General features: G+C 31.6%; 11 protein-coding genes and 1 pseudogene across 14 annotated transcripts in view; 8 read left to right on the top strand and 4 right to left on the bottom strand.

Annotated features, from left to right (window-relative positions):
• The window catches only part of LOC126669968 (uncharacterized), a 5,981-nt gene extending 1,162 nt beyond the window's left edge, over positions 1-4,819 (top strand). For 2 of the 4 annotated variants that reach the window (XM_050363618.2, XM_050363617.2), the window contains exons 3-11: positions 103-171; positions 421-553; positions 771-1,038; positions 1,514-1,618; positions 1,799-1,927; positions 2,574-2,623; positions 2,723-2,820; positions 2,993-3,277; positions 3,796-4,819. In XM_050363618.2, coding sequence (XP_050219575.1) covers positions 103-171; positions 421-553; positions 771-1,038; positions 1,514-1,618; positions 1,799-1,927; positions 2,574-2,623; positions 2,723-2,820; positions 2,993-3,277; positions 3,796-4,293 — 1,635 coding nt within the window. In that variant the 3' untranslated portion in view covers positions 4,294-4,819. The remainder of the gene's footprint in view (positions 1-102; positions 172-420; positions 554-770; positions 1,039-1,513; positions 1,619-1,798; positions 1,928-2,573; positions 2,624-2,722; positions 2,821-2,992; positions 3,278-3,795) is intronic. The other 2 variants (XM_056104502.1, XM_050363619.2) reach the window with 2 other exon arrangements.
• Positions 4,820-14,363: 9,544 nt separating this feature from the next.
• On the top strand, positions 14,364-15,438 carry LOC126666881 (ethylene-responsive transcription factor ERF043-like). The gene has a single exon (XM_050359770.2). It carries the CDS (start codon positions 14,495-14,497, stop codon positions 15,314-15,316), a length of 822 nt encoding a protein of 273 aa, XP_050215727.1. The 5' UTR covers positions 14,364-14,494; the 3' UTR covers positions 15,317-15,438.
• An 8,299-nt stretch (positions 15,439-23,737) lies between these two features.
• On the top strand, positions 23,738-26,290 carry LOC126668756 (uncharacterized). Its single transcript, XM_050361935.1, has 2 exons — positions 23,738-25,614; positions 25,681-26,290. The coding sequence occupies exons 1-2, from the start codon at positions 23,738-23,740 to the stop codon at positions 26,288-26,290; spliced, it is 2,487 nt and encodes an 828-aa protein (XP_050217892.1).
• A 30,751-nt stretch (positions 26,291-57,041) lies between these two features.
• On the bottom strand, positions 57,042-59,226 carry LOC126668755 (uncharacterized). The gene is made up of 4 exons (XM_050361934.2): positions 59,116-59,226; positions 58,245-58,646; positions 57,836-57,880; positions 57,042-57,203 (listed from the first exon to the last, which is right to left on the bottom strand). Exons 1-4 carry the CDS (start codon positions 59,224-59,226, stop codon positions 57,177-57,179), a joined length of 585 nt encoding a protein of 194 aa, XP_050217891.1. The 3' UTR covers positions 57,042-57,176.
• Positions 59,227-63,219: 3,993 nt separating this feature from the next.
• Positions 63,220-67,441, bottom strand: LOC126668753 (uncharacterized). The gene is made up of 3 exons (XM_056104722.1): positions 67,432-67,441; positions 64,395-67,235; positions 63,220-64,289 (listed from the first exon to the last, which is right to left on the bottom strand). Exons 1-3 carry the CDS (start codon positions 67,439-67,441, stop codon positions 63,445-63,447), a joined length of 3,696 nt encoding a protein of 1,231 aa, XP_055960697.1. The 3' UTR covers positions 63,220-63,444.
• Positions 67,442-77,615: 10,174 nt separating this feature from the next.
• Positions 77,616-82,419, top strand: LOC126668909 (protein unc-13 homolog). The gene is made up of 5 exons (XM_050362138.2): positions 77,616-78,498; positions 78,909-79,775; positions 80,035-80,487; positions 80,568-80,757; positions 81,065-82,419. The coding sequence occupies exons 1-5, from the start codon at positions 77,977-77,979 to the stop codon at positions 81,997-81,999; spliced, it is 2,967 nt and encodes a 988-aa protein (XP_050218095.1). The 5' UTR covers positions 77,616-77,976; the 3' UTR covers positions 82,000-82,419.
• Positions 82,420-84,116: 1,697 nt separating this feature from the next.
• On the bottom strand, positions 84,117-93,162 carry LOC126668839 (dolichyl-diphosphooligosaccharide--protein glycosyltransferase subunit STT3A). The gene is made up of 23 exons (XM_050362046.2): positions 92,956-93,162; positions 92,585-92,647; positions 92,442-92,497; positions 92,260-92,331; positions 92,047-92,152; positions 91,914-91,964; positions 90,972-91,067; positions 90,733-90,792; positions 90,542-90,655; positions 90,180-90,266; positions 89,518-89,621; positions 89,330-89,425; positions 89,022-89,142; positions 88,854-88,934; positions 88,624-88,755; positions 88,287-88,517; positions 87,451-87,597; positions 86,248-86,434; positions 86,036-86,133; positions 85,444-85,523; positions 85,260-85,347; positions 84,981-85,067; positions 84,117-84,414 (listed from the first exon to the last, which is right to left on the bottom strand). Exons 1-23 carry the CDS (start codon positions 93,073-93,075, stop codon positions 84,352-84,354), a joined length of 2,340 nt encoding a protein of 779 aa, XP_050218003.1. The 5' UTR covers positions 93,076-93,162; the 3' UTR covers positions 84,117-84,351.
• Positions 93,163-95,803: 2,641 nt separating this feature from the next.
• LOC126668752 (SNW/SKI-interacting protein A-like) lies at positions 95,804-97,224 on the top strand (annotated as a pseudogene).
• Positions 97,225-97,871: 647 nt separating this feature from the next.
• Positions 97,872-101,339, bottom strand: LOC126670582 (protein phosphatase 1 regulatory inhibitor subunit PPP1R7 homolog). The gene is made up of 6 exons (XM_050364347.2): positions 100,996-101,339; positions 100,289-100,519; positions 100,001-100,147; positions 99,757-99,899; positions 99,550-99,664; positions 97,872-98,451 (listed from the first exon to the last, which is right to left on the bottom strand). The coding sequence occupies exons 1-6, from the start codon at positions 101,296-101,298 to the stop codon at positions 98,371-98,373; spliced, it is 1,020 nt and encodes a 339-aa protein (XP_050220304.1). The 5' UTR covers positions 101,299-101,339; the 3' UTR covers positions 97,872-98,370.
• A 957-nt stretch (positions 101,340-102,296) lies between these two features.
• Positions 102,297-103,816, top strand: LOC126669296 (pentatricopeptide repeat-containing protein At1g77170, mitochondrial). Its single transcript, XM_050362737.2, has one exon. It carries the CDS (start codon positions 102,304-102,306, stop codon positions 103,720-103,722), a length of 1,419 nt encoding a protein of 472 aa, XP_050218694.1. The 5' UTR covers positions 102,297-102,303; the 3' UTR covers positions 103,723-103,816.
• Positions 103,817-104,813: 997 nt separating this feature from the next.
• LOC126669629 (cell division cycle protein 27 homolog B) lies at positions 104,814-113,179 on the top strand. Its single transcript, XM_050363143.2, has 16 exons — positions 104,814-105,009; positions 105,612-105,684; positions 105,846-105,955; positions 106,255-106,301; positions 106,692-106,789; positions 107,021-107,304; positions 108,214-108,366; positions 108,745-108,961; positions 109,434-109,660; positions 109,761-109,826; positions 110,251-110,370; positions 110,766-110,842; positions 111,426-111,545; positions 111,656-111,875; positions 111,965-112,246; positions 112,733-113,179. The coding sequence occupies exons 1-16, from the start codon at positions 104,905-104,907 to the stop codon at positions 112,781-112,783; spliced, it is 2,250 nt and encodes a 749-aa protein (XP_050219100.1). The 5' UTR covers positions 104,814-104,904; the 3' UTR covers positions 112,784-113,179.
• An 18,505-nt stretch (positions 113,180-131,684) lies between these two features.
• On the top strand, positions 131,685-133,122 carry LOC126670614 (uncharacterized). Its single transcript, XM_050364379.2, has one exon. The coding sequence runs from the start codon at positions 131,822-131,824 to the stop codon at positions 132,449-132,451; it is 630 nt and encodes a 209-aa protein (XP_050220336.1). The 5' UTR covers positions 131,685-131,821; the 3' UTR covers positions 132,452-133,122.
• Positions 133,123-144,179: the final 11,057 nt, after the last annotated feature.

Here is a 144,179-nt window from a genome sequence, read left to right as displayed (position 1 = left end):
TTCCAGATCGAACTTTACCTTTTTTTTCTTTGTTCTTTTTGCAATTGTGATGTTGAATCTATATCTGCTAACTACATGTGTTTATTTTATCAAATACTTAAGTCGCACCAGGTTGGGCATGCATCGAGTAATTGTTGTTATTTAGAAGGAGATGGTTGCCTAGGAAACCAGGTAGTGAGACTAAATTACTAATCACAAGGTCTTTTACTTAAAAATACAGTGTCTAGCGTCCTCAAGTTTGTGTTTGATAGGTGCTGAGCACTTGAAAATTTGGTTAATTTTCTTCATTATTCTTTCGTGCTATGAACTTGCAATCAAATTGAAAAAGGTTTTGTTGCATTATGAATTATGATGTCTTAAATTAAATTTTATATGAGAGGAGCTCAAGTTTCCAGGTTTAATTGTTAATTTTGTTTGCAGGCTCATTGTGATGTCGTGAGTAATGCAAATCTTCTTATTGATTCTTTTGAATTCTGCTCATCATTGGATGACGTTATTACCCATCTGGTGACGCTGGCTGGCTACTTATGTCAACGATTGATTGGTTTTGTTGGTAAGTTCTTAATTTTGACTGCATGATCCATATCTGCAAAACCCGTTCCTGATTCACTACACCTCCCTTTAACATGGTGAATTCAGTTCAACTTGATTGAAACTGTACCCTGCACTAGTTAGTTCAACTCTTCCATTTAGATTTATTATGGATTAACTCTCTTTCAGTTCATACTTTGAAATTATCATGGGTGTATTTGGCAAGTATTCTTTTGCAGAGAATCTTGTAGCTCAAGATATCTATGGATGCTCAGAAAATGCGTTTGCCCATTCCTTTGGATCATATTCAAGATCTTCTGGCCTCAACACTTGTGAATTTGATGAGGAAGTTTGCTCATCATCTCCTGAACATTATGTTGATGAATCAAGCCCCGAAGTCTATACAAGAAATATCTCAAGAGCCCAGAAAGAATTACTTGTAAATACAAGATATGGAATTGTACAAAACAGTTATTGTCATCTACGTATCCCCTTTATTATTCAAGGGTATTACTCCTTCTCATTGGATTTCTCCATGCTACTAATTGATAGGGATCTTATCGGTGCATTTATTCTACCATTTTCATTGAAATCCATGAGTTCTTTATAATGAAATTAAAGGTTATTTTTCCTACGGTTTTTACATCGCAGAGTGTTCTTGTTTTTGATGGCCCTACTTCTTATCCAAAATAGTGTATTGTAGGTCAGGTCCTTAGCAATTTGCTTCTGGAACTCCTTGATCTTTTTCTTTTAGTTATTTGAATTTACTTTGAATAGTTTAATTCAAGTCTTTTGTATCATGCGCATAAGCGGATTCCTGATGCATGAGTCAATTTAATGTAAAATGTCAAATTTGATAATATATTGTAAAAAGGGTGCTATTCTATTAAGACTCCCTTATTTATCTTCCACGTCATGCCTATGTATTACAACATCTTCATTTCTTTGAATTACATGACATAGTTACTTCAACTTCTTGTAGGTTGATGCTCCCATTGTTTGGTTTCCGACTTGCCTGGAGGTTGGCATTGGCTTCCTGGAGATGTTCATTCTACTATATCAGATGCCTTCAAGTTTATGTTCGTAGGTAAGCGAAGTCAATTAAGACTTGTTACATAGCCCGTTTTTTTTAAGAGCTAAACTTTCTCTTTTAGTTGTTTATTTCCAAATCCTTAGTTAAAGTTGATGACTCCAAATTTATAATTTTATGTTTATGGTTCTGCTTGATCTTGTGGAGCTAATAGACCCTTACTTAAATTTCTGACAGTATTAAATCTCGACTGCATAAAACGTTGCTTGGTTCATCTAATGATATTGGATGGCTTCAACGCACGCCAGGAATGGCTCCTGTTGAGGATGGCACAGCTAGATTTTTAGAACTGCTTGGAAAAATAAGGTGCTGATGGATATTATTTCTTTTCCAGTATGAATATTGAGAAAGCTTTTTATCATGCTGGATATGCCATTATTGTGGATTGTGTTGATTTCTTTTGTGGTATTTGGATATTGCGAGCACAATGTAGGAAGTTTTTTGTACCGAGTTGTATGGACTCCACTGTAATTTCAACAAGCTATTTCCCCCCTATGAAAAGAACTGAAATGATTTCTAATATCTGATTTGCGATGCATTATGAGGAGAATTGCAGCTGTTTTTTTATCTTAATATCATGTGGGAAGTCAACTTGAAGTTGAAACTGAGGTTTACCTGAATGTAGTTCGTGTTAGTGAAATTTATGTGCAGAAACCTACAAATATTGCACATTGTTTTATTCTGAAAGCCCGTATGAAAGTTTTTGGTACAGCGCGGTCAATTTGTTCTTAGAGTTTAGTTCCACTTGCAACTCAAGAGCTGCATGTAATATGCTCTTAGTAGCAAATGGTTCTGAGCTTGGGCATTGGAAGCACTGATTTGCACATCTATAGGCAGCACGAAGTTTGCATAGATGGGATTAATCAATTTATGGATCATATTCGGAATTTCGATGAATAGTGATTACTGGATAGTTCATAATATTATTGTAATGTTCCGTCTTATTCGTCAGGAATGGAGAGCACAAACTTCCCAACTCATTTGTTTATCTTTTAATTCCAGGTACAAAGCGGTCCATATTCTGATGTTGAATTATGGATTCTGCTTAATTCATACTCATTTGTGCAAAATTTTTTAATGTGAAATTTCTCACCTTGTCAGGCCTTTTTAGTAATCATGGTCCCTTATATTTTGTGGGAACTAAGAGATTCTTTTCTAAGATGGGTCTAGCTTGTCACATTGCAAAAATCCACAGTGAGGTAATTGATGCTTACTTGGTAGATGATATGTAGATTAAGATTGAGCAGGGACTTGCATAAACAAAATGTCGCTCATATTTGTATATGTATATTTAATCTATTTAATATCTTATTTCTATACATTCACAAGTCATGGTATTTGGTTCTGGCTGTTTATGTTTTCTATATTAAGGCATCAGTGGAGCACAATGCATGTGAGCTGAAACATTACATAGAAGAGCTTTATTGGGGTTCCGGAAAGCGGGTAATGCTTCTTGGGCACAGCAAGGGTGGGGTTGATGCTGCAGCTGCATTGTCATTGTATTGGTCCGACTTGAAATATAAAGTTGCTGGACTTGCCTTGCTGCAGAGCCCGTTTGGTGGATCCCCCATAGCTTCTGATATACTCCGTGAAGGCCAGATTGCCGACAAAGAGACCAGAAAAATTATGGAACTTATAATATGCAAGCTCATTAAGGTATTATTGTTTCTTTTTGTGACGCCTAGGCAGTCCATGAATATGCATGAGAGTTCTTATGTTTAAAGAGTTAAAATGGAATTATAGTGTTATACTTATATATGCTTTCTGCTATTTGCATTTAAAATGTCCCCGGTTCCGGTTAACCATGTTGTTTTTCTTAATTCCTCACATTCTGCAATTGTTTATTATTAGTCCTTTTTTCTGCAAAATATTTGTTTATCTTTGTAACAATTTTCTCTGATCTACAATAATGTTGGAATGGTTAACTATGTTGTACGGAAAGTTATCTAGCTCTATGTCTCGGCTTTTGCTTTTATTTGCAGAAATGCTTCTAAAAATTTTAAAATTTATATTTATACTAATTTTTATAAGAAATGTTATTTTACTGTTTTATTTTCCATTCTTTCCCGTTTCAGAATTTTTGTTTTCGTTACACATAAATAGCTGGGGCAGTTTCTCGAATTTGTAACAGATTTCGCTTTAGCTGATCATGAATATGCAACATATATTTCTAGGGTGACATTCGAGCATTGGAAGATCTGACATATGATAAACGAAGGGAGTTCATAATGAAGCACCAACTCCCAAAGCATATCCCTTTAATCTCGTTTCACACAGAGGCAAGCATCGGTCCAGGTGTCCTTGCTACAATGACGCAAATAGCTCATGCGGAACTTCCTTGGCTTCCCCTTCCGAATCTAGGGGCCGAGGAAGCTCAGGTTCAAACAGGATGCCAGGTGCCTGTAGTAATACCTCTATCTGCAGCTATGGCTGTGTCTGCGCTCCACTTGCAGCTTAGGTATGGAGAGGAGAGTGACGGGTTAGTTACACGCCGAGATGCTGAAGTCCCAGGCTCAGTTGTAGTCAGACCTGACAGGAAGCTTGACCATGCTTGGATGGTCTACTCTTCAGGTAGAAAGAATCCGAATGAGCCGGATTGCAATGAAATGTGTGAGGCTCTTTTAACTATGCTCGTCGATCTTGGCAAGATTAAGGAAGAAAGTGTGAAGTAATTAAATGTTATTGTGAGTGAGAATAAAAAAGTTTAATTACTATCACTCGAGGTTAGGTGGAAATTGCTGTTTTCTCTCTAAATTTTTAAAAATTACTTTCCCCTGATTTTTATGTATGGAATAGCGGAAACCCGTGGCATGGAGGTTTTAGTTAAAAAGAACTAAAATGTCTTAAGGGGAAAAGTAATCATTTAAAATTTAGAAGGAAAATAGTAATTTTGATCTGAACTCGGGGCGTTAGTAATTAACTTTAAAAAAAAAACACTTAAACAGAAGGCGGTATTTTTGGACTCGCTTTCTACAATTATTCCTTCAATTGGAGCAGTTCTGCTTAAATTTCATGAATGGGCACCTCTATTTTACCATTCATAAAGGGTTTGTTTTGATTCAATAGTAACTTGCATCTGAAGAAAACATCATAAACAGTTGGGTGGCAGAAATTATTATTATTATTATTTTAATTTAATGTTTTGATGCCACATGATATAGTTCTTCATTGTTTGAAATTTAATGGAGCATTTCCACAGATTATTTGCCTGCTTTTTTGTTGAATTCTTCTTGGTTTAGATTAATAGAATATTCTGTCAAGATGAGCTACTAGTATACTAAATATTTAGATTTTAAATTTTATGATGTAGCATATCATTTGTAAATTAGTACTGTGATGTGCATAAAATTTCTTTTCTTTAGTAAGAAGAATAATTAATTTCTCAATGAAAAAAATGATTAAAAATGCGATTTGAGATGTAGCGAAAGCTTCGATAAATTCTCAAATGAATATCACATGATAGATTTTAATAATTTATTAATTCAAAAAATACTAGAAAATTAGGCATTCATCAATTCATTAATTTTCAAAGAATTCAGAAACAAAATAGAGTTTTTTTTTTAAGAAATTTCAATTAAAATCAAAAGCTCCCTCCAAATATAATAACTAAATAATTACAACTGTAATTTCGTAAGTTCAAACGAGTGAATTTGATCAAAAGCAACGGACACCATGAGCGAAACGTCTACACGTTTATCCATTTTTCATCAAAATAAATCCTGAAAACCCACAGCTAGAAGTTGTTCAAAATTATAAAAACATGACTAAATTTTTAATCTTTATCATAAATGAATCTGCATTCTAAGTCTACATCATACAGTTTAGAAATGAAATAATTAAAACGTTTATCCATCAATTCCAATCACTTATTTCACTGTCCTTGAATTTCATAAATCATCAACTACAAACTGTTACTCAATGGTTACACACTGATGGTTGGTAATATATTTTTTTCACATTTAACAATTTCTCATAAATTATAGCAACAAATGTCTGCACTACCATCACTAACTAACCCTACCAGAAACTGAACCCATCATTTTAATTTATCTATTTATTTTTATAAAATTTAATTCCCGCATTATTATTTTGTACTCTGATTCAGATTGCCAGGCAATCAAAAGGACCTGTATGATCAAAATAAGTAAGCAAAGAATTTATGAAACCTGAAGGAACTTAAAAATAGTATAAAATTGCATGTTTATCTGCTAGTATTCTTTTGGGCCTAAAAATAGTTGACATCTAAGTAAAGAACTCTAAAAAGGAATTTATAATATATTTATTGAAGTACTTCTACTTTAAATCCATCATCCAATTGGCCCTTAATTCTGGGTATATTTATGGTCCCTGTAAGGCATTTGGGTACATAATTTGGCAAATTGGGCAAATTGGGTTCTTGAAAAAGAAACAAAAATCATGTGTTATAATTGTTAGTATTGAGAGCCCATCAAATGAAAATTGTAAAGTAACATTAAATTTGGGTAGGCCCAAATTGACCCCAGCCCATTAACAAGTGCCTTTAAATTCCTATATTGAAAATGACCAACTACCCTACACGTCAATTGTCAAGTCACAATCATATGTATAATCATGACCAACTTAATCAAAAGCTTTTTTTCTTTTTGTAATTACATTCAACTACTATGATGTTTCCTAATAATTCTAGCTTTTTTTTTCATTTAAAAGAATTAATTTAATCATTTTTTATAAAAAATAAATTGTATGTCGACATCAAAAATATATATAGTAATTTTACAAATTATTATTGTGTGGGGATAAAAAAATCATAGTTCAAACATGTCAAACCAAAAAATTATAGTTGAAATGTTTTTCTTCAACAAAAGTTTGTAGGAGAAGATAAATTTTACATAGACTTTGTTTCTTATTTTATATTAGATCTCGATAATATTTTTAAAAAATATATTTTAGTTTATTAAAAGTATTATATTTATCAATCAATGAGTTATAACTCAAATAGCATAACATTAAAAACTAATCTACTAATTTAAACCCGTTTGATCGTGCCAAACATCCGTTAGGCACTTTTCTCACTCTCTTAACCACAGTCGTAAAGGGATTCTGAATAAAAAATAGTATCGGCCGTAGTTTTTCTTTTTTTAAATCATGCGCCAAGCTCAATATTTCACTTGAACACGCTCACCCGTGTCTAACATCTTTTAGTTAATGATATGGCGAAATATTATAAATTATATCCATGGGTGATATAATGAAAATTCATATAAAATTTTATGATAAGAGATTGATCCAGAAAAGAAAATTGAAAATGATGGTAGCCTGTATATAAGTAGTGTAAATCAAGGATATGTTACATTTATAACTTACAGAAGTAGAAATTAGTGAAGTATATTTATTGAAATAACATGGTCCATGATACATGCCATGCCATATGGTAGCAAAAACCTAGGTAGAAAGGAAAAATTAAATACACTAAACATATCTACATTGAATAAGCAAAGATTTTAATTGAGAGGGGTTCATCATATTTGAGCATGGGTAGCACATGAAGTAGCATGTGCTTCAACCCAGAATATTTTAACTCATTTTTCTCTTCATTTTTTTGAAGAAAATTTTTATTAATTTTAATAGAAAATTAATGAAATATATGTATGATAAGGGTACATTAGGGTGTTTATGGATTTAAATTGAACAAAAATATTAAATTTTTCAAAAAACTCGAAACTACAACAATATAAATCTTTTCAAACCGAGCCAAATTAATCAGTTATGTTGTTTTTTATTAAAAAAAATTGGGTTAGATTTTTTTAATTCGGTTAAAATTTAATTGAAATTTTGCTATGTTCAAAATGAATTCAAATTTAATTTTTTTATAATTTAAAGCCAAACCCAGTTAAATTCGATTTTCTTACACCCCTAGGCTCCACCTCCTTTATTTGAGTAGAAGTTAGGTCTTTTTATAATCAACGTTACATATACTCTTAAGTGCCTTTCAATTTATGTTTGATAAAATATTGAATTGAAACAGATGAATTAAATCAAAATTTAACATATTATATAATTGGACTAATAATTGAGCATCACTGCATCATATTATATCGAAATTACCATTTATTTTAACGTAAATAAAATAAGAGCAAATTATTCTAAGGCCTCCCACGTTTGTCATAATTCACAGTTTGATATCTCTTGTTTCAAAATCAAACAATTTAGTACCTCGGTTTTGATTTTGTATACTATAAGAGCTTTCCATTAAATATAGGTACTAAATTGTTAATGGAATAAAATATGAGGTCCCAAATCGTTTGAAAATGAGACACCGAATCGTTTACACAATTGAAACTGAGGTACCAAATCGTTCATATAATTGAAACTGGAGTATCAAATCATTTGAAAGTAAATTTCAATTTATTAACAAAACTAATAGAAGGATCTTATAGTTTATAAAATTAAAACCGAGATACCAAATCGTTTGATTTTCAAATAATAAAGGATATTAAACTGTGAATTATGACAAACGTGAGGAGCCTTAGAGTAATTTGCTCATTAAATGAACCTAGTTAAACTCTCCAAGATCTAAATATAATTATTACATAATAAAAATGTTGGCTTGAAATGATATCCGGATGCTGTACAAATAGAAATAGTATTGGTTAGAATTTAATAGAGTGAATCAAGACATCAATTCTGCTATCTTTATCAACCGTACATAATTTGAATTGTTGCTATCGGGTATTATTACTGATAGATGCAGTTAATAAATTTCTCCGAGTAAATAAATGTTGTTGTTATTCAAGTGTTCACATAGGGTTTGCGATTTCCAAAAGCGATAAGCGGGTTTGCATTGAGTTTATACGGTTTCAGATTATTATAAACGGATCAATCTACTTTATTTAAAAAAATAGATTAATCAGGTTTAACCGCGCTAATACATAAACATATTTATTGCAACAAAAAAAATGCAATTTGGCTATTATTGTAAAAATTAAAAGATTTGGTTTAAATTGCAACAAGTCGTAAAAGTTTGAGTTTTTTTTGCCACTAAGCCTTCAATTAATTGTATTAATGAGTCCACTTGGTGGATATAACTCGAATATTATAAACATGTATATCAAATATTTTAAAATTTTAACTATCAAATTTAATTAATATCAGCATTTTGATAAAAATTATATTTACTTTATTATTTAATAGGTTTGATATGTCAATAAGACTTGTTTATTATTAAACAAATTAAATAATATGCATCCTATCAACCTATTTATTAGTAAATGAGTTAAGCATTATGTGTCGTATTATTCTGTTAAATAAACATGTCGTATTCATTTTTGAAATTTTAACGTAATTAATTTAACGGGTCATATTTAAATTTAATGTGCTATATTTTGCCAGCTTTATGTTCACATAACTTTAATAGGCACATTGTACATGTCTACAACTGCATTTGTCAAATATTGCCTATATTATATAATTATACATTCTTTGAATAATGTGAATGTGTATACAAGTTGTAGTTAGTACAATATGAAAATTCACATACGCTAACAATTTGCTACAAAAACACAGAACAAATAAACAAATTTTCACCTTTATATTTCATAAGATAAACGTTTATTTTATAAAATTTACAAAATTAATTGCTCACTTATATACCTCCAAGAAAAAAAGGAGAAGCAATTTTTAGGGACCCAATTGACCAATCAAACCAGTAATAATGCTGTTTTATTTACAGAAAATGATTTACTGATAAAAATGTAAAGCCAAAATGCAAGGGGCCCTTGATTCAGCATTGAAAAATTATCTTGTCTGTACTAAATTTTGATTCTAAAGTACTGCACACAGCAAAATTAAAAAGGACATAGAAAGTGATATACTTTGTTCAGAGGGTAAACAAGTAAGTTTTTGTATCTATAATTATTTTACGACTCCTAATTTTTTGCTAATGATAAAATTTTATGGGATTTTATAAATATTTTTCTTTCCCTGCAAAACAAGCCTCTCAAATTTTATGGGATTTTTTGTCGGCTTAAATGCACAAAAAATCACCAACTTTCGCGCGTTTTTGGTATTTGACACGAACTTTTAATTTTGTCATATAAATACACGAACTATCAATTTTTTGCATATATGACTAAGTTTCTGTTTTAGGTGAAAAACGGGGCCTTTTTGGGTATTAAGCGTTGCCGTTTTAGGTCAAAAACGGTGTCGTTTTATGTCAAAAATGGTGCCCGTGTCATATATGCAAAAAATTTATAGTTTGTGTATTTATATGTAAAATCAAAAGTTCGTGTCAAATACTAAAAACACGCGAAAGTTGGTGATTTTTGGAGTAATTAAGCCTTTTTTTTGGTAAGCCCATCCGGTTTCCAAGGCTTCGCCCTGACTAATCCAGATCCGACCCGCGTCGCGCACCTGGCATGGTGGGTGAGTCTACCAGTGAGAATTTTCTGCATTCACAAGGACTCGAACCCGAGAACTTACTTAAGCGATACCAACCTTTTTTGTTACATAGTTTGATGGGTTGATCATAGTGAAAAGAATCAAGACCATTTTAAAATTAAAAAAGTAAGTAGTAGGTTATACAATTGAAATGTTAAATAAATTATAATTAGCTTTTAAAATTTTATGTGACCGTTTTAAAATCTCTCAACATTAAGGAACTGTGGATAAGGGGTAAGCTAATATTCACTGAAATCCAGTTAACCAAATTTAGTGAATATATTTCGGTTAATTCGGCTAAAAGTTTTGGTTAATTTGGTATATGGATCGGTTCGGGTTATAAAATTCTACTTTGGTTATGGTTAAAAATTTGATTAACTGAAATAACTATTTAGTTTTTATTTAATTTATTTTTTTCTATGTTTTATATTTTTATCGATTTAACCGAATTGAATTGTTGTTTGTTTGGTTTTGAGATTTTAGTAATTTGGTTAATTTGGTCAGTTCAATTATAAAATTTAAAAAAATCTATTAGTTCGATTATAGATAATTCAACTCGGTTAAAAAGCTAAAAATTGATTTAGTTATTAATAATTCGGTTTGATTTTAGCAATATAGAACGAATGTTACCCTCTAAATATGGGGTTTTCCCTAGGCTAATCACCTCAAAAACTACCGACCTTTCATTTTTTTTTCAATAACACCCTGACCTTGCAATTTCGTCAATTGCACCCTATTTCGTATTTTTACATTTCAATAGCACCCTAAATTAAAAAAAATAGATGATTTCATGATTATAAGGATTAAATTTTATAAAATAACCAAATCTAAGGATCATTTTATACTATTTTCTACTTGGCTAAATTTTAACAAGTCCCTTAACTTAAAATATGTTCAAATAAACCATCTTCTCCATTAATTCAAAATTAAAAAAAAAATTATTTTCCCCGACATCTTTTCTGCTCGACCCGCTGCCGCTTCTGAATCCGCGACCACCCACCGCCGCTTCCGGGACCAGCAGCTGGCCTCCTTCCGGCCATGGAAGATCAGCTGGTCTTCCATGGCCGGAAGACCAAGACCAGCAGATCTGCTGGTCTTCTGGCCGTGGAAGACCAGCAGATCTGCTGGTCTTCTCGCCGTGGAAGACCAGCAGATCTGCTGGTCTTCTCGCCGTGGAAGACCAGCAGATCTGCTGGTCTTCTCGCCGTGGAAGACCAGCAGATCTGCTGGTCTTCTCGCCGTGGAAGACCAGCAGATCTGCTGGTCTTCCTGTTGAAGACCAGCTGCTGCTGGTCTTCCACGGCCGGGAAGACCAGCTGCTGGTTGCTGGTCTTCCATGGCCGGGAAGACCAGCTGCTGGTCTTCCTTTGGGGAAGACCAGCTCGTCTTCCCCAAAGGAAGGTCTTCCATGGAAGACGCGCAGCTCGTCTTCCATGGAAGACCGGTGACGGAGAGCGGCGTTTGAACGGAGGTGGTGACGGAGAGCGGCGGCGTTCGAACGGATTTATTTATTTTTTGTTATTAGTTTAATTATTTTTTATTATAGAGAAGAGGGTTTGTACATATAATGTTAAACATCATATGATATTTAGAGTTTTTAAAAAATATGAAGGATTCATTTTGAACTTTATCCAAATGAAAATAGTTCAATTTAATACTTTAGGGTGCTATTGAAATGTAAAAATACGAAATAGGGTGCAATTGACGAAATTGCAAGGTCAGGGTGTTATTGAAAAAAAAATGAAAGGTCGGTAGTTTTTGAGGTGATTAGCCTTTTCCCTATGATAGATACATTTTATTTGTTTATATTATTTAATTAATTTCCCCATAACCATTTTTTTAAAATTAAAAAATAAACTAAAAGATTTGTTTTCTCAATCCCTAGTAAAATTTAGGAAACTTGTTGGAATTCACCTTTTTCTTACATAAAATTAAATTATACTATATCATGTGACTGGACCATTAATGTAATTATCACTTTCACCCTCTAGAAATAGGCATAAAAACAAAAGATGAAAAATAAAAAAGGAAATAAGTTGTTTTATAGCATTTGTTTGCTGGCTCCAAATCTCAATAAATTAAGCCATTCTCATTATAGTAACTAATGTAAGAAGCATGGTAAACACAGATAATTACCAAACCCTAATTTCCAAATATACAGCCCAAGTCCATCCATGCAAATCAAACCAACAAAACAGTCTAAACTGGCATATTTTAGAGTAATTTTAATTGACAGTTCCTTAATTATTAGTAATTTTTTTGTTATACTCCTTAAACTTTAATTCATAATTATATTCTATATAAATTTTATTTTAAATCAGTATTTTCCATGACGTCGCTACAGTTCATTTTCGTAAAAATTTAGCAATGTGACAACCAACCGAAGTCATATTTAACTATCAATTGGCCATCGCAGACAATTTTATAACTTAATAAAAAAAAATAGGAATTTAATTGGTTGTAACATTAATTGTTTCCGATGAAATTAAAATTACAGTCATGTCATAGATAATAATATTATAAAATAAAACTTCATAAAAATAATAATTTAGATTAAACTTATGGATAATAATGAGAGAGGTAAAATTTGAGGGACTATCAATATGAATTATTCACATTTCAATAAAGATAAAACAATTTTATATATCAATTCATCAAGTTGGTGAATATATAATTTAAAAAAAAAAAAGTTTAGTCCGGTAAATTAGTGAGTTTAGATAATTATATCCAATCTTCAATTCAATTAAAATTATAAAAGTTTTCTTTTCAAACTGAACTAATTAAATAAGTTCATATAATCGCTTTACGTCTAATTAATTAGAATATGTAAAATTAACGGGCAAACTATTAATTTTTTATAAATATTCATTAAAATGATCAAAAGTTATGGATGTATACTATTAAGAGTGTTTATCCCACACAACGGATGTGCCACGTCATTTTTACAACAAGCCAATAATCATTTGCGATAGGGAATCTTTATTTATTACTTATTTTTTTATCATTAAACATTTGCACATGGCTAACGCCTTATTGGTTTGTTGCACGAATGACGTGGCGCAACCGTTGCGTTGTATAATTATTCTACTATTAATATACCTTTAATAAATATATATTTTTTATGAACAAAAGGTATAGTTTGATGTTATTAGTTCTGTAGTGGTGTGGTTTTTGTTTGGCATGGGAAAACTAGAGAAAATACTAATAATATTCCACCAATAGAAACAAAAAAAGAAGTATAAACTAATAGTGACCACATCTATTTGTACAAAAATACTTTACAAACTAATAATACAACCAAAAAAACAACAGATATAGACATTTAAATAGAAGTAAAGGCATAGCCCATTCTATTATTCTCTACTCATTCCAGGCGGCTGTGCCAGCTGTCCATACTATTAGTGACCACCCCCTCTTCCTAGGGCGACTCTTGTACCCTTGTAGCAAATGGGTCGGTTCGGTTTACAAACCGATCAATTTAACCAATACCGAATTAATTAAATTTGTTTAATCTTTTGACCAAGTCAATTGAAATATTAATTTTAACCGAAATCAAGTTAGTTGAGTCAATGAAAAATATAAAATATAAAACCAAACTAATTGAATTCGTCGTAAATTTAATTAAATTAGTAAAAAGTAAACTGTATATGTATTTGATTAATTTAGTTAGCTAAAATTAAAATTTGTAACAATCGAACTAGAATATTTTATTAATCGGAACAAAAGAAGCAAGTAAATAAAAAAAATCATTTTTTTAAAATATATCTGTTTAATTAATTAATTTGATTTAACCGACCCAACGATTGCTCCTATATATCTTTGTAATCTCTTGTGCTTCTTTATATTTTACTACTCCTTTTACTTTTCTATATGATTGAATGTAATTAAAAAAAGTCCATAATAATGATTATAGATGTAGATAGGTAGTTTAACTTATGCTAAAATTATTTTATATTGAAGCTGTAAAAAGCTAATCACATTCTGATTAAAGCTAATTAAAATACAATTTAGTGTTCTACATTAAATTTTGTTTAAAATTCTAAAAGTTATTTTAATACCTACATAATTATTCCAAAGTTTATTTTAAAAAATACAATGTATGAAGCCAAAAGGAAACATATAAATTCATTGAATTTTTTTAATAAATGAAATTAAATAAAAGTCCGTAACGTATAATATATAGTTATAAAGAGTCGTATTTTTGTAGGTCTAAAAAGAAAAAAAAAGGTGTATTCACTTATATGAAGCCCCACGTTTCCCTTGGACTGTCGTTTTGACCCATCATCACCATCATTTTTATATCTATATATAAGCTCACTTCTCTCTATATATATACACCTCAAACCTAGCATAACAACCATATTATTTTCTTGGTTTTTTTACTAGATTGCCAAACAGAACTTAAGAAAATCTCAAATCACACTAAATATTTCACATAGTTTCTGATCACTGATTATAATGGCGGACCCTTCACGAGTAAGCTCTAACTCAGAAACTGAGTCTAGTTTTAACTCGTCTTCATCTTCTTCTTATACTTCATCTGAGTTATTTAAAAGTCCGGTGGAGAAACCCGACCCGGATGATAATCCGAGAAAGCCCAAGAGAGCTAGAGACAGCAGCAACAAGCATCCGGTTTACAGAGGTGTGAGAATGCGGGCGTGGGGGAAATGGGTATCGGAGATCCGAGAGCCCAGAAAAAAGAGTCGGATCTGGTTAGGAACCTTCTCAACTCCAGAAATGGCAGCACGTGCCCATGACGTGGCAGCTTTAAGCATTAAAGGTAACTCGGCTATTCTTAACTTCCCTGAACTCGCTGACTCACTCCCTCGGCCCGTTTCTAACTCGCCTCGCGACGTGCAATCTGCCGCCACTAAAGCTGCTTCTATGGAGTTTAGTGCTATTAGCGACAGCAGTAATAGTAAAGATACAATTAGCGACAACAATAATGTTAGTAATAATGCGTCATCGTCGTCAACTGTGACGCAATCGTCGTCATCTTCAACGGCGGAGGTAACGTCAACGTCATCACTCTATGACGTGGCAACTCCTGAAGAGCTGAGTCAGATAGTAGAGTTGCCAAGTTTAGGGACGAGTTATGAGGAATCGCCTGAGTTGAGAGACGAGTTTGTTTTCGGCGACGACCCGTGGCTATATAATAATACAGCTTGGTACGAGGATTATTGCTATGGTGGGAGTGGCTATAGTTTTAGTGATCAATTATCATTAATGCCAGAAAATGTGATTAATAGTGGTTTTGAGGTTTTTTTGTGGGGTGATTAATTAGTGTTTTTAATTATATTATTTTGGTGTGATTTTTTTTTTATTTTGAGGTTTTGATAATTATATTATGAGCCTTTTCAATTATTTTTTCCTCTATTGAAGGGCTAGAAATACTTTTCTTACTTCTCAAGATCACAAGAATTGTTCTTTTTTGTATTTTATTTTTGTTCTTTTGCTTTCTTTTTCTACTTTAATTTCTTTTCAAAATAATAATAGTAATTATTATTATTTTCTCAAATTGAATGGTCAAAATACTACCCTTTAGAGGTTATAACATGTTTTGATTGTTTAGAATTAGTTACATTAATCTTAACATTTATTGGGGTTTAAAACCCTGAAATAAACTCTAAATTCCTTACCTTTTGTATGATTAAATTATGAATTTTTATTCAACTTTAATGATATAAAACATGAAAATTTGGCTATTGTCATGTGATTTAATTTTTGTCCTAAAGTAGAGATATATTTCTCCATCTACATTGATATGTAGTCTTGCCTCATTTGAGTAAGGTGGACTTTATTTCACTTCCAAACTTAGGGACTAATTTGTCCTTGTTAATTATAATTGTAGTTGGCCATCTATTTTTCTATTAATAGAGGAGGAAATTGTACATTGAGAATGAGAGGCTTGGAATGATCACACAAATTAAGCTTTAATTAGGCTAGTTTTCAATTAAATCAGACAATTAAGTCATAACATGTAGGTCTTAGAAGTTAGATTAAATAACTACAACTAACTAACTAATTATTGCCTTAATCAATAGTTTAATTAATTGATTCTTGATTTTGTATGCAATTAGCGTTGTATTATTTGTTAGATGAGGATTATTCCACTTGACAATTGCCTTTCAACTACCAAATTCCATGGGCTTAATACATAGTTTGACCCCTGAACTTGTACCCTTTTACCCATCTAACCTCTAAACTTAACGTCTCACCTATCGAACCTCTGAACTTGTTAAATAATCCGATTTGACCCCTGAACTTGATAAATTTGTAAATATTGAACCCTTCGTGTCCACCTGTCACTTGAAACATTCTAAAAGAAATTGTGTACGGAGGGGTTCAATGTTTACGTATTTATCAAGTTCGGGGGTCAAATCGGGTTATTTAACAAGTTCAGGGGTTCGATAGGTGAGACGTTAAGTTTAGGGGTTAAATGGGTAAAAGAGTACAAGTTCAGGGGTCAAATTATGTATTCAGCCAAATTCCATGCATGATGATTTCTTATTGTGTCCTTACATGTGTGTTTATGTATAGGAATTTTTTTAAGTTTGTTTTTCATAATTGCCATTTAAAATTAAGGGTTTTTAAGCATGAAAAAAATAATATATCATTCTTTGCAAACATAATTTAATGAGAAATTATGGTAATAAAATTAAATAATGACATGAGGTCCTATAATATTTAAGAAATTTTAATAATGGTTAAAATAATGACATGAGGTCCTATAATATTTAAGAAAATTAAATAATGGTTGGAGATCCTCTATCAAACAAAGGATTTTAGTAGGGTCTTTTAGATTTTCTTTTTTATTTCTTAAACAAATAATTGTGGAGTCAATTATGGTGGTTAGTATTTCATTAATCACTATTAATTTTGGACCTCCTTTATAATATTATTATAAATAAAATGTAAATATGTCCAAAGTGAATACAATCTAAATGTTTCTGGAAAGGAAGCTAATAATAGGAATTAACTTAGCAATTGAAAGAACTGCTTCCCAAATTTATCCTTATCATTTACTATATAGAGTGCAAGTGAAAGCAACTTAATTCTTATACAATTGGCAAATGATTTTATATATTCATGTTGTTCTAATAAATATATTCATATATCATGCCAAACTGAAATAAACGATCAATCGTGTAAAAAATAATCATTCAAAAAAATAAAAAATAAATCATCAATTATATAAAAAAAAAAGACTTGAAAACAAATATCATTTGGGGCTTAAATATAATTATCTCAATTCATACAATCGACAAATTAAAATATTTAAACTATTTAAAAATATTTTTGACAAAAGAGTTAAAGTTTTTTAAAAACTATTTTGTTTATGTTTTTCAATCTCATAGACTTTCAAGTTTTAAGACTTTTAGATATCGGCCTATAATGAAAGATTCAAAAGATATCGTAAGATCGGCAAAAGCATAAAATAATTTATTTATTTTATAATTTTATAAACATAAGTAAAATATTTTTAAAACGGAAAAATCATATAATTAAATTCTATAAAAAAATTAATCTTAAAAATTTAAATTTACATGGTGAATAATTGCTTATCATATTTTTTATGTAGATTCGTCTGTCCACCAAAATGTAACTTTAAACTCTGCACTAAAGTTTAAGATTGACAAATGACCATCAAAATGGTTGCATAGGTATACCAAAAATCTTTACAATTTATTATTTTGGTCCCAATAAAAACCCTACCAAGCTCTCCGTACTTATTCACATAATTAAGGCATCCCTACCTGCTCAAAATCTTCAACACACAAATTATAAAACTTTTGGATGGTTCTCATAATTTCTTCTAACACCTAATTTTCTTATTCTAATAAAAAGAAAATTGGACTTTTGGTAAGCTTAAATAAGAAAGAAACAAAATAAAAGTTAAACCCAATTAATTTTCTCAAATTATACATATATATATTTACATTTTGTATTTTTTAAGTTATAATATTTGTACTTTGTGTATGCATGGAAGTCAAAGTATTGTGACCCATTGCACAGCTGTAAGATATAATAAATTGAAAGACAAAGAAAATGAAAGACTCCATCCTAGTTCATTGTCTTTTTCTTATTGAAAATATTTTAATATTCAATTTCTTTTTATAGTAATATATTCATGTTTTAAATAATATTAGTAGTATATGTGATCGGAATTGGGAGACCTCCTCAAATTTAACAATCCTATGTAAAAGTGGTTTATTTTGTTATAGTATATAGTCATGAGCTTTTTTTTTTCATTTAATGATATGTAAAAGAAATTGTAATTTAATTCTGAAAATATAAGCGAGTTCGTTAGATGTTATTCTAATTTAAGGGAAGCCGCAGGTTCAAACCGTTCTTATAAATGCAGCCGTTTAAAATGTAAAATTAGGCCACTTGGTTGGAGGTAAGTTCACTAAGTAAGTCTCACTGTTCGGGAATTAGCATTTTTTTTCATTTGGTTTATTTTTGCCAATCTATTTTTCGGAAAGTTAAGGGGTTGACTTCCCTTTAACTAGGAAAATAACTTTCCTAACAAAACCTAGGTAAGTTCTACTTCTTTAGTTAAAATAATTAAAATACTATTATATCCTTACATTTAATTAGCCAACTTAATTATTGATGGTAATATTGATTTTAAATTTAAATTAATTGAAAATAAAATACAACTTCCCGGTAAGTTATTAAGTGAACCAAGTAATGAAAATTTTAATTTCCTCCATATTAACTTTTCAATAATTAACTTTTTGAAAATTGTATATATTTGAACTAAGTAAGACCTTAGAGTTTTGCTCTCGTACAAAACTTGTCCAACTTGAATGAAATTATTTTGAATGTGAAAAGTTTGTGTGCCGGTACCATATATCAAAAAGAAATTTCTAACTACGAAATAATTAATATTTATTCCGTCTATTTTAAAATACATCATCCTTTTCCTAAATACTCCATTTTAGATTATATCTCTATTTTTAATGAGAGATTCTCAGGTAGACTTATTTTATCACGTCATCCGTACACTAGCCTATCACATTATGATACGTCATTACAATAGTAGCACTATCGTAATTTTATTTATTATTTTTTAACACTTTCCAATAGTAATATTACGATAGTGCTATTATTTTAATGACGTGTCATAATGTGATAGGTTTAGTTTACGGATGACGTGATAAACTGAGTCTACCTAAAAATTCCTCATTTTTAATATATTTTCAATTATTTTTTGAATTAACTTAAACTGTAAGCTTAACCAATTAAATATATCTCACTTTTATTGATTTTCTTATTTATGGTCTAAACTTTATAAAAGAAAATATTTTAACGATCTTTTAATTTTCAGGTTTAATTTTAGTCATTTGTTCCAACCAGAGTGAAAAAAATATATTCAAATATATCATTCGTATTGATTTATATTAATTTAATTTGCATGTTATATCAAAAATTCCAAATATTAATATTTAAACCTTTTTTATTCTAATTTAAATAAATGGTTACTACATAAACTAAAAATTAAAAAAATTGCTAAAATAAATTTAAAAATTTAAATCATAAATGAAAAAAAAAAGATGGCGATAATTAACCTAAAATGTAATGTATATTTTCTAAATAGGAATTTATTTTGATGAATGTCTAAACAGAACATAATAGTTTTAGAATTAGGTAATTACGAATAACACGTGCATCTTTAATTATAGAGTTGACCCTTTGATTCCAAAATAGAATTTACTTGAAATATGCACCTTAATCCTTTGGGTTTGTGCGGATACATGTGTTTTTCCGAGCTCTCTAGCTTATTTTATGTTCTTATGCAAACATTTTAATCTTGACTTAAATTTTTTGAATTCATCTTACTACCATACAGTATATGACTTTATTATTTTTATGCCTTCTACTCATTACATATAACATAATAGTCAAATTATAAATATTCAGTCTCTTTCAGTGTTTTCCAATACTTTTTAGGATTTTCTCTAGAACCGGTCAGTGTTTTAGAAACAAAATCAGTGGCCGAACTGCGGTGAGGCCACCAATTATCGTTTCAACCGATTGAATAAACTATATTTAAAAAAATAAAATTTTAAATATGTATTAGGGTCTAACCAGTTTAACGCGCGATTGTAATGGTTCAACGGGATCCACTACTGGGTCAACATGTTCAAATACGCTCAATCAGATTTCAATATTTAGAATAAGTCGAATTAGACAGCGGGCCATCTATCGATTTATCGGTCAGTTTGATTCAATATTTTAATCACTGATATGAGTCTTCACATCCTTAGTAATAGTTCTAAAACATCTTTCAAAAAAATAATTCCTAAAATGATATTTTTTTTATAGATAAGTCTATTCTAACTCAAGTTTTTGAGATTGTCTAACCACTCGATCGCAAACTCGAATTTGGCATAGTTAAACTCCTATCTTAAAAGGCTTAATGCATCTTTAAATCTCTGTATTTTTCATTTTTTATTTACTTAGTCCCTGATTTAGTTTACTTCTTTGGTTAGTCTTTGTAATTTTATTTTTTATTTATTTGGTTTCTCTACAATCAAATTTTACAATAATTTAATATTTAAAAAGTATATTAGGAACGAAGTAAACATAAAATAAAACTTTAAAAAAGACCAAGTAAATAACGAATTTATATAAGATTTAGACAAAGCAGAAATATAGAGATTAAGTAAAAAGTGAAAAGTAGAGAGACTTAATGATAATGGCATTTTAAGAGAGATTTTTAGATAGATTCAGTTTGTCACGTTATTCGTGAACTAAACCTATCACATTATGACACGTTATTAAAATAATGACAATCTTGTAAATTTATTTGTTATTTATTTACATATTTAAATAGTAATACTACAAAATTATCATTATTTTAATATTAATATTATAATATGATGGGTTTAGTTTATAGATAACGTGATAAACTGAGTCTATCTAAGAATTTTTTTTCATATGTGAATGTGAGCTGTGTTATGTTAATTGTGAAGCCTGTGCAGCTAACTTTATGGCAAAAATCAAGTCAATTAGTTTTATCCGTACAAAATCTAGTGTATTATTACTAAATTCTATGTTGCACTGGGAGCTATATAACCTTGGAGTGCTATATAATCATACCATTAATTATTTAAATAATTGTCATTTAGGATCTACTTTAGAGTCGTAGGCCTATTTAATTAATAGTAAAACCTAGGGTTTGTTTCAGCACCAACAAACCTAATTAGTCTTTTAATTACTCGTCAAATCATTCGCTAATTATTTTTAATTACTGAACATTGATCTGATTAACACAGACACACTTTTTTTGCAAGGGAACTTTCTTTTTAACTTATTTTAAAGAGATTATTTATTAAATGGGATACCATGGCACGTGCTTCTCTAATCTTGGCACACTCTTTGAAGCCTGAATCTAAACTACATTGCTTTTAATTAATCAAGTCATGGCTAGGTTATTGATAGTATTTGTCAACACCAAAAATAGAGAAATTCTTAAGCCACCACATCATCCGTGCATTTAATTTATCACATTATAACACGTCATTATAATAATAAATTTATCGTAATATTATTTATTTAAAAATGTAAAAAACAATAAATAAAATTTCGATAGTATCACTATTTTTATGACGTGTCATAATTTGATAGGCTAGTTCACGAAGATTGATCACATTTGTTTGATCTAAAAATAGCAATATTGATGAATTTTTTATCAATTAAATAAATTGGGATTGACCCAAGTAAGTTGGAAGCCTTAATAGAGAGAATTTTTGCTCCTTTTTTGCAGGGGAAAATTGAGCATTGGTCGGTTTATGGTTAATTAGAAAGGACATTTTCCTGTAACTCAAATGAAATTCAATTATTAGTACTTTCTCCATTTTTTTTAATTGTCCATTTAGCTAAAATTATACATATTAAAAAAAATAAGATTTTTGTTTTAAATTATGGGAGTAAATACTCTTGTGAATTGAGTCATAAAGTCATTTATTAGGAGAGGGATAAATTTGTAAGATAATGATAGGAGTATTTCTACTCCTATTTTCTAGATACTTTCAGGTCTTTTTAATGCGTATTTAATGTCGAATTCATGTTATTTGTGGGTCTTATTGTTATGTCCAAGCTTTTCAGGTATATGCATGAAAACGGATGATTTCGGAGCTTATTAGAGTGATTTTGGACTTGCGGAGGACTCGGGAAGCATTTGAAGCAAAAATCAAAGGGTTGAAGCCGAAATCAGTGAGTGCACGTCGTGCACCTATAGGGCACGTTGAGAGCACGTCAGAAAAGGGAGTCCAGGCTTTTTGGCAAGCCATTGCACGGCATAGGGCACGACGTGCCTAGAAAAAAAATGGAACCGCACGACGTGCGGTCTTGCTGTGCACGTCGTGCGGTATGGAATGAAGAAGGGCACGACGCGCCCTTGGCTCCTGCACGTCGTGCCCAATTCGATAGCAGCGGGCGAAATTGACGTTTTAACCCATATTTGACTATTAAAGACCTGGGTATTTTGGGAATTTCACATAGCTCGAAGATTACAAGAAGACATAGTATAAATACTATTCTTAATGATTGTATTAGGGTTCGCGACTTTGTTTTTGAGATTATACCTTAGTTTATTACAATTTTAGTTTCGTTCTTCATTATTATCGCTGGATTTTCATTGTTCATTATTAGTTTACTTCAACCAAGGTACGATTGATATTAATTTCATAATTCAGTATTGATTTAATCGCAGAATGAATTCGTTAATTATTACTTTCAGTTATTTCATTGTTATGTCTGGCTAAACCCTTCGTTGGGGATTATTAATCGTAATTATGCTTGTCTAATTGAATTGAATTTATGGGTTTTTGTTCTTGATGGGTTTTAATTATTGTGCTTAACGCTTAGCCTAAACTGATCACTTAGTCTACGCCTTTTGTTTTAGTTTTAGCTCGAGAGAGTAAAATTGGAATAGAACAATATAATTAAGAACGCAGGAGTTAATTGTGCGAGAGTGAATTAACGAGTGCGGGTTCTTTGAATTTGCTTAACAACCATTAAATTGATTTATACATAGGTTAATCATTGCACGAGAGTGAATAATTAATCTAGTATTAGTGAGTTTAATGCTTTTGCCTGTAATTGCTCGAGAGAGAATTTTAGGTGCTTTAGATTAGTTCGAACCTCATCAGAACAATACAATCCATAACCCAAATCAAGTAAACAGCATAACGAAGATTAATAATCCCTGCCTTTCCCATTATTGTTAAAACACCGTTTGAATTACAGCTTTAGTTACTTTAAATTACAATTGCTAATTTATGTCATTTAATTACACAACAAACAAAACTATCTTTTCGGCTATTTGAATCAAGTTCCTTAACTGGTTGTCTTTAGAGCTTTCTCTGTGGGTACGATATCCGGACTTCATAGTCTGTATTACAAGTTGGCATACGTACGCTTGCGTATTTTCACCAACAAGTTTTTGGCGCCGTTGCCGGGGAATGTTTTCTTTAACAACTAAGTTGAGATTGTTTGGCTTGTTTTAGTCTTTAATTTTTTCTGTTTTACGCGTGTGGTTTGTTGATTGTGTTGTTTCAGGTTTTCTTCTTCTAGTGTATGCATAATACACGACGCAAAGGACTACCGCTAGAACCGTTTCAGCAAGACCTCACTACCTTTGAGCGCAGTGTCAGGAAATCAACACACTTGACTCAAAGGAATCTTAATATGGCTAACGATGATGATGTTCCTCCTGGATTCATCAATGCGGGTGATAACAGAGTGATCCCGCAGAATCAGAATGCACAAGGCCAGAATAACAATGGGCAGAGGGCGCCGACTTTGATGGAATTCTTTCAGCCAAATGTGGGCAACACGACTCATGGTTACTTTGCTCATCCGGTGCATACGCCGCACTATGAAATCAAGACGAGTTTCATCCAGCTCTTGGAAGCTCGTTGTCAGTTCTATGGTCTGCCGACTGAAGACCCGAATGCACATCTAGCAAATTTTCTTGAGGTGTGCAGTACTTTCAAGATCAGTAACATGACTGAGGATGAAGTATGGCTGCGCCTATTCCCATTTTCTCTGAGGGGTAAGGCGAAGCAATGGATTCATGCTTTACCTAGAGCAGGGGTGAACACTTGGGCAGACTTGGCCAAAGCTTTCATGCACAAATATTTCTCCATGGCAAAGACTGCGAAGTTGACTAGGGATATTATGCTCTATCAGCAACATGATGGAGAGTCAATACATGAAGCTTGGGAGCGTTATAAGGAGATGCAGAGGAAAGTTCCCCATCATCACATCACCAGGGAAAATCTGATCCAGAATTTTTATAATGGGTCCACTGAGTTGGGCAGAAGCGCGATAGATGTAGCTGCAGGCGGATCACTGATGAGGAAGACAACTGATGAAGCATTTGCGTTATTAGATGAGATGGCTATGAATGGGTGTACTTGGCCGAATGAAAGGGCAAGAGTACCGGCGCAGAAAGGAGTTATGGCAATCACAGCTGATCCGGCTGTAGAGAGTCTGAGAGCGAAGAATGCTGCTTTGCAGGCTCAGGTGGATATTCTTATGAGGCAGACTGCAGGAATGAATATGGGTAATGTGGCTGCTATTCAAAGTAGCTGTGAAGTGTGTGGAGATCCTACTCATGTGTCAAGTGAATGCTATGTGATGGGACAGGCTTTTAATGAGCAGGTCAATTTCGTGGGAGGACAGAGACAGGGTAATGATCCATACGCTGCTACTTATAACCCAGGCTGGAGAAATCACCCGAACTTTTCTTGGAAGGATAATGGGGGTAATGCCAACACTCAGGCTGGTCCAAGTTTTCAAGGAGGACAGAGACCACAACATAATCAGGGCAACTTCCAAAATCATGGGAACGTCCAGAACCAAGGGAATTTCCATCATCAGAATGCTAGGCCACAGCATCCACCTGGTTTTCAGCAGAGAGAGCAAGGTGAGTCTCTCCATAGCAAGTTTGACAAGATGATGGAGATGATGATGAAGAAGGATGCTGAGACGCAGCAGACATTTAAAAATCATGCTGCCACCATTCATAATCTTGAGGTGCAGAATCAGCAGATGGCTAAAGCACTGCAGAGCAGAAATCAAGGGGGTTTGCCATCCACTACTGAGGAAAACCCCAGAGAGCATCTCAAGGCTATTGAGTTAAGAAGTGGGAAAGCACTGGATGATCCATATGCAGGACGTGCTACAGTTGAGGCGGAAAAGGAACAGTGTGAGGGTGGCGAACCTGAAAAGGTAGTTGCTAAACCACCCCCACCACCTCCTTTTGTGCCAAAGGTGCCATTTCCACACAGAGTGAAGAAGCCGCAAGACACTTGGAAGTTTCACAAATTTCTTGAAACTTTCAAGAAGCTTCAGATTAACATCAGTCTGGCAGACGCATTGAGAGAGATGCCGCACTATGCAAAGTTTCTCAAGGAGATCATCACCAACAAGCGGAGTTGGGATGCAGAAGGACCAGTACCAATGACAGAAAACTGCAGCTCAATCATATTGAGCAGTCTACCGACCAAGCTTAAGGATCCAGGAAGTTTCACTATCCCTTGTACTATCGGTAACATGCAGTCTGTTAATTGCCTTTGCGATTTAGGTGCTAGTATTAATTTGATGCCCTTATCCCTTTTTCGTAGTATGTTTGGTGATCAACAGGTACAGGCTACGCCAATGATGTTACAGCTAGCAGATCACTCTCTGAAAAAGCCACATGGGATTGTGGAGGATGTCCTAGTGAAGGTCAACAAATTCATATTCCCTGTGGATTTTGTTGTCCTTGACTATGCAGCGGACAAGGAGTGCCCGATGATATTGGGGCGACCATTCATGAACACTGGCAGAGCTCTTATCGACGTTCATGATGGCAAGCTGACTCTGAGAATTGGGGATGAAAGCGTTGAGTTTGATATGAGGAAGATCACACGCCATCCAAATTCTGGAGGTGAATGTATGCGGGTAGACATGGTGGATGAGTTAGTAGAAGAACAACTAGCAGAAAACAAAGCCATCATACAGTCTATGCCGAATACAGAAGAAGAGGCTGAAAGGGAGGAGTACTTAGAGGAACCAGTCCTCGAACCTGTTGAAGAGCAAGCACATCACTCCTCCCTCTTCAGAAAAGCCACCAAAAGTAGAGCTCAAGACTTTGCCTGCACACTTAAGATATGCTTTCTTGGGAGCCGATGGCACTTTGCCGATCATCATCAGCAACAAGCTCACCAAGAAGCAAGAGCAGAGGGTTATTGACGTAGTCAAGGGACGTATCTTGGCTATTGGGTGGCAGATTTCAGACATCAGAGGGATCAGCCCTTCAGTAGTAATGCATCGGATTCATTTAGAGGATGAGTCTAAGGCATCTGCGCAGAGACAGAGACGGCTGAATCCCAACATGAAAGAGGTGGTTCACAAGGAGATTGTCAAATTACTTGATGCGGGCATCATCTATCCCATTTCAGATAGTTCATGGGTGAGCCCAATTCAGTGTGTGCCCAAGAAAGGCGGGATGACAGTGGTAGAGAATGATAAAGGGGAGCAGATTTCTACTCGCACGGTTACTGGGTGGCGAGTGTGCATTGACTACAGGAAGCTGAACACCGAGACTCGAAAGGACCACTTTCCACTTCCTTTCATTGACCAGATGCTAGAGCGGGTGGCAGGCCATGCTTTCTACTGTTTTCTGGATGGATACTCTGGGTACAATCAGATCATTATCTTCCCAGAGGACCAAGAGAAGACTACTTTTACATGTCCATACGGCACTTTCGCCTACCGCCGCATGCCGTTCGGTCTCTGCAATGCACCTGCTACGTTTCAGAGGTGCATGACTTCGATCTTCAATGACATGATCGAAGATATCATGGAGGTGTTCATGGACGACTTTTCAGTCTTTGGGGACTCCTTCGAGTGTTGTCTGCGAAATTTAGATCGAGTCCTGCAGAGATGCGAGGAGACAAATCTGGTGCTGAACTGGGAAAAATGCCACTTCATGGTTGAAGAGGGCATTGTTTTGGGGCACAAGATATCCAGAGAAGGTATCGAGGTGGACAGAGCAAAGACAGAGGTGATTGAGAAGCTTCCACCTCCAGTCACAGTAAAGGGAGTACGTGCCTTCCTCGGGCACGCAGGTTTTTATCGCAGGTTCATCAAGGATTTTTCTGCCATAGCGCGTCCTTTGACTACCTTACTTGTCAAGGACGCGCCCTTTGTGTTTACTGATGCCTGTTTAGCTTCTTTTCTCAGGTTAAAGGAAGCACTGGTCACTGCCCCAGTCATCTCTAGCCCGGATTGGGATCTGCCCTTTGAGATCATGTGCGATGCAAGCGATCAGGCGTTGGGAAGCATTCTGGGGCAGAGGAAGGACAAGAAGCTTCATGTCATCTATTATGCGAGTCGCACTTTAACAGGAGCTCAGCTGAACTACACTACCACGGAGAAGGAAATGCTAGCGGTAGTGTTTTCACTGGATAAATTTAGGCAGTATCTACTTGGCTCAAAGGTTATCATTTATACTGATCATGCTGCACTACGATACCTTTTTGCCAAGCAAGATGCAAAGCCTAGGTTGATTCGGTGGGTCTTGCTCCTGCAAGAGTTTGATTTGGAGATCAGAGACAAGAAGGGCACGGAGAATGTGGTAGCAGACCACTTGTCGCGGTTAGAGGTTCCCGAGCCAGTGATAGAAGGCGAAGTCATCAACGAAAGGTTTCCTGATGAGGCTCTCATGCTCATTAAGGAGACGATGAATCCATGGTATGCAGATTTCGCCAACTATCTATCAGCTGACATTATGCCTCCTGACATGAGCAGTCACCAGCGCAAAAAGTTCCTCTCTGATGTTAAGCGCTATCTGTGGGATGAGCCATACCTATTTCAAGTGTGTGCAGATGAGATGATCCGGAGATGTGTTGCAGAGGAAGAAATGTTGGCCATTATGTCTCAGTGCCATTCTTCAGATTATGGGGGTCACTATGCTTCGGGTAGGACAGCAGCACGAGTCCTAGAGAGTGGTTTCTACTGGCCTACACTGCACAGGGATGTGAGAGATTTTGTGCAGCACTGTGACAGATGCCAGCGCACTGGCAATATATCAAGGCGGGACGAGATGCCTCTTTCTTCTATTCAGGAGGTTGAGATTTTTGATGTCTGGGGTATAGACTTCATGGGACCATTCCCTGTGTCGTGTGGGAACTTATACATCTTGGTGTGCGTCGACTATGTGTCGAAATGGGTGGAAGCAGCTGCTTTGCCCACTAATGATGGAAAAGTGGTCCTGAAGTTCCTGAAGAAGTTGATCAATAGATTTGGTGTGCCACGGGCGATCATCAGTGATGGAGGGTCACACTTTTGTAATCAGCAATTTTCCGCCCTGATGAGGAAATACCATGTTTATCACAGAGTGGCGACTCCATACCACCCTCAGACTAGTGGACAGGTTGAAGTGTCCAATAGAGAGTTGAAGCGCATTCTTGAAAAGACAGTGAATAGCTCGCGCAAAGACTGGTCTCAGAAATTGGATGATGCGTTGTGGGCATATCGGACGGCATTCAAAACACCAACTGGTATGTCACCTTACAGACTGGTCTATGGGAAAGCTTGTCACTTACCCTTGGAGTTAGAGCATCGCGCATATTGGGCCATCAAAGAGTTAAATTTTGACCCTCGACTCTCGAAGCAGAAGCGCCTCCTGCAACTGAATGAACTTGATGAGTTTCGCTTGTCGGCATATGAGAATGCCAAGTTGTACAAGGAAAAGACCAAGAAATGGCACGATGCTCATATCGTGCCTAAGCAGTTTACAGAAGGCAGTCATGTGCTACTGTACAACTCTCGCTTGCGTCTATTCCCTGGCAAGCTTAAGTCGAGATGGAGCGGACCTTTCAAGGTGCGCCATGTAGCTGAGCATGGGGCAATTGAGCTCGAAAATGCAAGTGGAGAAACTTTCAAAGTAAATGGACAGCGGTGCAAGCCGTACTTAGGTCCGTTGACGGATGAAGGACGAGAGTGCTACACTCTCGACGCTCCAAAATGAGTCAGGTACTACACGGTCAACGCTAGCGACCTAAAACAAGCGTTATTTGGATAACAAGTCCGAATAATTTATGTTTTATTGCATTTGAGATTTATTTTGTGCATTAGTTAGATTTAATTTGTTTAATTTCAATTGTGTTTATTTTGAGTTGTCTATTTTATGTTTTCGTGTTTAATTTTTGTTAGTTCAGATTGATCCGGGTGTTTTTGTGTTGATTTGCAGGTCCATGAGCAAAAAGAAAATGTACGGGGGAATTTTTACGCCGCACGACGTGCGACATGACAGCGCACGACGTGCAGGAAGACAGTGCACGTCGTGCGCCGATCGGTGTGGCAGCCCTTTAAGTCACGTTTTTGCGCTATTTGTTACAAAATCTCAAAAATCAAAAACAAACCCTTTTCTCCCAACCCAATTCCGAAAATTTCCCACCATACACCCTACCCTAATTCCCTCTTTTCTACATCAAATTCATCCTAAATTCCACATTCCCTATACTTAAACCATCCCCAAAACAGAATTCTCCTCCAAATTTTTGAAGATTTCAGTCCCAATTTCACCAATCATGACATTTAGGTCGAAAAATCCTAATTTTGGGGAAGAAGACACTGATCCGGAGGATTCAAGCATAGTGAGGACTCATAGTTCTCCTGAACCACCAGTGGCACAACTTCGCAGGGGACGATCACGGACAGCAGCTGCGGAACGGATTCCTCCGCCAGTCACAGCACCGTCGAGCAGCAGACAGCGGCCAAGTATGGCTGCGAGGTATGATTGTCCATTTCCTATTTATTCTGTCGAGGAAGGTGAGCGATATGCTGTGATTAGTAAGAGGAGGATGATAGGTTGTAAGATTGTAGATGCAGAAACTCTTGCCAAACTGAATATGCATGAAGCTTTTGACAGTCACTTGAGGAGATGGGGTTTATTTGGGTTCAGCGAGGCATCCCACCACACTTACACAGAGCTGACTAGAGAGTTTTTCACCACGTTGAAGCGAAAGGGTGGGGTAGAATCCGAGTATAGTTTTCGTCTGCGAGGGGTACGGCACACTTTTGATATGAGGTGGTTGAGAACCACGTTTGGGATGCGTAGTGGCGGTATGCGTCTTACTCCTCCAGAGTATCAGAGAGATCAGATGTGGAGAGAATTGTCTGGCGAGCCTGCGTTTCAGAAGGATTCCAAGGCAAACTTGATCAAGGATGTATCTATACTGCTAGCATTCAAGTGGTACAAGTACAATATTTGTGGAATCGAGGAGGCCAACAAAATTGGCCATAATGATTTGATTGTGATCTATGCTCTGTTATATCCCGACGATGATACTTTACGGATCAACATGGCATATCGCATTTTGGAGATGCTCCTGAAGATGCAGCAGCAGAAAGCTGCGAGTCCACTGGGTATGGGGTTGCTTGTGAGCGTTATGGCTGAGTGTTTCCAGACTTATTCTACAGAGGAGGAATGGGAAGCACTACATCAGCCAAAGCTGAAACATATTGATATGGACTACCTGAAGAAGTGCAATGTGGTGGATAACAACAATGTGATTATCCCTTTTTATCAGAGGGCCGGATGGGTGAAGAAATATGGTGCAGTGCAGCAGCCAAAAGCTGCAGTTGATCAGGATGAGGATGCAGAGGGGCATCAGACAGAGCATGTTCAGGAGAGTGCACAGGGTACTGAGGCTACTGAGGGTCCTCCAGGTTTTGAGGAGCCGTTACAGCCATCTTCTGAGACTGCTTGGAGACAGCAGATGGAGACCAGGCAGAGGCGCATGGAGAACAGACAGAGGCGGATGCTTCGAGAGCAGCGGGACCATCATCGCATGCAGCGGGCCCACATGCGGGCCACTCACCCGAGTGGTGACTACCCTTCTCCTGTCTACTCACCATCACCAGAGCCGGAGGATTACTAGAGCGTTTTGTCTTCTTTTCCCTTTTATGTTATTTTTTTTATGTCTTGTTCTTTCTTATCGTACTTTTATGTTTATGTGTGTTTTGTTTAGTGTGATTGCATTGGGGACAATGCATCGGTTAGTGTGAGGGTAGGGAGAAAACTGTATTTTCTTTCTTACTTATGTTTTTATTTTTTATCCTTGTGTATTGTCTGTAGGATGTTTTAGGAGTCTGTTTGTTTACTTTTTGTGGTGAACCCGTGGGGTGTTTTATGCTAGGACATGTTGGATGCTTTACTACTTTTACTTACCGTTTTGTTGTGTCATTGTATCGCCTATGCCATGATTGATGCTATGTCAGAAATGCTAGAATTTTAGTGTTTTCGTTCCCCCTATTTAATGAGTTGGTTACTCTTTGCCTTTGCGTTAGAACATTGTCAGAATAACAGTTAAATAACATTTGCTTAGTTAGCCAGCATGAATTAATAGGACTGAGGTGAAAATTTGCACTCTGAAAAACATGTTCTTTCTTCTGAATATTGTGAATTCTGGCATGGAAATCTTGACAGGAACATTAATGTAAATTCTGAAATTTTGAGCAATTAAACATGTTTGTATGATAAATCACCTTGTGTTTACCCAACTTTGTGAGATTTTTGAGCCTTATCGAGCATACTTTTTATGTCTCATGTTATTGTGGTGTGAGTTGATACATGCTAATTTTCTAGAACTTGCCTGGCGTCCACAGTAAAATTGCATTGTAGGTTGAATAATTTGAAAGTGATAAATGGCAATTAGGATAACCCATTCTTTAGACCACTTTAAATAGCCTACCCATTCCCTTAGTTTAACCCATTTGAGCCTTAGCCGTATTTTTGTTATTTTACACACATGTTACACACTTTACCCTTTCTTATCTTCCTCTTTTCCACCTTAATTTGACTTAACAAATTGATGGATATACAGGAGACTAGTGTGAGGATGTATAACATCCTCAGCTCACGATATTGGATTGATTATCTCTTGTTTGTTATGATTAATGTTGCCTTTTGAAATTCAGGAAAAGAGAGAAAAATAAAAGAAAGCTTGAAAAGCAAAAGAAAAAGAAATAAAAATAGAAAAGCTGAGCGTAAAAAGAAGTAAATCTGAAAGCAAGAACTCAAGGCATGAAAAGTAAAGTAAAAGAGATTGAAATAGAGAAAGAGCTGAAAGTGTTTATTTGATTAGTTTCTAGTTCATGTTTGTTGGTTTGTCGAGTCAATTTTCACCATGTTATTTACCTTTTTCCACACCCTAACCTAGACCCTATTACAACCCGCAAAAGTCCATTTGGATTCAGATTGTTTGACTTAACTTAGTAGTGGAATTGTGGACTATAGGCAAGCTTATGGCAAGATTACATGTATTGATGTGAGAGCTTAATTGATATACCTTATACACTTGTGTGCGAGAGACGACTTTGTGAGGAGTTACTTGGTGATTTCATTATACAGACCTGTGATTTTGCTCATTTGCTCAAGTTTCGTTGTTGGTTTTGAATTGATTGAATTGCCTTTAGGATCAATGTGATTTTGAAATCATGTTTAATAAGTGTATCTGTGTAGTCTCGGTGTTATTGCTTCATGATTTGGCACTAGGATTTGTTATTTGATGTTATTCTCTCGGTTGTTGTTCAGTTCAAAGGTCCTTCTTGATTGATTCATTATTAAGGGGGTTGTGAAAGTGCTTTAATTTTGGGATTTGTGGCAAAGCTTGGTAATTGGTAATGTGGCGTTATTCTTTATTTGCTTGAGGACAAGCAAAAGGTAAGTGTGAGGATGTTTGATAGGAGTATTTCTACTCCTATTTTCTAGATACTTTCAGGTCTTTTTAATGCGTATTTAATGTCGAATTCATGTTATTTGTGGGTCTTATTGTTATGTCCAAGCTTTTCAGGTATATGCATGAAAACGGATGATTTCGGAGCTTATTAGAGTGATTTTGGACTTGCGGAGGACTCGGGAAGCATTTGAAGCAAAAATCAAAGGGTTGAAGCCGAAATCAGTGAGTGCACGTCGTGCACCTATAGGGCACGTTGAGAGCACGTCAGAAAAGGGAGTCCAGGCTTTTTGGCAAGCCATTGCACGGCATAGGGCACGACGTGCCTAGAAAAAAATGGAACCGCACGACGTGCGGTCTTGCTGTGCACGTCGTGCGGTATGGAATGAAGAAGGGCACGACGCGCCCTTGGCTCCTGCACGTCGTGCCCAATTCGATAGCAGCGGGCGAAATTGACGTTTTAACCCATATTTGACTATTAAGACCATCTCTAAGGGGAGTCATCAAAATGGGAATTGATGACTCCCCATCTCCAAGGGAGTCACCAAAATGCATTTTGGTGACTCCCTCACACTCTCTTTCATCAAAAATGGTGAAGGAATTTTTCCTTCACCATTTCACTTTTGAATATAATAATGTGGTTAATTTACATTTTGGTACGTATAATTTGTTTGTAGTTGTATTTAATTAATTACTTACTTTTTAAATAATTTAACGAGACAATAATATAAAAATATTACATGAATAATTTTATAAAACAATAACATAAAAATCTTACATGAATAATTTTACGAGACAATTAAGAAAATATTACATAATTAATTTTATGAGACAATAATATAAAAACATTACATAAATATTTTTACGAGACAATAATATAAAAACATTACATAGACAAAAATTGTACTTTTTTACATTGAATGGATTTACCTTGTCATTATGAGGATTGATTTATGTTTTCATTAATTTTAGTTTTTATGTTGTGTTAATTTAAATAAATTAATGTAATGTTTATTTTAGTCTTTTTATTATGTTAATTGAATAAATTAATGTAATGTTCATTTTAAATAATTTTAATATAAATTAAATTTTATAAGATATTAATAATTAAAAAAATTAATAGCAATTTATTTTTTTTAAATATAAATAATACTATAATTCGGATGAATATGAGCATAAATAAGTTTGCGGGTGTAATTGGTAAAAAGTGTATAAAATGTTAAGAATTAAAAATAATTATTTTATTAAAAAGTAAAAAAATATGTTTTTTGGTAAAGAATTTGGTGATGACCATTGGAGTAAATTTGGTGAAAATTCACCAAATTGAAAAATGGTGAGGGAAAAATGGTGACTCTCCTTGGAGATGCCCTAAAGACCTGGGTATTTTGGGAATTTCACATAGCTCGAAGATTACAAGAAGACATAGTATAAATACTATTCTTAATGATTGTATTAGGGTTCGCGACTTTGTTTTTGAGATTATACCTTAGTTTATTACAATTTTAGTTTCGTTCTTCATTATTATCGCTGGATTTTCATTGTTCATTATTAGTTTACTTCAACCAAGGTACGATTGATATTAATTTCATAATTCAGTATTGATTTAATCGCAGAATGAATTCGTTAATTATTGCTTTCAGTTATTTCATTGTTATGTCTGGCTAAACCCTTCGTTGGGGATTATTAATCGTAATTATGCTTGTCTAATTGAATTGAATTTATGGGTTTTTGTTCTTGATGGGTTTTAATTATTGTGCTTAACGCTTAGCCTAAACTGATCACTTAGTCTACGCCTTTTGTTTTAGTTTTAGCTCGAGAGAGTAAAATTGGAATAGAACAATATAATTAAGAACGCAGGAGTTAATTGTGCGAGAGTGAATTAACGAGTGCGGGTTCTTTGAATTTGCTTAACAACCATTAAATTGATTTATACATAGGTTAATCATTGCGCGAGAGTGAATAATTAATCTAGTATTAGTGAGTTTAATGCTTTTGCCTGTAATTGCTCGAGAGAGAATTTTAGGTGCTTTAGATTAGTTCGAACCTCATCAGAACAATACAATCCATAACCCAAATCAAGTAAACAGCATAACGAAGATTAATAATCCCTGCCTTTCCCATTATTGTTAAAACACCGTTTGAATTACAGCTTTAGTTACTTTAAATTACAATTGCTAATTTCTGTCATTTAATTACACAACAAACAAAACTATCTTTTCGGCTATTTAAATCAAGTTCCTTAACTGGTTGTCTTTAGAGCTTTCTCTGTGGGTACGATATCCGGACTTCATAGTCTGTATTACAAGTTGGCATACGTACGCTTGCGTATTTTCACCAACAGATAATAGCTAATGTTATCTTAAATTCCTAAAAAGACAACTATTGATGGAAAAATACATTTATCTAAAGTGACAATTAAAAAAAATGGAGGAAGTATTAATTAATTGTATAATATCAAATAATCAGTTCATTCCGAAGTTTAGAATAGTAGTATTATCTTACCATACTTATTCATTCTAATGCTTAATGAATTTGAAGCACGTCCAAAAAAATATACAGATTATCTTGAAATATATATTAATTAATTAAGGCTTAATGATGAAAAAAAATCAAAACCTTTATGACTTATTCATTTAAACCAAACTTTTTACTTTTTATAATAATAGCTAAGTTGTATTTTTTTTACTGTAGTAATAGCCAAACTTATATTTTTGTTCCAAGTTTGGTCACCAATTTGGTTATTATTTCAACACAAAAATACAATTTGGTTATTATTATAAAAATTAAATTTTTTGATTTAAATTGTGACAAATTATCAAAATTTGAATTTATTTTTACCATTAGATTAATCAAATGGAAATTATCGAATATCAAAATGTAGACTTTTTGATATATAACTTCTAATATCATATCAAACAACTAATTTATTCAAAAATTCAATTTTTTTTGACAAAGCTCTAACAATATTATATTCTTACTACTATAACTAAAATGTCGATGTAAAACAAGTCTGGTTTTGAACCTAGGACGCTAAAATATTTATAGTTCTAATTACGTATTTAGAATGAAAAGAGATAGGAAAAAATAGTCGATTATATAAAAATAAACAGTAGAAATAACTGAATATCTATTAAAACAATTTAGAGTGTTGTGATGTTAAATAAGTGGCAAGAGATACATGATCTACAGCACAATTTTACTTGATGAAATATGAATTAAGTTTAGTATAATTATGAATTACTAATCCCACAGTAAAAGCCATGGCCCTATAAAAAAGATTAGTTGTTGTTATATGCAGCTCTTCAGATATGAATTCGTTTGATTTACACCACAAACTCTTTAGGACATGTCCTATATATTTATGACCGTACCATTTTTTGGCCGGACCCTTTTTGTTTTCTTCCATGGCTACCAAAATACTCAGGCCAGTATGTTCCCCTTTAAATATAAACAAATAAATACATTTTCAATATTTTTTTTATTTTGATCATCCGCAAGAGAATTACATTTTAAAAAAATTGAATACACAATTTTAATATGATGTTGTAAAGATTGTGTGTTCAATCTTTTTCATTATTCATGAAAGTTTTTTTTTTCAAACTAGAAATTACATAAACATGCCACTAACAATTAGTAGTATTTACAATCTACAATTATCTTGTCGTTTGCATTTTGCATCGTTTAACCGCTCACATCATTTTGGTGAGACGATGCTGCCTCCGACGTTGTAGTCTTGCGTCTTGTTCCTGTAGTTTTTCATCCTCGGGCTTTAGATGTATATAGCCTCCATCTTTAATAATTCATAAATTTTCATTTTGTGTCCAAAATGGGACTCGAACCCAAAATTCCAGAGGTCTTAGACTTCATTTTTTACAACTTTATATCGGGAGATCATGGGTATTCATAAAAGTTAACTATTTTTCAAATTGAAATTTAATAAAAATATGATTTATGATGAAGCTTGTGTGTATATGTACACATTAATGAAAAAATTATTATTAGAATCTTTTAGGACTTCAATTTGACATATTCCCTTGTTTCCCTCCTACTGAGAAATGGGCAAACGGTCATTTAAATGAAATAATCAAATTAGTTTGATTATGTTTAGCTAATTTTTTTTGATTAATTTGCTTAGTTCACTAAATAATGTTTTATTAATAAAAAAACAGTTTCATTATAATTAATCAATAAAAATTTACTTAATGGAATATTTTATACATATTTTATTCTTTATTTGTTTTGTATTGGTTTAACCAATTATCTAGGTCGTTTCAATTTTACATTTATTATTTTTTTCAATGTATTTAAATTAGTTTCACTTTAGATTAGTTGTTCGGCCAATTTAATTAAAAAAATAAAATAATTTATAAATTGATTAAAATTAAAAAAAATAGTTGAACCGACTGTTTATTCCTTTTTTTTAATAATCTAAAATATTGAAGGAACTTTCCAAATTGATATTTTGAACTTTTGCAAACAAGAATTTAACTTGAGAATATATCTTTTCTGGGAGTACTTGAGAGTGCAGGTGTAAAGGATAATGACCCATCAAGAATGCAGTTATTTAATGCAATGAAAATAATTTATTGAAAAACAGTTCATAGGTCATTTATCAGCATTTACACAGTTAGATACCTATTGCTGATTGATATTTTTTATGTGGTCCAAAATTAAAAATACCATAATATAAACAGCTTAATATCCCTTTCATCTCAAAAATAATTCTCCATGCTACCATTTTATGCAGTTTTAAAATATATAATTAGTTTTTAAATTTTTTTTAAATTTATTTTTATTTTTTATATAAATTTATTAAATATTAAAACTAATTTACCTTTTGCAAAATAATGGCGAGAAATAATAATATGGAAATATAGATTTTAAATATATATTATGATTTACTAAAAATAAATAAGTATTTTAGAAAAACAAAAAATAGACAATTTTATTAGGTACAACATTATAATAAAATTAAATAATTTATTATACTATGAATAATTTAAAAAAATCAATTCAACAAATTTATATTTTAAACCGGTATAAATAAAAAAAGTTCAATTTTTAAAAACTAAGATCAAATTTAACCTCTTAAAACAAATTCATTATAAACTAATTTAAATATTTTTTAATAACAGCAATTTTTTGTAATAGCATTATATGATTTTTAATAAATAAATATAGTTAATTATTTTATCATTTTTTAAATTCTTCTCTAACAATGAATATATTAAAATACAAATAAATTAAACTATTAGATATTAAATATTTTTATTATTTAGATATATTTGATATAGATTATTAAGTTACTAAATCAAGCTATCATATTTTTTATATTCAAAGCATATTTGATAGATATTATTATAGGAGTTATTTCGCTACCAATTTTATCGTTGAAAGAATTTAAGTTTCTTGAAAAAGAAATTTAATTCATATTTTCTTTTGGCCTTATTACGTGTCTTTAGATTATTAATTCACTTGTTCCTTTCATTTTCTTTTTCTCTTTAATTTTGTCGCAAATGTGATTGTGAAATTATCTCCATGAGGACATTTTAGTGGTGTACATTATTTACTTATGAATTGTCATTAAAGAAAGTTTGACGCTATGTTATGATAAAAAAAAAAAACAAAGGATCACCTGACTCCTTCAACTTGACGTAAAATATCAAAAACATCTAAAATTTGAAAAGAGGATTAGAAATATCCTAAATTTGGCCAGACCGGTTTAAAAAAACCCTATATTAATATGTCACCTTAATTGAAGAGGAAAATTTTAAATTAACTCTAATTAACCTAATTTGATTAAATATTTATCTCTAATTAATTAACTTAATTAAACACTTAATCTAAAATTTAAAACCGATAAATTTCATCGATTTTTTCTTTTACACCATCGTTCCTCTTCCTCCACCTCCACCAACCACCACCAAAAATTCACCAACCACCACTCAAAATCCATCACCGTCCAAAATCACCAACCACCGACGAGTTTCCGTTGAAAAACAAACCCTAGGGTCGTCTCTCATCGAGACGACGAGATTCGTCTCTCACAAAGACGAGTTCGTCGTCCTGTAAGAGTATAGAGACGACGATGAGCGACTGCGAGATTCTTCACCATCAGTTGCTCATCAAGTAAACAAAATTAACTTTTTTATAAATAATATAAAAAGGTCATTTATATTTTTAGTTCATATAAATTTGATATGTAAAGTTATAAAATTAAAAAAGTTAAATTGTTTTTTAATTATTATGGATTAATTTAAAAAATTAAAAAAAATAGAACAATTTGAAAACTTTTTTCTATTAAAAACCAATTTGAGAGGGAAAAAAACCACTATTAAAATCGGGAATGTATCTCACTCTTTTAGGTGAGAATGCGGAGGGAGTTTTTGGCCCGATTTTACCAAATTCAAAGTAAAACTGATTCTTTTTCGAGTTTTGGATGTTTTTGATACTTTGTGCCAAGCTGAGGGGGTAAAATAATTTTTTGTTCGATACAAAAATGACTGAAATTGATATAAATTAAAAAAATTATTTTGTTGAAAGAAAATAAATTTATAGATGTCTTTTTATCCCAATAAATAATATCAATTTTTCAACATTCAAAATTATTCTTTAATCTTTAAATAAATATAATATTTTAAAGTTAATTAATCATTTTAAAGTATTTTTTTGAAAAATATTTATAATTCAAACTTTTAACATTATTAATGTTAACTCATTTTACTTTTTAGTTGTAATTTTTTGTTCAAATTTGATTGGATACAAATACAAATACATCATTTATATTATTTTAATTTGTCTTTTTACCATCAAGAACAAATGTAAAAAAATACGAACACATACTAATTTTTTAAAAATTGTAAAAATATTAAATGAACATTTTAAAATTTGAGATATAATTAAAATAGATTGAAAAAATAAAATATTTTTCAATGATTAATAATCCTTTAATTAATTTTCCATTTTTTCCCTCCTATTAGGGCTAATAGAAGGCTTTGATGCATGAAAAGCTAAACATTTATGAAAATTATTATTGGCTGCGAGGCTTAACTGATTAATAATAATTACGAAGGCACTAAACTTATTCAACGGATAATTTATATAGCTAATGGTGCCACAGACATAATGCAACTCATAATTAGTCTAAATTTGGATAGCAGCAAGATAGACTGTTGCCAGATTAATTGCTTATAATTATATTTATAAACCTATACAAATCAATTTAGCTGCATGCTAGATATGACTTCAATTCTCGCCTAAAGCCTAATCAATTTATCAATTCTTTTAGATTTTTTGGATGAATTGATAGAAAAGAGAGATAATTATCAGTAGATGTTATATGTAAAAATGCAAATATAAAATATAATTAAAAAAGTACATATACAGATTTCTTACTTCATCATTTAAAATATGACAAATGACAAAAAAATCAAGCTTTTCATGGAAATTTCACAAAATTCTAAACCTTTCAATTTTATCAAATTTGTCCTGAAACGCGGGATTTCGTTTCGATAATGTCCAACTATATAATTTTACTGATGTAGAGCCTACGCGGTGCTAATGTGGCAATGCCACACATTAACGCCACATAAGTAAAATCACCTAATTGGACATAATTAAAATAAAATCCCGTGTTTTAGGACAAATTGGATAAAATTGAAAGATTTAAATTTTTGTGAAACGTTCATGAAAGGGTTGACGCTTTATGATTATTTGGCCTTTAAAATACTAAAATATATATTAAATTGAACAATTATTAATATTGGCTATAATTATAGTTGATTTTTTTAATGCGGGCTCCTATTTATAAAATTAAAAGTTCTAATTAAATGTATTATTTGTATATAAATTCATGACGTTTGATGTTTGCAACGATTTAAGTACATTATTTAAAATGTGGCATCCAACATCTCATACCTTTAAAATTAATATTGTGTACTATATTGCCGTTTTCGGTTGTTCGAAGCCTATGTGGTACAACGGAGCAGAAACCGCATACTAACTCAGCAGCATCGTGTCAGCTCTATTAGAAGTTATTTACATATTAAATTCTGACATTTCGCGTTTATAAAAATTTAACCATATCGTTTAGAACCTTGCATCACCGGTCCTATTCTTTTTAAATTTGGCAAATCGTAACTCCGTTCTATTTTTCTTAAATTATTATGTTTTTCTTAATTTTAAATGTTGTACCACCCATTCTTTTTAAATTTGTCACTCTTACTAGACGACGTCAAACACCTATCAAATGAAAACGCCGACATTTCCTACCCGAGCATTTTTTTATAAATCAGACTAATGGTTCTGAAATTAAAAGTTTAAAAATTGGTTTGTTATGCAACATTTTGAACGATGTGTTTAAATCGATACAAACGTGAAATGTTACGATTTAATACGCAAATAACCTCCAATTGAGGTGACACTATATCACTGAATTGTCATGCGGCTTCTGCTCTGTTTTACCACATAGACTTTCTAAGAATCGGAAACTTACTCTGCCAAATTTTACAAGAAATTAATGTGGGATGTCACGTTTTAAATAACATGCTGAAGTCACTACAAATGTTAAAAGTTGTAATTTCATATACAAATATTCCTAAATAAATTTACAAATTAAAATTAAAGAAAATCAATTTTTTTGAATCACTATGATTTTATATTATAACGTTTTAATCCTTCAAACCTTTTGCAAGCCTTACATCCACAAGTTTTCTAAACTTTAACTTCTCACAATAATATCAAAAAAATGAAGACAGCAACACCCTAAACAGTGTAATACTGCAGGTTTAACCTCTAAAATCTAATCTTCAATTCAGAAAGAAACAATTTATATACTATATGGTCTTCAACAAGATGACAATAACAAATTATTCTTTTTCTTTTGTTTCCCAAAGTTGATGGAATCATTATTAACTTTTTAATAATTACATTTTGTTCTATAGTTTGCACTTGAAGCCAATTGAAATCCTCCATTCGTACCAATTATGCTCTCAACTAATCATAATTAATTAGTGCGAGGTTGATCATGTGCCTTCAAATTACTTTTAATTTATCAGTCTTGTCTATCCGATTAGTTTTAATCATTTTCAATTTTTCATGATTTAACTTTCATCTTAATATTAATTGGCAATTAATAAAGACAAAGACTGGTTAATTTTGATATTATATACATTTCATTTCAAAAGAAATGGACAATGACTCGGTGAGTCCAAAATCTAATGGAAGAACTAGCATTTATAAATTCTCAAGTACATACGGAATAATATACTACTTAACATTTATATTCTCAATGCTAATAGATATAAAAATTCAAATATACTCTCAAAAAAAAATCAAATATTTTTTAACCTTTTACACATCTAATAAAAAAAATAGTCTCAGTAATACTATTATCTAAGTTTAAAGGTTAACGTCAAAATTAATTCAATGACCAAAATTAATCAATTGACAATCGATATGTTGAATTAATAATTTAATTTCTAATATATATCAAATGGAATACTTAATAAAATTTAGTTAAAGTTAATATATAATCTTTTAAATTGGAATAAAAATACAAAAAGTATTTTTTTGTATGAATTTGTAAAATGGTCAAAATATTTGGATCCTTTAGACTATTGCCCACATCCTTGAAGCCAATTATACGATACATATAATAATCTCTCTTTTTAATGGATACGATACATAAATACTTAATTATTTTTTTGATAATTAAAGAAGGTGGAGCGCTTGTGGAAAAATTTGAACCCACGATCTTAATAATTTATTGTCCAGCATTTATACCGTTTGAGTTACAAGTTGTTGGTACATTAATACTTTTTTTTACGACCTAGCAATTTGCTGCCAGCGTTTATATCATTTGAGCTATAACTCATTGGCTACATTAATACTTAATTAAAAGGGCATGAGCTTAATAACTTTAGTAATGCGATCATTCTTTTAGGGCTTAATTACTTAAAAAACCCTCACCTTTAACTTTTTTTTCGTTTATACCCTGACCTAGGAAAATTGTCACATATACTCATGACCTTGTCTTTATGTTTCACCTCTACCCTCGAGGTATTAAATTTACCTCTTTTCATTTGAAAAAAAGTTTAAAATAGTCCTTCATTTTTAGTATATATTCTAATTACACGTCAATGTTATTAACTATACAAAAATTGAATTTTTTTTTGAAAATAATAATATTGGCGGTTTTTAATTTTAGGATTTATTTGAGCGTTTTTATAGATGAAGTATTTGTTTGCAATTTTTTTATTAGAAAAATGTATAAAATAACCCTTATATTTAGTTATTTTCAATAAATCATCTTTTTTTTTAAATTTGGGGTAGAGGTGAAAAATAAAGATAAGGTCATGAGTATTTGTGACAATTTTCCTAGGTCAGGGTATAAATGAAAACAAAATTAAAGGTGAAGGTTTTTTAAGTAATTAAGCCTTCTTTTAGTTGTTCAAGGCTCAGGAACCTATTTAGGCTATTTACGTTTAAACCTCTTTTTTATCTATCATTTTATAATGGCTTACTCATTGAGAAAAAAAAACTTCACTTGTTTTTACTTTGTTCGCTTATGGTCTAAACTTTCAAAATCGTCAATTTTAATCTATTTTTTAATTTTCAATTTCAATTATAGCTATTTGTTTAAATTAGAGTGTAAAAAATTCAAATATGTCCTTCATATTTAAAATTCTTGATGGTAAACAGGTAAATTGGTACAGTATGAATCAATAAAGAGTATATTCAGACTTTTTCTTCATAGTAATTTGAACAAATGACTACAATTGAAATTGAAAATTGAAAAATAAGCTAAAATTGACGATTTTAAAAGTTTGGGGCATAAATAAAAAAAATATGAAAAATGAGGTATTTTTAAATAATTAAGACGTTTTATAATAACAATCAAATTTCTTCGCCCGCATTCATTTTTCTAATACTTTATCTTGAATACGATAAATTTCTTCGTGTACAGTCATTACTCCATTTTGGTGATATTAGATGAATTTTCAAGTCAAATAATATATAAAAAGGCATACTCTTTAGTATAAATATGAGGGGCATATTTGCACTTCTTTTAAATTAATATATTGTTTAAGAGGTTAAATGAAAAAAAAAGTCTAGATGTTCAATCGAAAAATAATAATTAAGGAGTGTTATAGGTTAAAATTATATAGTTTAGGGGTCAAATTTCGACATGCATTTCCACGTCAACGCGTGTGTCTTTCACGCACTCATTGAGGGGTTAAATCGGCAAAACAAATGAAAGCTTAGATGGGCGATAGGAAAACAATATAGTTAAAGTTCGTTTAGAATAAAATGGTATAGTTTAATGCATAAATAATGCAATAAACATTAATAGTTTAGGGGTTATGTATATTTAATTTAAAGGAGTTTAGCTTAATAACTTCAACAATTTGATTATGTTTTTAGTTGTTCAAAAGTTAGGAGCCTCATTTGTCAATTCTATCGTATTTATATTCCGAACTTTGATAATTATACTGCAATCACAATCCTTCTTTTGTGTCTAGCTAGCACATCATGCATCAATCTTTTCAAATTTCAACATTTAGGTAATTTAAATGTAAAAGATGGCGAGAAGCTCAGGGAAAAAATCTGTTTTAAATAATGTAAGTTCAATAGTATATGTACATACCACCTGGGAGAAGATAGTTATCATAGCCAATTAGTAAGCCGATTCTCATATGCTTTAATGCAATTTGTTAGAGTAATTTTCAGAATTCGTATTGATTCAGAATGTTTAAATTTAAATATTTTATCATGTAAATCTTATTCAATTTGTCCATTTTATATGGGAAAAGAGTCATTTATGTCGTTAAGGTTTAACTTTAAAATCAAATAAGCCCTTAAAAGGTTCAAATATAATTATCAAAAAAAAAGGTTCTAATATGGCCCTAACGTCTTGAAAAATGAACAATCAAGCCCTCCAATTTCGACAATCAAACTCCTAACATCTCATATATAAGTCAAAATGAGGGTCTGGTTGTTCACTTTTTAAGATGTTAGGGTGATGTTTGAACCTTTCTGAACGTTGAGGATTTGTTTAATCTTGAAGGCAGATCTGAAGGGTATAAATGATCATTTTTTCATTTTATATAGACAAAATATAATAGTATATATTTTTAAAAGTTATATATTTGTTGATGTTATGAATTAAATTTATTATTATGCTTGTAGACATAGATAGAATTGTTTAACCAAGTAAATGTTCTTTCTTTTTCTCGCTATTTTTGTCTAATATATTATAATTTCATAATAACAATCAAATTTCTACTCCCGCATCCATTTTTCTAATATTTTCTCTAGCTATATATGAAAAAAGGAAAAGAAACTATTTAAAGAAAAAGGGATATTTACTGTTGGAACTTTGACAATGGATCAAATAATTGATGGGCTAAAATTGAAAGAGACATGGCTCATCTAACAGATTCTCAAGGAACATAATACACCGTCAAATAATTGATTCAATAATTGGAAAATTCAAACATAGTAATTAAATAGATTTCTCTAATTTCATGATGCACAAATCCAATTATGCATGGTGGATGTAAATATAATTTACATGCAAAAAAAAGTTAAATATTCAGAGTCACTACCTCAACCTTTTTTATTGAGATTTTTGATTAAGAAAAAATTTGTTTTAAATGATCAAATTAGTTAGTTTTATCATTTGTTCAAAACTAAATAATGAGATAATTAACTAAGTAACATCAAAGGGAGACAAATCTTATCGGATGTAATCGGATGATATGTTATGTCAATAAAAAGCATAGTTAAAAAGTTTATAGCTCTTTCGTAGATAGTCACGAATTTCAATTGAATATTGTTGGCTTCTTGCAATAGTCTGTAAACATTGCTTTTTTTTGCTATATAGCTAAAATAATTTTTCCTATAATATGATAGCGGTGTAATTGTATAACAGTAACTTATCCGGTATAATTGACGTGTCACATCAGTGAAATACCCGAATTATATAAAAATATAATTGTTTTCTTATGTATTTAACATACTAAAATATATAATATATTGCCCGCACGGATTTGATCTAATAGTCTAAATCTCAGCCATCTGGACGCAAAAGGTCGTGAATTCGAACGTCGGCTACGCCCTTTCTGAATATGAAATGACTGAAGTTGGGTTGCTGGCCATTATAATCCGGAATTACCAGATATGTGTGGGCTTGCGGGAGGGTCACATCTTGGGGTTTGACAATAATATTGAGTTTCACTCAGTAGAGTGAGTGTCCATCACTAAAAAAAATTATATAATACATTACGACTTAATTTAGATTTAATTTTAAATTTTTGATTTTTTTTGTATTTATTTTTATATTTAGGAAAACAAAATCATTTTGCTATTTCTGTAAAACAAACCAAACTAAACCGAAATGAATTCCAAAATTTGGTTCGGTTTTTAATTTATAAAATAATCGTTTGGTTTAGAAATTTTCACATTTCGACCGAACTAATTAAAAAATCGTTTGTAGACTCCTGTTTATCACATATAATTAATTTTTTCAATTTGCTCTTTCCATTTAAATCCTCAGCTAAAACATAAAAAATATGAGATAATAAATTATCTATTAAAAATAAGTAGTAGCATTCGAGAAAGCAAAAGGCAAAAATACAACCATCTTACGCTTTTTTTTTTTTTTAATTTTATTTACAAAAATATTATTACAAAAAAGCACTTGAAACACCATAAAAGCGCCGTCGGAGTTTAGCGTAATATTTTCGGTTGCCGAAATTTGCCCGGAAGATTTTGCGGTCGTTGGCTGTCAACAACACGTGTATGTGCAATGTTGACAGTGGATTGTTGATTTTTTTTATGTATGAACGTTTTTAAAGAGTAACTTAAGGCTTTTTTAATATATTCTGGATTCTTAATTGGTTGTTTTTGATGTTTTTTTGAATATGTTGCAGTGATTTTAAGTGTATGCTTTATCCGTATGTTTATATATTTTTGTTTTCAATATTTAGGAAAATTTTGGAAACTTGCCTGATATTTGTATAAGTAATTTATTTTCCAGCTAGTTTTAAACAAGTCCCTAATTATTATTATCCCCATTAATTTAGATTCGAAATCTTATTTTCTTTTTTTATTTAAAAATTATTATTATTGCCTGATTTTAACATTTTATGTAACTGAATTTTTTTTATAAAAACAAAGTTAAAAAAAATCTAATGTATGAGAGGAAAATTAATTATTTTTTAAAATTTATAAAGAAAACCGTAGTTCGGGATTATAGTAATTAACCCGTTACATAATTATTTAGTTTATACAAAAAAGAAAGTCATGAGAGAGGCACGTGAGCTACGGTAGTTATGCCGTAACGGCGGCATCGGAACCGGTTGATGGATGGAGGCAAGCTTTTGCTGTCGCTGTAATCTGAAAAGGCAAAGGTACAGAATTCTGCTTTACTGTAAGCCAGAAAGGTAGTGGAAAATACTGACCAATCAATAGCGACTGTCGGCATGCAGAAGTCACAGCCACGTGCACTCTGTGTCGAACCCGCGTCAACGCTTCTTCTCTGGCGTAAGAGCCAAAGGACCCCTATACCTTTCTGCTTTCTTTTTTGTTTCAAGATTTGCGGCTATTTGGTCTGGCTTTTAAGTCTTACTATGGGTTATAATTATGAAAAAGGAGTAAATTTGTAATTAATTGTGTTAACTATAAAATAATATTTTTCAAATTTTAGAAAAATATATTTAATTTTTATTACATACAAATGTTAATGCATTAATGTTATCTTCAAGTATAATAAAATTAACCGATCGATAAAAGTCGAATTAACCGATAAAATAAAATTGAAATTCTTCGTTTCCGGAGAAATATGTTGATTTTACATAAACAGCTTCGATCAATTAGCCAATATTTTGAAGATATGGAATTTAGTTAGACTTGTTAATTTAATTTGTTTTTTTTTTTTGATAATTAGAGAAGGGGGAGTGCTTGTGGGAGGAACCGAACCTACGACCTAACAGTTTGATGCCTAGCGCTTATACCATTTAAGCTATAGCTCATTGGTAAAATAGAGGGAAAAAATAGTGTTTTTAAAAAAATTATTAATTTAATTCACTTCGATTCTTAATATGAATTTTATAAATTAACTGAATCGATCAGGTTACATCTATATTTATATATAATTTATGATTTGATTAAGAAAAGCTAGAAAAATTTGTCGTTCTAAGTTAATTTAGTTGGTTCGGTTTGATGACCGAATTGTCTGTTTGATTTTCAACTTCCAATATATATTATTTTAAAGAAAAAAACGTGTTGCATTTTATTTTCAAGAGCATGTTAATGCATCTGTGAATAATAAGTTATTTCATAACTAAGTATATCGTATGTTTGTCAATGTTGTCATGATTAATTCCATTTCCTTCATTTATGCTTATGAATTATTGATTGATATATAGAACGTAAGAAATCAAAATGAATATGTCTACTAATGGATGTAGTGTGGAAAATTATTGGCAATTGCTTTCCTTGAAAAGGGTATAATCTTAAACATTTAGTTGTATTTAACTTTTAATTTAAAAGTAATTTATTCTATTAATTGAGTATTTAAATTAGGATATACTTTTTAACAATTATAGAATCACAAAGAAATTATTATATTAAGCTAGATTTGCAAACTTTAGAAATTTTGGATAAATTTTATAAAAAATCGCAAAAAATTAGATTTTTTTCATATCATTAAGCCACTATATTTTTTATAAATTGATTATTTGATGTGATATTAGAGTCTTTATGTTTGAACAAATTATTATTAGTTTTTATAATGTCTATTTAGCTAATTAAATATAAAATGAATTGAATATGTAATTATTTGATCTTTAAATTCAATGAATTGATTATAAATAATGTTTAATTTTTTTGAGTGAATTTAATATTTAATACCAAGTATAAGGTCATATATAGTCTTCACCATGTGATTTTTTTTCTTAAGATGAAATTGATCCCCTGCCTAGTGATAGGTCAAGGCATATGTACATTTTTCTTATAGTACAGTCTAGTAGGGCCTATTTAGCACTAATTAATTTATTTGGCAGACAAAGTGCAATTTGTCTATTTTATTACTGCTTTTAACTTGTTACGTCGGCTATTGCAAATTTTTGCAATAATATCATTTTCAATGTTTATTTGAAGAGTCATAGAATATCAACAAAATCAATTGATTATGGCCCTTTTTTCTTTTAGGAGAAATGATGAAGACATTTGATATTACTAAAAGAATGTCACTTTTTATCTCATGCATATATGTCTAATGGAGTTTGATGGAGATTTCCATAATATATGTATATTTCCCTTTCCACTCATTACAATTTTTTTTTAATATAATCATGGAGAGAAGTATTTGGAGGAGAAATCGAACCCATAATATATAATCTCTAATTATATAATAATTCTATTTGGAAATGGTAAACCAATTCGAGAAATTATTCTTCCATTACTTATATATTGAATAAATATTCATTTCACCCCTAAAATTAGGCACAACAAAGCGTAACAAATAAAAAATGTACAAATTGATGATTTTAGACGAATAAATTTACAACTTGATAAAATTGAGTAAGTTAACCTTGTTATTGTCAATTCGCACGCGCTATTATCTACCAACATGAAGTTAAATGATTTAAATTTAGCAAGGTGCGTGTTTGTTTGTCCAGAACACCAATTTAGATATTTTGATCCTATGTGCAAAATTTAACATGTGAAGTGAACTTTTATTATAATATGAATTATAAATTTATAAAAAAAAAATATTTACCAAAAAAATTTCTACGTAGACCGGCATCTACATCTATTTATAATCTCTACTCACAAAATTTTATTATTTTTGTAATTATATTAATTGTAAAATAAATTGTGAAATATACAGCATATTTAGTTATTTTATATGCACTTTCAGCTTTTACAATTTAAAACATGAACTATTATTTTTTTAAAATTTAAAACACTAACTTCTAGATAAATAGATATTGATGTAGACATCATAATATATTACCATATAAATATTTATTGCCGTATCATTATTTTTCGGTAATTTAAATTATATAAAAAATAGTCCATGTTTTAAATTGATAAAATTAAAAAAATAAATTAAAATTATAAAACACGATAAAATTAATAATTTATTTTTCAATCATTGCTATATAGATAAGATGTAAATGCAATTCATATAGACCTAAAGTAGACAAATATTTCTGGCTCGACATATTGAAAGTTGATTACTTTATAACAAAATTTATGTCTAGCTAGATTCTATATTTGCATACTCTTTATATTGATTATAAGTTTATATGAAAAGTTTTGCCATTAAGGGAAAAGATAATTTTTGTCTGATTAAAGAAAGCAAGCTATCTATTGTGTGCCGATTTTCATTGTCGACCATCACCAAACTCATATTAAACAATTCCTTAAGCTCTCTTATGGTCAATTAGGGCATAATACATACTAATTAAGTGGATATTAAGGAAGTTAATTTGTCTTATGTTTGTTAGTTTAGAAGAGTATGCTTTGCTTTAAGTTAATCCCATAATTAATTAATTAAAGCTAAAAGGGAGTTTTAAAGCTTAAACCCTTTTCAATTTTTTTATTATAAATATTATAAAAAAAATTGATGAATAAATATTGTAAAAATTACATCATTACTGTTTGAGTTTTATTAGAATCTATTATTTTAATATATAAACTTTTCTTTTTACTAAATTAATGTCTAACCTTCTAAAAAATATACAAATTAATGCTTTTAACCCTTTATACGTCACTGACAAGCAAAAATCGCTAAAATTAAATTGATTTTTACCTAAGCTTTGCTATTATAACAAAATAAATTTATAGCGAATGTGTGTAAACGATATACTAGAATTAAAATGAAAAACTATGTACAACACTAAATCTAAAATTTATTTTTCAATAAATTTGCAGTTTAATAATAAAAAAGAACCCTTGTTTGCTATATTTTCATATTTATTTAGAATAGTATCATTAAAATATTAAATTACAAAAATTCAGCTGATATAATATTTTTGTAAGACAAGAATTAAAATCAGATATACTTAAATTGGGTACCGAATCTGAATAAAAAGGTCCAATGATATATATTATATCCTTTGATGGTCTTTGGTCACCTGCCCACCATGAAGGTCGAGAACCCTACACAAGATTTCTTATTTTGATAAGAAAAATATAAGGATTCAACGTATTCTTTTGGACATTGGAAAAATATTATATGTATGAAACTGACCTGTTAGAAGCCCCAATGTGTTCCTATTTATCTAGGTGCCGACTTCAGCAATTATATAGGCTACAAATTCGCTAAAAATGTTGATTTAAAAGTTATCTATAATTAAAAGCTAAAAAGAATTATTCATAAAAAAATTAATTTGAATTGATCACGTCTCCAAAATAGTTTTTAAAATATTAAGTAATTATTTACGAGCTGTAATTCAAATAGTATAACAACTGTTAAGACAGTGGATTCAATTTTCCGCTTCCATTTCAATTATCTATGTAAAAAAAGATATTAAGTAAATTTTTTGTAAGTGTAATTAGTATCTTAATATAAGGACTAACCAGATCATGACAGCTGGATGGTGAAGATTAGCAAAACGTAGCAAGAACCGTCGGATTAACCATGATCACATCAAATTGGTCAAAGGCTAAAAGCTGTAAGACGGTGTTAAAAGGTTAAATGGGTCCTCTTACGGATTTGCGGCTTCTACAGAATCTTCCATGCAGGGACATAATTTCTTAATAGAATGTGATGGATCATTACACGTGTGTATTTCGCGTACCACACGTGTGTACCTTTTTGCAGACTAAACTTTTTATTTTTGTTTAAAAGAAAAAATTGATATAATTTGTCTGGTTTTGCATGGTGGGAGGTTGAGAAATGAATAATTAAAAGAGAAAGTGGGAATGGAGACTAAAATTAAACATGTGATCTTAAATTCATGTGGGAGCCCTCTCTTGGAAAGGGAAATTATGTTTTTCTTGTATGTAGACAAAATCTTAATTTTCATTCTTTGAAATTAGTATATATTTCCCTTTAAAATGTGTTTTTGTAATGATAATTAAGTTGATGATATACACCATCTTCTTTTGAGCTTCTGCCCCATGTATAATCTAATAAAACAATTATAATACTAGATGAATTATTTCAAAAGTTTTTATATATATATATATATATATATATATATATATATATATATATATATATAAGACAATTAAAAAAATTCACTTCTATTTGCATTAACTTAAAATCTATTGAATTTAAATTTGGATGTTCTTACCACTTAAACAAATCCAACTCAGTTAAATAAATTATGTGTAGTTGAATATTTAACAGAGTAAAGATACTTTAATAGCATCAAAATAAATTAAACTATGAAATAAAGTTCTATATATTTTATTAGTAATAAAATATTATTTCTGAATTGATCTCATCTTTTTAGAGTTTCAATTTGAGTTATAATTTAAAATAAATAAATTAAAACAGTCTTCCTAATTTATTTATAATAATGCCTGAAAGCTATGTTTTATTAAAATTTATATCTTTAAATAATATGTTTCTACTACTGCAAATCTAAAATTAAAAGTTAATTACTTATAGTTTAAAATTTTAAGTTGTGGTTACTCTTTCCCTCAAAGGCTCAAAGCTAAAGATTCATACACATCCATGTGAATCTAAGCATTAGGCCCATATTTAAAAAGGAGACCGACTTGTTTGGGTGGATTTGGGCCGAATCCAAGCAGACATAGATGCAAGTCTAATTTTGCTTCAGTTCTGATTGAACTTGAACCTAGTCGGGTCGGACTTTTTGGGGCCTAAAACCGAAAGGAGTCTGATATATACTGCTCCCTCAAAGATTGAACGACTGTCTTATTGTTTGAAGAATTATCACAACAGATCATAAGTCTAAATGCTTTCATAATGAAATGACAAAGATGCAGCAATTTTTCAAACCCGCATAAACAAAGGCAGGGCATTTCTCTCTTGTATGCAAATGTATGTTGAACTGACAGGCTATAAATTAACAAAACACATCCATATATTCAAACTGTGATTCCTGCACCAGCTAGCTTTTGTAATCTAAGTTGATGCAAGTCACTCTCAAAAAATAGACCAAAGATTGTAGAAAAACCTGATTATGCTATATTTTAAGTTTCCATCGACTGCCTAATATAATAATCGAAAGACCATATCATACTCTCGAACACTATCATGTAGTTTCCATTCAATCGATTGCTTTAAGCGTACACTACAGAAAAAAATTTCATATCAACTTTGAGACTACAATAGGATGGAACTGCCATAATATTAAGTCCAACTTGTGACTAGAATACTTAGGGGTTAGAACTAGCATGATGTCAGATCATGATGATTTCTATTGCTAAAACTGTGATGTGTGAGTATCAAAATAGTTTCAGATTTTGGGCCATACTGACTCCATCAAATGTTGGGGAATCCTCTGCGAAAAAAATGGAAACATACTACTAGATTAAAAGAAAAACCAACAGTTATGCTTGAACTATGCAACATCATAACCATAAAACCATCGGCCAATCTTAAAAATTAGGTCTTGCAGAAACATGATATTGCTTTGACATCCATTAATTATAGGAATACCGAATATGGGTAGTTTTTGTCAAACTGAACAATTAAAGGTCATTAAAAATGATAAAATGTAAAAACAATTAAAACATTGAAAATGATCATACAACTTAGAAGTAAAACTAGCTTATGGAACTTACCTTGTTACCAATGTAGCCCATGACACCAACACCAACAGTAGAGACCTTTAAGTTGTGGATATGCTTGTGCAAGCTTCTACGAACCCAAATGGAGAGAAAAATCCCTACCATCTGCTTCTGTATTATCCGCACATATTCTTTTACGACTCGTAAGAGCTTCAAGGTCAAGTTCTGCAAGCGATGCCAATCCTGATTGCATCTCATCTGTGACTGACTTGAAAGAATTATTTACTCCGAAGGTCTTGCTTGCTTTAAAAGACTTCATTGCCTGCAATGAAGCTTGTCTTTCTAAAACATGCTGAATAGCAAGTTTAATGGGGGCTCTGAACCCATCCTTTCAGTACCACTAAGCATTCGCTTTGACCTGCGGGTGCTTCAGAGTAGTACAGTCGACCCTCTGATAATTAAACACATGGTGGATCAAAAATTTATTAATTATTAGAAGTATTAATTTATTAAATTTATAGAAAAAAAATTATAAAAGATATTTTAAAGCATGTACATCAATAGGCCTAATATTAATATTATATTATAAAAAAACTAACTAAATACACTTTACAATCACTCAATTTAAAAAAAATAAATTTATATTCAATTTAAGAAATATCAATTGATATCAAACTAAAAAATAATTATTAAGAAGTTATATTTATAAAATAAAATAATTTTTAATATTTTTAATACTAGAGATATTTTACTTACTTTAATTTGTTTATCTAATAACTTCTTTTAAAATTTCTCAAAAGAATAAAAAAATCATAATTTGATGGTATTTTAACTTACATTTTATGAATTAAAGTTAGTATTGCCTCAAATAAATCATCAATTGTTATATATTTCTTTAAAAAAATCTCTCTAATAATTAATATTCATGTAGAATATATTTTAAATATTATTAATTATTAAATAATAGAATTATTAATTATCCGACGTGGAACGAAGTTGGTTCTCTCAATTTTCTATTAATTATTAGAATTATTAATTTATAGAATATTAACTATTAGATGGTCGACTGTATATATTTTACTTGAGAAATAAATTTTTATTTTTCTTTGATGATTTACAAGGATGGAAAATATTCTCAGGTTGTGTCTAATGCTTTAATTACTACTAGACATGAAGTTGAGGGATGATTTGGAGCGACTGAAGAAAATCAGGTAATTTATTGTTTGGATGATCAAGCATTTTACTCATTCATATTACTTGGCAATGAAACTGGATCAAGCAGTGGTAAAATCGAACCGAACCAAAAACCAAATCAAAAATAGCTGGTTCGGTTTTAAAATTATGATTTTTTCATACATTTTGATTCTGTTTTAAATTTTAGAAAACCGAAAAAAACTGATATATTTAAATTTATTGATTTTTTTTTAAATTATTATTATTATTTCATATTTAAGTGCTATAGTGTAAGACATTACAATTTGACTTAGATCTGATTTTTAAATTTAAATTTTCTATGTTTTTTTTTTGATTTTTTATGAGTAAAATTTTAAAAAAGATGTATTATTTTCCTATTTCGGTCAAAGCAAACCAAACTGAACCGATTTTTTTGTCAAAGTTTCGACCGGTCTTCAAATTCTTAAAAAAACTGGAAGGGTTTTGATAATTTAATTTTTGAACTGAACCGAAAAACCGAATGTACACCCCTAGTGTTTTGTAACCAAATGCTTGTCTCGACCGGAGAAAAAGGTGTTAAACAATTATTAAAAAGGGAATTTTAGAGTTTAAATGGGCAAAAATTACAAGTTGAGGTGTAAAGTAGATTAAACTGAAAAATAGAGAGCGAGATGGGTTAATGACTACAAATTTAGAAGTCAAAAAATAACTTAAACCAATTTCTTTTAGATGAACTCGTGTGCGCTTATAAACTCTATCCTTTTTTTTATCCTAACAAGCTATGAAGCACGGAAACTTCGACAAAGTTACGTTTCCCGTTTCGGAAACGTTTCGGAAACCGGAAACTTTTGGACACCCGCACGAAACGTTTCGGGCCGTTTCCGTAAATTGTAAAAATTAATAATTTGTAAAAAAATTAAAATTATTGCCCACAAATAAAAAAATCTAACTAGTTACCCATAAATTTTACATTCGCATTGCCCACAATACATCAAATATACTTATTTGTGTTGAATTATATTATATTTTTTTATATATTTATAAAATTTTAAATATTTAGTATATTAGAATGAATTATTTTGTTAATTATCATAAATATTTAGATAATATTTTTATAAATATATCCTTATATTTTTGTTATTTACACGTTTCCCCCACGTTTCGTGTCCTCCATTTTGAAAAACTTTCGTTTCCCCGTGTCCGTTTCGTATCGTTTCCGTTTCCCGTTTCCGTTTCCGTGCTACCTAGCTAACAAGTAGATATATAGCATTACGATATCAAACAACAATATATAAGATTGCATCTCTGTTTCAAGTTTTCTATTTCTTTCACGTTTCTAGTGTAGGAGTTGTTGATTTGTAGGTCGAGACTAGACATGGGCAGTAGTGGTATGAACGAAGTGGTGACGGATGATGATCTATTGATAGAAATCCTTCATAGGATTCCATGCCTGAAATCAGCAATCCAATGCCAATCGGTGTGCAAGCAATGGCGCTCTCTAGTTTCAAGCAATTTCTTTCAGAATCGGTTTCGTGAGCGGCACCAATCTAATTTTGATCAAACTAGACGTGGGGAGGATTTTATTATCAAGTGTTACAAGCTTCACGGTTTGTTGATGGTTCCTCCTCCTATGGACGTTTTCAGTTTTGAATTTTCTTTAGATTTCATAGGCCGGGAATGGTCAATTGCTGCTTCCTTCTACGGCTTGTTGCTATATGCTAAAGGTGAGTATTGGAATAATCTGTACATGATATGCAATCCCATAACCAAGCAGTCTGTTACTCTCCCTCCTGCACCAATCTCCGGTGAAACTGAAATAATGGTAACAGTTTTTCTTGGATTCGCTTGCGATGATTCCTTCCGCAGCTTCAAGGTGGTTCCACTACACCAAAAATTACCTATAGAGACGGTTTTTATTGTCTCTAGGGGCGGTTTTAACCGTCTCTACAAAAATTAGAGACACTGTTTTTAACAGCCACTCGTGCGTCGTTATTATAGGCGTAGCTATAAAGTAGAGACGATTTTTTCTTCCGCCGGGGTAAGGTTTCTAATTGAGACGGTTTTCTAGGGATGGTTATAACCGCCTCTACGAACAAAATAAGAATTTAATGCAATATAGAGACGGTTCGGACAACCGTCTTTTGTTTTATTCGTAGGGACGGTTAGAACCATTTCTATGAGTAACGATAACTTTTTTAAAAAAGAATTTCTTTTTAATATTAATTTTTTTGAATATAATTATATTTTAAAAACATAATAGATATGTGATACTTTAAAACTAAAATATCAATAATAAAAACAAATGTATAAACTTGCAAATGTAATGTCTTTCATACCCTTAATGTTATGTTCACTTAAATTCATACTCTTAATTGTAAATTCATACTCTTAACTGTAATATATATGTTCAAAGTAGAAATTAACAGAATAAAGTTTTGTCATGAAAAATAAACATTCTTCATGTCTTGTCGCCTTCAGTCCATTGCCTTCTCTTGGTCTCAATTTATCCCGAGCAACATCATTTCCTATATGCAAATAATCAAGATACACATACAAGAAACTAATCAGTCAACAGTAAACTAATCAAAGAATAACTAAAATAAAATCAAGTAAATAATATTGCTAACAGTGGCCTAATCAAAGAACACAATGTTCAGTACCAAGAGAACACTACCAATATTCAGAATCATAGAGGACAATGATGGAGTTGGGAAAAGGAGTGTGAGCTTAGAAATATCAATTTATATATCAACCTCACCTAAGATTGAACTTATTACTTTCCTTCATCATCACACATCAAACTTCACTATATATGATTCTTGGAATGAATACAGGCAATGATAAAACCATAATGGACCAAACTTAATTCCCACCCTCAACTACATGTTATGGCCCTCGACACAAGATACCTATGATCTAAAGGTTGCTAATTATTGATATTTCAGAGAATAATCAAAACCCTACAAGATCAGAATTAGAGAAATTGAATCTTCCAACATTTTCTACTCATACACGCATTAACAATTATCAATCACTCTATTAACAACCTAGTTTTGTCAATACAAACGAACTTATTGAATTAAATAAATTGAAAATTTTAAAAAATTAATCTAAGAAATAGCATTCCAAAGAAAACAAGGAATAGACAGAAAAATACCGTAAACAAAGAGAGCAAGAAACTGTCGATGTTCAGAATTAGCATCTACAGAAAAAAAACGGATGATCGTCAAGAAAACACTACTAATATCAATGAGTTGATCCCTGTAAATATATCCAGCAATAGCAAAGACATTAATAAGCTTTAGGATTATGAAGAGCAACAAAAGGTAAGAAAAAAGCACTAAACTATAAGTAGCAAACATAACTAATGATATATCAAGCTTCATTGCTATCAAAACCATGACTTGAATGTGATGAAGCATCATGTTGCACATTTCCACCGCTACCATGATCACTAACCTGATTTAAAATATCAAACTAATTAGTATTCTAAAGCGTCATAAAATTGTTCACTTATATGTATGCAACTAACAATTTTATTAGTCAAAGTAAATATATACATAAACCTGATTTTTGTTCGCTTGTGTTGGCATCCAAAGTTGTCCGGGAAACTTTTCAGATACAAAGTTCGCCAAAGCAAGTAATGTTTGAGACACACCTTCATGATTAGTTGATAAAACTTCATATTTTTTATTCACTTCCTCATACTTGGATGTCATCTCTTGAAGTGATTCTTTGAGAATTGCTACTTCATTTGACTGACTTGAACTTGTAGAACCATTCCATTTTTCAGCCACATTATAAGAAGTTGCTCCAAAATAACTTCTAGGCGTTGGCCCCAACCCTAAACCTCTCACACGACCATTGTGCTCTTTACCCATTACTTCTCTAAATATTTGCTCGTTAACTTCCGCTGTGCTATTATTAGAATTTTGACTACGTTCAGCTTGAAGAGCAGATGCTTTATCCTGTAAAAACAAATATATTACAGTTAGCACTATTTAAAACATTAAATCAAAGGAAACAGCAGCAAGCTAAACAGATAAAGCAGTGCCGGCAAATTCCAGAGTCAAGCTAAACAGATAAGAGCCTAACTAATATTTTTTTTTGGAAGCTATAATCATCCTAAGCCATTTCAGTACGCAAAATGTAAGGCCAAAACTATTTCACTTCTTACACTGCAAATAGAATTAGAAAAGCTAAAAATTTCTGCTGATGCCACTCGATGGATATCATAGTATTCACTATCATGTATTTATAGAGTTCAGATTTCCAAAATCTTTAGTATCCAAGTAAAAGCTGTTAGCAAGAAGACCAAAGGAATATTATTATGAAGTTTACAAGCATCAATAACACACAAACACACCAGAAATCTCAAACAAAGAAAATCTTAATATATAATAAGAGTTCCATATTTAAGATTTGTGATATCATTACCATTAGATTTTTAATGCTGTCATCCACATAAGTTCCATCTTTCTTCTTATGAGTGACATCAAAAAAAATGAGTCTATCAGGAGATTTCCCTTCTTTTTTCCTATAACACATTACAACAATTATATTAATATTAAATTAATTGTGTTAACTGTTACTTAAAAAGCAGCAACAATAACAATTACCTGAACACCAACTAAACTGTAAGTGTCTATCTCTATTATCAAAGGTTGTAACCACTAATAACACTAATAGCACAAGTATAAGAATTTACCATTGCTTTTCTACGTCTTGCATAACTCATTCTGCCTGAAGTATGACTATGTTTATTTTGAAGCGCATTCATAGTGTTTTTTGCACTCACTCTCTGTATATAGAAGTTAATTAGATAACACTTTAATAAAATAAAAACAAAAAGATAAACAATAAAAGCAAACCTGACTAGTCTCAGTAAACCATGATTGGACTAGTGTAGGCCATTGACTAGGCACAATTCCTTCTGGAATATCACGTCCGTGTTAAGGGTTTGTGTATTTTCATCTGAGACGGGGCAGTGGAGTCATTCCATGGTCAGCACTCCGAGTCCGATGAACTGGCCTAGCAAGCCTTCTCCCGCAGTTCATCATGGTGGATGGCTGCTTTGGGGAGCTATCGATTGGAAATATACTTTTGTGTACGACATCCACAATAGTAAATTTGTTTCAGTCGTTGATCCGCCTGAAGATGGAGATGGACAACGTTCAGTTGGGCTTATGCAAGGATTTGGATTGTGCTGTGGCGCCGTGTGCGTAGCTCAGCTGAGAACTCGTGGGTACGTATTGAAAATTTGGGAACTGAACGAGCAGCCGAAATGGAGTTTGAAGCGTAAGGTGAAGCTGCAAGAGTGTATAGTTGATGGTCGTCAATGGTTGCTTGGTTTATATTTGATTGCTATACATCCGTATGATTGCAGCATAGTGTATCTGGCGTTAGACTCGGGGAAGATTCTGTGTTGCAATTTGAAGACCGGCACTATTAAATTGACAAGTGAATGCAACTGCGACTACAAGTCCGATCCTATGTGTGACCATCATTTGTACCTTTGGAAGGATACATATCATCAATGTTTTCCATTATGGCCACCTCCTGTTCCTCAATACAACACATCTCAGCTTAATTAGCTTCATTTTCTACTTCAGTAACTTTTTCAGGTCGACCTATAATTTTAATCACTATCTAGGTTTAGATTCGATTTGGTTTTAATTGTATCGACTTATAGTGCTAACGCTTAGAATATTTTAGAAATTTTGAGATTATTTCAATTATTTAGGCTCATTAATTATTTAGGTTACCATGGACTTGATTATTATTCCTCAGGCACGCCATGTGGACGTGCTGGGTTGAGGTTTCTTTAGTTTCTTATAGCTCATAACACTTTTAAAGTGGTAAACTAAGTAATCTTAAAATTTTCCATTTGCTGTATCCATAAAAGATTAAAAGAAAATTTTGAAATGCACAGAAGTAACAAGATTCTGATGAATTTCGTACTTGATGTCTGAGCGCCTTTGTTCCACAACTGAATGCTTCCAAACATGCAGCCTCTACGCATAACCCCATCCATGTTTTTTTCATATCATCAGCTATCGATCGGCCTTGTAAGTAGAGGGGCCACGGGTCACAACCTGCCAGTTTCGAAAAGGTTCAAGAAAAAATTGAGACTGACCGGCTTCGATTTACGGTTTTGGCTCCGACCGCTTCGGAAAAAATAACTTTAAATTTAAATATTAAAAAAAATCATTTTAGTATTTAACTGGTAAAAAAATTTCCACCATTGATGATTAAATTATGTGATTTTGGGAATTTTTATTTTTAAATGTAAATTAATTTATTTTTCCCACTCGTAGTATAACTTTTTTTTGTATATGTCACTTGTTATATACTATATAATCAGAGGAGAGTTAAGTAAAATAATACATTTTTCCATTCTGGCCCATTTTAGGAAAGCTTCATAATTTACATCAATTTATAGTTCATCCATTTCTAGGTTACCATTGTAGGGTGTTCCCCAAGTTTAAATTATTTAGTTGTAGATTAAAAAAAGATTAATTATAAGAAAAGCTTGGAATGCAGAGGCAGAACAGCTAGTCCATGACAAAGCACAGACTACTATTTTTGATGATCTTCACTCACTTCTAAATGTTAAAATGGATGATACAACTAATGATGAAACCAACCCAGTTTTACATCTTCTGCATATGCAATCACATTAACATAGCCAAGCACCTGATTAAACTATCCAAAAACTACACAAAATGTAACAGTAATTTCCCTTATACTCTGTCATCATAATCTGCATATCCAGCAGCCAACAGTACAGACAGTAGTATCAGCTACCAGAAGTGACGTTGAGCCTGGCACTCGTCCTGAACCAGAACAGCTCCAGATCAAGAATTCAAGAATAAGTTTATCAGTGCCTTCCTCAAGATCTCGATCTTTAATATCACTGCCTGATATCAGCACCACCACCTCCGGTTCCTCAGTACAGCTCTTGATGAATTTGCTTGCTAAAATTAAACATGTGATCTTAAATTCATGTGGGAGCCTCTCTTGGAGAGGGAAAAAATTATAAAAAGATTGTAAAAGAGTTTATATATACTTTTTTTTAGAGAAGATTAAAAACAATTCACTTCTGCTCTTAATTCGGACTTAAGGTCCATTCATTTAGGTGATCAAACATTTTTAGCATTTAAGCTAACTTAATTTATTTAAATAAATTATATGTAGTTCAATATTTAATTGAGTAAAAATACTCTTTAAAGCATCAAAATAAAATAAACTATGAAATAAATATTATTCCTGAATTGTTCTCATCTTTTTATAGTTCTAATTTTTTTCTTGAGTTATAACGTAGAAACATTTCATTAAATACTCTTTCTAATTATTTATAATAATTTTAAAGCTTTATTTTACTAAATATACATATACTAGTACAAGGTTATTCTTAAATTTCTTGACTCATAGATAAATATTTATATTACTAAGTAAAATATTTAAAATTAAAATTTATATCTTTAAATAATATGTTCCTACTACTGTAAATCTAAAATTAAAAGTTAATTACTTAAAGTATAACATTTTAAAGCTTTATTTGATTATAATTTTTCTAGCTAGTACTATGTTTTATGAAATTGCCAAAGCTTTATTGCTTGAGGATGGGCTAAACAACCAAGCACTCAGACGCTCAAAGCTAAAGATTCAAACAAATCCATGTGAATCTAAGCATTAGGCCCATATTTATAAAGGAGACAGACTTGTTTGGGTGGGTTTGGGCCGGATCCAAGCGGACATTGGTGCAAGTCTAAATTTGCTTCGGTTCTGATTCGAACCTAGTCAGGTCGGACTTTTTTGGCCTACGTAAAAGTTAATCCAATTATAAAAATATAAATTCACACGTAATAAAACGAATCTAATACGGACTCAAACTTGATAAAAAAATAAGTGTCTAAACGGGTTTAAAAGGGTCGGCAGATATTCGGCCCACCGGACCACTGATCATGCCTACTAAGACATGGAAATAGATAGCATCGAAGCTCAATGTTAACTTGGTCGTAAAAGACGTGATTAATATCTTGCCTAAAAATACAGGGTTTATATTCAGAAAAATATTTTTTTTGTCAGTCTGTTTATAGAAATATGCTACTTTATATGTATATATATTACAAAATTAATATTTTTCAATTTTCTTTTACAACAATATTCTCATAGTAATTTTTTGATAGATTTTCATAAAGAATATAAATAAAAAAGTGTATGGAATGCAATTTCATCAGATATCAATTTGAAAATTTGCTGACCTAACAGGTAAGCAAGCCATTAATTAAGTTCACAGCCCAATCTTCAAAAGTTTATCCCAAGAGTCGAAACAGCCCAGTCCAACAGTTATTGGGCTAATGAAGCATTAGCCTGATTGCGAGTCTATAGTTTTGAATTGAATTCCAATCTCATTTATTCTTTTGTGTGGGTTAATATTCCGTTTCATAATAATTAAAAAAAATAGCTTAAAATTAATTGAAAATAAAAGAAAATACATTAATATAAAAAGTTTTTTTTTTAAATCAAAGGGTATGATATTAAGGAAATAAATATGTGAGTACAAATACAAGAAAGCAAATAACTCTAAACTTGCATCTGCAGAAAAGAACTTTTACATGATTGAGCTAAGTTATGAGCCTCTGCATTAAAACGTCTTGAGACATACCGAACCTGTGATTCATGAAACCTAGATTGGAGATGCAAAGTATCCCGATAAATTCTCCAAACAGATGAATTACATATAGATTGTTGGTGCATAACTTAAGAAATTTGAGCGGCATCTCCTTCAAAAATCACAGAAAACCATCCCATTTTCAGTGCCCAAATCATAGCTTCCCGTAACGCTAGAAACTCTAGAACTCCAGGATCCCATATGAATCGAAAGAACGCTGTGAATCTCCCTTTTGTAACTCCCAAATTATCTCTAGCTATAACTCCAATTGTACCAAATTTATGTTTGTGATCAGTGGCTGCATCATAATTGAGCTTGAGTATGCCCTGTGGTGGAGGTATCCATCTGAGTTGCTGAGGAACCCTATTTTCCAGAATTGGAAACGAAGGAGATATATCCACCTGACTATTAGCAAATTCTGTAGACGCCTGACAACTTACTAAAGAGACTTCAGAAGGTTGCACCACCATGTTATCAAAAACATTTTTATTCCTGGTTTTCCAAATTTGCCATAAAATAAAACAGAAAAGTTGGACACTACTGTTTGAAGAATCCATTTGGTGCAACTGATCAGTAATAATCAACCATAACTGTGAGAAATGAATAGATGGAAAATTGGAAGCACGCAGAGAAAGAGGACTAAGGAACCAAACCTGAACTACTTGGGGACATTCAAAAAAAAGATGTTCCAAAGTCTCCATTTCACCACAAAAGGAACAACAATGCGATGTTTGCAATCTCCTATCTAGTTCTGCGCCTGTAGCTAGACCACCATGTATGGCTCGCCATAGAAAAATCTTAATCTTGTTTGGAAGTAAAAGATTCCATAAGAATTTCCAGCGTGCAGGATTAAAATTTGGCACGGCAACAAGATGCATAGGATATTTTTTTTGTAATGCTGTATGATAGCCAGATTTTACCGTGAATTGACCATCTGCAGTATATGCCCATACGATTCTATCTTCAGCTTGAAACATGGATAATGGCATAGATAAAATAATGGCAGCCTCATCCTGTTGAAATGTATTTAAAATTTTACCTGGATCCCAAGTAGCAGTTGAAGGAACTTTAAGATCAGCAACTTTCATGCTCAAGTCTGGATGAGATACTAAATTTCGTGCATGAGGAAGAAATGGATAAGTTGGAGGAATCCAAGGTTGAGTAAAACAGTGAACACTATTTCCTGAGTTTATTTGCCAAAGGAGGCCCTGTTTCAACAATCGAAGACCATGAATTAAGCTTCGCCAACCCCATGAAGGTCGTCTTCCAATAGAAGCATGTAAGATATCAGTATGAGGAAAATATCTTGCTTTCAAAACCTGAGATAATAACGAATTTGGAGACTGAACTAATCTCCAAACTTGTTTTGCAAGTAAACTTTGATTGAAGCAAGCCATATCTTTAAATCCGAGGCCACCATTCCATTTGCTTTGACAAATAGTAGACCATGCAATCCAATGCATTTTTCTTATATCTCCATTTTGACCCCACCAATAAGTAGCCACCATTTGATTAATTTTGTTGCATAATGAAACAGGAAGGCGAAAGCACATCATTGTATAAATGGGTATAGCAGAGATGATAGCCTTTATTAACACCTCCTTACCTCCCATAGAAAGGTAGTTTTCTGTCCAACCATTCAGTTTATGCTGAATCTTGTGCACAATATGACTGAAAGTAACACTTTTAGAAGCTCCAAAGAAAGTAGGAATTCTTAAATACTTCTGAGATTGGGATTGATGCTGAATCTGCATGAAAGAAGCTATCTGTCGTCGCAACTGAGAATCCACATTTGCACTAAAAAATAGATCAGATTTATCCATGTTAATCACTTGTCCACTTGCTAAAGCATATTTATGTAACAGAGGTTGGATTCGAATAACTGATTGCATATCAGCCTGTGAGAAAATAATGGAATCATCCGCAAATAATAAATGCGATATAACTGGTCCATTCCTTTGCAATTTGATACCAGACAAAAAACCTGAATTGACAGCTTGATCAATCATATGAGATAAACCCTGAGCACAAATAACAAATAATAAAGGAGACAAAGGATCTCCTTGTCGCAAACCTCGAGATGGATGAAAATACCCCTGAATATGACCATTAATTTGAATTGAGAAAGTTACCGAAGTCACACATTGCATAATCCAATTGATGAAGATATCTGAAAAACCCCATTTCTGCATAATGTGTTGCAAAAAACTCCATTCAATTCTATCATACGCTTTGCTTATATCAAGCTTTAAAGCCAAATTCTGACTATGTTTAGTTTTCTGATGCTTGAAAGAATGTAGTATTTCATGAACGAGCAAAATATTTTCAGATATAACCCTATTCTTTACAAAAGCATTCTGGCTGTAGCTGATAATGTGAGGGAGAACTTCTTGCAATCGAGCAGTCAAGATCTTTGAAATAATTTTGTAAAGCACATTGCATAAACTTATGGGTCGGAAATCAGACACTTGTTGTGGCCACTTGACTTTAGGAATTAAAACAATAAGAGTATGATTAATACTCTTAAGCATCCTTCCTTTAATAAAAAAAAAAGATTGTACTGCTTGAGTAATTTGATTTCCAATCAAAGGCCAATAAGTTTGAAAAAAGAAGGATGTAAATCCATCAATACCTGGAGCCTTCCAAGAATTAATAGAGAAAATTGCAGTATGAACTTCAGCTGCTGTTATAGGGCTTGATAAAGAGGCATTCATTGTTGCTGTAATAGTTGATGGGAAATGTTGTAAACAAGATTCAATCCCAACTGGAACACTGGTTTGATATATATTTTGAAAATGATTGAGGATGAGAGTATTAATTGAAATTTGATCAGTAACCCAAGAACCCTGCATACTTCTCAAACCAGAAATGTTGTTTCTTCGGTTCCTCTCTTTATATTTGGCATGAAAAAATTTGGAGTTGCAGTCCCCACATTTTAACCATTGAACTCTTGATTTTTGAGCCCAATATATTTCATCTTGAATATGAAACTGTTTTAACTGATACTCCAAATCTCGAATAGTTGACCAATCTATATCCATAGGAGAAATTTGCTTGAGATCTATTATTCTGCGTGTAATAGCTTCTGTATTGCGATAGGATCTCTTGTAAAGTTGAGAACTCCAAGTTTTCAAATGATGTCTAGTTTGTTTCAATTTAGTAAAAACTTGGTACAACTTAGATCCTGCTACAGATGTCCCCCAAATATTAGTGAGTAATGGTAACACCTCAGGATGTGTACCCCATCTTCTATCAAATTTGAACAAGAAAGATCGACGAGGTATAAAATTCTGAGTATTTAACAGTAGAGGGCAATGATCTGACCCTAAATCAGATAGGTGTAGAATGTTTGCCTGTGGGAATAAGGATGTCCAACCCCCTGAAGCTAAAACCCGATCAAGCCTGAGTCTTATCAAATCAGGATATTGCCTCCTATTAGACCATGTAAAATGGCTACCAATATATCCAAGGTCTAATAAACATAATTCACGAATGAAATTCAGAAATTGGAAATGAGAAGCTGGGACATAGGCAAGTCCACCTTCTTTCTCAGAAGGGTACAATATATCATTAAAATCTCCACACACTACAAAGTTATTTAACAACTGAGATTTTAAAGCAGCTAAACAAAGGAACTGAGAACACCTAATTGCTGGGTTACAGTGAAGATGACAAAAGATTACATCAAACAAAGAACCATCTTCTAATTGCACTGCAGCCACAATAAAGAAAGAAGAAGTGAGTTGAATATGGACAGTCACTTCATCATTCCACAACAGAAGTAACCCACCAGCAGTACCTTGAGGATCCACCAAAAAATTATTACCAAACCTTGGTTTATGTACAAACTTCTTTAGTGTAGAAGCATTGTTTTTAGTTTCTGCCAAAAAGACTATCAGCTCCTACGCTATGTATCATATATCGTTGAAGTATCTATCATGTATTACAATGTATTTTTTTTAAGTAACAATAAAAACGTAAAAATAAAAATATTTTTATTTTATAAGTAAAGATAAATTTTTTTAGATTTAAAGCTCTTTTTAAAAGTTAAGTATTAAATTTGGCTAGGTTTGTACTTTTTCCCATTAACAGGTTTCTAAAAAATGCTATTTATTCAAGATTATATTTATTTATTAGTTTCAGATTACATTTGTATTTCTTTATATTGGCATCGACCAAATATTTAATTTGTAAAGTGAGGTCTTTAGTTACTCATGAAAAATATTATGTAGTTACAAAATGTATCTTTTTATGATTAATATTAAAGATCTCTAATATTAATTATTAAACAAATTACTATTAATTTTTTAATTTGTAAGTGATATCTTTAGTATTAATCATAGGAAAATACATATTTTATAACTATCAAACTATATTTTCTTAACTTTTTTTTACGATTAATACTTAAGATTTTTAGTATTAAAATACATCATCCTAACTATCATTCTTTTGTTACCTAGCTATAAATCTTAAAAGAGTTTAAATGTGAATCCAAAGACGGATCCAGATAAAGTGTGTAAGGTTATAAAGTTGATAAAATTGAAAAATATATTTTTTCATGCTGACATACTATAAATTTTATATCAATATTTTTAAAAAAATATTTAGTAACAATTTGCACATTCAACTTGTAACCAATAAACAATTTACACATATATTAACTTTACAGACCAATCAGTTTTAAAGTTAGTAGTTATGGTCAACTAATTTTATTTTTGTAAATTAGCTTACAAATTGAGAGGGTAAATTATAAAAATAGAGTTGATTGATCATAATAACTGATTTTAAAATTAATTTATATGCTAATTGTTCTTGTTTATAAATTGAAAGGATAAATTGATACTTAAATTTTTTAAAAGAAATTAAAATTGTAAAATAGCCAATTTCCACCCTACATGTAGCAAAGCTGTAAAGAGTACAATACATATAAGCCTTTTGGGACTAAAGTAACCAATTTTATACTCCATAGTCAGCGGGAGTTATTGATTGTTGTACCTAAACACTTAATTGACAATAGTAGTACTTAGAGGTTATCTGATTACAATTAATTAGTGATTCTGCCTTTTTTTTTTAAGTACGGTCGACTCTTTAATAATTAATATATATAGTGGATCAAAAATTTATTGATTATTAAAATTATTAATTTATTAAATTTATATAGAAAAAATTATAGAACGTATAAAATATATTTTAAAATATCTACATTCGCAAACTTAATATTAATATTATATTATATACACTTCACAATCACTCAATTCAAAATAAATAATTTTTTTCAGTTTGAAAAATATCAACTTGATATTAAACCAAAAAATAATTATCATGAAGCTGTATTCATGAAATAAAAAAAAATTAATATCTTTTTATACTAGAGATGCTTCATTTACTTTTACTTGTTCATCTAATAACTTTCCTTAAATTTTTTTCAAACGAACAAAAAAATCATAATTGATGGTATTTCAATTTCCACCTTATGAATTAAGGTCAGTGTTACCCCAAATAAATCAAGAATTATTATATATTCTTTTTTTAAAATCTCTCTAATAATTAATATTTCTATAAAATATATTTAAAATTTTATTAATTATTAAATAACAGAATCATTAATTATTCGACGTGGAATGAATTGGTTCCCTTAATTTTCTATTAATTATTAGAATTATTAATTTATTAAATATTAACTATTAAAGGGCCTACTGTCTAGAGATAAAAATGAAGTTGAAAATGGATATTTAAAGGAAAAGATGCTAAAAGAATATAGCACAATTTTTTACGTTTTTTATTTATTTTAAACACAAACTATAATTTGTCTCCTTCAGTATTTCAATTTTTTCAACCTTTTCATTCTATAACCTGGTATGTATTTTATGCTTTAATTTTTATAACAATCACGTCGTTGGCCATATGGATGACTAAAACGACGCCAATTTAGACATCTATACTGTATGTGTCACTTAATGAAAGGTTGTACTATTAAGTGAGACGTTTTGTAATTTGTTCTTAAATCGACAAACACAGACACAAAAGATTGTGCTATATGATAACTATGGATGACATGATTTGATTTAACTGGTTTATCATTGATATTTTAGTCTCAACCAATAATACTGATTTGATAAATTTTCAAACCAAAATCAAATCAGACAGATTATAAACCGACAAAATTGGTTTGGTTTGTTTTGATAATTTTTTCTTTGAAACCAATTCAAACTAATATCAAACTAATTCAAACCATTATTAAACCAAAATCAAATCAGACAGATTATAAACCAGCAAAAAATAAATTAATAATTTAAAATTATTTATTCATCATAAAAATAAATATTACATATATGTAACAAATTATAATAATGACTAACAAATAAAGAATATTTTATAAAAAAATTATATTATATTTTTTTTATTTTATTAGTACGATGTCTTTATTATAGAAATATAACATTTATTGAACGATAACAAATATATAAATGATTATTTTACCAGATGATATTTAAATATATTATTTTATCAAGTACAATTTTAAAAAATAATAATAGAAATTTTATTTTTCGGTTATAATGTTTATAATTTTAATAAAAATATGTATGTTTGTATTTGTATATATATTAGTTTGGTTTGATTTATGTTGGTTTGAAATTTTTGAAACCGCAAATCAGACCAATAATTACTTTTTTTTATTTTACAAACCAAAATCAAACTAATAATCTTTTAAACCGTAATATTTAATTTGATTTGACTGAATTAGTTTGACTTGATTGGTTTGAATTTTTTTCTGTACAGCTCTAATGGTAACGTTAACCCAGGAATATAATAAGTGAATTAGTATTTTTTTGCTGCCAAGGTAAGAATAATTGATAATAATGGATAAGTTTTGACACACAACCTACTCTAAAGTAAAATATTCCAAATCATGTTATTTGGTAAAACTAATTAATTGACACTCCACCTTCCAATTCCATAGTTTAACATTATCAATTGCTCGAATAATATAGCATTTGTTACTGTTACTAAAGGTGTCATCTATCAATTGTTACTAATTAGATTTCAATTTTTAGAGATGCATGCCATAATTTTCCCAATCAATTTACTAGAAATAGAATGCAGCTAACTAAACCCTAAAATATTAACCACATAATTTAAATTATTGCACATTTTGCTTAAAATTAAGATTTCTCTCTAATTCTACTATGTCTTTATAGAAAATTGATTAGGCATATAATTTTTTTGATAAAATTAAGTATAGAATTGTTGCGAGCGCATATCTTAATTTCTTAATATAGATATAATGCATAAGAACGTTATACATTTTCGTATATCATATATGATAGTATATTTTAAGGTAATTTTTATCAACAGTCTCTGAATTTTACTTTCTTTCTCTATCAATGGAACTTGAAGCAGAAAATTATGTTAATATTTTCAACCGTTTAAAAAGTTTAAAACGTATCCAAGAGTTCCCATACTTTAAATGTTTATTTCAACTGCTTATATCATCTGTATTATGTTAACATTGTCAGTTTTAATTATGTGGCATCTGATTTTACATTCCATTTAATGACATGTCAACCACCTAAAATTGTATGTAGAGGGTTTAAATTTTTTCCATTGTATATTTTGCAACATCATCTAATAAATACATAAAAATAATTATTTTATTTAAAAATAAGTATATTTCATGCCTCCTTTTTTTGTATCTCTTCATTACTCCTGATTTTTTTTTCTGCAATAAGAGTTTATTTTGGCCTCTAAACTAGACACAACAGATAAATAAAGGTCGAACTCATGGTTAAAAAAAAATAATGTATTTGATATTTTGTCTCATTTTACCGCTTCAATGAGGGGTCAAACTATAATGATGTATTATATACAAATTGGAGCAGATGTGACAAAATAATTTGAAGTTGAAAGAGTAAAACAATCCAAAATGTCAAGTTTATGGTGTGTTTTTTTAATGTCATGAATTTTGCCTCAATTTATCTTTTGCGTCAAGTTCAGAGAAAAATGAACCTTCGTTGATTTTCTATGTTTCTCCCCTACAACCAATCTTCACCTTCTAGCATAACCAGTCCCCATATCTGCCATTAGCCAGTGTCGAAAGACGCTGCCAGTCTGTCCCAAATTCCGCCATCAGCAATGAACTTGCCTTCAGCCAGCAAGCGCGCCTTCCGTCATCAAACATAGCCTACAATGCATGAACAATGAATATTGCCTCTAGTTTATGAACGCCAAACGCCGCGTCCGACCCACAACAACAACATTTGCTCATCCTACTGTTGCCAAATCATCCTACCTCCGTCTTGAAAGACTCCAATAAATGATAAAAACATTTGGGCAAAACCAATGCAAAAGCCCCTCTACTTTATCTGTTTTGTTAGAGAGGCCCCTGACGCAAAGTTTGTCACGTCTGGATCCCTGTATTTGTCAATATTCCAATTTCAAGGTCCTTATGTGGATGGAAAATGGAAAGTGAAATTCACTCTTCGTTTAACTTAAGGATATAATTGTATTTTATAGCTACTTACCTAGAAAAATACAACTACAAACTTTAAAATTTGGAAATTCAGTACCAAATCATGAATCAATGGAACACTTAGAAGAAATCAGTAACCAAATCACGAATTTTAGCGCGATTTACAATTACAATTCGAACTTTGAAACTTGACAATGTCAGTAACAAACTCTTATTTTTTGAAAAATTGGTACACCGAGCTAAAAAAATACTAACGTGAACATTATAATCTATATAACATGTTATTACATGATTGGTCGGTGTATTAATTTGCCAAAAAATAAAAGTTGGTTACTGATATCGTCAAGTTTCAAAGTTCGTGTTGTAATTGCAAATCACGTTTAAATTCGTGATTTAATTTACAAACTCTAATAATAATAATAACAATAAAAAAGATGAAAAAAAAAATGTTTGTTGAATGATGTTCGAAGTGGAAGATGACAAGACACACTTTCAAGCAAATATAAAAATTTAGAGAAACATCCCCATCAATTTGGGGATGCAGTGGAGATATTCAACAAATGTTTATTCTTTTTGTTTTTGCCAAATTATTTGTATGAATCATTGATAATTATGAATTTATGATTATAATTGCTGTCCTCCTTCATTATCTATGCATGCTTTGACCTTTAATAAGTATATATTATTTTCTTTTATAAAATTATCTGAAATACTGTCATCATATTATAGTATTGATTAAATTAAATTTAAATTCATAAAGAATCATATTATTGATAATATTCTCTCAATTAAATTTTAAAGCAGCTGTGTCTGTTGAATTCGACTCAAAATTTCTGACTAGACTATTGCAATTCATTTTTAATTGATACAATACAAGTGTTCATATAAATATACCCTATTTTTACTAGGGGTGAGCACGGTTCGGGGGAGTCCGGGGATTGACAAATCTCCGGAACCAAACCAAAAGTCGGGGATATTAAAAATTGGATATCCGGATCCGTACCAATAATCGGTTCGGTTCGATTCGGAGATTTTATTTTTCGGTACGGTTCGGTACGGGGATTCGGTCCTAATGGTTCGGTATGGTTCGGTACGGATATCACTAAAACCACGGATATTATTTTATTTAAAATGTGATCTCTACTATATTATAATATATTATTTTGACTTTTAAAATTAATTAGCTACTCATTCATTCTTTTTTTTATATATATTTTCAACTATTACAAGTAAATAATCATCAATAAAATAAAAAGACACAACATGTATATTATCGTTCGATTTAATATTAATTTTTTAATTATTTGATAAGGGTACTTTTAAATATTTTCAAGTCTAAAATTATATCATTTTTGTTAAAATTATGTAATTTGGTAAATGATAGAAAATAGGCTTAATCACCAAAAAATGCCAAACCTATACGTTTTGTGTCAATTATAGGCAAACCTTTAAAAATCACCAGATTTAGCCAAACCTTATATGTTCTGTTTCTTTTTTAGCCATTTTTGAATCGAACCGGTTTTTCTGACACCGTGGCGTCCACGTCACCGCCAACTAAGCAATTGGCTGGCATGTCAGCTGAAATATTTAAATAAGGTTTGGCTATAACTGACACAAAATGCATAGGTTTGGTATTTTTTGATGAATAAAATAAATTTTAAAATTAAATAATTAAATGATTAATTATATTATAATAAAATTCATATATATTTAAAAAATAATATTTTTATTTAACGCTAATTAAAATTAATTTATTTTTACTAAATTTAAAATTTTTTTACATATTTGAGGGATATATAATTAATTTAAATTCTAACAAAAACAAAAAATGTTATATTCATCTTAATTTTTTTTTTAAATTTCAGGCGTCGGTTCTTTGACACCGCCGCCGTTTGAGACCTAATTGTTCGTCTTCCGACGAACAATCTGAGAGTAATATACACAACAAACATACGACAGTGTTCATAAGTCAACTATACACACATAATTCATAAAAATAATTACTGAATAGACTGTTTATTTAAAGGACGAGTTTAATTATTTTCTCTTTTTTTTTCTTTATAAAGTGAAGCTCATTGCGGTGTAATCAATATATATTATGATGTTTATAAGCATAAACTCATGTCATTTTACTCGGCATAGCCAAAAAACTTACCTTAATTTATACATAACTATTTTATTTATTACCTAAACCCAGTCATAACAAAATCTCAACAACATTAAAAATACTAAATCAAGTTCAAAATCATTATAAACATTAATTAAATCATTTCACCAAATTTAATTCAATATTAATTCCTACGTAATACGTTAATTCATTTTTTTAATTACATATTCATTAAAATATATTATAATATAAATTTATTAGATTTAATTAGGTTTAATAAAAAATTAAAATTAATTTTAATTAGTATTAAATAGGAAATATTAATTATTTTTAAATATATATAAATTTCATAAATGGTATAATCAATTTACTAATTATTAAATTTAAAAATTGGCTTGAATTTAAAATTAGGTTTATTCACCCAAAAAATACCAAACCTATATTTTTTGTGTCAATTATAGCCAAACCTTATTTAAATATTTCAGGTGTCATGCCAGCCAATTGCTTAGTTGGCGGTAACGTGGATGACACGGTGTCAAAAAAACCGGTTCGATTCAAAAATGGCTAAAAAAGAAACAGAACATATAAGGTTTGGCTAAATTTGGTGATTTTTAAAGGTTTGGCTATAATTGACACAAAACGGATAGGTTTGGCATTTTTTGGTGATTAACCCTAGAAAATAATGAATATGTGTTGTTCATATTAATTTATAAAAAATATTTTTAATAATTATTAAATATTTGATAAATTCATATAAATTTTATTGAAATATATAAGTATTTTGTTTTTATGTAAATTAATAAATTTTTTTATATATATAGACTAATATTTTTAATATATATTATTTAATTTTATAAAATAATTTTAATTTTTAGTAATTCAAAATTAATACAAATATAATAATCAAATGAAAATTAGAATATATATATATATATATATATATATATATATATATAATTTCGGTTCTTCGGGTATAAGTTCGGTATTTCTTCGGTTCGGTTCTCGGTACGGTTATTTATAGAAGATCCAGAACCGTACCAAGAAAATTTTCGGTATGGTTCGGTTCGAAAAAAGTCAATGGTCAACGGATATTTTTCGGTCCTGAATATTTTCGGTCCGGTTTTCGGTTCGGTTTTGGAGATATCCAGGATCCGTGCTCACCCCTAATTTTTACAGGTATAGATAATGGACGAATCTGCACTGATATTTTATTAATTTTAAAGGTATAAAATAATCAAGAAGGATGATAGACAACATAAAATATTTAGAAGAAAAAGACGCTGTTAATTAGTTGAAGTTGCTACTTCCTTTATAACTACAGGTTTTGGTTCTTTGACTTTGTTTTGTATAAAATATAATTTTTATTTATATTTGTATTAAAATAATTTCAAAATAAATTCAAATTTATTTTTATTTAGGCAAGATTTTGATTTAGTTGACTAACAATAAAACAATTAAAAAGACTAAAATATAAATAAAAATAAAATAGTTAATTTTTAAATAAAAATAAAAAGTAAATTATAATATATGGGGAAATTAAAAAATTATTTGCTATAGATTAACAAAAAAAGTTAAGGATTGAATCAGAAATTTTCACCTTAAATGACAATGTTCTTACCCTTAGACTACTTCTATAGCGCCTTAATTTAACTTTTTTTTAGAATCAAATACTCCCTCCATTTTTTTTAGTTATCCATTTAGCAAAAATTGCATATATTAAGAAAGTGAGATTTTTGTCTAAAATTATGGGAGTAAATACTCATATAACCCTATTATATAATAAATGCTTATGTAAATTGAGTCATAAAGTCATTTATTAGGAGAAGTATAAATTTGGAAGATAATAGCTAATATTATCTTAAATTCCTAAAATGACAACTATTGATGGAAAAATGCATTTGCTTAAAGTGACAACTAAAAACAAATGGAGGGAGTAAGATTTTATTTCATATTCAAAGCAGTTATATTTAAGAGTCACCAATTCTGATAATCTATAATGGAACAGATATTTGTGCTAATAAATGCGCTATGATTTGCATATCGTTTCACGAAAACAAATGTTACTAAATTGATTTGCTAACTCACACAATCACCAATTAGAATATCCGAGTCAATCAAGCTTAATTGGATTCCTAATCTCCAAAACCGACTCTAATGCATATGATTCTATGACAAATTGTTGACAACCTTTTCAACCAACTAAATGCTTCCCTGATCCCCACCACTTCAGCCTTCTCGGAGAGACTGCACCATACATTTTGATATCCCGAGCTTGAACCACCGAACCAGCCTCATCTCTAACCACTATATCAATACTCATGCCTTGGTTTCCGGACAAAATTTCTGCATCAACATTACCGACCATGAAGAGGAGGGAACCAACTGATCACACCATCACCCCTGTTCAGCTCTACCGACCTGAGCTGACTTGCCGATATATGAGCCACCTTCGATGCAAAAGGTTGCGACGATGCAGCAACTAGGATAGACTCAACTGTGCCCCGTTTATTGTTCCAGACCACGTTGTTTCTGTTTTGCCTAACTGTCAGCAAATGAAAGCCACCAGATCCATACCTTCCATCTTCAGGTTACAGAATGTCTTTAATTTAACTTAGATACACTCTAATATGATGTTTAATAAAACCGATAATTAATTTTCAAATTTATATATTTTAATATATTTATTGAAACTATTAATTTCTTTTACTAAATATAATTTAAAATATTATAATTTATTATTTATGATGATTGATATATATATATATATATATATATATATATATATATATATATATAATTTAAATTTAAATTTAATAATTATAATACTATTTATATTATAAAGAAAAATTAATTATTCATTATCTTCTATAATTTATATATAAAAATAATTGTAAATTTTTAAAAACTACATTTCATATTTGACAACATAGACATTTTTTATATACATTTAATTTTTATTTATAAAAATACCGTAAAAACAAACACCATAAATAAAAAATATAAAAATTGCACGTCAGAGTCCGATGACTGGTCACCGCAATTTTGACAGAAAAATGTCCAACATGCTGCGATTAATGGTGGCAAAATATGGTCAACGCGTGGTGTGCTCATTGTTAACCAACGAACAGTTAATTTTATCGACTATCATATAGAAGTGTTTTTAAATGTTTATTATGTGCATCTTAAAAAAGAATTTGGTGTTTCTTTGGTGTATTTTAGTGTTTTTCGGCACACTTGTCCAAAAAATAGACTGAAAATATACCAAAAATAAACTCTAAAAATTTTGTTTAATTTTTATTTACTGAATGCAAATAGAAAGTAAACCGGCTTAGTTTTGATTTATTTTAATTTTTTCTTCTGCATTTTGCAATGTAGTATTTTTATAATTTTTTTTAGTATTTCGAGAAATTTATATTGTTATTAGTATTTTATAATTATTTTTGTCTGGTAGTTATGAAACAATTTTGATGTCATATAGAGATAAAATAATTAATATTAATATAACTATAAAAGTTAAAAATAGTTTATAAATTAAAGTTAATTTATTAAATTATATTTGATATGTATTATTAAACATTATTATTCTAAAATAAAAATATTATTTAATAAAAACAAAATTCTTTACTTAAATTGTATTGTGGCTTTCACCTAAAAGAATTCAAACCTATATAGATGAAGAATTTAAAGAATCGGCGACGACAAAAACGGTCACATGCCGCCGTAAAAATATGGTTTCACGCGCAACGGCTGAGTGACCGAGTCTTGATAAACACACCGTTTCACCGTCCAAAATTTCTCAAAATTCCCCCCACTTTCTTCTTCTTCTTCCTCTTCATTTTACTTTTTCTATAACTAACCGCTCCTCTCTGTCGCAAAAAGTAACCAAAAATCACATCATTTGATCTCTACCTTAAAACCCAAGCAACAATTTCATAACCCAACACAGACCCACCTCCACTTTAACACCCACTCAACAAAAAGTACTAAAAAGTCCCCATCTTTAGCCCACCACGCCACCTTCTTCATAATTTTTCTAACTCAATTATGTCCCGAATTTTCAGAGATAAATCGTTGGGTAACTCTAAAAGACACAGCAGTAACTCGGGTCTGACTCCAATTATGCTAATTCATCCAGTTCAAGACGATGTTCACTCGCCTTTTAGCGACGCTGCTCCTAATTTATCCACTTCTGAGCTTCGTGAGTCTGCTTATGAGATCTTAATCGCTGCCTGCCGGAGTTCCAGTAGTCGGGCCTTGACTTATATTCCCCAGTCTGAAAAAAATGGTGGTGGTGGTGGGAGTGGTGGTGCGTCTTTGAGTCACGCGCCGTCGTTGCAGCGGTCGTTGACTTCTACGGCTGCTAGTAAAGTGAAGAAGGCGTTGGGTATGAGGTCGGAATCGCTGATGAAGAGGAGAAGTGGCGGTGGAGGTGGAGATGAGGTGGTGAGTAATGGGAGAGAGAGGAAGCTGGTGACTGTTGGTGAGTTGGTTAGGGTTCAGATGAGAGTGTCGGAGCAGACTGATTCGAGGATTAGGCGTGCGCTTTTGAGGATTGCAGCTGGCCAGGTTTGTTTTTGTTTTGTTTACTCTGTTTGGTTACTGGGAAAGTGAAAGAAAAAAAGGAATATTGTCTGTTTTTGGTCGGAATTTTATTGATTGGTGCTCTAGTTTGATTAGCAAGTTGGTTATTATGATAGGGAATTATGCTAAATTTGGAGTCTTTTGTTCACTTATGTTTCAATCTATGATTAAAATGGGGTCACTGATTTTTTTTTAAAGTTTGGTTGCTTAGATTTGAAATGTGGCTGAGAAAGATATTTGAAGATCATCTTTAGTTCAATCAAAATCAATTGATTTGGTATAATTGATTTAGCATAATGAGTAAAAAATTAATCTTTTATGCGATTTAAATGGTTTATTCTTTTCAATTTTGTCGAGTTTTGATTGCTTAGCTTCTGTTTTTGCTCTTATATTAGCTCGGAAGGCGTATAGAGTGGATGGTTTTGCCACTCGAGCTACTGCAGCAACTCAAGTTTTCTGATTTTCATAATCAACAAGAATATGAAGCTTGGCAGAGGAGGAATTTGAAGCTTCTAGAGGCTGGATTGCTTTTGCATCCTCACCTACCGCATAGTAAGACGGACACTTCTCCACGGCGACTCCAGCAGATAATTCGCGGGGCATTGGAGAAGCCCATTGAAACAGGAAAGAACAACGAGTCATTGCAAGTTCTTCGAAATGTAGTTATGTCGCTTGCTTGTAGATCATTTGATGGGTCGGTCTCTGAAAATTGCCATTGGGCCGATGGCTTTCCTTTGAATTTGAGACTCTACCAAGTGCTTTTAGATGCTTGTTTTGATGTTAATGATGAATCAATTGTTATCGAAGAAATTGACGAGGTTTTAGAACTTATTAAGAAAACTTGGGGAATCCTCGGAATGAACCAGATGCTGCATAATCTTTGCTTTTTGTGGGTTTTATTTGAGCACTATGTTGCAACTGGCCAAGTTGAGGATGACTTATTGTTTGCTGCTAACAATCTGTTGATTGAAGTTGAGAAAGACGCAAAAACAAATAAGGACCTTGATTACTCCAAGATTTTGAGTTCCGTATTGAGTTCATTATTGGGTTGGGCGGAGAAAAAGCTTCTTGCTTACCATGACAGTTTTCATAGTGATAATATTGAATCAATGCAAACAGTTGCTTCTTTGGCTGTTGTGGCAGCAAAAATACTGGTTGAAGATATCTCGTATGAGTATCGTAGAAAAAAGAAAGACGTTGATGTCGCTTTTGAGAGGATCGACACTTACATTAGGAAATCTTTGAAAGCTGCTTTTTCTCAGGCAAGTTTCAGTGATGAAGCCTTTTTAGTGAATATTTATCTTTTTGATGGTTTGGTACTTAAATTTTTTCCCCTTCCACTCAAAATCTAAAATATCATCCAAACAACTTCAAAACTGTATATAAGTTTTGACATATACCTCTAGCACAATTTTCAGGCACAATATGATTCATGGATTTGTTCTTTATGAAGGACCATATTTTTATTTGACTATGCTAATTATTGTTGTGCTAAAGGTTATATTTGATTCTTGGAGACAGAAAATGGAGAAAGTTAAGTCGAGCAAGCATTCAAGACACGAGAAGAATCCACTTCCGAGCCTATCCGCGCTTGCTCGAGAAATTAGTGAACTGGCTTTTAACGAGAAGGCTATATTTAGCCCAGTACTTAAGAGATGGCACCCTCTTGCAGCAGGTGTAGCTGTAGCCACCCTTCACTCTTGCTATGGAAATGAGCTGAAGAAATTCATTTCGGGTATTAGTGAACTGACACCTGATGCAATAGAAGTGCTGTGTGCTGCTGACAAATTGGAGAAAGATCTCGTGCAGATTGCAGTGGAAGACGCAGTTAACAGCGATGATGGAGGAAAGTCTGTAATTCAGGAGATGCCTCCTTATGATGCCGAAGCTTTAATTGCTGATCTTGTTAAATCGTGGATAAAGACGAGAGTTGACCGGGTGAAGGAATGGACTGATCGGAATCTGCAACAAGAGGTATAACTTCTTGAGATAGGTCCGATCGCTGTTAACTGTAGGTATGGAAATGTTTTTAATCTCCCGTCTTTTTGATGTAGGTATGGAATCCACAGGCAAACAAACAGCGATTTGCTCCTTCCGCCATTGAAGTTTTACGAATTATTGACGAAACTTTGGAGGCATTCTTCCTATTGCCAATACCTATGCATCCAACCTTGCTTCCTGACCTGATCTCTGGGCTCGACAAATGTCTGCAGAATTACGTATTGAAGACAAAATCTGGCTGTGGTATGTTATGGAATACCTACAAAAGTGCATGTAATTAAGCTTTTTGCAAACCGAACTGAAATTTAGCTTTTTTCAAAACCAAACCAAAATTTTAAGGATTTAAAAAATTTCAGTTTATTTCGGTTGTTTTGGTTCAATTTTCACTAAAACTTAACTAAGAGAAATTAATGTTCAAAATCGTACCAAAAAACAAATATATTTTTTTATAATATTTATTCGGTTTGGTTCTGTTTTTGCACACCCCTACTTTAGTATCACCAGTTGTGAATCTCCGGGACTAAAAATAATCTTTTTCTTTCTAAATCAGGGACCCGAAGTACGTACATGCCTACTATGCCTGCGTTGACTCGATGTACAATGGGATCGAAATTTCACGTCTTTAGAAAGAAGGAAAGGCTGCATATAGCCCCAAGAAGGAAACCTCAGGTTGGGTATACAAATGGGGACACCTCCTCCTATGGGATACCCCAACTATGCGTACGTATTAATACACTGCAGCATCTTCGCATGCAGTTGGATGTCTTGGAGAAGAAGACAGTTGTTCAACTAAAGAATACGAAGTCATCTCAAACCTATGATTTTGGCAGCGGAATGGGAAAGAAGTTCGATTTTTCCTCAGCTGCTTGTGTGGAAGGTATCCAACAACTTTGTGAGGCAACGTCATATAAGATTGTTTTCCATGAGCTAAGTCATGTTTTCTGGGACGGGCTCTATGCCGGAGATGTTTCGTCTTCTAGAATTGATCCTGTCATTCAAGAACTGGAACAGTATTTGGAAATTATTTCATCTACAGTGCACGACAGGGTTAGAACACGTGTTATTACGGATGTGATGAAAGCTTCCTTTGATGGGTTTCTATTGGTTTTGCTCGCTGGAGGTCCTTCTCGTGCTTTCACTCCGGAAGATTTTGAACTAATCGATGATGATTTTAAGTTTCTCAGAGATTTATTCTGGTCTAATGGAGATGGATTGCCAATTGAGCTAATAGATAAGTTTTCAACAACAGTTAGAGGTGTGCTCCCTCTATTTCGTACAGACACAGAGAGTCTAGTTGAGCGATTTCTAAGTCTTACTACGGAGAGTTATGGGTCTTCTGATAAATCGAGGCTTCCATTGCCTCCGACTTCAGGCCAGTGGAATCCTACAGAACCAAACACTCTTTTAAGAGTTTTGTGTTACCGATGTGATGAAACAGCTATAAAGTTTCTGAAAAAGACTTATAACTTGCCTAAGAAACTATAATAATGATAAAGTTTCTGAAGACGACTTATAACAGCATTGCCTCGGGTTATCTTGTTAAGAACTTCTGTGAAAAGATTGTGTCGTGGATTTGCTGATATTTATAGCATCAACTTAGTCTTGGTTCTGGATGGTGGAGTCGTGGACCTGCCGCTAGTGACGGGAACTCTTTTGGATAAAATACGAGTTTATAGTTTTTGTACAGTATTTATTGGTTTGATTCTTTCGGAGTTCTGAAGAGTTTGTGGAGTAAGCAGGAAATTATACTGGTTGCTCTTTTTCTTACATGTAGATGACTAATAACAAAGGTGAAATTAAAGTTATTTCAAGGAAGAGTATATGGCAAGCATTGGAGAGCCTATTAATTGTTTAAAAATGAGAAATTGGATTCTTCCCTTTATAATATTTCTAATCATTATGAAATTTTTTATTTATTTTTTATGAAATAATTACATCTAGAAAATTATAAAAATAAATTTTATCATAATATTTTTGGTCATTATGATGTAATATTTGTAAAAATTAATTTCTAGTAGTACAACTTTTTCATAACAAACTACACAATTTTTTTTTTTTATATTTATTTTTTACAATTGAGTTTTAAAATAATATACAAGGATTCTCAAAAAAATCTAGAAAAAACTTTCATCTTCTTAGATGAGGTTGGGAAAAAATGATTTTTTTTGGCTTTAATCGGAAAATCACCTTCTCTTCATCCATATTACTACTTATTATAGATCTACTCTTTGATTAAATAGGTTTTTAGTAGGAATTTTTCTTTCGGTTTGATTTTTTTTATCATGTTTGAATAAAATCTATATAACCTTTTTATCTTTTTTGGTTCAATTTTTTAGATCTCTCAAGAATGTCTAGTGTTTGTGAGGACTTTAGATTCAAATTCTTGTAGATTTAAGAATATGGGAGGTTGTAGATATGGTTTTTTAAAATCTCATTGAAAATTGAATCGTCTGTCAAATCAGAAAAAAGAGATATCGAAATACTCAATCCAACGAAACTTTGTTTATTGTTATATTAATTTTACGGAATTCATGTATAGATTTTTCTTGTTTTTAATTAATTTTATTACTTGTATCTTGGGTTGTTACTTATTATTTAGTAGTTCAAATTTTGAAAAATTATATATACCTTTTGTTATATTTTATTTTTAGGATAATGTTAAAAAATCACGAACTTTACATGTTTTTCATTTTAATCACGCAATTTAAATTTTGTCATTTTCATATATAAACTACTACTTTTTCCCAAATTCATACACGGTGCTGAGGTTTCACGGCTCTATTGATATGTAATTCATTGAAGGGCTTAATGCCGTAAAAAAATCCCGACCTTTCATCCCCTTTTTAATCCTACCCTGACGTTGAAAATTTGTCAATTTTACCCTATTTTGCATTTTTTTCATTTCAATTGTACCCTGAAGCATAAAATTTACCTTTATTTATTTGACTAAAGTTTATAAAAATTCTTCAAAAATGGTCAATTTAATATAAAAAAGTTAATCTAATGCAAAAAGGGTCAATTTAGAGAATTTTTGCCAAAAAATGTCAATTTTATGCTTTAGGGTACAATTGAAATGAAAAAGTGCAAAATAGGGTAAATTGACTGATTTGCAACGTCAGCGTAGGACTGAAAAGGGGATGAAAGGTCAAGGTTTTTTAAGACATTAGGGCTTCATTGAAGTGAAGTCATTTTACACCAATGAATGAACGCCACTCAGCATCATGTATGAATTTGGAAAAAAGTGGTAGTTCGTACATGAAAATGACAAAATTTAAACTGCGTGATTAAAATGAAAAAAAACATATAAAATTCGTGATATTTTTTTGACATTAATCCTTATTTTTTTGTAATTTTAATTTAGATTCTAGCTTGGGAAAAAAATGATATACAAGGATGTTGTAAGAAATAATACATAAAAAATAAGTGTTCATATGAATTAATTTTCATATAATATGTGGTAAGTGCACCAAATCCTATCAAGAAAATTTAATTGAGAAAAATAGAGAACTAAAGTATTTAAACAATGATCGGGATTAATATGCTGGAGAGATGCGATTCATCATGGGCTATGGGATGCTGGTTATGTATTGCTCAGTAACAGCTTTAAGTTATTGGGTCCAAAATTGATTAGCGTTTGTTACAACTTACAACACAAATGTTATAAGAAATATGAAACTATTACATGATCAATTGAAAAACTGCAAAATCTTTTAATCTACTAATCGCATCTCATATGTTAAATAATTAATAAACGCATCAGTGACGCCTCTCCGAATGCTCTTGCGTACTGAATATGAGATACAGGAATCTAAGAGTATTACCCTGTAAAAATGTCATCTAATGCCATGGATTCCTTTTACTAGCTCCAGTTTTCTTAGAGCTAGAAGTTGAGCTTGTTTTCTGTCATGTGAAAGATTAAAAGCAGTTTCAGTTTATGATTATGCAAAAATTTAAAGGTTTTTAGTTCTAAACATCACCATAATTTCACTCATAGTCCTTGAACTTTAGTTTCTTTCCCACTAAAATCTTTTTATTTCAAGTTAAAAATAAAATCTCTAATTTAAACGATGTTGCAAAAGAAATCATCGCTATCCATTTTATAATTTCTCATTAAAAAAAAATGTTGACCTAATACAGTTGATTTGGCAAATAAAAGTCACGAGTGAAAAAATAAACGCCGGCGCCACGCCAACAATATTTGCAAACGATAATTCTTTATTAAATATCATTGACGCATTGATGACGTGTATTTTTTTTATTCAAGGCTTTTATTTTCCAGTTTTAGGCGTTCCAGTCAGCATTTTTCGATAAAAAAACTACAAAATGGACAATGACGATTTTATTGTTGTGCTATTTGAAAGTAGGAAACTTTATGTACAAATTAAAACAAAAGGACTTTAGTTGAAAGGAAACAAAAAATAAGAGACTGAATGAAAATTACCCCAACATTAACTTTAAGTACATACCGATTTCTTTTTGGCCTTTCCTCGGATCCTGTTCTTTTGAGGTTTCAGTTTGTATAATCGAACCATCCAATGGTGCGTTGTGAATACCTGAATATGGGAAAACAAAATCCAATTCAGCAACTTGTAGGATACTTCATAAAGGATCTATTACACATTCTCCAATTTTGTGTTGGAAAGAGGAATGAGGAAGGACTTCTTTGTTTCTTCTATTATGAAATACCCTAAATGATATAAACACTTAAAGAGACAAAAACAAACTGCACATTAGATTCATCCAACCTCCTCAAAATGGGTGAGTTTAAAATGTTTTCTCCCGATCTCTGTTCGTCTGACTCTATCATATGCTTTACCATCTGTTTCCACAAACCTGGAGGAAAACATAGCATAGAATTACTATCGGATGCAGAAACCAAATACATCCTTCATTAAAAAATATAAGAAACAAAATTGAAAAAAATCTGACCTGTAATATGAAAGTTTGTACATGAGACTGTTTAACATGGTTGGTGTAGCTTGAGAATCAATCCGATATTGCCCATCTCTCTTTGAAGTTTGGACAGAAACAAGGCACAAAATGATCAATAAAATGGAAAAGATATAAGTTTTAGGGTGAAATCCAAATTAATCATGAACTTTGCATTTTGCAATTACAACACGAACTTCAAATCTTGGCAATGCCACGCAAACTATCATTGTTTTTTGCAATTCGGAGACACAAGCTACTTTCGATGAAAAAATGCCGATGTGGATACAAGAGTATATATTGTCCCGGCTGTCACGTCAACATATTTTTATCGGAAGATTGCTCGGTGTTCTGAATTATAAAAAAATGATAGATCGTGTCTTACATTGCCAAGTTTTAAAGTTCGTTCATGAATTTCATTTCTTTTGCAATTAAACCTAAGTTTTAAGCATCTCCTGCGTCTAACCCAGAAGACAGGTATCAGTATCACAAATAAAATGATTCAAATAGGTTAGCTTCACATTAACATGTTAACAAAAAGGTAAAGGAACATAAACTTAATCAAATGCAGCTACCAAATGACAGAACTTACCAGGTAATCAGATTCTTTGATATGAGGGAACTCCCCCCCTCCAATACGAACCATCCACAAGAACTTATTTATATCATCACTCGGGTAGCCAACAAGACCTAATCAGCAAGTAACGCATTAAAGTCTTTTTCTATTTTCTGTCCTTTGTAAAAACAATGTATTTCGGGAAGGGACCAAAGGATGCTTTCATAAACAAAGAGAAGGAAGCACACCTCCAAAGACAACTAGTACATATTTTACATCCAAGGAGTTAAAGATTTCCCAGGCTGCCTTTTCAGGAGAAGACATGGCAGTGCCAACAGTTGCAATATGTGTATTATTCCAGGTATTATTGTCAACAATAACAGTTCGGTTAGCCATTGCAGTTGTTTGATAACCATAGTCCCACCATGATGCAACCTGAAAATCAAAAGCATTGCATGTTAGAAGATATAGATACTTCACATAAATAAGCTCCCAAAATTAATTTACATAACCCATATACGTGATAAAAACAAGCAAACAGAAAGTTGTCACTGTAAATGCAACTGATTAATTGATATCAAGATGTATTACTATTAGCAGATAAAGACGTCTTAAGTCCACTAAACAGTAAAACGACAGTTTTTATGCATCAACTTGTAATTTGGCCAACAGTTAAATATAGGGGTGAGCAAAAAACATCTGACCTAACTGATGACTTTTGGTCGGTTTGGTTCGGTGAAAAATATGGGTTCGGTCGGTTCGATGTTGAGATTTAAAAATGTCAATTTTTGGTTTGATTTGAGATTTGCATTATCCAAATTAACTGAACCGACCAAAAAACTGAAAATTTGATCTTTGTTTTTAATTTTTCTTTAATTTTCCTTGTAATTTTTTCGGTTTTAACCGACACGGCCAAATTACCGACCTATTCGGTTCGGGTTTCTCATTCGATTCGGTTTTGGTTAGAGTTTCATAAATGTTCACCCCTAGTTTAAAAAAGTTATTCCTTCAATAGTTCATTACTTTTTTTCTTCACAAGCAAAATATAATAGGTACTCTTGAATTGAACTTCATGTGAACAAAGTTCTTCAAGGCCAAACTCCTGGAAGTCAATGAGCCAAAAATCCATCGCAAAAGTGTAAAAATATTAGTCTGTATTTTATTTCATGATCAATGTACAAATTTGCTATTACATGAACCCTTAATTGCAAGTTCTAGAAAGACCACTATAATTTTATTGAGCCTGGAAACATTAGAAACAGTGTTCATCCATTTGTAAAGAAGGCCATATTGATAAATTAGATGAAAATAACCATAGAAAATTTCTAGAATTCAAATTGAAGTATAATGCCACAATGGCATCCCCTTTATGTACTAACATTTTTAAACATATAGCCCCAAAATATGAAACTGCCATATTAATCGAATGGTTAAAACAAAGAGGAACTTACTTTATCATCCACTTCAGTATTGTGGCTTAGCCATGCATATGCCTCTCTAAAATCATCAAAAACATGTAGACCCCCATCAGGTGAATTAGATGTCAACACAATAGAAGGTGCGGAATATGCTTCTGCTGCTGCCCAGACACAATGGATCTGCAAGGACAAAGGTTAGTCACAATCAGAGATCTTCGTAATCAAAAGGTAATGAAGGAGTTCACCAATAAAAGGAGCTCAGAGAATAAGGCATACTTTCTTCAGGATAAAGCAAAAGCAAAAGGGTAAAAGGAAATAAACTTCAGAGTGAACCATTTAGAAATTAGAAGTTCAATGCGCATAAAATCCCTCTGATAAAAGCCAATAGCATATCAACACCATAACCGAGCACAACATGCAATAACATAGTTTACCAATAAGTGCAGCTGTGAAGCAGCACAATCTATATAACCTTAACGATAAGCCTTTTTACATCCAATAGGTAATCAAAAACGTTTTACACGCAAAGCAGTTCCATCCTCAATACTTCTTTTTTTAATGTAATTCAAACTTCTAAAATATAGTTCAGGGACATTCAGATAGGCAGCTAGAAGTAGTTTCCATAATGCTGGCCTGCTGCAGACAGCTCTGCGTTCAATACTAGCCAAGGTCAGTATGGATGACTTGGTACATTTATCAGAAAGATACTGCAAGTCTTTCTATAGCCCGATGAAGGTAACAGGACAATTATATATCATGCAAAAGCTAAAAAACAGAAGTGTATTAATGTGATATATAATATGACAAAATTTTCTAGAATACAAACATGCCTTTTAAACTAATTGGGTTGACAGGAAGAGCCTACATACCACATAGAAAGCACCGAGCAACACAAGTAATAGAATACCAAAGATAGATGCCTCAAAAGGTAAAACAAGAAGCCTTTTCTGAATTTTCGCTCTAATGGATGGCTTCTCCGCAATCTCTTTTTCCTTCTTTTTATTCTTTTTGGAAGGTCGTTCTTTTGCGACATCTTCGGTTTTCTCAGTTTTTTCTGCATCATTTTGTGCTATACTATTGCTTGAACTAACATCCCCTGCCTACACCGTAAGAAAACATTATAGACATTTTAGTCTTTGACCTAAATAATGTCATAAGTGTTGGAAGAATTTAAGCAGCAGTACGGTGAAAAAGAGACACGCTTACATCAATTTGAGAACTCTCTGACAGTCCCGGCAGCTGAAACTTAATTGATCGTGTAAAAACACTAAAAGCTTCAGAAAGGGCAATTCCAGACATTATACATGCTGCTGGAGCAAACACAAGCATCAGACGCACCTGAAAAGATGATGAAAACAATAAGGATCAGAAAATGATATAACGATAGAGAAGAAAATTAGAGTGCAGTGAAGTTAGTCATTCTAGATTTCCCTTACCATGACTCCAGAAAAATATGAAGATGTCACAATATAAAGGAGAACAAAGGAGCTTGCATCAGACAAAGGCATAAAGCATGCCTGCCAACAAATAAGACCATAAGGAAAGTAGTTGCAAGTAATAATGTTATTGTTGAACAAGCATAATAGTGCTAAGATGTAACTCACAATTATCCCAGCCGGGACCAAGAATGCCAACACATTAATGTCCATGAAGTAAGAAGGCCATGTAGGGGGTTGATGTTCACTGACACTGGCAATAATTGGTATATACTTGCTTGCATAGGTTCTGTCAAAGTGCAATATAATCAAATTAGAATAAAATGGTCCAAGAATCATACAAGTAAATTTACTCACTAACAGTTTAACAAAGAGGCACAAATATTTAAGTCTTGATAAAAAGGAAGGGCTACGGGAATGTGATAGATGGTCTCCAAAAAGAAAAGGACTATTATGAATTAAATCATGATGCTTACGGATCAAGCAGACTCAAACTTCGCCCACTCCATCCTTTTGTTGGGCTGGAAGCTACCAGCGCTATTAGAATTGCCATCACAGCACAACAGACTGCCCTGAAGATTGTATAATACATGAAGAAATGAATTGCTTTTCTTATTCTATGACAAATAAACACAAAAGGAATCAGCTGATGATGGAAGCTTACAAGCCAACAGATATAACAAGTGTAACAGCTACTTTAAACATTTTTGGAGAAAGGATCCCTTTGATATAATGTACAAAAGCCACCACATGGATGATGATAAAAACCTGAAAAGTAAAATTAGTAATTAGAAGAGAAGGCATCTTGAAACACAAGTAAAATGCACATGCTGAAACATAGGGAAATTCGATCTTTATGGGAAATCAGAATAAAATAAATTAAGCATAGTATCTTATGTGCCATCTTTTTTTTTTTGAAGTCTATCCACACATAATGGATTTGCAGAACCAGATAAATATAGCATACTCTACTTATCATTCTAGAATGATACTAGAATGGTAAGAGTGGTATATAAAAACTTGTTTATGAATGTAAACCATTGTCTTTCTTAATTGAACCTTAAAAATAATCGTGGGTTAAATTAAGATATGGGATGGTTAGGATGTTTGTCTTGTAAGCCAGGAATAAGAATTCTGGACTTTGGCAAGCTTGACGCATTCTCAGTCCTACCAAACATAAAAGTAAAATCTCAAAGGATTTCTGACTTTATTTGCCAATAATTTAAATGTTTAGGGAAAGTACAATGACAGACCACATTATGACTAAAATTAGCACGAAATATCATAGTAAGTCGCATTAAAAGAGGAGAGAGAGGAAAAACCCACCAAAAATGATGCAAAATGTTCCGATGTCAGGACTGCATTAAAGCCCACAACAGGCACCAATGCAGCCAAAAGAGTTCCCAAAACCACCTGCATAAGAAGTCACTATCAATCTAAGAGGAGAACTGCAGTGTGACACATCTACTAAACGAGTTTTTTTTATTATTATATAGTGATGCATGACAGGTGAGAGAGAGCCATACTATTGCGGCTAAGCACAGTAATTCCCTGAATCCAACATAATCACAATTTGCATACTACTTGCAAAGTATATTAAAGAATAGATGGTAGAACTACCCTTTCTGTTAATTTTCTTTTTCTTTTCCACTATGAATAAAAACTACAAGAGTAACGTTTGGACTTACAAGAGGAGCATATGCAATGTATAACCGAGAAGAGTACCGACCAGTCACAATGCACAGAAGCACATGCATAGGGATAAGATTAATTATAAAGGTGTATCCTCCCCATGAGCAAACCTAGAAGACAATGACAAAAAAAAGGATAAACATAATGGTTATTGTTAGAAGCCATATAATGTTAGTAGAAGACCTACCATGTAGAAGTATGCTAAGGCATTCAAGGTGGCATAGAAGAGAGATCCTGTATTCAAAGTCTGAACAATAGATAACAGTTAGAATCACATATGGAATTCAAAAGGGTCAATAAACAGTTTATGAGAAAATCCCTTCAGATAGTAAACTTACTGATGGGTACATTAGACTATATATGAAATAAATGAATAAGCATGTTTCAAAAAAGGAGCTGAATTGCTTCATCTTGCTCGCATCTAACCTTTATATAGAGATAGAACGTGAAGATCAGAGCAAATATAGCTACAGCTTCATTATCATAGCTGCCAGCCACCGAACGAGATATATATGATGGAACCTGCAAAAGAATGCCAGCTTCTTAATATTTCCAAATATATGCATTACATAACACTCATACATCATGAGACCAGATGTTTCATAAAGGACCATCCCATCAATAAATATTAATGCCATCTTTTTTTGTATTTTATTAATTAAACCAAAAAGGGGGTAATCACAAAACATTTTCAGGATAGCATATCAAACTAATTGTTATTTCAATCTCTCTCTGTTTACTGCATTTAAACCAATGTTCCATCAGAAACAGATGCTCAAAGTTCAATGTCCAAACTAGGTCCACACTGCAGTCTCATTACTGAAATGAACAAGCAGCAAATATTCACTTGATAGACTACCGTTAACATGCATGTCAAAATTTTCTAAAGAATGCAATAAGCAATATGCAACTTGCATATGCAGACATAAGGGCACACAAATGAACCTCGACCAATTTCAACATCTGATGACTATTCAAATCTTTCTACCACGAACTTCTTTAAAATCGTCTTCTACAATAAATGGCTTGCCAATGACTAGAGTAAGGACCTAAGTTGATGGACCTGCATCCAGGTTCTCTATCCACTAAATTTGACCAGCAGAGTGAATAGTCAACTCTTCCTGGGGCTAAACACACAAAGGACACTAAAAATTTAGAAAGAATTAAAATTGATTTTGATTATTTGCTAATCAATTTGTCCAGATATAGAATACTTTGGGAGATGGATGCCAGCACTGCTCTAAAGTATTCAAGCATTGAGGACTAATCACAGAAAAAATATGAAAAATTGCAGCTGTGAAATAACTAGATCAATTTCATTAAAATAAGTACACTTATAAAATTAAAAATACCCGATGTATGATTTACCATGGCCAAAAGAGCTGCTGCTGTCAGTCCGGCACCAGCACCTTTCACTTCCTATTGATGATGAATTGCAAATCATCAACAAACTAAATTTTAGATATTTAATAAGATAAGACATCAAGTAAAGTGTACATACCTTGGTCAAAAGGTAAGTAGCCCATGAAGCAAATGCAGAGAAAATAGGTGCCGTGAATACACAAACAGTCTCAACAGATAAAGGAATATTCAAGGAGTTCAACAACCTGATTTTAGAAAGTAATAACTCGAATAGTTAGCCAAAATAGTAATCATAAATATACACCATATCAAATAGTTAAATGGTAGAACATTTCTTATAATTAAGACTCACCACCATAGTGTGCCGGCAGTCAAGGTCAAGCCAGGATAAACTGTTCCACCAATCACACGTCCAAGAGGATACCTTAATTGAATCATATAATAAAAATAAGTCAAAAATTCAAAAATCATACATAAACTAGGAGAGTAATCAATAATTTTACCATTAAAAAACAAGAAAAAAGGACGAATTACCAGGTCCGATCATCGAACCAATTCCAAAACTCATATATTCCATTCTTTGATAAAAACTGTTATAAAAAAGCAAATAATTCCGTCATATATAATGTCAAATTACTAAACGAAGCAAATATCGCTAGTAGAATGTAAAACTGAACCTGAGTGACTCTGTAATTAAAATAAGGATCAAACTCATGAATAACACTCTCATACTTTATAACCTGAAAAAGAAAAAAAAACATCAGCAAGCTTGTTAAAATTCAGCTGAGATAATTTACCTGCCAAAACATGATTCTAGCTCAAAATAAACAATTTCAGCAGAAACTAAATGAGAAAACAAAAACCTAAACTCTAAAATAACTAAATTCCTGCTAAACTCAGGTCAACCTAAACAATTCAAAGAGAATTAAAATGTATATAGCTTCTTAATTTCGCTATCTGTACATTGATAAATAATGCAGAAATCAAAAACATTAATAATTATAAAATGTGATTAACAGAATAAGGATCTGATCTATAAGAAACTTACAGAGAAAATACGGATCGAGAACGCGAGAACGCCGATCAAAAGAAGGATAAAAAAGGCGAGGACATTCCCGAAGGCGTATCTCAAAGCCGAGTCTCCTTTGGCGGTCTGTAAGTTCGCCATTGATAGGGAAACGAAGGTATTCTCTGTGTGTTTTGGTGTGCAGTGCAAAAGGGGTTTTTGTTTTGTAGGTCGTCGCGAGAAAAACGAAGACCTCAGTGAGTGAAAGAGTGAGGGAGGATAATAGTACATATTTGTCCCTATATTTGTTTAATATGATAAAAGAGACGCAGCTGCTTAATGCAGTGGGCAATTGTGTCCTTTTAATCGAGGTCCAGATTTGGTTTCTGATTGTAATAGTATTAAAAATGTACTGAATTGCGTTCTATTTTTAATTTCTACAGATAATATATGTTTTTTTAATGTATATCATTAGCTTTAGTTTTAGGAACAAAGGGTCAACGCGCTCCATAAACTTGTGTAACGGGGTCATCTAACCCAATTTATACTTTTTTGAGCAAATAACCCCAAAACTCTTCATTTTCGGGTCAAGTAACCCCATAATTATATTTTTAAAACGCGTAAAATACAAATCGGAGGTGAGGGATGCAAAAAAGTAATTACATACTTCCCTAATTGTTGCGATAAAATTATCCTAAATCTGTTTTTTAAAATAAAAATATAAATTATGGGGTTATTTCACCCAAAAATAAAGAGTTTTGGGATTAATTGCTCAAAAAAGTATAAATTGGGCTAGATGACCCCGTGTCACAAGTTTAGGGGGCGCGTTGACCCTTTGTTCTTAGTTTTAGTATTGTTTTCTTTATTTTTTTCGTTTTTTTTGAGTTTGCTCTTCTCCAAAATCACTTGTTGATTAGCGAATCTGAATTTTTTTTTATTTCGTTTAGAAGATTAGTTTGGGGACTTAAACTTTTTACAGCTTAATTTATGTCCGTTAAATTTGTTATAGACCTATAATTTTTTATTGTATTTTTTAGATATATAAATTGTTAATGTCCATTTATCTAAGTCTGTTTTTAGATTTAGTTTTTTTAAAAGAAAAAAAGTAATACAGTAGATCGTTTTTAGATTGCTGAAATGTTCTATTTTGTTGTATTATCTATATGATATCATGATTGTATTTAGGAATCTTGTAGAAAATTTTATTGTCAAAATTTTGTTTATCTTTCATAAAAATGGCATACTGGCGTATTAATAAACAGATACCAATAAATATAATAATTAAATGGGATTTTTAACTCTTGCTAAAATAATAATTTAGATCTTATTATAGTGATTAACTTGTCTATTTTTTAAAATATTGGTTTAATAAAAAATAAAAAATATGGAACTCCAATATAAACTTTTCCTAAAAGTTAAAGGACCAATTTGTACCTTATGCGTATGTTTATTGAGGTGGATTGGTTAGCTACGTGGTAATACACATGGCTTGATGTTATTCGTGAGTTCTGTTGTTTTAAGTGGGGTTTTCTGTTCTATTAGGATCCCAAGCCAGGAGAAATACTTATGCCACGTGGTATTGAATGATCAACTATTTTTGTCAATGTGTCACACTATCAACCGAGTAGGAGACCGATTGTGTTGGCTGAATATATAGTTTGACTCCTAAATTTATATTCTTTAGTACATGTTTAATTCCTTAACTTAATGTCTCACCCGTCGAACCTCTGAATTTATTAAATAATCCGATTTGAACCCTCTACTTGATAAATACATAAACATTAAACCCATCAGTACACAAATCCTTCTAGATTATTTTAAGTGTTAGATAGACACAGAGAGGTTCAATGTTTATATAATTATCAAGTTCAAGGGGTCAAATTGTATTATTTAATAAATTCAGAGATTTCATAGGTGAGACATTTAGCTTAAAAATTATATGAGTTAAAGGATACAAATTATGGTCAAAATATATATTAAACCAATTGTTTTGATGTATTTCCGCATAAGGTCATCTCCAACCCACTCTAAATTTCAAACTTTATTTTATTTTGGCTTAATGCCATAAAAAAAACTCCGACCTTTCATTCCCTTTTTAATCCTACCCTGACGTTAAAAAATTGTCAATTTTACCCCAGTTTGTATTTTTTCATTTCAATTGTACCCTAAAGCATAAAATTGACATTTATTTATTTGACAAAAGTTTAATAATTTTTTTAAAATGGTCAATTTAATATAAACAGTTAATATAATGCAAAAAGGGTCAATTTAGAGAATTTTTGCCAAATAAAAAAAAAGGTCAATTTTATGCTTTATGGTATAATTGAAATGAAAAAATATAAAATAGGGTAAAATCGACAGATTTGCAACGTCAGGGTAGAATTGAAAAGGGAATGAAAAATCAGGGTTTTTCAAGACATTAAGCCTTTTATTTTTGTTATTATTGTTGTTTTTTTATCACTATTTTTATTGTTATTGTTTTAATAATTGTTTGTATTATTTATTAAAATACTTTTTTTGTTGATTTTATATATTATTAATTTATAATATATACAATTTTTTATTATTTAATTAATTATTTAATTTAATTAGAAGTCCTAAAAATATTATAATGAAAAATTTAAAATTATAATATTTAAATATCCTATTTTATCATAGGACATAATTATATAAATTAAAATAAAAAATACAAATTAATCCTTATAGAGAATAATAAAACTCTACATATAGAGTCTATTATTCAAAACCCTAAAAAAACAGTAGGTTTATAAAGTTGGGTGGGAGACTTGGAGTTACCTAACTCTAGCGTGCAGTGAGAAAAGTTCATGTCAATTTTTTTCTTTAAGGTTAGCGATTAATATACTTTATCGGTTATTTTTTAAAATTTATTATTATTTTCTTGCCATTCGATTGCGTTTGTTTAATTTTTTTTCTTTTACAATTATGGTTTATCTTAAGGATTTCTTGCATCGTGTTAACGATTTGGTTCCAAAAATATATTCCAAGGATAATGATGGGGATGAGGATTTGCAGAAGGAGGTTAAGACAACGGAGGAAACTAAAGATGCAATTGAGAAAATTGTGCACGGAAGGTGAAACGACGTAGCACGACAAAATAATGTTCCTAAACAGTCCAGCTTTATAAAATACAAGCTATCTCTGACTTCAGCAGCTTTCAATTCAAGGATGATCAGATTGGCAGAGTTGTTTGTCGACCCGATCGAACCACCTAAGTTCAAGCACAAGAATATTCTGAGGCCTTGTGGATCGCCACCAGGGCCGGTGGTCCAGTCTCCGCCTCAGAGCTTGACCGTTGAAGATTGTCAGGATTGGAAAGTTTCTCCTTGTGTTTCTAATTGGAAAAACCCGAAAGGTTACGCTATACCTCTAGATAAGCGTTTAGCAGCGGATGGAAGAGACTTGCAGACTGTTATGATTAGTGACAAATATGCAAAGTTCGCAAGAGGCGCCGTGTATTGCAGAGGAGAAGAGCAGAGAAGCTCAGAAAATGAAAACCAAAATTGACATGGAAATACAGATGGCGAAGAAGGAAAAGCACGAGCAAGAATTATTAGCATTAGCACAGAAATCACGTCCTATGAAGACCGTTTCAGCACCTCCAGCGTCAGCAATGGAGAAACTCTGCGAAGAGCGACAGAGAGAAAGGAAAAGGGAAAGATTTGATTCTCCTAAGAGTAAGACGCTTAAGATTGCGAGAGAAAAAAGATCGCGACATTAGCGAGAAGATTGCTCTCGGTATGTCATCTACTGGAGTTTCTGCCGTAAGAGGAGAGGTTATATATGATCAAAGATTGTTTAATCAAGAAAAATGTATGGTCTCTGGTTTTGCTACTGACGATCAGTATAACGTGTATGACAGAAGCCTATTCCAAAATCAGGCTACACTTTCGGCATTATACCGCCCTAAGAAAGATGTTAATGGTTATACGTATGGAGATTCTGATGAGAAATTAGATAAGATTACGAAGACGGAGAGGTTCAAACCTGACAGGGCCTTTGCTGGAACTCCAGCGAAGACTCGATTGTGGGATAGGCCGGTTGAGTTTGAAATACATGCTGTAGAAGATGACCCATTTGATTTAGATAAATTTCTGGCAGATATCGTGAATGGTGAGAATGCTCCGGAGAGCTAGTGTTGGATTTCGGTAGGATAGATATGATGGTTCTCTAAGGTAGAACTAGGATCGAATTTGTGAATGATGACTAATTAATTACTTTTTAAGGCAACTTTTCTCTATTTCTGAACATTTTCGTATTTATTTTTCTGTTTAAATTTTAAATTTCTCTTTTTTCCTATCTTATTTAGCTACCTCAACATTAATATGAATGCAGTGTACTTGTGTAGTAACAATTAAACCTTACAGATACCAACTCAATTACAGTATTCCAGAATTATATAATAAAGTAAAGGTCTAATCACTCAAAAACCCCTCACCTTTAAACTTTTTTTCAATTCTACCCCGACGTTGAAAATTTGTCAATTTTACCCACTTTTAAATTTTCCGTTTTCAATTGTACCCCAATATTTTAATTTTTGTTAATTTTTTTACTTAAATGATGAAATCATTCAATTAATTAAGTATAAACATGAAATTAAATTCTTTTTTATTCAAAAAAGTACAAATAAGTCCTTTATTTTTAAAAACTAACTAAAAACCATAATCAAATTAACACTAATTTAAACTCTTAATTAATTTAACTAAATTTAAATAAATTTTAAAAATATACAATTAATATATGCGAGACATGTAGAATGTTTTAAACAAATTTTCAAACGCAAAAGACGTTAATTTAATTTTTCAGGGTACAATTGAAACACAAAAATGCAAAATAGGGTAAAATTGACAAATTTGCAACGTCATTTTATGATTAAAAAGGGGCTAAAAGGTCGGGTTTTTTTAAGACATTAGGCCTAAAGTAAAATAAGATGTAGATCATCAAGACAAAGCAATTCCCCTGACAGAAGAAACTCCCTCAAAGAACATATTAAAATGAAGAACACATGAATAATAATTCTTCAACTGCCAATATAACTAAACCTAAATAAGATACAAAGTAATATAAAGTGAAATCATATTTGAAATGTCACTCTGGAGAAGATAAATATAAAGTTAGCTGAAGAGGAAAACGAAGGTTTAAAGGATGGTGTCATGTATAAACAGCAACTGCAACATTAAAACAGCAGAATACAATTTGATCCTTAGGGTCTTCAAACCGAATCTCTGGTTGATGTTCAAAAACATAATCCCCAACGGAGAAGCAGTTAATGCATCGAAAGTTAATTTCTACGCCCATGAGAATGTATTCAAGGCAGTCCTTTGATAGAGCAACCAAAGAGGGGCAGGGATTTAGTTAGAAAACACCACCTGCATAGGCTTCCAACTTTTTGGATATAAGAGTCCTAACAAAGAAGGAACCTGGAAACCATGTAAACTTCTAAGCGAATACACTGGAATCAATTTGCTGAACATTAGGAAAAATCTGTCTCAAGGTGATAACATAGTTTGGAGATTTTGTCTGCAAAAAAAAAGAGAGAACAAGAGATTAGCAACACATGAGTAGGATATGTGCTATCACATAAAGAAACACAGCAGTTCTCATTTGCAATCAGTCAAACAAGGTTGTCAAGTATTAAAGCCACTGATTACTGTGATTTTCATCACCACCCAGTGATGCATGCGTACAGTCACATAGTTTTATTTTCTAATAATAATTTTAAAATCCCTAATGATAGAAACGCACAAGCAAAGAGGGAAAAAAACCACTACTGATTCTTTCCTTATAATCAGCATCCGCATAAGAGAAAATTCACACACAGAATACTATATATACTCCTTCATCCTACTTGACATGTGAAATTCTTGCAGCTCCAAAGAATAAATTTACAATTGCAGCAATACTTGCTGGAGCTTAAACATGGCTATGAACTGTAACAATTAATGTCAGCGTAGTAATATGGCTGCTAGAGTTGATCAAATGACTGGTGGTTAACTGGTATAATGGAGACAAGTCTGCACCTCATGGAACTGGATAAAATGTTTATACAGACTCCAACTTAAAAGTGAAAAATATCATATGCTACTTCTATGATTTTCAAATTGTTAAATACTGGCAAATACATGGATATGCACAACCACCAATTTTTTCTCAAAAAAATAACATATGTTGCTAACAAGCAATATCGAAAGATTTGTTAGAAAGAATCCATGATTTAGAAAATAAAAGCTTCAAAGTTCAGGGCAATAGACAAGCATGAAGGATTTCCATTAAAGTTAAGTATCCAAGGTAAAATTGATAAAAAGAGAATCCATGATTCATGAAATAAAAGATTCAAAGTTCAGGGTACTAGACATTCAGAGACAATCTGTTAAGATGATAAGCATGAAATATTTCCATTAAAATTAATGATCCAAGGTAGAATACGAATATCAAGCTTAGAATGTTATGGGTCTTATGCACTTGGATAGGCTTTATCAATGAAAAAGCATCAGGTAATGTGTTAAACAGTCAGGTAAGTCTATAAATCAAATGTTAACTAGCATGTCGGAAAAACAGAAAAATGAGCTGCTAAACAATTTAGGATTTGAACGTTATAAGAGTTGCAGAATGCCATACACATGGATTGTTTTCAAAGTAGATTGTGGTTAATTTCTCTCTTGAACCAGAAACTGCCTCAGCAATGCCTTCGAGTGATTCTATTTGGTTGTCATTGAGCCATAGATCCTCTAACCTGTTATGAGATGTTAAATCATAAGGAATATCAATGGTAGAGTAGAATATGACAGCACATGATTCCAAGGTAGGGAAGGATGTTAATCATACTTGGCAAGGTTCTGAATATCATCCACTGAAGTGAGCTTGTTAGATGATACATCTAACACTGAAAGATTTACCAAGGTTGACAGGCCTTCCATTTTGCTTATACCATTATGACTCAAATACAGCTCTTGTAGTGCAATACATTCCTGAAACGCAAGCAAACCACATAGAAACTACTTGAGCATATGTCACAATAACTGAAATTTTTCCGTGCTACCGCTATCAGGAATACAATTTCAAGAAATACCTCAAGTCCTTTCATAGAAAGTAAACGGTTGCTTTGCAAGCTAAGCTTTGTAATGCATTTCAGCCCACATAAATTAATTGTTTTAATACGATTTCGTCCCAACCATAGCTCCTGTAAAGTTGTTAAATTCTGCAAATTCTCCATTACCTGAAACAACAAAAATGATTTACTTAAATAAAAACCATGCCCGAAAAGCTTTATAATTTCCATAACATAAAAACCACCTATGTTCCACTTCATCTACCACTTTCAATAGTAATAGTTTAAACGATAAAGAGGAGGACAAACCCGTAATCTGTTGGAACCAAGCTCAAGAATTTGTAGCTGACAAAGATGCTCAATCTCCTCCATCTTAGTAACTTCATTTTTAGAAACATAGAGTTCCTTGAGAGTATTGGAGACCTTGGATACTCCATTTAAGGAATTTATTTCATTAAAAGAAACATCAAAAACCAATATGCTCTTGAATATGGAAACATCAGGAATTTTTGTTAATTTGTTATCCCTCAGCACCAACTCCTGTCAAAATTAGAAATTATCAATCTCTCTAAATCCTGAAATCTAACTCAATCCACATCTTCCAATCCTTAAGTAATAAAACAAAATAGATTCTATCTAATAGGCTTTAAATGCAGAAACCAATTAGGCTTAGTCGTAAAATATAAAAATTAGGCCTAATGGTAAATTAAATCTAAACATTTACGAGTTGTTGTATTTTTATCTAAAACTTCTAATTTTTATAATACTAACCTAATTTTAACATTTCGTTGTAATTTTAACCATTTTTTTCAATAAATTTATTTATCTCAATTACTCACTTCAATACAATATCTATAATCTTCTTTGTTTGGCTTTTCCGATCATTTTTAACTTCAACTTTGTTTTTTTTTTAACCATCATCAAGCAAATTAGAGTGTTTATAATTAGATTTTAATGCTATTTTTTATTTTTTTTAATAGCCTATAAATTTAAAACAAAAAACAAAAAAAAATTACCTCGAGACCAGATAACGCTTCACATCCAGAGAGAGGTTCAATCGCAGCATCAGTAATAAGGTTTTGTCGAATTGAAAGCTTTTTCAGGTTAGAAAGATGCAAAATTCTAGGGTCCAAACTCGATAACCGATTCGCGGTCAAGTCTAATTCGGTTAGACCCGGAGATAATTCGACCGAGTCGAGATCGTGAAGCTGAAAGCTCGTGAGGTCGAGTACTGTGCTCGACGGATCGATCTCGATTTCCTCGACTAAATATTCGGTTCGGGTATTCAAGTCCCCCGGCGGTTGATTTAAGCCGTCCATTGACGGAAGAAAATTTGGTGAAGTTTCAAGTTTTGTGTTTGATTCTCTTTGCGAGTAAATTTCGCGGAGAAAGATGATTATTTGGGCTTTGATAATAGGCCTTCTGGTTTATAGTTTTGGGCTTGGATTGATTTCAGTAGCCAGTGGCCCAGTAGACGATTGAATTGGCTTAAGTGTGAATCTGGTTCCTAATGTTGGCAACAATTAGCAATTAATCCTAATACACTATTTTATTTCGGCGTAATTAGTTCTCTAGGTACAATTTACGAGATATATTTAACTAGCTCGAGAGTATCACATTCAATAACTATATTAGTGAGAAAATTATAAAGTTTGAAATATGTATCAAATTTTTATCCTTCAAATATAAAATTTAAAGTACTTGACTTAAATTCAATTTTATGAATGTAAAGCATCCAATATAAGAGATAAAGTAAGTAATTTTTAAATAATTTAATTTTTGACTCTATGAAATATTATATCAATTTACTTTTTAAGACCAAATAGGCAAGTCATTTTAGTAAAAAGAAAAGTGTTGAACCTAAAATCAGTTAAAACTTGAATTAAATTAGCTTTTTTTATGATACTTATATAAATATTAAATATGTTTTCAATATTTATATTAAACTGACATTTAGTTACCTCCAACTAGCTAAAACAAAAAGTTTTTTTGGTATTTTAAAAGTGGTAACTAACTTCATATAATAAATAAATAAATTTAAACTAAATTATTCAAAATATAGGCAGATTATTAAGACTGAAGCATAATATTCTTAACTCGATCGTATTTTCCTAAACTCTGAGCAAGTATAATTGTAGAAGCATGCTTTATTTTGTCAAAAAATTAGGACTTATTTCGTGCACTCATTAAAATATGACCAATTGAACTATTGGTGAAACAATTGAAGTACGTAATTATGCCGAACAGTATAGTTTAGGGAGCAAATTCACATTTAATCCCAATTTTATAAGCCAAAGACCGCCAAACATTGTGCAACGGTACACATGAACTCCTTCAATCATCTTCTTCATAACCTCCCAAAATCATCAACATTTAAACACCTGAACATTTACCACCATTTCAACCACACTCTTGCTTTAAACACTGCCCCGCCAACAAACCAATCACCATTACCACAATCGAACCAAGACCTAGCCAACGCCATAACAATCCAGTTATCAATCTGCACAACTTTACAAGAATTGAACCAAATTTACGCCAACATTGTCCGAACCCAGTTGCTCCACTCTTATCCCGCTCCATTCCATTGGAATAACATAATAAGATCGTACACTAGAGTGGATGCTCCTACGAAAGCTCTACAGATTTACTTATCCATGTCTCGAGCTGGTATCTTGCCCGATTCTTATACTCTTCCCATTGTTTTAAAGGCTGCGTGTCAGGTATATGCTACTGGGTTTGGTAGGCAGCTTCATTCGGCTGCTATGAAAGTTGGTCTTGAATTAAATGAGTATTGCGAGAGTGGTTTCGTTAATTTGTATGTAAAATGTGGTGATTTTACGAATGCGTATAAGGTGTTCGATGAAAATCCTGATAGAAAATTAGGTTCTTGGAATGCTATTATAGCGGGACTTAGTCAAGGCGGGCGTGCGAAGGAAGCTATAGAGATGTTTATAGAGATGAGAAAATGTGGGTTTTTGCCGGATTGTGTGACCATGGTTAGTGTTTTATCGGCTTGTGGTAATTTAGGTGATTTGTGTTTAGCTATTCAGTTGCATAAATATGTTTTTCATGCTAACAATGTTGCGAAACCAGATATTCTAATGTTTAATTCGCTTATCGACATGTATGGAAAATGTGGTAGAATGGATTTAGCAGGGGAAGTGTTTTCTGCAATGGAACAAAAAAATGTGTCCTCATGGACATCAATGATAGTAGGCTATGCAATGCATGGACATGCCGATGAGGCTATTGGGTACTTTGATTGTATGAGAAAAGCTCAAGTGAAGCCTAATTATATAACTTTTATTGGCGTCTTGAGTGCTTGTGTTCATGGCGGTAAGGTACAAGAAGGGAAGCTTTTCTTTAATATGATGAAAAATGTGTATGGTATAATGCCTCAAATGCAACACTATGGGTGCATGGTGGATTTGCTCGGGAGAGTCGGGTTGCTTCAAGAGGCTAGAGAGACTGTGGAAGCGATGCCGATGGAGCCAAATGTGGTGATATGGGGGTGTTTGATGGGTGCCTGTGAGAAATATGGAGATGTGAAGATGGGTGAGTGGGTGGCTAAGCATTTACATGAATTAGAACCTTGGAATGATGGGGTTTTTGTTGTGTTGTCTAATATATATGCTAGTAAAGGTTTGTGGGAAGAGGTTGAAAGGATTAGAATAGGTATGAAACAACATAAGCTTGCTAAACTTCCTGCTTATAGTTTGACTACTACTAGTTCGAATTGAAGTTGATGATAAGTTCTGTAAAGAACATTTGATTAAACATCATATTAATTAGTTTCTATCATTGATTTTAACAATAAAAAGATAGTGGTTTGCACGACCTAAATTGTGCATATTTACTTTAACAGCATTGCGTAAGTGCTCTAAAAATACAAACCGGTAGCCGAATTAGTATGCACCGGTTCAATTATTATTGATTCAACGGGTTAAATAAATGTAAATAAAATTATACAACATATATGATATATAGCTTAAATCTGGACTCAATTACGGCTATTATTTTTTTTAATTTTAATAATTATGTCTAGTTGAAAAAAAATACAGTTTTTTTTATTTTAATAATTATATCATCTTTTAAATTTAAACTCTTGCAATTTTTTATTAATTGTAAGTAGAGTCTTATAGCAACTCTTTTTAGAAGGTAGATAATATTTTTACAATTTGGTCATAATTGATAAAAGACCAAAAAATTTAAATTTAAAATTTTGAATAAAATTATAATCATTTTATTTAAATCAGCCTTGATTGTAAAAACTAAAAAATTGATTGTAATTGTTAAAAATTGCAAATATTTGAATTTTAACAACGATTTGCCTTTTATAAAAGAAGTGTATATTTTGATCAAGCTCAACAACACAACATAAACACATTAAATTTCAATGTTTCCTTTGGTTTAAAATATAATACTACTATTTTTTTATAAGAATGGGGAGACAACATTTATAATTTAAATATTCAAACAGCTCATTTCTCAATTCAAATTAAAGTCATTATTCATATTCCATTATTTCCCACCAAACTTTAGATAAATATGATATAAGTTTCAGTTTCATTTTTTATTTATGATTTTTTTAAATTTTTTATCTATTACGACCATTTTTAAAAATATAATTATAAAAAAATTAAATTTGATATAATTGAAAAAAGTAAAAAAATTAATTATAATTAATAAAAAATGCAAAAAGTTGAATTTTATAAAATAGTTTTGCAATGTATATAATAAAATAAATTGTTCAAAAAACATTAAAAAGACACGAATTTAAATTTTGATGTAAAATAGAAAAATCACGTGACATATAATTCAAAAACCCAAAGGTAACACGTGCGGTTGTAATTTGAACCTAAAACCAGAAAAATCCCTCTCTTCGTCTTCCTCTAGCTTTTTGGTGTGTGTAAATCGGAGCAATGGAAGTAATACTAATAGACTGTGTAAACAACAGTCTCCGCCTTTTCATGAACCGCAATGCCATTTTCATGTGCGAGCGTCTCTACGCTGAGTTTCCCTCTGAGGTACTAATAGTCCTTTATAAAACCTCCAATTTCTGTTTTATTTTCTCAGATGTTTCTGTTTGGTTACTGAGAAACCCCTCCCAAATTTAAACGATTTTTTTTTTGGTTTTTCTATAATCGGCGTGTTAACAGAAGTATAGAGATGTGTGGTAACATACTCACTGTTCCTCAGTGTTCAAAATAGAGCATATTTATTAACTGACTAAATCGATCTTTGTTTTGCTTTAGCTGTATTTATGTATTCTGCTGATTAAGAGTTGAGAATTCGTTATTTTTTATGAATTTAATTTCTTCTGTGATTTGTAGTATAAGTATGTTATTTAAGCATGGTTTAAGAACATTAATTAAATTTTAAAACTATTTTTTTTTTGAAATAAATTTAAAAACTATTAAGAGCTTGGCATATACATATTTATTTGTTTCAAGTGGAAGAAATTATATGTCAATCGCAATTTTTAAAATAATGAAATATTTGACCGCGAAAGAAAATAGCTATTTTTTGGATGGCATAGTTGAACATTTGATCTTAGAGAATGAAGAATGCCTTTTTTTCTTGTTATGCAACTGAAGTCTAGCTAATGTTGTAATGATTAATTTTGCAGACAAATTTACAATTGTTAGCAGGATGCTATTTGCAAAATAATCAAGCCTATGCGGCATATCATATTCTAAAAGGTAAATAGTGTACATTTTATAATCATATTGACCATAGTCTTGGTTATTTAAGTCATTATTTTTTCATTGTGTTTGGTTTTGTTCTTTACTTTGTTGATCAGTAAAAAGTATTGCTTATTTATGCATCTATCTTCATCTTCTTTCTTCATTACTATTTGAAGGAACACAAATGGCTCAATCCCGCTACTTGTTTGCCATATCATGCTTTCAGATGGATCTTTTAAATGAAGCTGAAGCAGCGCTATGTCCTTCCAATGAGCCTAGTGCAGAGGTATGCATAAGATTTTTCTTAGAGAAAACATTTGTCTGCTATTGTCAAAGTGCGTTGACGTTGCTACCAAAAATAGCTAAATATCTCCATTACTGTTATTGAGTCTATAAAGTGTTCTTGAAACAGAACAGAATCCTTATAGATGTGTTAGTTTTAGGATAAGTTAATGAATGTTGTTAAGATCTACATGTATTCATAGTTGAGGAAATTATTTTTGTGTTTTGAATTTTATTTTTTGCTTGTTAATATTTTTCCAGGATGGGTTATGAGATGCTCATTTTTGTTTATTCTCCACATAGGTTCCGAATGGTGCTGCTGGACATTACCTCCTTGGGCTTATCTATAGGTTACTCAGAACTTTTTTTCTCATAGATGGTCTTATAGCTTCCATGATGATGCTGCCTTTTGTTTAACAAATCTTGAGTTCAGGGATACTCTTATTGAGCTATCCACTTCGTATTTTACCAAGTACTTTTTCAATTTGAAGTTTTGAACTTCATAAGCATGACAACCTAATAGCACTTGCAGAATTATGTTGCTATTTTATAATTTTTACTGTTATAAATCTCAATTGGATTTTGAAGTATTTATTTTCCTCTTTGGAGTCATAGAGCTGCAGATTCATCATGGAAATTGATTTTTGTTGAACAGCTGATTTTAATCTGTCATTTGTTGGCATGCTATGTCTAACTGCACCTTTTATCGAAACTCATTTATTGAATTTTATCTGGTTTAGGTATACTGATAGAAGGAAAAATGCGATCTTTCACTTCAAGCAGGCCTTATCAATAGATCCTTTACTCTGGGCTGCATTTGAGGAGCTGTGCATTTTAGGTCTGTATGAATACCAACGTGGCCTTATTTTCTTTGCCCTTGTTGTGTTGCCTGTGCTAGCATTTTACTCCATCTATATTAGTATCTATCTAGTTGAATAATCGAGTTTCATTCTGTTGGTGTAAATATGGTTGGTTTCTTTCTTCCACTTAATTTAAGCAATTCATTTTTTCTTATTTTAGATTTATTCTGTTTAATTTGATTAAGTATTTCTTATTTTAATTGTTGTAGGTGCTGCTGAAGAGGTAACTGCATTTTTTGGTGAAGCAGCTGCTGTTTGCATTCAAAAGCAGTACATAAACCATGCATCAGCTTCGCAAAACATGCATATTTCTGGTGAGGATCATAATTTACTCTGTCCTAGAAACAGTGGATCAGAAGATATTAGTCCAAGGCAGTTAAAGCACATGCAAGGCAATAATCTACGAGATATTCCTGGAGCTGCTACTCAACCTCCTAATGGCGGCCCTCCAAATTTACCATTCTACAATACTCCTTCACCGATGGCCTCACAGGTACGGCTGCTGGAATTACATTGAGCTTCAAAGTAACCAAATCATTAGCAATCATGCAAGAAGTGGAATAAATTTTGATATTTTATTTGAAAATTTCCTATTTCTTTTTTACTTTGGTTAGTATGTCATGTATATTTTTCAAGGTCGTGTTAAATTTTCCAAATCCTTCATGTTTATGCGCATAGCTTATTTTCAAATGGATTTTCCTATGGAAATTGGCCGAATCTTCTATCCTAGAGTTAGTTCTTTAATTCATTTCTAGCGTTATCTCTTTTTCGTATTTGGGTTTCTATGTAATTGTTGAGGATTGGGTGGGTTTCGGTCTTTCGGATATAAATCATTAAGTTTGTCCATTATAATTTCCCTGCTGAAATTCTTTTGTCTTTTCTTGCTCTTGTGGCTTAATCAGTCAAGTAAATCCTTTATTGGTTCTCTCTTTTGCTATCATGCATGGTTTTGGCTTAAGTTTTAGACCCTGCTTTTCAGTTTTCATGATTGTATAAATTTTTTTCTCTCTCCTTAATTCAGTTTGTTTCCATTGTCTATGACACTCTGCCTGTGTTTTCCCCATAATCAAGTCCCATGCCTACTAAATCACCCCAATCTCGTCCTTCCCGCTTAATTTTCTAAATGCCAGTTGCTTTACATGCATAAAATAGTTAAACAGGCTCCTTTTCTTTCATGATCTCTTAGCATTTTGATTCTCATTTATTCCACTTCTTGCTTGATTGTTCGTATTGTACTGGTATTATTTTATGTTAGTTTCACTCGCATATGACTGACATTGTTTTTTAATAATTTGGTCAATTTGGAAGTTCAATTGATGCTGCTGCACTGGTCTTCTATTTTATGATTAATAAATTTTTGAATTTTTGTATCGCTATTCTTCAAGATTCTCTCCCTTTGCAGTTGTCAGGTGTTGCTCCACCACCTTTGTGCAGACCTCAGCCAAATGTTCCAAATCCTACCTCACTCTGTGCTGATAGTTCTGCAAGATCAACTGTGAACTCTACTATTCAAGCTCCACGGAGAAAATTTGTCGATGAAGGGAAATTACGGAAGGTTAAAATTTACTCTGTTATCTACTCTCCCAGCCTCTTTTCCTTATATCCTCTGAATCTTAAACTTTAAATTTTTTGATGTTATTTGGTTTGATTTTAGCAAATTTGAATTGGAAATTTTTTACCGCCAAAACTGAAAAAAAAAACTATTTTTTCTTATAATTTCGAACTGTATCAAACGAATTTTCCGGTTCCATTCCGTTCTGCACACCCCTATTTCTGGGGCTTCTCTTCTGTGTTGTTTGTCAGTGAATCATTTGTGTTGGGTATGTCTGTTGTGATTTACTTTAGTGATGGTTTGATTTATCAATCTACACTGAGCTAGAGAAAATTGTGAAATGCATTTTGATCTGCAATATTTTTGTTCACTTGGTTTCAGATTTCTGGGAGGTTATTTTCTGATTCTGGCCCTCGACGAAGTACAAGACTTGCTGCTGAAGTAGGGAATAACTCAAATGCAAGTGCCACTCTGGGGACGGGGAATGGAATTAGCAACTCCTCTAAATATCTTGGTGGATCTAAACTGAGCTCTGTGGCACTACGTTCTGTAACAATGCGTAAAGGACAGTCATGGGCCAATGAAAACTACGATGAAGGTGATGATTAGTCTTGCATTTCGCTATTTGGGGATTGCTTCTTTATTGATTTTGAAGTTAGCTGAAATAAGTTTCTTGCTTTTGCAAAATCGTTATAGGATGATCAAATAAGTCGCCTTAATGGTAGCTGTTAGTCATCCCAGTTACTATGTTTTGGACCAGCACAAAAGTCCTGAAATCACTATAGATGCCGGCTTCTCTTTAATGTGTCATGTCTGATAACTTAAAGGTTGAATCAATACCTACCTTTTTAAACTGGGCAATACACTGATGTGGAAATAAAGGGGTCATTGGTCAATTCTAGTAGTGTCAGTGGAAGTGATTTTGTATTGCCAACTACACACTTAAGTTCAAATGTTCTCCTTGCTTGTTGTAAATTTATTTGTATCTTTCATTTTTATTTTTTTGTGCTTGTAGCTCATCAATTATAATTTACATACAATTGAACATTTCAATTTTTTTATTTAATAAGGGATACGCAATGAGACTTTTGACGAATCACGTGCGAATGTCGCTGCAACAAACTCCAGTTCATCACCCTCAGGTGATGCTAGATCTCTTGACTCAGAAGGAGCATCTATAAGAATTGGTGGAGTTGTCACGAGTGCCTCAAGGATTTTAACTGGTGCTTCAGAAATATTAGGTCTCTTGAGAATTTTAGGGGAGGGGTACAGACTTTCCTGCTTGTACAGATGCCAGGTATACAATTTGATTTATTGGAACAAACAGAAGTTAGTATTCATATTGTATTATTCTGGTAGAATATAATGATTGTCTAAACTGCTTCTTGGTATGACAGGATGCATTAAATACCTATATGAAACTCCCACAAAAGCATTATAATACAGGCTGGGTACTTTCCCAGGTAATTCAGTTGTTGAGCTATAGTCCGTATCTGTTTTCTAGTGGATTTTTATGTACTCTCCTTCAGCTGATACTACTTGTCTTGCTCTGGTAAACACACACACACAAGCTACTGCTGTCTTTTCTGTTGGCTGTTCCATTTATTTGTGAGTTTGTGAGAGAAATAATTATTAGTCTTGTTCTGAGATTTAGGAATGGAATAAGTGGTTCTGCTGACAGAAAACCTGCAATAGTATTTCCATATAGTAGTTGTAGGGGTTTTCTGCTACTTGATTCTTCCTTTTATTCTCTCTCTCTCTCTCTCTCTCTCTCTCTCTCTCTCTCTCTCTCTCTCTCTCTCTCTCTCTCTCTCCATTCATCCAGTGCATTGCTTGCCCTAGTAGTGACGTCATAACCTGACATATTCCTTGGTACTTTTAATGCAGGTTGGAAAAGCACATTTTGAATTAGTGGATTATCTAGAAGCTGATAGGGCTTTCACTCTCTCACGCCAAACATCACCTTACAGTTTAGAGGGATTGGATATACATTCTACGGTACTTTATGTGAGTTCTGTCATCCTTATATCTCGGGTGGTTATATTTGCCTTAAGAACATAAAGATGAGAGAGAAGTTCCTCTGGCTGAAATAAGCTATAGCAATACAGTCATGATTATGCCTCCTTGTACCTTAATTATTTCTTATAATTATAATTGATACAGGCATGTCGTTTTTCTTTTTTTTATGATTCCTCCTTTTCCACTTCTTCATTTACTTGAATCATTAACAGGAGTACAACTGCTGTGCAGACTATTCTGTTTACTAAAATTCATCAATTTAGATTTCTTCTTGGAAATCATTCTTATATTCTGTCGAGACACCTGATCTCTGATCTTGTAGTCTATTTCCTTAATGTCATCCCTTGCTTCATCAGAAGTTACTCTTACAATTTTTGTTGCAGCATTTAAAGGAGGACATGAAGTTAAGCTATTTGGCTCGAGAACTGATATCAACTGATCGTTTAGCTCCTCAATCCTGGTATTGTTGCCATGTTTTTGTTAATTAATAATGTGCATCCTAGTCCCTGTTTTTTTTTTCAACGTACTAACCATTTTGCTTTTATTGCTTACATATATGTTGTCCGTTTTTGATTCTCCTGATTTATTTTATCTGATTTATTTCTTTTTGTTCTTTACATCTTTACATCTCAATGTAACTCGGCCATGTTTTACAGTTATTGATTAGTTTTTTTTAGTCGATTTACATTAGGCTACATTAATGTGAAGTGCCAATCCTACTACATTTTTGTTATATACTGAAAGTATTGTTCATTTTTTCGTATGGGTGAATGTTTACATGTTTCCTCATCTTCTTGTCTTTGTTCTCTTTAGTTATGCTATTATCTAGGAGTAAACTTTGGAATCTTGAGTTCTTGTGTTGCCCATTTTTCAGATCAGTAAAAGTCCTTTACCTTCCATTGGTATCTAGTCAATCAGTGGCTTCTTATTGTTGACTTAACTGAGCATATCCTACAGATTTCATTTCATTGCAGCAGTTTTAAGTGTCTATAGCTGTTAGCATTGTTTTCACATTCCTTGCATTTTATTTAATTTCCTTGCAGGTGTGCCATGGGGAATTGCTATAGTTTGCAAAAAGATCATGAAACCGCCCTGAAAAATTTTCAGAGGGCTGTGCAGCTGAATTCAAGATTTTCATACGCTCACTGTCTTTCTGGTCATGAGTATGTTGCTTTTTCCCACTCTGGTTTTAGAAATCGTGATCTAACTGATGCATGTCAAGATTAAATTTTCCGTATCACATGTGATGACTGTTGATAATTTTCTGCTGCAGATATGTAGCTTTAGAGGATTTTGACAACGGAATTAAGTGTTACCAGAGTGCACTGCGAATTGATAATAGACATTATAACTCGTGGTATGGGCTTGGGATGGTCTACCTGCGGCTAGAAAAGTTGGAGTTTTCCGAGCATCACTTCCAAGTTGCTTTTCAAATAAATCCACGTTCTTCTGTCATAATGTCATATCTCGGGACGGCTTTGCATGCTTTGAAGGTTACACCCCTTGGTGTATAGACTGTTGCATTCTTGAACCTATAGCTGATATTCTATAATTGTTTGAATAAGCTTTTGTTTTATAACAGAAAAATAGGGAAGCTTTGGAGATGATGGAGAGGGCAATTTTAGCTGATAAGAAGAATCCTCTTCCGATGTATCAAAAGGCTAATATACTCGTGAGTCTGGAAAAATTTGAAGAAGCTTTAGAAGTCCTAGAAGAGCTGAAGGAGTACGCCCCTCGTGAAAGTAGTGTATATGCTTTGATGGGTAAGATCTATAAGAGGCATAACATGCATGAGAAGGCAATGCTGCATTTTGGTCTTGCATTGGATTTGAAACCTTCAGCAACCGATGTTGCGACAATTAAGGTATTTGATTACCGGATTCAATTCTTTGTGAAATGTAGCACGTTTACGCTGAAGAATATACAGTTTGCTTAGTAACTCTGCTCTATGGAAAATGATCCGAGTTTTATAGGAATGTTGGAAAATGTTTATCACGTGTAGTTGCGTATGTTGCACGGAAACAAAAATGCTAAAATAGGAAATGTTGAAACGAAAAAATGCAAAACGATATTCTTATTAAATTTAAACTTTCATAGTTGCAGAAGAATTTCCAATAATGGAAATTATATGTCGAAAAGTAGGACTCGACAAGTTTCCGTGCAATATAGCTAGCTGTCTCTGCATTACATTGAACTGGATGAATGCTTCATGGACAACATCATGCTTTTTTCTTTGGTTTTACAAGCTATACACACTCTAACTAGCAGCTTTGAACATGGAATGATCACTTATGTCAGCATGGATTTTTATTTCTCCTTAGATCGTTCTGATTTCCTTATGATTTAACAGGCTGCCATGGAAAAGCTGCACGTACCGGATGAAATAGAAGACCACTTGTAAATCCTTTTGTTTTTGGAAATACAGATAAAGTGATGGTACAATTCCCTGGCTCGGGTCATATCGGTACCAAGGAGATCCGCTGCTTGTGCTCTCGACAAGTTGCAAACAAAGTCGTTTCATATTTGATACATTTTCTACTTGGGACGCCTCTTATAACGTCGATGGGTTGTGCAGAAGGGACCTTGATTTTGTTAAATAGTTAGGCTTCAATATAATCTATTTATGTAACGGTAGTGTAGTTTTTCTTCCTTTAGCTTGGCTTATATATTCTCCTCTTTTGTAATGGTTTAGGGTCGCGGCCATGTTTGTACTATAGATTTATAAACGAGTCAAAAATAGATGCTTGTATGATTCATATGTTGTTTATAGTTGTATCTTACTTATTTCTTTAGTTTAGCTTCCAGAAAGTAATGAAATTTCATGCTCAAATTTCCAATCTTAGAATTTGAATGTGGTCTATTTAAAAAATAAATAAATTAAACTGAAGTCTGAAGGGATGGAAAATATCAAAAAGTTCTTACACTCTATGTTCAATTTTTTTTAACTTTTAACGTTTTTATTTTGCCTACAGAATATACACTACATATACATATTAAATGTTCAAAAAGACGTCGTTGATACATTTTTAATACAGAGCGCATAAACTTTACTCCAAATATTTTTTTATTGCTAGAAAATCCATTAAAAACTAATAATTATTAAAATAAAATGTGCGATGATAAATGATAAAATTAATAAATATTCTAAGTACAAATAAACGTAGTAAGAGTCATTTTATAGAGATAAGCTTGTTGAATATGGGCGGAGCAGACATTATTGAAGCTTGGAAATTGCAAGTAGGCTTTGAAAATAATAGAAGTGCAATAAAAGCAATAGTGCCCACCATGAAAACTAAAAATCAAAGCTTGGAATTGGGAAATGCCAAAGGGCAACAACATGTTTATTAATGGCAACTATAAATTTGCTAAAGAGAAGACTTAGGAGAACACAAAGAAAATGACATCAATTTTGTACCTTTAATTCTTGTCTTTTTGACGGACCACCAATAATTTTAAAACTTTAATTATCATTTTAATCATATCTTCAAGTTTTTGCTCTTTCATCAATTGTATTGGTGGGCAGAATCTAATATATTTGGTAATTTTAAGTTGCTGGAAATCATTAATTTACACTATAGTTTTATTTTAAATATTAAAACAGGTTAATAGCATAGGTGTTACCAAAACTTATGTCTTATTTTTAAGTTGGTACCTTAATTTTAAATTGTATATTATTGAGACTACTTATTTTGTTTTTGTTTTAAATTAAAAAATCCGACCATTTTTAGACGAACCAAAGCGGATATGGACAACATTGAGATAGGAAGGGATAAAACCAAAGAAATAGAGCGGACAATCATTTTTTTTTTGGATGAATTTAGAGTGGACAATTACTTCTTTGACCGATTGTTCTTTCATTTTTCTAAAACATTTTTAAGAAAAATAATATTTTGTTAAATGATATAACATACGTTTTTTTGCCGATTTTCTAAATGAACAAAATATATATTCGTTCTCCTTTTTAAAGAGAAATAAAAGAATTTTACTTATAATTTAACAATGACTCGAATCCAAAATTTATTCATTTTACATAGATGCTCTTACTAATTCATCTCGTCAAAATGAAAAATATATACTTCCTCCATTTTTTTAGTTGTCCATTTAATAAAATACATTTGTCTTTATTTACTTGTCCATTTAGAATTTTAATATAAATTTAGCTATTATTTTTCAAATTTAATCCTTCTTAATAAATGACTCTATGAATCAATTTCAATGCATTTATTTATTATCAGGGTTATATTTAATATATCTCATATGTGTAATTTTGGCTAAATAGATAATTAAATAAGAACAGAAGGAGTACTTACTTTTAAAAAATTTATTTATTTATTTAGTATGTTCAGAAATTTGAGGTTCAATTGCATACTTACTTGAGGTTGAGGTTGTGCTGATCATGCTGACCACTTCATATTGAAATAATTACAGAGCTTGATATAGATGAAGTCTTGCTCAACTATGGTCCTTTCACCATTAATTTGGAGCTGCCATGTCATTATCAATAAATTGATTATAACTTATCATTAAAGATGATAATTACGGGTGAAAAGGTCATTAGATTCAACTTAAATATATTCAATTTTACAAGCTAACGCCCTTTTAAAAATTCAAGAGTAAATTTAGGCGATTGGGCAGCTCTACATTTCTCCGCAAATCCCTTTCACTCCACAATAATGGGATTCTGAACTAATTGTCTTAAATGTCATCAATTTTTATTTTTATTTTTAAAAACTTAACCCAACAAATACTTTTATTTCTTGGTGATATGGTTCAATTTAGCCCTTTATTTATTACTCTTAGAAAAGAACAAAGGATTAATTCACCCCCTCAACTTGACACGAAATATCAAATAAGTCATTTTCGCCGCTTTTAGTACAAAGAGACCCAAAACTTACGTTTTTAGCTAAAAACAACCCTCGCTTATCCATTTCCCAGTCGCACCTCGATGAGTGTATGACATTTTCCATTTTAAAAATGGAAAAATGTTTTACAAGATGCTTCACATTTAATTTAATATTCAAATTGACCATAATCATTTACAAAATTCAATTTTATCCTTATCATTTTCAGAAACTTAAAATTATAATGTTAAGAACTATTTCACCCTTTTTACCATCTCTGAAAAGGGGAAAAACTCCTCGGAACCCACTGGGTTCCAATGGATCTGTTCTCTGCCTGAGAACAGATGAAATCGTGGGAACTATGGGTTCCCATGATTTCATCTATTCTCAGGCAGAGAACAGATGAAAAGTTTGGAACCCAATTCGGTTCCGATGGTCCATCTTTTCGCCGGGGATGTAGGACGATGCGAGGAAGACGAGAGGTGGCGTGCGGCAGAGATGTGAGGAAGATGATAGTGGCGGCGGTAGAATTGTGAGGTGATAGTGGCGACGGCAGAACTGTGAGGAGCAGCGGCAGAATGGTGAGGAAGATGATTAGTATTAGGTTTAGATATAATTTAATCAGGGCTTAACTATGTTTTGTTAGTTTAATTAGGGTATAGTTATGATATAATTAGGGTTTGGATTAATTAGGATATAATTAGAAATTAAATTAAGATAATTAAATTAATTAAATGAAATTAAGAAACTCACTCTCCGGGGGGCCGTTTTGATACGAAAACGCAAGTTTTGAGTTTGTTTGTACCAAAAGCCACGAGAATGACTCATTTGATATTTCGTGTCAAGTTAAGGGGGCGATTTGATCCTTTGTTCCTTACAAAACTATTTAAACCCTTGCAATGAAATTTGTACAATTAAACCCTTGTCTTAGAAGAAGCCCTATTAAGCAATTGATATTTAAAAAAATTATGGACCAAACAATAATGTTGTTTAGCTTAAAAAATTAAAAATAATAAGCCAAATGACACGTCGTTTGCCTAATATCATTTTATTTTATTAGCTGAATAGCACGTTGTTCAGCCAAACAAAAAAAATTGAATAATTTTTTTACTATGCCACTATAAATAAAGAATACCCTCCATCTACATTACTCTATACAATCACAGATTAGGGTTTCTTTTCTTTTTTGAGTTGAAAAATAATTAAGGTACATAAACTTTTGTTGGGATTTTGATTAATAATTAGGTTATGTATTTATCCAAAAAAAAAAATAGGTTATGTTGTTTATGTAATAATCCTAGATAGGATCCAGTTTCCAAGTGCAAAAGAGAGTTAGTTTCCATTACCTTATAAATTAATGAGCTTTGTTTTCTTCTCTATGTATATCTAAAAGCATAGCCTACAAAGTGATTTCCCATATAATTTTATTTTATTTTTGAAACTCTTTCCCCATATAATTTTATTTTATTTTTGAAACTCTTTCCCCATATAATTTTATTAAAAGAAAACAGGCATAGTACTCCATTGATGTTGATGGGTTCTCTTTCTAATATTCTAAACAAATTGACTCTAATTAAAAAAAATAAGAGTGTGATGAATTCTCAATAATTTCGTGAAAAATATTTAAACTTAGCAGGATAAGAACATTGGGGGTTACTTAATTTTAACATAATTTTAAAAATGTAGCTCGAGATTGTTTATTTCTTTAAGATTACCGAACTTTAGTTTGATGATCACCATTTGATATTTTAATAATATCAGATCAAAAATTGATGCGGAACTGAAATACGAGTGTGACATGACAAGTGTAAGTGAAAACTTTATTTAATATTATGATCTGTTTTATAGCTTTATATATTTGTTTTTTTGGTCAGAATTTATTAAAGTACGAACTAATAATTTTCATATTAAAGTTCGGTAATCTTGAAAAAATAAATTAATTTTGAGTATTCTTTTTGGAATTAGGTTAAAGCTTTGTAACTTCTAATGTATTTAACCCAACTTTGCAATAAAAACTTTAACTTTACTTTAGACTATTAAATATTATAATATGTGCATTTTTGGGTAATTCAACAAACCTAAATTCTAACTTTTTGAACATACGGCTCCCATGCACCCTTTTGCGTCATTTTATGTTCAACCTTCATTTATAGATTTTCTTTTTCATCTTGTATGCTTACATTGATTGTCCCAAATAAGTAAATACATAGATAGTAGAAAAAAATGATAATTACAAAAATAATGCTAGAAAACGTAAAGGATCATAACAAAAATAAAAATAAAAATAACTGACTACTGAAAAATAAAAATAATCAATAATTTATCTTAATGGTCATTTGATTTTGTTCCTTAATTCCGCTATATATTTAAAAGTTAAGATGCCAAAAGTTAAAACCTTAGCCGCCTTCTTTTTTCTTTTCTCTCTAACAAATTCTAGCCGCCTAGAATTTTTTTCTTATTTTATCTTCGCTAGTTGTCAATGGCTTAATTTTTCTATTAACGGGGCCACCCCTTTTGTTTATGTTATTTTAATTTCATAAAATATAATAAATAGTCAATTTTTTTTCATTTTTCTGACGAATTAAAATTTATCACGAAGCGCAATTCAATTATAAAGAAGCGACGATAGATTGAATATCTTTCAGTAACAAAATGGATTCGTCTATGAGCTATAATAATTTTATTTATTTTTTAAACAAAGGGTCAACGCGCCCCCTAAACTTGTGGCCGAGGTCATCTAACTCAATTTATACTTTTTTGAGCAAATAACTCCAAAACTCCTCATTTTCGGGACAAGTAACCCCATAATTGTATTTTTAAAACGCGTAAAATACAAATCGGAGGTGAGGGATGCAAAAAAGTAATTAGATACTTCCCTAATTGTTGCGATAAAATTATTCTAAATCTGTTTTTTTAAAATAAAAATATAATTTATGGGATTATTTGCCCAAAAATGAAGAGTTTTGGGGTTAGTTGTTCAAAAAAGTATAAATTGGGTTAGATGACCCCCTATCACAAGTTCAGGAGGCGCGTTGACCCTTTGTTTTTTGTTTTTTATTATTTGTCTTTTTTATGAATATTTTATTTTATCTTTTCTTTATGAAAGGTTTGTTGTCCTTTTTTTGTGAAAGGTTTGTTGTCTCCTTTTTAGAAGGAGTTGTTGTCAAAGGAGTTATATCAAGTATTGATTGAATCGGATGCTGTGAGTTTACGGGTGTTTGGAAAAGTTTGAAAGAAAAGTGATTGAAGAATGCATTTAATTCGCGAAATAGTTAGTAATTTATTTTTATTTTTGTAAGTAAGGTCTGTGAATCAGGTAGCAATTTGTCTGTTCCATATCAGATCATCGGGTTTAATTTTTAAATTATCCCGAATTTCTTATAAATGTAACTGTTTCATATTCAATTTAATGAGATCCGATCAATTTTTAAAAAAAAAAGTTAAGATCATATATCTGAAGAGAAATATGAGCAACAAAATATTGACTGATATATCAATGAAATATAGCTATAATCTTCTTAAAAAAATGTTAGATAAAATATTGTTAAAATTATAAAATTAATTAATTCCTCTCACAAATGCCTTAATGATAAAAAAAACAAAGATATTGACCAACCTAATATCATTTCCACGCAATTTCTTTGTCCTTTATATGCTTTGCAATTTGATTTAAGTTCCATGACTTTAGCCATTTGTTATAAACTTTTTAATTACTACCGTTTCTTCTAAATTAAGAAAAAGACCAAAATATTCAACACAGTAATTTGAATCATTACTCCTTTTTTTTGGTATTTTAGACTTGTTGACACGTGTTAATACGTTTATGATTATAATTAAAATTGAAAGATCGATCATCAATATCACGTGAAAAAAATAACTAATCTAAAATTGACTTGATCTAAAAAGAATGGCCGGTTGCTGTCCATTTCTGCTGCATAATTACCTTTACAGTTTATACTAAATCATTACTATAACTAAATTAATTATTAATTCTGCTTTCTGCTAGATATTTTTCATGTTATGCATTGCTTTTTTCTTCTTCTAATTATTTACTAAATTAGAAACAATTATAGGCGTAAAAATGTAGGGAAGTTAGGTAATTATACATGATGACCAGACAAAGAATATGATTTTTTTTAAAGAATACGCGTAACATTTTTCGCAAATGATTTATAAAATTCACTGATAAATTACTTTACATTCTTGTTAAACCGTATCAGTCTTATCCGGCTTCAGATCCATGACAATATTATTAGAATTAGAAGAATAAGAGAGAATTGAAATCTTTATTAATGAATCAAAATCTCAGATTACAAACTATGAGTTAGGCTAATCATTATTTATACTATGCTAATGAACAAAGCAAAACAACTAAAAACAGCCTAACTAACTACGCTGACTCGGCATAAAATCTGTTATAAACAGAACACAGAAAACGTGTGAGTTGATGACTTGGCAATAGAAGATCCAATCAGGAATGACAAGATGAGCTGGCATGAGCTGTCATTAATTCTGATAGCCCCCCTCAAACCGGAGCATAAATATTAATTATGCCAAGTTTGGACAGTAACAAAGACAATGCTGGGGCAGGTAATGGTTTTGTCAAGAAATCAGCAAGTTGATCATGAGTTCTAACTGGAAGAAGATGAACGATTCCAGCTAGTAATTGCTGTCTGACAATGTGACAATCCAACTCAATGTGTTTTGTTCGCTCATGAAAAACAGGATTTTCAGCAATTTGAATTGCTGACTGATTATCACAAAACACATTGACTAGAGTTGAATCAGAGATGCCAAGATCCTTAAGCAAGTATAAAAGCCACTGTGACTCACAAGTGACTGCAGCTAAAGCCCTGTATTCAGTTTCAAAAGAAGATCTTGAAACTGTTTGCTGCTTTTTAGACTTCCACGAGATCAATGCAGAACCAAGGAATGTGCAGAAACCAGTGATTGACTTGCGAGAATCAGGGCAAGAAGCCCAATCAGAATCACCGAAGGCCTGCAATTTGAGTGTATTCCGAGAAGCAAAAAATAACCCTTGGCCTGGAGCAGCTTTTATATACCTCAAGATTCTATGTGCAGCAGCTAAATGAAGGTCAGTAGAAGCATCCAGAAACTGAGATAGTTGCTAGACTGAGTAACTGATGTCAGGTCGAGTTGTGGTTAGATAGAGGAGTCTACCCACAAGTCTTCTGTACATGGTTATATCAGGGAGAATAGTACCTTCATTTTTAGACAGCTTAGTATGAGGCAACATGGGAGAAGACACAGGTTTGCAACCCATAAAATCTGCATCCTTAAGAATATCAAGAGCATACTTGTGTTGACATAATGAAATTCCAGTGAAAGATCTTGCAATCTCTAAACCAAGAAAATATCTCAAAGGACCTAAATCCTTGATCTGAAAAGCAGTGTTCAAATAATCCTTGGTATCTTGTATTAGAGACAATGAACTGCTAGCTAGTATGATATCATCAACATAAACTAGTAAAGTTATTGAGTCTGCTCCTTGAGTGAGAGTGAAAAGAGATGTGTCAGCTGTGGAGGGAACAACTCCTTTATGTATGAGAGTAGTAGTGAGCTTAATATTCCGCTGGCGACTAGCCTATTTCAAGCCATACAATGACTTGTCCAATTTGCAGACTGCATTTGGAATTGAACTTTGAAATCCTTCAGGGAGTTTCGTATAAACTTCCTCTTGTAGCTCTCCATTAAGGAAAGCATTATTAACATCAAGTTGATGTAAATGCCACCTTTTAACTGATGCAACAGCTAACAGAGCCCTTACTGTGGCCATCTTCACAACAGGAGAGAAGGTAGACAAATAATCAATTCCAGATTTCTGAGTATAACCTTTAGCCACCAGTCTGGCTTTATGCCTATCCACAGTGCCATCAGGTTTGTATTTTAACTCGTATATCCGTTTACAACCAATAGGTTGTTTACCAGAAGGTAGAGACACAACCTGCCAAGTCTTATTGTTTTCTAGAGCCTCTATTTCCACTTGCATAACTGACTGCCACTCAGCATGCTTAAGAGCTTCTTTGTAAGTTTTGGGTTCCTTTAAGGACACAATGTTACATACAAAAGATTTGTATGAGGGAGAAAGATTTTGGCAAGAAAGAACAGAAGAGATGGTGTGAGGTGTAGTGAGTTTAGAAGAACATACAAAATCTCTGTATTTAGAAGGGAATGTAGCAGTTCTGGTGCTCTTTCTCTGTGAAATATGTGGAATAGAATCAGAAGAGGGAATGACAGGTGGTGTTGGTTCAATTTGATCATGAGAGTGAGGTAGATCATATTGAGTTTGATCATTGAAAACAGGAGTGGGAAGAGTATTTGGAGAAGCAGTGGAAGAGAATAGAAATGCGAGTTCATGAAAAACTACATTTCTAGAAACAGAAATCTCATGAGTTTTCAGATTGTAAAATCTGCAACCTTTGGTTCCAGAAGAAAAACCAAGGAAAAGACATGGTTGAGCACGAGGGTCAAACTTGTTTCTGGTATGAATCAGAGTAGACACATAGCACAGACAGCCAAACACTCTCAAATGAGTAAAGACAGGAGGTTTTTGAAATAAACATTCAAAAGGAGTCTTATCATGGAGAACTGGAGTTGGAAGTCTGTTTATGAGATAGACAGCATGAAGAATGCAATCTGACCAAAACTTGATAGGTAAATGAGCTTGAAATCTCATAGCTCTAGCAACATTCAGTATGTGTTGATGTTTGCGTTCAACTATACTGTTTTGTTCCAAAGTGTAAATGCATGAAGTCTGATGATGAATTCCTTTAGAAGCAAAGAATGACTTCATGCTAAACTCAACTCCATTATCTGTTCTAATAGTCTTTATTTTTATTGAGAACTGTGTGTCAACATAAGTATAAAACTGCTCAATAAATTGTCTTGTTTCAGACTTGTTTTTCATCATAAAAACCCAAGTATGTCTACTGCAATCATCAACAACTGTTAGAAAATATTGATGTCCATACATTGAGGGAGTAGAAAATGGACCCCAAATATCCATATGAACAAGCTCAAAAACAGACTTAGAAATTGAAACACTTAGAGGAAATGACAACTTCTATAGTTTAGCTATGGAACAGACTCCACAAAGATCTTTACAAACAGATTGAATGTTAGAATCTAAGGAATTTAAGACTTTGATTCTAGACATTGATGGATGTCTTAATCTAAGATGCCAAAGATCTAGCTTAGAAGGAACTATGACTGCAGCAGCTAAAGAGGTTTGTGAAGAAGTTTGTGAAGTGTGAAGTTGGTAAAGTCCATTTCTCTCCTCAGCTATTCCAATCATCTTCAAAGACTTGATATCCTGGATAAGACAATGGGTAGGATGAAAAAGAAAGGTACATGATAAAGCTTTGGTTAGTTTACTGGTAGAGATTAGGTTGAAAGAAAAAGAAGGGACACAGAGAACATTAGACAGAACAAGATCTGCTGTCAACTTAACAATTCCTACATGAGTTATGGGCAGATGAACACCATTAGGAAGTTTGACAGATGATTTAGATATAGCAGTATATGACTCATAATAGCTAGGTGAACATATTATGTGATCTGTGGCACCAGAATCAAGGAACCATAAAGATTCACTTTTAAGAACATTGGCAACATATGAAGTACATACTGTAATACCTGAAATGGTTGCTGTGTTGGCATTGTCAAACTGAGCTTGTAAAGCATTGACATTAGTCATAGTACTGGCATGGGCATTTGAAGTTGAAGTTTGAGATGTGGATGGCTGAATAAGTGCCAATATTTTCATGTACTGATCTGGTGTGAGAGACATATTCATCATAGCAGCTTGATTGTGCATCATATTATCATCAGAGGATGGTACATCATAATGATCAGTCTCGGAATTTTGAAAGTCTGCATTAGACTGATATGACTCATTACAAAACTGCCCCTCTGCCATATTTGCAGAGCTGACAACTGGTTTTCCTGGAGGTTTAAAACCTGGATGACCTGGGGGAAATCCATGCTTCCTGAAGCATCTATCAACTGAGTGTCCAGAAATACCATAAAAAACACATTCTGGCAAGTTGTTATTCACATTGAACTTGCTTGGATAGAATTTCCTCTGATTGTTAAAGGTAATTGGACCTCTAGAAGCATTGAAAGGTGGTCTGTATGAACCAGGTCTAGCATTACTGTAAAAAACTGAAGGTTCAGTTGGTGTTGGTAAGAGAGAAACTACAGATTGTCTCTCTTGTTGAAGAACCAAACCAGACACTCTATTTATTTTGGGAAGAGGATCCATCATGATCATTTGTGACTTTATATTTGAGTAAGTCTCATTGAGTCCTCTTATAAAACGAAGAGTGTAATCATTATCATAGTAAGCCTTCATTTTAGAAAATCCATCACAAGAATACTTTGTGGCACAAGAGCAGACAGGCAAAGGTCTCAGACTAACAAACTCATCCCATAGTATTTTGAGATGAGTAAAGAACTCAGTTACAGAGAGTGTACCTTGCCTTAAAGAGTATAATTCTTGTTGAAGATCAGAAATTCTTACATAATCGCCTTGGGAGAAACGATCCTTAAGATCATTCCAGATCTCAAAGGCTGAATCAAATGAGATTACACTTTGAGAGATAGTTGGAGCAAGAGATTTAACAAGCCAGGAGAGCACCATTGTGTTGCACCTCTCCCAAGCTGGATAAATTGGATCATCAACAAGAGGAACAAGAATTGATCCATCCACAAACTTCATCTTGTTTTTAGAAATCAAGGCCATGCGCATAGCTCTTGACCAGGCATAATAGTTCTGTCCATTGAAAGGAGTTGAAACTAGCATCAATGAAGGATTCTCATTAGGATGCAAGAAGTAAGGACTGGAATGTAATTCTTCATGTCTGAGTTGATTCATTTTGAGAAAGAAATTGAGCTGTAAAAGCTGTTTGGATACTGAGAAAAAGAGAGAAACAGAGAAATAACCATTTTTGAAAAAAATATTGCGATCAAGAAGAAAAATACAGCAAACTGATCGCAAAGAACTAAGGAAGAAGAATCTGTAATTTGTTTTACAGATGAATAAGAAAAGAAGAAGAAGAAGAAGAAGAAAGAAACAATGTGTTTGTTTCTCGAGAAAATTAGAGAGAAAGCTCTGATACCATATTAGAATTAGAAGAATAAGAGAGAATTGAAATCTTTATTAAAGAATCAAAATCTCAGATTACAAACTATGAGCTAGGCTAATCACTATTTATACTATGCTAATGAACAAAGCAAAGCAACTAAAAACAGCCTAACTAACTATGCTGACTCAGCATAAAATCTGTTATAAACAGAACACAGAAAACGTGTGAGTTGATGACTTGGCAATAGAAGATCCAATCAGGAATGACAAGATGAGCTGGCATGAGCTGTCATTAATTCTGATAAATATCACGAGCATCAGATTTGACTTATCATTTTCTTACTTGACTTATTATTATCTAATGAACACATAAATAATTGATTTATGTAAATGCATTCATTAATCATTTCGTTCTCATACAATTAGAACCATCGGATATATACTAATTTATGTTTTGTGCTTACCGATGAACTATAATTCAACCGGTATAAAGCGTTGGGCAATATTCATTAAAGTTTGTGGCTCCCTAATGTTTAAAGAAACCCTTATGTTTTGCACATAAATATTACTCCCTCCGTTCTTTTTTAGTTGTCTATTTAGCCAATATTGTACATATCAATATAGTGCTTTTTTGTCTTAATTTATAAAGAAAAATACTAATATAACCCTATTAGTTAATAAATATTTTTTAAATTAAAATATAGAGTCATTTATTAGGGATGGGTAAACTTGGAAGATAAGTAGCTAATATTACATGAGATTTCTAAATGGACAACTATTTGTAAACAAATAAAATTTATTAAATGGACAACTAAAAAGGAACCGAGGGAGTACTGTACAGATTCAATTCTGATTACATCAAGTTGTGTGGTAATCAAAGTTTGGAAACAGGCAGCAACAGGTTGGCTGGTGCTTTCATTTTCAGAAATAATTAAGGTGAAAATGATGGCGGCAGAAATAAGGAGAATTTAGAGGCTCCCTGTACCTGGCACCCTTACGGACACACTCCTATAATTCCTTTCAATATGCCCCTTTTACTTTTAATCAACTTCCAATAATAATTGTTAAGTTTTTAAATTATGGACTTACTTTAATGTCCAATCAAAATAATGGACATGTCCTCCTAAATTTGTAAATCTATGATATACGTATAAATAGCAAACGAATATATTTATTTAATTATTTTTATAAATTTATTTACAATAATGAATTATTTTGCAAAAGAATTTTTAGGTCTATACCAAATGATATATAGTCAGTTTATACGATATGATTTATTATCAAATATTTATATGAGGAACAATGTCATTATACTTAGGTAATTATTATATTTACTCTCCAATTATCTAAAATTAATATTTTATGGTCATATAGGTATAATTTATTTATTTTGTTTTTATATTTATTATTAAATAAATTATATTAATAGCAAGGGTGCACGTAAAAAGAAAAAATCCAACATTTTTTTTTAATAAAATTAACTAATATGTATCTATCATTAAATCAAATTTATGAATGCTCATCTTAATTTATGTTATTATATTTCAAAAGTCTCATTCCTCTTGATAATTGTCCAAAATACTTTATAGTTTATTTATACTCCCTCCGTCCCGTTTAAGAAGTCCCATATTCTATTTTGGGATTTCCCATTTAAAAAGTCCCATTACTATTTTTAGAATACTTTTCCATTGAATATCCCATTTTACCCTTATTTTAGTTATCTTAAAAGAGTTTTATGGAAAATTCCACTATAATTAATAGGGGCAAAACATGAAAAAACATGAAAAGACAAGAATAATTAATGTTTTCTTAATCTGTGTGTAAAGTCAAATGGGACTTTTAAAGTGGGACGGAGGGAGTATCATTCATATCCCTCTTATATAAATTCTGCGGTGATTTTCTTTTCTCAAACGCATCTAACAGTTTCTATACGGCAAGCGGGATCTCACTATCATCTCCTCACATTCAAATGAGTGACCGAGATGTGTTTACGTGTACGGTTAGATGTTCATTTGAACCTCAAATAGTATGCCACGTGTCTTGAGTAGGTGCTGCTATTCATTCCTGCCAACCTTGTCAGGCTGGCTGGCAAATGGTTGAAAGACACGCGTTGTACTCAGCGATAGATACTCACATACTATGAAGATTTCAGAAAATTTAAACCTATGTCAAAAACATTTAGGCAGCAGAAATTAAGTAACTTAAATTTTGATGGGTAAAAAATAAACAATTAAAAAAGTTTACGAAAAGGATTGACTGTTTCTATTTTAATTTAATTTTTCTTGAACTGCTTAGTTAAAGTTAAGAATTCTGCATAAAAAGATTAAAAAATGTATATATAAGTTCATAGTTAATAACAATGTTTAACAATATGAGTAGAAAAATCCATCTTCTTTAATTTGAAAGAAATAGACTGATTAATGACAGAAAAAATTTACATTACTTCTAATAATCCAAAACAACTCACAATCATAAAAAATTTAGATCTGGATGTAAATTTTATCAACAAACTCTTAAAAAATAATGCTATATTGTTATTAAACTTCGGAAAACCAAATGAAGGTTAATTTGGTCCGACATAGTTCAAACAAGTTGAATCAAATTAAGAAGCAAGCCGACAACAACATAATGTAGACCAATTCAATATTAAAAAACATTAGCCCTAATTGCATATAATTATTATTATTATAAGATATTTAGCATTCATTTTTATTATAGAAAAATAGTTCGAATGATTTTTCAATATTAAACTATGCCTGCAAGACATCAGCAATGTTATTTAGCCTTTGTTGTGGTTAGAGATTTTCCATGCTGTCAGTCAGTCTGTCACATATATCTTCTGAGATCCAGGGGCCATTTAATAAAGCTCCAAATTCAATGGAGAAAAAAAAAAGATGAATATGGCAAGATTCCTTCTTTTTTTTCGATTGAAATTTCTCAATAATAAAAAAAAAAGAAAGATTTACCAAAAATATATTCTTAAACAATCTTAATCTTTTAAAATATAACAAAACTCTAATTAAAATTAATATTTGAAATGATGTTTAAAATTGAAAGTCAAAAATCCAAATGGATATTAAAATAATGGAAGGTACAAGCCTTACATATATCATTTCAAATTTAAGCAATCCATTCTTGAAAAGTTAATTTATTATATCTTGCAGTAATTTCATTTTCATTATTATAGTGTTCTACAGAAAAAATTAAAATTACAACTAGTATAAGCATAAGCAACAATATTTTCATTATTTTGTTTTTTCTATTTCAAATAATAATATAACTTTATATCAATTTGCATTTACTTCATACTATATATTCATCTCTAGTCAGTAGTCATACTCTTGTATTCTATATTGTTTTTGCGCATTCAAATCATTTATATTCTTAAAAGACTCACAACAAACTTAAATTAAGAATTTAAGATAAAACATCTCTTTTAAAATAAATTAAACGTTAAATGACTATATAATTTGATTATATTAGAGCATACACAAATATCTACAAGCAATCATTGAGGTCTAAAGAAGTATTAAAGCAGTTTGATTGAATCAATCAAAGGACCTTCTAGTAATCTCTTTTTTTTTTCATAAGAACTTTCAAAATGTACCACTCACTAAAATATCGAACTAACTAAATTTCCGTCCACTACTATTTTTCCTCTTATTCATGGAATTCTAAAATCATCTTTCATCTATAGCGCGTGAAAGTATTAATTAAACTTTGAAAAATTAAACCAATAGTACTGTTTGAACTTTTGTGAATATGACATTTGAGTGTTTAAACTTTTAATTCTTTTAAATTAGTGTTTTAATTTTTAAATATGTATCAAACGATTAATTTTATAATAATTTTCGATCACCGGAGTATTGACTGTTGAAGTGGGAAATCTCACATTGGTTGTGTGTGTGAATGGACTTATGTTTATATATTAGTTGGACACTTTCACTTAATACCAATTGGTTTTAGGGTTAATTCTATATAAAATCACCACCTTTACACGTTTTTTTCATTTTAATCACGTCCTTTAAAAAGTGTCAAATAAAATCACCACCTTTCATTTTTTTGCAAATCTATCATCGATGAGTAAAATTTGATGTATTTTTCCTCTCAAATAAATGTTTTAATCTGACTAATGCCCTATTAACACAAAATACATTCATCTTACTCTTTTCTTGTTGATTCCGGTTGTCGAGTCAATACAGATACACCGAATTTTCAGATTCGTGATAGATTTGTAAATAAATGAAAGGTGGTGATATTATTTGACACTTTTTAAAGGACGTGATTAAAATGAAAAAACGTATAAAGGTGGTGATTTTATATGGAATTAACCCTTAGTTTTAAAATGAAATCTAATATTAACGAGACTAGATATAAAGTTTAAATTTATTAATATAGTTTGTCATTTTAACTACACATAAACAAGTAGTGGAACTTAATTAAATGTGCAATTTATTTTACTCTTTTAGCACGCCAGTTATCGAATAACATATAAAAACACTTTGTTGACGTACATATATTTAGAAAGTTAAAATACTAAATTAAAAGAAATAAAAGTTAAGATACTGAAATACTATATTTTTAAAAATTCATACACTAATGTTATAATTTTCCATTAACTTTATAGTAGAGGCAGGACACCTTGCTTTGCTTAAAAAGTAGTAGTATCTACTATATATATATAAAGCAGGACGTCTTTTCCCTTTGATTGACACTTGGCAACTAACTATTGCTTCTCACATTTTATTCTTTTCAATTAAGAACTTTGGCAATAGTAAATGTCATTAAATATTTTTCAACACCTATAAACTATACATGAAAAAAAACTAACAAATGGAAGTTAAATGAAGAAATTTACCAATAGAATGTTTATTCTAATTATATTGACAATATATTTAAATAATTTTAAATTTTTACATTCTCTACAAAATATTTTTTATTCTTTATTTATATTCGATACAGAATAATTATTAAATAAATAAAATTAAATAATTAAATAATATTATTTCATAAGTAAAATAGGTACAATTGGAATAATAAAGATTTTTTTTACTAAAAAATTGTAAATCCCTTATCTTTTATACTACATCTTTTAACATAAATTTTTATCTTTCATCGAACATTTGGCATTCTCACGTTCGCTGTTATTTGTGTTTTTCTATATCGTTTTAGTAATATTAAATTTTAGTTGGCTAATTTTATTTATTTGGTAGCCTTATTTGGAAATAATTAATTATCTTCTTTTTAAGTTGATTTGAAAAATTTATTACTACATAAGATTACAATAACATTTTGCTAACTTTATGGTCAAATTTAAAGTCATGGAAAGAAACTTGATAACCGTAGTGTTAATAATTCACAATTAATTTGGTAACCTTGTGTTTGACTTTTTTTTTTTTTTGGTTTATTATTCTTATTCTTTTTATAGCTGAACATATAAATAAAAATCTCAGATTTTGTTTTTTTATTATTCTTTACTAAAATAAAAACTCTTTAAGTTCTCCTTTTAATTAATCACTTTAATGTACAATTAAGCTACTAAAAATTTAATTAGCACTCGATCTTTTTTTAATGGAATTTATAGCACTCAATCAATCAACAACTCTTTACATTTTTTTTCTAAAAAAACTGTTTTCTTGATTATAAATGTTTTGTAACGTTTTCTCGATTTTGTAACATTAAACAATCAATTCCATTCCTTTGAATTCTCAATAGATAAAGTATAACTTTTATCTAACAAATAAAGTCTATAAATTAACAATTTTATAGACGCTGTGTTTGTTATATTAGCATTTTCTCATTTTTTTTATATACAGTATATTGAATTGTGCAAGCTGTGAATGAGTTTGTTTTTGATATTCATGTAATAGCGTTAGGCAAAGAAGTTTGAGATATTATGTACGATACTGTTATGCAATTTGGTATGGATTACAGAAATGTTGCGAATTCTTTTTGTTTTATCTAAGCTTCTGTAGCTGAGACTTACTATGAAGAATCTTACCTTTTTAATTTCCTTAGTTTTTGTAATTTTATGAGATGTGTATTTTTGCTCTTTCCAATTAGGTGCTTCTTGTTCTTTCTCGAGCTACTGTTTAAGTGAGTTTTTCTCAAATTTTTTATATATAATTATAATCTAATATTCATATATAAGTCTCTGATATTAATTATTTCAATTTGTTATCCTTCTACTTCAAGTAATTAAATTTTTTAAATGTGTTCATATATTAGTTGATTTTTTTGTCTGAATTTATTCGTAAGATGCTATAATTTTATAAAATATCACTTTAGTTATGAAGAAATTAATCCAATTTGTTAGTCTATAATTCTTTCTATTAATTGTATTATTAAAGATGATGAGATTAAATTACAGTAATGTTGAAATTCAGTTTTTAAGGAGTAAACTGGTGAAATTATCGCGACACGAATGAGCAGCATTTGTTGGCTGTTATGTATTCATCTTGTCTCTTTCTCTATTATTGATACTCAATTTATAAAATATTGATCAAATTAAATTTAGTTATTGATAATATGTAAAATATATAAATAATATAATTAAAATAATATCAGGTTATTCTTTTAGTTAGATAAACAAGTAAAATAAATTACAAGACACAGACATAGATGATATATATAGACGTAAATATGTAATAAAACACTAAAATTCACTCTTTGTAGAAATAAAAAAAAAGATGAAAAATGTTGAAAGAGACTATGATAGTTAAATTTTATTTGTTATAATTTTAAATTAATTATAAAAAAAATAAAAATAACAACAATTTGAAAAACAAATCGTATAACATACGGGGCAAAAGCTAATTAATTAAGAAAAAAGGCAAAAATAAGAAAACAATTCAGATAAAAAAAAATTATACGAAAATGAATTTTAGTTTTCTTGATAAAAAAAATTCGACTTGATTGGTTTATAAATATGAATAAGATTTGACTTTTGTATGATTATGAGTTACTTAAATTTAACCTTTATAAACACGGCATTAAAAATTAATAATATATAACTTGAAACTATTAATTTAAATAGTTTTTTCATATATCTTTCAAAATAATTAAAATAAACATTAATTTGTCAAAATGAAACATGATGACCTATTAAAACTAAATAAATATATAAAATATAAGTTAGCTTATAAATAAATAAAAAATTATCCAAATTTTGATAAAAAAAGGGAGTATCCAAATAAAAAATATAAACAAAATTCTACTTATTGTAATATTTTAAAACGTTAATAATTTTAAAAAGATCGTGCAACGCACGGGACTAAAGCTAGTACTTTAATATTATTGGTCATTTTACTTGCTTTTTTGCTCCAAAACACTCTCTTTATAGTACTAATAATTTCCCCTTTAAATACCCATCTCCCTCTTCATCAAAGGCAAACAAAAAAAACCCTAATCTCCTCTCTCTCTCTAACTCTCTTAAACTCTCACTCTCCCAACAAAAATAAAACAAAATTATTTCTCTCAGAAGAAAAAAAATATGAAAATGGAGTCAAGCACACCAGACGTAGCCAAAAAACTATGGCATATAGTACGTATAGCATTCTTCATGCTAAGAAAAGGCATACCAAAGAGCAGAATAATGGTGGATCTCAATTTGATGCTGAAACGAGGCAATAAACTCGCCGGAAAAACAATATACAATCTCATGCACCACCATAATAATATTTCTTCGTTAAGTTGCCGATCAAACGATGCCCTAAATTTCATTTCTCCGAAAGAATATGAATTCAGCTGCAGTAATAGCCCGGCGAGTTTCTACCCTTTTATGAATCTCCACAAGAAAAAACACCACGGTCATTTACATTTCCCCAAGTCTTATAAATACGACGACGTTTCAACCGTAGCCGCCGTTCAGAAAATGCTTGAGATGTTGAACTGTCATGATCAGGTGGAGGCGTCGCCTTTGGTTATGCCTGGGTTTGGTAAGAGTCCGATGGTGAAACAGTTGAGAATAACGGACTCGCCTTTTCCGTTGAAAGATGACGGAGATGGTCAAGTTGATAAAGCTGCTGAGGAGTTTATTAAGAAGTTTTATAAGGATTTGAAGTCGCAGAAGAGTACTGGTTCTGTTCTTGAGTCGCCGTATCATGGAATGTGGGCTAGGTAACGGTCACTTGGCGCGTATATTTCTGATTGATTTTCGGTTGATTTATCGGCTTTTTATTCAAGAAATCGGGATGAAAGATTAACTCATGGCAAATGCTCGGTATATACATTGAGCCACGAGTTTAAAAAGATTACGGTTAAAGAACTATAAACATTTCATAAAACAGTCAACAATATTTAATTTGTTATATTTTATAATCAAACTTTAATTTTTACAACAAGTTATAATAGAAATTCAGACCAATAATTGCTTATTTGGCAATGGTCGCCACATAAGCAATAGCTGACATGAATTTCTATGATAATCTACTGTTCTTGTAAAAATAAAAGTTTGATTATTAAAATATAATAAATTAAATATTAACTGTTTTATAAAAGATTTATAGTTTGGCAGCGGTAATTTTTTTTTATCACTTAGCCGGCTAGCTGGCTATATTTGTCACATTATTAGATGTGAAGATCACATGATTATCAAATTAGGGCAAGTTCTTCATGGATCATGTGAGATTTTCTTCAAATTGTATGGCAAATTAGCTTTTTGGCTTAAATGCCCTAAGATGATTAGGTGAAGGTGTTTTATACATTCTTGCATGTACTATATCTCCTCTCGTGAAGAGGTTTTTTCAGGAATGTTTGGTTTCCATTTAAATACTTAATATCTTTTTTTTTTCATTTTCAAATTTCTGCTTTTATTTATAATAATGGTTATTTTTGCTCGGAGTAATGATATGTATTATGTGAATAATGTAAAATAGAGAAGGGATCGAAAAGGAAAAGAAAACAAAAAAGACTTGTGTATTTTGTTTTTCCCTTCTTTTAATGCAGAGAAAAGCTGGTAGACCTAATTTAAGTCGTTGCATGATAGCCAATTTAGAATTTTTAATGTATTCCTTTTCAAGGTTGGTGAATGGGAGCCTTTAGAATTATTATTTGTTTTATTTCTTTACAATTTGCAGGGCTTTTTCTTTGTGTTGCTTTGAGAATTGAGAGGGAATTTATTAATTAGTTGGAATTTAGTGGTTGTGTTTTATTTCTCTATGAAAGCTCACCTGCCATGCACGAGTGGTACATGAACTTTTTTCTTCCATTATTTCAAAAGATATATATAAAAATATTCGTAATAACCACGTAACACAAGATTATTAAGAAATTATATACATAAAATTATTCGCAAATTGTCTCACAAACTAAAATTAACATTACATTGTCCTATTTATTTTAGTTACTTGAATACAAATATAAAGTTTAGAACTTTCAAATTTTGTATGAATCTAATTAATTTTTTTTAACTTTCAGCAGTTTTAATCCAATTTTAAATGTTGAAATAATTAGAGTTCTATTTTTAAAAAAATTCTCACTTGACAAATAATATATTATATTAAAATATTAAATTTAAAAATCGTAAGTAACTATAAAAATTTACTGAAAATAAAAGTATATTTATAAGTTCTCCTAATTAATTATAGAACATACTAATGAATATGTATAACTAATTAAATAATTAGTATAGTTGAAATAAACTTGTTATTAGTCTGTAAATTAAGCTAATTAAGCTTATATTAAATTTATCACTGGTTCAGAAAAAACACATAAAATATTTTTTTTAAAATCATTTAGGCCATTACTTTCTTTTTTGAATCATTAATTTTTTCACTGTTTCAGAAAAAACAAGATGCCTCTTTTGCAATTTTTGTTGATTCTAGCTTGCGCAGATTTTTCACAACCATTCAGATCAGGTTTTGCATCATCCGAAGAACTCAATTAAGTATTTGTATCGTTAAGCACTAATCTAGAATGCAACATTTCTTAATTTTTTTTTATGAATAACATTTCTTAAATTAGCCTCCAACTAATTCGTATATTAAAATTTCTAATTAATTTGAAAAAAAGATGAGATTGAATGAATGAAAATATCACAGATTAATACACTAAGGAATAACTATAGTAATTTGGTTAAAATTAATATAATTGTTGTTAAAAACGGAAATATTAAGAATGGATCATGCTTTTCACTATCTTGAAACAAATATGTTTAGCCCTTGAGAAAAAAAAATGTTTAGCATGCAATTATTGAAGCAAGTGGTATTATCTATAGAGAAATTAATTGTGAACAAAAATCAAAATATTCCCGGAGACAGCTTGTTTCAAACTAAGAAAAAATATAATAATGGTGTCTGAACCTTTTCAAATTTACTATTTTGGTGTCTGGATTTTTATTTTTTTCATATTAGTGTTTCAACATTTTTAAAATGTATCAAACAAGTGTTTTTAGCCCTTTTTCGGTCATCAATGCTCTAAAAGACAAAAATAGTTGTTTTTAATTAATTTTAAGTGTCAAAATAGTAACAAAAATCATAATTATAATGAATTAATGATAAATCTACATATATGGAATTAAAATGATGAATCGTTTCAGAAAAATGGAACATAATTTTTCGGCCTTGTTTAGTAGTCTGATGATCGTAAATGGATAAAAAAAAAACCATTCAATACAGTTTAAAATAAAATAAAATACTGATTTGAAAGGAATAAAAATTTAGACACCAAAAATGGAAAAATTGAAAATGTTCAGGCGCCGCTTATGTAATTTATCCTTTAAAACTTGAACCTGTCGAAGAAAATATCTGCAGCCTCATATATAGTTGATTTCATTAATAATACATACATCAACTTTGGTTTATTAGCAATTATAATTGATTTTACACAAATTCTTCCATATGATTTGACACATTCTTGGAATATCGTCTTCTTCGTTCTCTATGATCAATCATTTTTTTTTTTTGGTCAATCACCAAAAGAAGCAATTTTATTGTTATAGAAAAGAGATACACCCAAAAACTGAGACTGAGCCCTCAGGCCAGTCCAACTACCAACAGCTTCTATGCTGCAATTAAACAACAAACAAAACTTCAGACACAAGGCCTATCTATTCTCCCTGTAGCAGCAGATATCCACTGTACTCTTGATTCTGTTAAACACCTGGTTATCAGTAGAGGCCCTATTATTGAATATTAAATCATTTCTGGCTGCCCAGATGTTGTACACTGTAGCACAGAAACTAATTTTTCTAACTTTGGCAATCCTCGACTTCCCTTTTGTTCTTCTGGAAAAGAAACAGACTTCTCTTCTCCAATTATACCCATTCCTGCTAAAATTCAACATCTCAAGTACTTTTCTCTAAATACTAGCTGAAAACTCACACTCATAGAAAATATGCCTTAATGTCTCTGGAGCCATCTTGCACTGACAGCAAATATCAGTATCGATAATTCCCCACTTCAACAGCTTATCTCTAGTCATGAGCTTGTTATGCATAGCCATCCACGTAATAAAAGAATACCTTGGCACATTGCCAGAGAACCAGACCATGTGATACCAAGAGACCCTTCTATTGCTGCCCATTAGGTTCTTCCACACACTACTTGTAGAAAACTTTCCATTGCTATTCAATCTCCAAGCAATCTTATCATCATTCTCAGAGATCACCTCATAATTAGCTTTCAAGTGATCCCAAGCATTTCTTGTATACTCATCTAATGGATCAGGAAGATTCCATCTGTTGTTCCTCCAGTATTCCTTTACTTTTGCTGTTTTAGGGATATCTGAGTCCCTGATGTTTATGTTGGGGAAGTTATCACTCATAGATTTACCATCCATCCAAGGATCATCCCAGAAAGAAAAACTTTGGCCATTGCCAAGTCTATAATAGAACATATGCTTCACAGTTTGTCTGAGATTCAGCAATTGCTTCCAACTCCAAGAGCCATTGTTAGGTTTTAGCATGCCCCAAAAACTTAGCTTTTTGAGGAGGTTAGTTATCACCCATTTTGCCCAAATAGTTGGCTTCTGAGTGACAATCTCCCAAATATGCTTACTGATTGCTGCCATGTTACTCAGGTGAACAGACTTGATACCTAATCCTCCACTGACTTTACTTTGACAGACTGTCTTCCAATTAACCAAAGCATTCTTCTTCATAGTCCCTGCACCATGCCAAAGGAAGTTCCTGCAAATAGCTTCCACTCCTTTTATAATGGACTTAGGTAATATGAAAATGGAACACCAATATACATTCATGCTAAGAAGCACTGAGCTAATAAGCTGAAGTCTGCCAGAATAAGAGAGGCTCTTAGAAGTCCACTGGTTAATTCTACTGGTAATCCTTTGAATCAAAATATGACAGTGATTTTTGGTTAATCTAGTGGAGATTAGGGGAATACCAAGGTACTTTATAGGTAAAGACCCTTCCTTAAACCCAATTTCATCCAGCATGGCTTGCTTATTAGGACTAGGACCATTAAAATAAATCTCACTTTTAGATCTATTAGGTCTCAATCCAGAGCAATTAGAGAATTCCTCTAGGGACTTCTTGATACATCTTAAAGAATCCAAATCATTGCCACAGAACATGAACAAATCATCTGCAAAGGAAAGTTGACTCAGATTCATATTCTTGCACTTCTTGTGAAACTTAAAACACCCATTCATTCTAATGTTTCTCACAGTGAGTCTGGAGAAGTACTCCATGCATAAAACAAATATCAAGGGGGACATTGGATCCCCTTGTCTCAACCCTTTTCTGCCTTCAAAATAACCATTTGACTCTCCATTAATCATAATAGAAAACTTAACAGTTCTGATGCAACTCATTATCAGACCTATGAACTTCCTAGGAAATCTGAACCCATTAAGAACTTCTTCAATAAAGTCCCATTCCACAGAGTCATATGCCTTCTGTAAGTCAATTTTCAGAGCACAATTCTTTCCATCTCCTCTGTGATAATTGTTGACAATCTCATGAGCCATTAATATGTTATCTGCAATACTTCTAGCTGGGATGAAGGCAGACTGGGTTTCACTAACTAAACTGCCAACTACTTCTCTAAGCCTGTTTGTGATGATTTTTGAGATGCATTTATACAGAACATTGCAGCAAGCAATAGGTCTGTAATCCCCAATGTTGACAGGATTAGGGATCTTAGGAATGAGAGTAATGGCAGTAGCATTTACCTGATTAAGCATCTTCCCAGTTTTGAAAAAGTCTTCAATGGCCAGAGTGATATCTCCTCCCACTGTGCTCCAACACTTTTTAAAGAAGTTGCTCCCAAACCCATCTGGCCCTGGGGCTTTATCACCATCAATAGAGAACATGGCTTTTCTAATCTCCTCACTAGAAATCTCAGCATCCAGCTTATCTTTATCAATTCCATTAAGAACAGGCCCTTCTAAGAAAACCTCAGCATTGGAGAAACTTCTATTCTTATTGTCTGTACCTAGGAAATCTTGATAGTGACTCAGGATATCCCTCTTGATACTTTCAGGATCTTCACTGAAACTGCCATCTCTCAAGGTAAGAGATACAATTCTCTTTTTAGCTTGTTTCTGCTTAATACTGTTGTGAAAAAAACTAGTATTCTTATCTCCCAGTTTAATCCAAACAGCTCTTGATTTTTGTCTTAAAATATCTTCCTCCCATCTTAGCAGGTTGAACAGATGATTGTTGCAAGCTTTCTCTTCTTCATGCAGGAAGATGTTGAAAGGATTATTCACCAGATCATGCTGCAGCTTGCTAAGCATCTCTCTGGCTTTAGACACTCTACTAGAGATGTCAGAGAAATCAGTTTTATTCAAGATTCTAAGCTCTTTCCTCACAATCTTTAACTTTTGGTAAACCTGATACATCCTGTGCCCATTAAACTCCACATTCCAAGACTACCTCACAATGTCTTGAAACTTCTCATGGCTGCACCAAGCATTATAGAATCTAAACACAGATTTCCTCATTGAATCAATAGACTTAAGGGTAACAAAAAGAGCTGCATGATCTGAAACCCCAGGACTACTGACCTCATAATAAGCATTTTCCCACTCTCTATCTCCATCCTTATTAATAAAACACCAGTCTATTTTCCTCCAAATTCTATCTTCCCCCATCTGGTTGTTATTCCAGGTGAAGTTTAAACCCACTTGACTCATCTCCACCACCCCTGATTCATTTGCCCAATTCTGAAATTATGTAGCAGCTTGGATGTCAATGTCATTGCCACCCATTCTATTACTGTTATTCATAACTGCATTGAAATCTCCAACTATAATCCACCCTTCCCTCATGTTAACACTGATGCCTTTTAGCTCTGTCCACAGCTCTCTTCTCTCATTAGCCACATAAGAGCCATACACAAAAGTACACCAAACACTATCTCCATGATTATTAACTTTGCAATGAACAAACTGACTATGCACAATATAAGAGATGATATCAATCTCATTCTTATTGTATAACACCCAAATCCTACCCATATCAGAGCAACTATAATTGTGAATCACACCCCAATTAGGTAACCTACTGATCATTTTCTTCCAAATCTTATCAAAACAACATTTATTAACTCTCGTCTCTATCAAGCCTATCACATTCAGTTTCTTCCTTTTAATCAGAGAAATTACCTCTGACTGCTTTAGAGGGTTATTAATCCCTCTAACATTCCAGGCACAAATCATTAACCAGGGGTGTAGGGTCTGGTAGGATTCCTTCCTCTCCTACCTTCTCCTATAACTCCAACAGCCTTACTCACATTACTCTTCACATTTACTAACTCCACAATATTTCCATCTGTTAATTTCTCAAAAGGATTAGGGCATACCTTAATAGCATCATCCTTGCTATGCTTTGCCTTATCCTCCATAACAATATGATCAACAATAACATCTTCTTGGATCTTTGTTTGTATCTCACTGCATTTAATATCCTTCTTGACTTCTGTACCTTCAACACTAGTAGCTGGTTGCTCTTTCATTGGTATCATTCTGCAGTTACTTGCATAGTGCCCCATTCTATTGCACTTGCTACATCTCTGTGGTCTCCATTCATATACTACCTTCTGGCTGAAAGCATTCCCTTTCTCATCCTGTAAAATCACATTCTCTGGAAATTCACCATCAATCTCCATCTCCACAAGAACTCTTGCAAAAGCCAGTTTGACTCTGCTGATGGTACATTGGTCACTGTATAGAGGAGAACCACATATACTACCAATTTTGCTTAGAATTATTGTTGTCCAGAATTCCCATGGTAAACCTGGCAACTGGATCCAGACAGGGACTGATGTGATCATTGATGGATCCATAACCATCCTTGGATGCCATTTCTTCAACAACAATGGTCTGTGATCAAACGTATATGGTCCAGATCCCAGGATTTTGTTACAGCTCTCTTCACAATCAAATTCAAACACAACATTGCGAAGACCTTCACTCTCCCATCTGTTCTTCACAAAAGCAGAGATCCTTTCCATCTTGGGTGTTAATCCATACACGCAACCTATAATAGCATTCTTCCACCTTGTTTCTTCCTTAGCAACATCAGAGGACATGAAACTAACAATTCGATTCCCATCTTTGAACGATGGTGGGATATATGTCAACTCACTCTTCTCACTTTTAGTACGATTATCCCCAAATAGTGCGTTCCAATTTTTAGGGTTTTCATTCAATTTTCTGGATTCCATCTCTTCCTTCTGAACAACTGTCTCTGTGGCTATTATCGGAGTAATAATATCCACCAAATTATCCATTGCAGGAGCTTCCTCTTCATTTGTAACCATTGGAGTTATTCCTTCACTCACTATCAATTGATTCCTTTCTTCTCTAAAACTGGCATTAATCGAGTACAGAACTTCACTGTTGCTAGCTTCATCTTCCTTACTTGCTTGCGATGTGGTCACCGGTTTCTTCTGTGTCTTCCTCTTCGCCATAGGCTCAGGCGTGGAGAAAACGGTTATTTCCTTTCAGACGCTCGAGAGAGAGAGAGAGAGAGAGAAAACGGCAAAATTGATCTTGATAAACGGTTATTTTCACAATCATTATTATAACAACTTAGAACTTAATAAAATATTATCGTTTTCAATGGTAGGAGTTTTATGAGTTCACCATTTCTCGGAATACTCATAAGATTTCAATTTGTATAAATTACTTATATCTGATTTTAATTTTTATATATATTATACATAACAACTGTGTGTTAATATATATAGTATCTTTAAGAGTTTCAAATTTATATGAATTCTTATGAGTATGAACATTCTGATCATAAGTTTTCAATTTATATAAATTATTTATTTATTTATCTTAATTCAGTATTTTTAATTATAGAGTTTTTGTTTAAAATTACAATTATTAGTAATAATACAATCAATACAAATTATATAGTTATTAAATAATATTTATAATCTTGCAATTGACTAATTTTAAATAAAAATTCAATAACGCTAGATGATGATTTTAGTATGCATTGTTAAAATTTACGAGAGAAATATGCATGAATATTAACATAAATACCATAAAATAGTCAATTATTAGAATTAATTTAATATATTTAACATATATTTATTTTTATTAGTTTTATAAATTATGAAACATTATATTTACTTTTTATATCAAAATTTATATTAATAATATTCCTATTAATAAATAATAAAATATTATTCATAATATAAATAAAATAAAATTGTACTATCTAATATAATATTTTATTAAATTAAATAAACTAAATTTAATATAAATAATATTTAACTAATTTTGTATAGTTGTGTGGAAATATGACTAGTCTATATAATCACATCCAACAATTATGATTGGACCAGTAAGACTATTTTATTGCCGTTTATTATTTGTATTTTGAATTTTTTATTTCTGACTTTCATTTTTAAACTCTATCATGTGAGTAACAACTCAGTTGACTAGAGTGGGACTTTGCTTGGTATACAGGCTGTTGGTGATTAATTAGTAGGAGAACAAAAAAAACAAACCTGTAGAAAATGTCCACAAATGATGAAGTGGTCATGAACAATATTTAGATGTACGAAAAATGAATTCATGTACCTATAAGTCTTGCTAGTTGGTTTGCTTCGTCATTTTTTTTGATCTTTTAACAAATATATTTACGATTCATTTTGAACTATTTTGGCGCAATATCGTATGTTTATATACAAAAATTATCGTACATAACGTATATAACTTCGTACTAAGTCAGCTCTAAATAAGTCGAGAATACGCTTGACAAAGATTTAAAAAATGTTGGATCAAATTAAAAAAATTGAAAAATAGAAAAAATTAAATTATAACTAGATAAATCTATTTTGCGTTAAATGTAAATACAAGAGCAGTTTCAATTTCTATCATCTTTTAAGTCGTGAGTTTATTTACTCTCAAAGTCAAACGCTTTTCCTCCTAAATGATAAAAGAGAAAAATTATCAAATTTAAATGTGAGGTATGTATAGCCAGCTTTACTTATACAGTTGGTGGAAGAAATCATTTCTCGTATATTGGTAACCTAACTTTCCTTTGTACCGCGTAAATATGCTTGACCTTATATTTAGTATGTTATTTAAAATTTTATTACTCTAGATTTAAAAGTGAAATAAGAAAATGGATTGAATTTGTATCTAAAAAAATGGTCTTAATAATTTCTATCAAATTAAAATACCAATCTATTTCCATTCATCAATTAAATATTCAAATGGATCGTTAAATTACAATTTCTTTTTTTTTTTTTTTGGTAAGCCCATCCGGTTTCCAAGGCTTCGCCCTGACTAATCCGGATCCGACCCGTGTCGCGCACCTGGCATGGTGGGTGAGTCTTCCAGTGGGAATTTTTTGCATTCACAAGGACTCGAACCCGAGACCTTGCTTAAGCGATATCAAGCCGCTTACCACTTGGACCAACTCCCATTGGTAAATTACAATTTCTTTTACAACACTATTAACGTAGATGATCTTATCAGAAATATTTGGGTTGGTTTGGAAGTTTAAATGAAGTGTAATTTATCTTAAAATTTACACTTTTATATTTATCTTTTTCTTTTTAGAAAATTTCAGTTTAAATAACCATGTGTGGTTTTAAAATTTGATACATAGTAGTGAACCATTTGTTTTCGGATGTTATAAGTTTTTTAAATTTTGATAATTAATTTTTATATTTTTAAAATATGAGCTTATTATCATAGTTTCTGCTATTAATTGCATATGTCGCAGGATAACAATTGAGCATCACGTAATTTTGTATTGATCGCATAAGCAATAATTCGTTTAAATTTACTGAATAACCTACCGTAGTATGAAAATTAAAAATTGAACAAAATACACAAAATAAAATTATAAGAAACAAGGTGTAAAAGGCCTATTGTTTATAATTAATATTTTAGTTCAGATTGTGAAATAGCTAATCCATTTGAAAATTAAATAAGAACGTTAGCTAGCCGAGTTTTTGGTAATTTTGATCATAAAACGTATAATATCATAACAAATAATCGATCTATTTAAAATTTTAAATTGTTAGATGATAATGCAACGATAATTTAGTTTTCTTTCAAACAATTGTAGGATTTAGATGAAATTAAGGACGGAAAGATGAATATGAAAAGGAGATTTTGCTTTAAAAAATAAATTAAAAAAAAGAAAAGAAATGAGATTGTGATAGTATACTGGTGAATAGCAGACTTTCTCTAGTGCTCAAGAGAAAAGAGGCCCCTTTTGTCCCTCTTTAAAGTAATAAATACTGATTGACATACTTCTTTCCAAAAACCCTATCAATCATTACACAAATTATATAGTACTACTAATATTAATAGTTAATTTTATTTTATTCTGCTCAAATTCTGACACTTGGACCTCCTGAATTTCACACAGACAACGTTTCTTGTAATTTATACACATGTCATGTAATTTTTTTACTTTTCCTAAGAATTTTTCTATACATGTAATGTCAGTGTTTGAATTTACTGATTAATTTGATCGGACCGGGTAGGATCCTGTAAACGAAATAGCTTTCTCAAAAAAGAAATTCCTCAGTGGTTGGAGCTTAAAATCAAAACCTCTAATTAAAAAAGAATAATAGATGTTCCCCTAAAATTGGCTCTTTCTAAGTTATTAATATTTAGACAAGAATATAATTCACCAAAAATTGATGCAAATTTGCATCAAATTGGAGATAAAATTATTTGTGGATTTTCTCATTTCTTACCCTAGTGTCAATAAATTAGATGATCATGTTTGACACAGCATGAATGTATAATATTAATGATGATCACATGGAAAAAAAATAAATAAAAAAATTTCTTCAAAATCTATTATCATAAACTGCTTTAATTGGATATGTTGATTGATTTTGCATATATATCTAAACAAACTAAGTGGATAACTAATGCATATCCATATCAAGATTCAACTATACATTATGAGTCACATATAAATTATTATACCGATCTTTTTTCAGAATCCAAATTTTTAGGTTTGTGGGGCTAATGGGACTTACTTTAAGAACTTTAGGGGCCAAAAGCAAATAAATAAAAGTTATAAAAATAGCTCTTTTACTTCAGGCTACAGTTCCACATTTGCTCCTTTAAAAAACTTTTAAGTTCAGCTCCAATTCCTTCGAAGGATTTATGATTGGTGGGTGGGGCTGAGTTTTCAACTAGCTAGCTAGTGGCACACATTTGTGGCCATCTGTTATACAAAATCTGTGGACGTGGAATCAAATCCTCAATTTTTAAAAAGCTTTAAATCTAATTTTTTTTTAATTTTTTTTTATCGTTCTAAGAGGAAGAGTGTATGTAAAAATAATTAAATTTATAATTTAATAAAATGCTGCCCAATATTTATACCATTTTACTATAGCATATTGGTTTTGTAAAATTTTAATTGCATTTTACATTATTTATAAATTTATAAA

Source organism: Mercurialis annua, linkage group LG2 (genome assembly GCF_937616625.2).
Source record: "Mercurialis annua linkage group LG2, ddMerAnnu1.2, whole genome shotgun sequence".
In the NCBI taxonomy this organism is placed as follows: domain Eukaryota; kingdom Viridiplantae; phylum Streptophyta; class Magnoliopsida; order Malpighiales; family Euphorbiaceae; genus Mercurialis; species Mercurialis annua.
This window is presented reverse-complemented; position numbering and strand designations above follow the sequence as displayed.

Excerpts from the sequence above, each read along its gene's own strand:
- LOC126670582 (XM_050364347.2), bottom strand. The coding sequence starts at position 101,298 with ATGGACGGCTTAAATCAACCGCCGGGGGACTTGAATACCCGAACCGAA. Across the intron at positions 99,900-100,000 it reads TTTCTATGAAAGGACTTGAG|GAATGTATTGCACTACAAGA; the intron begins GTATTTCTTGAA and ends CTTGCGTTTCAG. Across the intron at positions 99,665-99,756 it reads GATATTCAGAACCTTGCCAA|GTTAGAGGATCTATGGCTCA; the intron begins GTATGATTAACA and ends ATCTCATAACAG.
- LOC126668909 (XM_050362138.2), top strand. The coding sequence starts at position 77,977 with ATGTCCCGAATTTTCAGAGATAAATCGTTGGGTAACTCTAAAAGACAC. Across the intron at positions 78,499-78,908 it reads TGAGGATTGCAGCTGGCCAG|CTCGGAAGGCGTATAGAGTG; the intron begins GTTTGTTTTTGT and ends CTCTTATATTAG. Across the intron at positions 80,758-81,064 it reads GAAGACAAAATCTGGCTGTG|GGACCCGAAGTACGTACATG; the intron begins GTATGTTATGGA and ends TTTCTAAATCAG.
- LOC126669629 (XM_050363143.2), top strand. The coding sequence starts at position 104,905 with ATGGAAGTAATACTAATAGACTGTGTAAACAACAGTCTCCGCCTTTTC. Across the intron at positions 108,367-108,744 it reads ATGAAGGGAAATTACGGAAG|ATTTCTGGGAGGTTATTTTC; the intron begins GTTAAAATTTAC and ends ACTTGGTTTCAG. Across the intron at positions 111,546-111,655 it reads CACTGTCTTTCTGGTCATGA|ATATGTAGCTTTAGAGGATT; the intron begins GTATGTTGCTTT and ends TTTCTGCTGCAG.
- LOC126668839 (XM_050362046.2), bottom strand. The coding sequence starts at position 93,075 with ATGGCGAACTTACAGACCGCCAAAGGAGACTCGGCTTTGAGATACGCC. Across the intron at positions 89,622-90,179 it reads AACATTTTGCATCATTTTTG|GTTTTTATCATCATCCATGT; the intron begins GTGGGTTTTTCC and ends TTTACTTTTCAG. Across the intron at positions 89,143-89,329 it reads AGTTTGAGTCTGCTTGATCC|AACCTATGCAAGCAAGTATA; the intron begins GTAAGCATCATG and ends GCACTTTGACAG.
- LOC126666881 (XM_050359770.2), top strand. The coding sequence starts at position 14,495 with ATGGCGGACCCTTCACGAGTAAGCTCTAACTCAGAAACTGAGTCTAGT.
- LOC126668753 (XM_056104722.1), bottom strand. Across the intron at positions 64,290-64,394 it reads AACTGCTACTTGGGATCCAG|ATGGTCAATTCACGGTAAAA; the intron begins GTAAAATTTTAA and ends CATATACTGCAG.
- LOC126669296 (XM_050362737.2), top strand. The coding sequence starts at position 102,304 with ATGAACTCCTTCAATCATCTTCTTCATAACCTCCCAAAATCATCAACA.
- LOC126668755 (XM_050361934.2), bottom strand. The coding sequence starts at position 59,226 with ATGTGTTATAGGAAAAAAGAAGGGAAATCTCCTGATAGACTCATTTTT. Across the intron at positions 58,647-59,115 it reads ACAGCATTAAAAATCTAATG|GATAAAGCATCTGCTCTTCA; the intron begins GTAATGATATCA and ends TTGTTTTTACAG. Across the intron at positions 57,204-57,835 it reads TCTTGCTCTCTTTGTTTACG|GAAATGATGTTGCTCGGGAT; the intron begins GTATTTTTCTGT and ends ATTTGCATATAG.
- LOC126670614 (XM_050364379.2), top strand. The coding sequence starts at position 131,822 with ATGAAAATGGAGTCAAGCACACCAGACGTAGCCAAAAAACTATGGCAT.
- LOC126668756 (XM_050361935.1), top strand. The coding sequence starts at position 23,738 with ATGGCTAACGATGATGATGTTCCTCCTGGATTCATCAATGCGGGTGAT. Across the intron at positions 25,615-25,680 it reads TGTACTATCGGTAACATGCA|TATGTTTGGTGATCAACAGG; the intron begins GTCTGTTAATTG and ends CCTTTTTCGTAG.